Source organism: Nelumbo nucifera, chromosome 5, assembly GCF_055504915.1.
Source record: "Nelumbo nucifera cultivar China Antique chromosome 5, China Antique-T2T, whole genome shotgun sequence".
Lineage (NCBI taxonomy): Eukaryota > Viridiplantae > Streptophyta > Magnoliopsida > Proteales > Nelumbonaceae > Nelumbo > Nelumbo nucifera.
In genome coordinates this window covers 35,590,478-35,717,060 of record NC_142653.1, presented here as the reverse complement: position 1 = coordinate 35,717,060, position 126,583 = coordinate 35,590,478, and the positions used below count along the sequence as shown (strand labels likewise).

Here is a 126,583-nt window from a genome sequence, read left to right as displayed (position 1 = left end):
AATAGCTTTGATCGGTCCATGACCCAACCTCGCCTAAGGCTTGGCCCATGGAACAGCCCAACCCGTGGCATGACATAGACCTACACGGCTTGGGCCGTGGTCCGTGCTAGGCCGACCCCCCAAGTTATCCTAGATGAGGGCGGCATGGCCTACACTTTGCGCAGGTTGTGTTGTACCGGCTCAACATGGCCCATCGATTAATGATAAAAAAAATCTTAAAATTTTAAGGTTTGGAGAAACCCAAAATCCCATAGAGACAAATCAAATTACCATCTTTACATTATATATAGGGAAAATTCCTGATCAATACCTTGTACTTTGGCTCAAATGGCAATTTGGCCCTCGAACTTTAAAATGTGGCAATCCAGTACCTACCGTTAACTAGTCCATTAATCAGCTGTTAAGTGACATTTGAAAAATCAAACATGCCCTTCAAATGCCATCTAATTCTCTTTATCAACCATCCAAATGTTGACAAAAAATTGAACAACCAAATCCTAACCTCTTCTATTCAAAAAAGTTGGTGAATGTTTAAAAGAATATAGAATAGGCATCTAAAAAATTAAGATTAGCACAAACACCATAGGAAAATTTTGACTCAAGGCTATGTCTAGTTTGAAGGAAAAAGTAGGGAAACCTTTGTAAAAATAGGAAAACCTTTCCCTACCTAAATGATCTTGCCAGGAAAAATTGTGGTTGTTTGGGAAAAAAAATAGCCTGCACTGTTTGGAAATTTTCTCAGCATGACATGTTACCCTGTTCAGTTCTTTGCTTGTCTTTTGGCTAAAAGAATATTGGTCACAATTATTCTTTGCCCCACACCTACGATAATGTGTCATACGCAAGGAGCTACTAAACAGCTCTAACTGCTTTCTCCAAACAGCCAAAGGTTTCGTTTTAATTTTTTTTCCCCTTTTTTTGACTTTCCATGTGCAAAGGTGGACACTATTTTGCTGACCAAACAGTTCCTAAAGAGCAAGAGTTCAAAGAGGATGCAAGAAGTAGCTTCTTGGACACTCTTTTGTTGTCTTGAAATTTTTAATTAAGATTCTGTTTGTTTTCAAACAAATCAGAGAAAAATTTTCATGCCAAATGTGTTAACTATATTTTCCCACTTTTATTATAAAAAAACTTTGTTTTTTTCTTGTGTTTTACATCAAGACAAATTAAAAGGGGCAGAAAAACAAAGTTTCCACCATAAAATAGCTGGAATATTTTAGTCTTAAAATTATTCCATCCATTTTACTTAAAACAAAAAATAGCCGGCCTAAGGAAAGAAGCTAAAAAGGAATTAATTAAATTATTACTTAATAAAAGAGGATGATTATAATAATTGCAATAATTTGTTATGTGAAGCAGTTATGAAGCATTTTGAGTTAAAAGCATCCGATTATCCAAATTTGGTGTTTCAATTGGGTCCAAATTCTAACAAATAACTCAGCGCAACTCAACTAAAACTTTATCTATTTATCTGTTCCAAAGCAATCTATGCCAAAGGATGAACCAAAGAGCCAAAAGTTCCAGTATAACAGTGTTCCAGTTCGATAGCATTGGATGAGTATTGCTTGACCCTAGAGGTGTCAATGGACCGGTTTTTGGTTGAACTCCGTTTAAATTAAAATCAATTTGGATAGATTGAATGGACCAAAAAGACATTGAATTGGATCAGTTCAGATTTAATAGTGTAAAATATTTATTGGATTGGATTGGACCTGGTTCATCTACAATGGATTTATATTGGAATGGGTTAGATTGAACCAATATCTGGTCTAAGGCTTAAAGTATTGATACGTATCAGCCCGTATCAGTTGATATGTATTTGTGCCGGTGGCTTCCTGATATGCTCTTATAGAGATTATATCGAGTCAGCTACTAGTTCAGAGGGTAGTCAGGCCTTAAATCAATCACTCTGAAAAAAAAAGTAAAACATAAAAAAAAAAAAAGCACCGGCACAGGCCAATACGCTGCAGCATAGCGGTCTATGTTGATATTTAGAACCTTGATATGGTCCATTTGATAGAATATAAAAATACAGGTGTCGATGGATTTAGATTAGAGTGAAGTCTATTTATCCCTAATTAAAACTAATTTTAACAAATTGGACCAGACATTGATGTTTTATACGTGGCACTTTTTTATTGGATGTACAGAAAGGTCTTCAGTAACCATTGTGCAAGAAATCCGAAATCCGGACTCCCCTACTTGATCCAACTGCTCCGAATATAGCCAGAGTGTTGTCTTGCCTCCTGGTACCAAAACCGAGTCTTAATACGCACTGAGAATGAATCTACGTGGATACTACACTGATGGTGGGTCGCAATCCTCAGAACATGAGAAAGGCAAGGGCGCCCTTGGCGGCCCATCCACCGATCCTGTGTCGGGATAAGAAGCGACGGCACGTACAGTGGTTGAGACTTGAGATGATGGTCAAAATGTATTTCGCTTCCTTTTCCATCTGTCCCTCGGTTCTGTTTATCAGCAACTTAATTTGATGAAGGAAGATGAACACAATGCAGAAACCTTCCAACCTTTATTCCATCAGATTATTCAAACGAACTTTGTAACAATGAAAATTTTCACAATTTGAAATTATTGAGTACGTACAAATCAATAAATGGTTGAAGATATAGACATTTAATAACCCTTGGACACCATGCACACTAATAATCTGTAGTCAAGCTTTGTGTTATGAGCGGTGATGACTGGAACCAGAAGAGGATGAGGAGACGTCTGAAGCATGAGAAGGGCTCCCCACAGACTTCAGATGCAAACCATGACCGACCTTTTCTTTCTTGATTGCTTCTTGTACATGCACATCCTCCTCAACTTTTAGTACCATTGCTTGTGTGCCATGCGGACCAGGGACAATTGCCTCCTGAACCCTCGTATGTTCGTCAACATTTATGACTTCAGTTTCTTTGCACTTCTTCTTCTTCTTGGCAAAGCAACAGAGACAAGCAGCGAGGAATGCAAGAAAGAGGAGGCCACCAAGTGAAGCACACACAGCAATTACAACTGTGGAATGGTGTCCTGAGGGTGGTGAAGGGACAAGATGATGGGGTGGTGGAGCATATGGATGAGGGGGTGGTGGTGGTGGTGGTTGATAAGAGTGTTGAGGTGGCAGTGAAAAGGGTGGTGGTTGATAAGAGTGGTGTGGAGGTGGTGGTGGTGGACTGTAGGGCTGATGAGGTGGTGCCACCACTGGGGGAGGTGGAGACTTGTAGTAGGCAGGAGGAGGTGGAGACTTGTAGTAGAAAGGAGGTGGTGGAGAAAAGTATGGGAACCCGTAAGACATTTTGTTTTTCTGGTTCTGGACAAATGTAGATGATAATAGATAGATTTGTGTTGAGATGAAGATGGCATGTCTCTCTGTTCTATTTATATGAATTCCCATTATTATTTTATGCATGCACGCATCCTTATAAGGATTAGAAGACTTGATTTCCATGCTAAGGTTTCAAAGAGTTGTCATTGATTGCATTACACTTCTTGATTTCTCCTAATTGTCTCTTTTCCTACGCCTTAAGATACGGAAATTTATTGTTGTATGCTGTAGCCTGTAGGCATGTCAGCGGTCAGCCATGTGTTTAATATGCCTAGCAAAAGAAAAACAAAAACAGAACCTAGCCAGCTAGCGACCTTGATTAGTTTTTAGGGAAAGACGGTGAAAACAATTATTGACAATTTTAATACTAACTTATTAATAGTTTACTGGGATAATGGTCAGAACTTGACAAAAGATTGATAAAGCTATTAGTTCTTCCGAGTTCCGACTGACCATTTTCCACAATTATTTTAGGAGGCATTCTTTTTTTGGATTTTGAGAATGGGGAAATTTACCAAGAATCCCATGTTCATTTTTCAGATTAAATGTGGGGATCAGTGAAAGTTTATTTTCCAGGGTATCACTTACCCATCTCCTGGGTGGGTAGATAATTTTCCCACCTAGGAGAAAAGTTGCTAACATTTGAATGAGACAAAAATGCCCATTTTAATAATGGATTTTTATGACTAAAATGGTCATTACGTTATTTACCTAAGAAATAAAAGAACATGGGTAAATGCACTTACCCGGGTAAGTTTTTCCTTCCCAGGTAATTGCATTTACCCAGGTAAATAACTTACTGAAAAATGAACAGGGCCTTAGAGAACAGAATGGAAATAACATCTACTTAGACTGTGTTTTGTTTGGTAGGAAATAAGAGAAACAGAGTGTTGAAGTTCTCAAGGAATTTTAAAATCTTTGTTTAGTAACATTTCCTCCCTCAACTTTCTGTTTCTCTTATTTCCCACCAAACCAAACAATAACATAGCCTTCATTATTATATGACCACCTTCTTAATGAAAGCTCGGTACTTTCTTAATCATCCTGTTCAGGTCATTGACCCCCTGCAAAGTTTCTTTGTAGATTCTTTAACCTCTTCTGTACAGCTGTTACAATGTGCTGTCCAGTCATTAGATGCAATTGTTTTGACTTAGAGAAAGCAATGAAGATTTTTTTTAAGCTTTCGTATTTGTAGACTCTGGAGGTTCATATTCAGAAACTGGCTAGGGATTTCACTTATTTTTTATTGGGGCTAGAGATTGAACATAGTAAAGGGCAAATAGATGGTATGGTTTTTAGAAGAAATCTGGTTTCAATATTAATATCCAACCCAGAGGCAGACAATTAGCTCTGGATGTTTCATATTCAGAAATTGTTTAGAGATTGAACAATATCATGGTTGTTGGAAGAACTGTGATTTCAATCCAATATTCAGCCCAGAGACAAAATTAAACAAGACAAACAAAATCAACTAACCATCTGCCACAAGGAAAAATTCCATTATACCATTTCAAGGGAAATCTATACACCAAAAAATGGTATGGTACACAATAGCAAGTACAATGCTACAAAAGTTGTACTTTATCTCACTACTTCTGATTGATACAGCCACAAATCCATTATCCAAATCTGGATCAATCATCAGAAAAGTGGGGAAAACAATTTTCTGTACGCTGTAAAATGAATTTAGTGCTTCTTCACACAAGAATTTAGTTATTGAACAATTTCTGTTACAATCAGCTTAAACTCTGGGGTCTTCAACGTACTATATCTCCTCCCAGCTGCCACAGTAAGAAGACAAAAAAATAACAACAAATAAAAAAGGAGAAACATAATATTGTAAATATTTTCATAATAGATAGAATATAAAAAATAAATAAATGGACTATAATATATATTTCCCTAACCCCTAATCTCTACAAAAAAAAAATAATAAAGCAAAATGAGCAACAATTTCACCCAACCAAACACAAAAAGTAATGAAAGAAAAAGAATGCTTATTTAAATATCTAATAGTGGAATTCTCACAGGTAGAGAGAGAAAACTTACATCGGGCTCTTGTTCATTGCAAAGAAAGTCCACCCCCTGCAAGAAGATATGAGAAGATAATCTCATTCCACATATCAGGAACTCCAGGAAGACACCAATGGCTACAGTCAGGCACTGATGGAGTGTCACTCCAAGTGCCTATATGTGCATCACTTCGGTAGGCCCCCATGGGTGTTACATGCAGAACTGTTACAGGAACTTTCATCTTCCGGACCACCTCTGAGATGATAGCTGAAAATGGACTTCTGTCCTTTCCTCTGGTTCTCAACATTGGGCGACGGGTCACCTTGCAAAATCTATGGCTCTGGCCGCTGATAGAAACAAGAACAAGTGCTATGTCAAGAAAAAATATGCTGATATGCACACCTTCCAATGCCTTAATTCAAACCCAATGAAACAGGAAAAATGGATAAAATCATATAAATGAGAAAAATCAAAGATAAATAGCTCCTACAGAGGATGTTTGAAGCAGTATTCCTATTGCACTATTGTTCTGGCCTCATTCATTGAACGGCAAAGATGGTTAGAGGCAAGGTTAAGTCCATAAGGGATTAGGAGTGAAGGAAATTCCAGAAAGCTACTCTGTTGATAAAGAAGTCTTCAGGTGGTCCTTGGCATCTCCATTGCTCAGGGAAGTCCGTGCCTGAGCTTCACATTAAACAACTCGGGGTGCCTATCAGCTGATAGCTTGTCCAATGAGCTAGTCAAATTAAGTTCTGACAGGCAGGAGTTGTGGATCACTCGGGGATAATGGAGTTATATCTCTGATAATTGTTTGGTTGCATTTTTTTTATTCTTTTGCTGTATGCTCCTTTGGTTTTGAGTTTTGTTTGGTTTTGGCTTAATTTGTTTCTTATTTCTTAATAAAGTAGTCCTTATTAAAGAAACTTGCTAGTAAAATATGGCAGTCAATACAGAGAAAACCAATGAAAAGAGTACCTCCAATGAGAGGCTTCAAAGGTCCGAAAGAAGACTTGTGTCCTGTTCATGTTAACCATTGTCTCAACCCATGATGCCCAAGTGTTCAATGCAACTCTGAAGGCATTATTTATTGACATCCCAAGCTTCAATGATTTACCAACCTGGAAATAACAGCCCCTGTCTGGAAACACATGTTAGAAGCATTTTTTTCCTTTACATAAATAACAACAGCACAGAACATACTAACAATATAACCAGTACTAAGAATTTGATTATATATTGCAATTTGCACACAAGGCATTTCCTTCAGAGCCTGATACCATTGCATCAAGCAATGGCCCTATGAGGTAAAATTGCCAAACTCTAATAAAAATTTACATGCATTATCATTTTTGGTATCGCTGTTTGGTTGATGTTGGATTAATTCTAAGGTATTCTCTGTTGTCTTAAGGGCATTCAGGGTGTTCTCTTTCATTTAGGTGGTTACCATGCTCTGGGAGTAATTGTGCTTGATGATTCTGATTGGTGGTTGAGCGGGATGGTTATCTTGAGGCTGGGGAGTGTCCTTTGGTTTCCATTGCATAATGCAGGTTGATGGTTGTCTTGAAGCTGGGGACTTTTGTTTTGTGTTTTTCTGGAACCTCAGGCTCCTTTTCAATACCAATAAAAATAACTATTGGCATTACATAACTATAGTCAAGTGCACAAAGTGGATGAAAGATTAAGCATTCTTGTGATAGGAGTATGGACAACCATGTATTTACTTGTGTCAAGATTTTATATTTACAACAACCTTGAAAGTTTTTATTTTATTTTTTTTATTTCACTTTGATTGCAAGAAATTTTGAAATTTTTACGTGGTTATCAATTTATAGCATGTTATTTTCAATGTTTCTAGTTGTTTGGAAAAAAATAAGAAAAAACTTCTAAATTTTGGAAATTCTGTCATGGGAATACCATTAACAAATTAGTCATTTTTTATAGTAAAAAGAAAATTTTATTAATAGAGAAAAGAAAAAAAAAAACTCTAGAAAAGGGTAACGAGGTAACACCCAAATTACAAATCAACCAAAAACATTCAAAGGTACAATGCTTAAATTTTCAAGCATCTTCCAGAAGTTTTTGAAATGCATAACCCACCTATTCAACCCTCTATAAGATATCTATATTCAGACATAGCATAAAATTTCAGACAAACTTCTAGATATTTTCCTCTTCCTAGTTCCTAAAAGATCTCAAAACCTAAGCTTTAAGGAAGAAGCAACAACATCACAAATTCACAATTTAGGACAAGGAGTAGAGGGGTTTAGAGGCTAAGCTTCAAATCCATGCAGGTCAAGTGTGGTCTTCATGGGAACAGGCGTAGAAATCATGGAATCTAGAATGAAGGACAAACCACTTTTTTCTTCTCTTTCTTTTTCTTTCCTTTCTCTTTCTTTTCCTTTCTTTTCCTTTCCTTTCCTTTTCTTTTTTTTCTTTTTTCTTTTTTTCTTTTGTCTTTTTATATCAGATGTGCATGAGGCGTACGCCTCTAGCACGCCTCATGAAAAAAGCACAAGAGGCATACGCCTCTTGCACCTGAGGTATACACCTCAGAGGTGTCAGCACCTCTGGCATACACCTCAGGGCATTTTCCCATGCCTTTTAAAACACTGGTTGGGACAGGCTAAAATGTAAACTGATTTCTTCTCATGTTGGGAATTTTTCAGTGTTAGTTATTCTGGAACTAGAGGGGGATTCCAAGGACAATTCACTCATGTGTATGGTTCAACTGAGTACTCAGAGAGAGAGAGAGAGAGAGAGACTCTAGAAGGATCTTGCAGATGCCAGAGGTGCGTATTCCATCCCATGGGTGATGGGTGGGGGGATTTCAATGTGGTGAGATTTATGGAAGAAAGAAAGGGAGGAACAAGGAGAACTAGAGAAATGAGAAGGTTTGTGGAGTTTGTGAATCATTTTAAGTTGATGGATCTCGGTCTCAGTTCACCTGGGCAAACAATCAGGCATCCCCGATTTTAGTTAAATTAGTCAGGTTCTTGATTGTCCAGGTTGGGATGATAGTTTTCAAGCACATAAAACAGATGGCTCTCCCACACCATGTCTCAGATCACACCCCTTTACAGTTAGTATGTGGAACTCAGGAGACCAGAAAATGTCCATTCAAGATGGAAAACACTTGGTTTGAAGAGGAAGGGCTGGTCCCCTTACTTTCCACAAAATGGTCAGAATTTCAGTTTGAAGGTACCAACTCATTTATTTTTGCAGAAAAAGATCAATCAAATTAAGGAGTTCCTGAAATTTTGGAGGCTGGAGTTTCAAGGGAGTTCAGATTCAGAAAAAAAAAAAGAAAAGAAAAGAAATGTTTAGAGGTTATCAAGGAAGTGGAGGCAAAGAGCCAGAGTTAAGTGGCTTAAAGCAGGGGTTAAAATTTCCAGCTTTTTCCACAAGATACCAAATGCTAGGAAAAGGAAAAACCATCTGGAGAGGCTGGAATCTGAAGATCAGGTAGGAGAGAATTGGGTGGAAATGCCACTAAGTATTTTTCAGAACTATTCAAGGAAAGTTGGAACAGAAGACCTCTCCCGGTTGACCTCAACTTTAGGAGACTCTCAGAGCTTCAGCAAAGGGAATTGGAAGCCCCCTTTTCAGAGGAAGAAATCTGGCACGTGGTAAAAAAACTTGGAAGTGGACAAGTCACCAGGGCTGGATGGTCTTAACAATCCGTTCTACAAACAGTGTTGGGAGGTGGTAAAAGTGGCCCTGTTAAAGGTTTTTCAGGATTTCCACCAAAATGCAGCCTCGGAAAGAAGCCTAAATGCTACTTTTATCTCCTTAATTCCAAAGGTGGAAGGCACAACTAATATTAAGGACTTTGGACCGATTAGTTTTGTTAAACAATTTTTATAAAATCTTGGCTAAGGTCCTAGCAGAGAGATTAAAGAAGGTTCTAAATACAGTGATAACAAAAAATCAATTTGCTTTTGTGCTGGGTAGACAAATGTTAGACAGTGTTCTAGTGGCAAATGAGCTGATTGATTCAAGGAAAAGGGAGGGGAGGACAGGACTGTTATGTAAACTGGACCTGGAAAAGGCATATGATCATGTTAATTGGAAATGTCTGGATTTTGTATTGGAAAGGATGAATTTTGACCAGAAATGGAGTAATTGGATCAAGGTTTGTATCACCTCTCCAAAGTTTTCAGTTTTAGTGAATGGCCAATTGGCTGGTTTCTTTTAGAGTTCCAGAGGTTTAAGGCACCGGGACCCCATATCCCCCCTCCTTTTCATCTGTGTAATGAAATTCCTGCTATCTTTACTAACCGAGTGGGGGAAGAAGGAGGGGGGGGGGGGTTCAATTACTTCAATTTTCAGATGACACACTCTGCTTCATTGATGCTGATGTGGAACAATTGGAAGTTCTGTTAGTGGTGCTGAGCTGGTTTGAAGTTGTGTCAGGGTTGAAAGTGAACTGGTCAAAGAGTGGACTAATCGCAGTTGGAAGGGTAGAGAATTTAGAAATTTTTGCTGAGGTACTGGCTTGCCAAGTTGGTTTCCTACCTATAATGTATCTTGGCCTCCCAAGATACTGGCTTCTTGGAAAGCCAAGTACTTGTCCTTGGGAGGAAAAATCACTCTCTTAAAGAGCTCACTTTCTAATTTACCCTCTTACTTTCTTTCTCTTTTCCCAATTCCTTCAAAAGTGGCTCAAAAAATAGAAAAACTACAGAGGGACTTCTTATGGAGAGGTTGGGAGGAGGAAAAGAAAATCCACTTGGTAAACTAGGATCAAGTGTGTGCTCCAAAAGAAAAGGGAGGTCTTGGGATTAGAAATCTAAAGACTTTCAATCAGGCCCTATTGAGGAAATGGTTGTGGAGATTTGGGAAAGAAAGGGAAAGCTGGTGGAGAAAATTATTAGCAGTAAAGTTGAATTTTGACGGTAGCAGTGAAGGCAACACAGGACCATCTGGTATTGGAGGTGTGTTCAGAACTGAGGAAGGAAAAATTATTGCCCTATTCTTCGGTCTAATAGAGGTAGGTGATGCTCTAAGAGCTGAAATACTTGCTGTCATGGAAGGAATATGGAAAGGAAGGGATTTGAATATTCACAACTTTCAATTGAGGGTGACTCAAAGTTGGTGATTAGATGGTTGCAAAAGGAAGAGGATGAGGGATGGTGGAAATATATTCATGAGATGAGGAGGATTATAAGGCTTCTCCAAGGGATGGAGGTCACTTTACATTGGGTGAAAAGAGATGCTAATTCTTTTGCTGATTCTTTGACAAAACAAGGGGTGGGAAGAAATCAATTATTTTGGGCTTGTTTGTAACTTGTTCATCTTTTGGAAGAGATAAGAGAGTTTATCTCTCCATTCTCTGCTATGTACAATTCCATCTTTCTTAATGGTTTCAATCAATACAATTTCTGCTATTGATAAAAAAAAAAAGAAATTATTAGCAGTAAAGTATGGTACAGATAGAGGTGACAGGGTAACCATTTTAAATTTCTCCTCTTTGGGATGTTCTCTATAGAAGAAAATTATGGAAGTTGTTCCACTTCTAAATAGAGGATTATCCCTAAAGCTGGGATCTGGTCACAGACTGAAATTCTGGAAGGATAGTTGGTGTAATAGCAGAACTTCAGCCAAGTCCTTTCCCCAGTTATACCAGCTTGCAGAGAATCAGGATGCAATGGTGGCTGAATGCTATGAAATGAGAGACAACAACATTTCCTGGAATCCTTATTTCAGAACACAATTTCAAGATTAGGAAATAGACCAAGTGGTAGAGCTGTTTGAGTTGCTATCCAATCATCCACTGAACCAGATGGAAGAAGATACTTGGACTTGGAACTGGACTGCAGACGGGTTGTTCTCAGTTAACTCTTTTGCCAGAAGTTTAATAATTGGAGACAGAGCTGAGCTTCCTAATGACAAAATCTGGAATCCAATACCCCCCTCTAAAGTAAATATCTTGGTTTGGGCTGTAGTGTTGGATAAAAGCCTTTCTAAAAAGAACTTGATTGGAAGAGGGATTCAGATCCAAGACCTGCAGTGTGTGATGTGTAGACCTGTTAATGGGCCGGGTAGCCCGATGGGCTGGCCCAGCCCCCAGACGGGCTTGAACATGCATTTTTGCCCGCGGGTTTGACCTCGGGCCTAAAAGCCCGAGCCCGACTATTTTACGGGCCGGGCTCGGGATTTGTCAAAAAGCCCGGCCCGACTTTTGTATAATTTAAACCCTAAATTCCTAAACCGCCTAACCTTAACCCTAAATTCTTCTCACTTTTCTTTTCATTCTCATTTCTCACTCTCAGACTCTTAGAATCGACTCTCATTTCTCACTCTCAGACTCTCAGAATCAGCGAACCCAGGTGCACCATTTTCACTCTGCGAACTCAGGCACCAGCGGCCGGCGCCACCAAAACTAGGTCGTCTCTCTCTATCTCTCTCTCTTTTTCATCTTCTATCTTCTCAGTTCTCACTTTTCTTCTCATTCTCAGTTTCTCACTCTCAGACTCTCAGAACCGGCGAACCCAGGCGAACCGTTTTCACTCTGCGAACTCAGGCACCATTTTCATCTTCCATCTTCTCAGTTCTCACTTTTCTTCTCATTCTCAGTTTCTCACTCTCAGACTCTCAGAACCGGCGAACCCAGGTGCACCGTTTTTACTTTGCGAACTTAGGCACCGGCAGTTGGTGCCACCAAAAGTAGGTCGTCTCTCTCTCCGGCGGTGAGCTCTCTCTCTTTCTCTCTCTCCCTGACCGACATTGTTTTCATCTTCTATTTCTCACTTTCTTAGTTTCCATTCTCACTCTCAGACTCCTAGGAATCGGCGAATTCAGCTCAGGCACCATTCTTTCAATCTTAGAGGCGAACTCAGAGCCGGGCTCGGGCCTGAAAATTTTCTGTTAATGAAGAGTGTAGGTGTTCAAGACTGCTATCAGTCTTGATCACTAAGAAACTTCAGGTTCGAAGAGAAGAGAAAGTGAAGAAGAAAGAGGAGAAAGAGTAGTGAGAGAGCAGTAGAACACAGGCTTTGAGGAGAAGAACAGAATCTCAATATTCTGCCGCCGCCACTTCAATTTAATATTTATATGTTATGCTAGTTACATGAAAGGACACATCTGCCCTTGGTGTTTAAATCATAACACATAATAATATAAAACTGAAAAGTAAATAACAACTAGAATAACAGAATAACAGATTGACCATCAGCTATGACTAGATACATTCTACCCTATGAACAGAGTGGGACCACAGCTGTGGGGCCCACATCACTGTTCTCTACACTCCCCCTCAAGTTGGGAGTAAATGTTCATCATTCCCAACTTGGATAGATCCGCTTCTAGCTTCTTTCTTGATACGGCTTTAGTGAGGATGTTTGCTAGTTGCATACTGGATGTGATGTAAGGGAGGCATACTTCTTGAGATGAGACCCTCTCTCGTACAAAATAGCGGTCAACTTCAATGTGTTTGGTTCTGTCATGTTGCACTGGATTATGTGCTATATTAATGGCTGCTTGATTATCACAATACAGCATCAGGGGCTTCTCATACTCAATACCCAACTCCTCAAGTAGAGATCTTAGCCATAGGATTTCAGCCACTCCGTTGGCCATGGACCTGTATTCTGCTTCAGCACTAGACCGGGAGACAACACTTTGTTTCTTACTTTTCCAGGAGACAAGGTTTCCTCCCACAAGAGCACAATATCCTGAGGTAGACCTTCTGTCATCAACACTCCCAGCCCAATCAGCATCTGTATATACCCCTACCCGGGCATCTCTTCAAGTATGCTAAGATTCTTTCTGCCGCAAGAAGATGCGTGGTTCTAGGAGAATGCATGTATTGGCTGACAACACTAATAGCATAAATAATATCTGGCCAAGTGAGGCAGAGATATAGGAGCTTTCCTACCAATCGCTGGAACATAACTGTCTTCAAGAAGCTCCCCACTCTCTGCACTAATCCTGTGATTCTATTCAATTGGTGTATCTGCAGGCTTGACACCTAACTTTCCAGTTTCTGCCAACAGGTCTAGGACATATTTCCTCTGAGAGATAAAGATCCCCTGTTTGGATCTAGCAACCTCAATACCCAAAAAATACCGGAGTACACCAAGGTCTTTCACCTCAAATTCTTGATGAAGGAGTTGTTTAAGGGACTCAATCTCATGGTTATCATTCCCTGTGACCACAATATCATCAACATATACTGCCAGTAGTGTCAAGGAAGACTTCACCCTCTTGATGAATAGAGTATGATCTGACTGGGCCTGTACATAACCAAACTTCACAAGGGCTAGTCTGAATCTATCGAACCAAGCCCTAGGTGACTGTTTCAAACCATATAAAGCCTTGTTGAGCCGGCAGACCTTCTTACCTGTTTCTGCATCATAGAATCCAAGAGGCAAACACATGTAAACCTCTTCCTGCAGATCTCCATTCAGAAAAGCATTTTTCACGTCCATTTGGTATAAAGGCCAAGTGTGACTTGCTGCAAGGGATAATAGGACTCGAATAGTGGTCATCTTGGCTACCGGGGCAAAGGTCTCCAAGTAATCTATGCCATAAGTCTGTGTAAACCCTTTTGCAACTAACCGAGGTTTATACCTCTCAATGGATCCATCTGCATTATGCTTCACCGTAAATACCCATCTGCATCCAACTGGTTTCTTTCCTTTGGGCAGATCAACTACCTCCCAGGTGTTATTTTTCAACAGGGCATCCATTTCAACTTGCATTGCATCTTTCCATTCCGGGACGGATAGGGCTTCTTGCACTGTTCTTGGAATAGGGACATTGGAAATGGAACTAAGGTAGGACCTGTAGGTAGGAGATAGGCAATCATAGGATAAAAAATGGGAAATACAGTGGGCTGTAGATGTGGTACAATGTCGTTTCCCTTTACGGATAGCAATCGGAAGGTCAAGGTCATCTGTAGGAGGTGAAATGGTAACAATAGAGGAAGTCTTTGTGGGCCCTGGGACTATAATACCTGGACCTGGAGCTGCAGATGAGATTGGAGCTGGCTTGGACTGCTGATGATCGGGGTCAACCTGCCTACACCGCCTGTGATAGACCCTCAACTCCTGATCCCTCGGACCACCCTCACCATTGCAGCTCCCCCTCAACTCCTGATCCCTTTGACCGCCCTCACCATTGTAGCTCTCATCACCCAATGGAATAGGTAAAGGAACTACCCCACTCCCACTGTTCTCCCCCTGAAGACAATGACTCAAACCCCTACTCTTACTACTCTCCCCCTGAGGAGAAACCCGAGGATAATAGGGTGTCTCCTCAAAGAAGATGACATCCATGGAGACAAACTTCCTCCCCGAGACAGGATCATAGCAGCAATAACCCTTTTGAGTTTGTGCATAACCAAGGAAGATGCATTTGGAGGCTTTGGGTTCGAACTTGGAGTGATGGGGTCCAAGAAGCTGAACAAAGCAGGTACAACCGAATGTTTTAAGGGGAATAGAAAACAAGTCCTCACGTGGGTGTAGAAGGGAAAAAGGAGATCTCATATCAAGGACCCTGGAAGGAACCCGATTAATAAGATATACCGCCGTGAGGATAGCATCACCCCATAAGCAAATAGGAACATTGGAAGTAAACATGAGACTTCTAGCCACTTCCAGGATGTGCCTATTCTTCCTTTCGGCAACTCCATTCTGTTGAGGTGCATGAAGGCAAGAGCTCTGGTGGATAACCCCATGATGAAGAAGATAAGATGTCAATGATTTAGCAAAGTATTCATTTGCGTTATCAGATCTGAGAACTTTGATATTGGCATCAAATTGGGCTAGGATCATTTGGTGAAAGTTTTGGGTCAGGGCAGGTACCTCATCTCGTGAACACATGAGATAAACCCAAGAAAAACGGGTATGGTCATCAACAAATAACAAGAAATATCTGTACCCACCCATGGAAGGGTTGTGATAAGGCCCCCAAACGTTAGTATGCACAATATCAAAAAAATTATCACTCCTTTTATTACTCAATAAATAAGGCTTTCTACAATGCTTAGCAAACTCACAACTTTCACACTGCAACTGAGACAACTCAATAGACTCAAATAAAGCTGGAAACAGATTCTTTAGAGACCGAAATGACAAATGACCTAATCGGTTATGCCAAAGCATAACCGGACTCACACTCTGAGAAACAAAAGACACCTTCTCTACTAACTCTTCTTGACGAATCCTCTCCCCGAGCAGATAGATCCCATTCGTCTCACGGCCAGTCCCAATCACCTTCTTCGTCTCCAAGTCCTGAAAAACACATCGGTTAGGGAAGAAGGTTACTGAGCAGTTCATATGCTTGGTAATACTACTGATTGAAAGAAGGTTAGTATCAAGCTTAGGAACATGCAAGACAGATGACAGGGAGATAGTATCTGATAACTTGATGTCACCCTTCCCAGAAATAGGAACCAGGGAGCCATCAGCAATAGATACTTTATCCCTACTGGAAGACAAATGGTAAGTGGTAAACAGTGAAGGCAAGATAGTCATGTGATCGGATGCACCTGAATCTATTACCCAACAAGGTTAAGTAGTACCTGGAGCTGAGGCATGGTAGGCTGAAGCTCGAGTACCTGAATGTGCGAAGGCAGATGTGGCAGGGGCTGATGGTGATTGCGGTGGCTGAGCTGAATTTCCAACCTCCTTTTCTAACTGTATTAGGGCAGCCCGAACTGCAGCTAAAGTCTCTAAAGATGTTCCTTTTGTGCCAGATGAGGATGCTGAATCAGTGTTCATGGCTACATGAGCAGTGCCCTTCTTGCTTCTCAACTTCGCAGGAACCAAGTGAGGATGCAGTTTCCAACATGTTTCTTTTGTATGTTTGGGCTTCTTACAATGTTCACATACCACATCCTTCTTGTCTTCCTTCCTCCTGTCCTTCTCTGGATCACCCCCTGATTTGGATGTGACCGCTACAAAGGCTGGTGTGGGGGGCTGAGGTTGCATCATAACTTTCCTTCTAGTCTCTTCACTGTGTACGAATGAGTATGCCTGAGAGAGAGTCACACTGTCTCTAGTCAAAATTTGTTGCCACACAATATCATACTTTGAATTTAGGCCTATCAGAAACTCAAATACCCGATTTGTCTCAACCTGCTTTATATATATCTGTGCATCTTTGGGACTCTCCCACTCAAGAGTCTCTAAGTGATCAATCTCACGCCACAGGGACTGCAAGGTAGAGAAATATACTGAAACCGGTCTCTCTCCTTGTTTAAGATTTTTCACTTCACATTTCAATTCATATGCTCTGGCAACATTAAGGGGTTGGGAATAAGTTTCTTTCATAACATCCCATATCTCCTTAGTTGTCTTTGCCCACAAGTAATTCCGGCTATAATAAGGCTGCATAGAATTACACAGCCATGTCATAACCAAGTAGTTTTCTTGGATCCACTTGGTATATGTCGGGTCTCCCTTGGGAGGTTCTTTTATATCTCCTAAGAGGTACCCTAATTTACCTCTTCCACCAATAGCCATCATGGCTGATTGGGCCCATTCCAAATAGTTTGATCCATCAAACTTTACGGTTGTATCTCATAACTGATGTTCCCAAGGCTGCCTTCTGCTTGATTTTTAAACTCCATTTCTGTCAAGTCTCAAAACAACACTTGGACTACCAGTCACAATAAAAAAACAGTATAGGCCTGATCTGTATTCAGTGTATGTACACAAAACTGGGATAATTCTGATCTGAAACCAACTAGCCAACACAACAGTAGCTGTCCGTAGAGCTCTAACCCCTTAAGAGAGTTCGAAAACCCAAAAAAAAACTCTAAAAAACAGCTTAGAAGTAGGTCTGATATGCTTGGAAGAGTTAAGGTTTTAATCAGTCCTTAAAGTGAACAATTCAGTTGCACAATCCAATCAGTACCGTATAGATAGACTTGCAGTAGGGTTAATAAGAAACCCTAGAATCTGATCAATGCTAACAATAAACTTGAGGGCAGCTCTAGGTAGATCACAAGGTTCAGTCTAACACTAGGGCTTGCCGCAAGATCACTTTCAAACCCTAGAGCAGAGAGAAACAAAGTTGAGACAGTTCGGCCCAACAGTAGGGTTTGCTGTAAAACCCTAGTGAATCAAAGAGAGAAAACCCTAGAATGGTTCGGCCTCCCTCTCCAAATAGGTCCAACCTATCTTCTCTGATAGAACTTCTCTTAGAAAAAAAATAACTTACAAGGAAAAAATGTCCGCTGCCTTCTAAGGTTACCCGAACCCTAGTCTTCTTCGATTCTTCCTGACCACCAACACTCTGCAACCCTAACAAGCTTCCAATAGCTGCTAGCACTTCTGGCGATCTCCAAGAATCAGTCTGCGAACTCCTTTTCAGCTTCTAGTCCTAGGAGATTCTCATGTGGTCGGCTAGTATTAGACTCGCATGATACCATGTAGGTGTTCAAGACTGCTATCAGTCTTGATCACTAAGAAACTTCAGGTTCGAAGAGAAGAGAAAGTGAAGAAGAAAGAGGAGAAAGAGTAGTGAGAGAGCAGTAGAACACAGGCTTTGAGGAGAAGAACAGAATCTCAATATTCTGCCGCCGCCACTTCAATTTAATATTTATATGTTATGCTAGTTACATGAAAGGACACATCTGCCCTTGGTGTTTACATCATAACACATAACAATATAAAACTGAAAAGTAAATAACAACTAGAATAACAGAATAACAGATTGACCATCAACTATGACTAGATACATTCTACCCTACGAACAGAGTGGGACCACAGCTGTGGGAACCACATCAGTGTTCTCTACAAAGAGCAAAAGCCCAGCCCGGCCTGGCCCATGAACAGGTCTAGTGATGTGTGGCCAAGAAGAAGAGGACAACAGCCAGTTGTTCATTCATTGCCCTGTTTCTGCAGAAATTTGGGGGCACTACCTCTCCTCTGTGGGTTTATCATGGGTTATACCAAAGACTGTGATGGATCTGCTAAGGTGTTGGGAGCTCCAGGCCCTGTCAAGACTGGCAAAAAGTGTTTGGATGTCAGTTCCTGAAGCAGTAATAAGTACCATCTGGGTGGAGAGGAATAGAAAATTTTCCAAAACTGCTCCAAGGATGTAAACTGTCTAATTTCTAGTCCTGTAGGCAAGCTAATCTCTTGAAAAGAAGCTGCTAAAGGTCTTCAAAGCAGGGTGCTTGGAGCTCATCCGGGGTCTAGAAGTTTGTTTGAGTTGTAATTCAATGTAGGGTCTTTGGACCCGGTTGTTGCTCCATGAGTGGGGCCCCTCTGTAATCTCTTGTTCCTTCTAATAAAATCACCTTACCCTTTTACAAAAAAAAAAAAAAAGAAGATTTATAACCAATCGTATATATTTATAATTTGAGATTTGGCTTTTAATGTAATTTAAACTTAGTTTATGTGTTTGAATGATAGATTATGTATTAATTATGTTTTATTATTTTAATAATTGATTGTGGATTGTATTCTATTTGCACTGAAATTGCATTTAACTAAATTGTGGAATACATGTGAAGTTGGACTTTGGATTAGTAATGACTATGTGATATTATTTAGGTTGTTTATGATTATGTTTTATTTTCTTTGAAATTGAATGAAATGTGGAATGTTTATGATAAGTTGTTATCCAAGGTCAAAGCTTTGAAAGGGAAAAACAACATATTATTTTTTTTAAGGAACAGGTTCTGTGGGTAAACCTGGAAACTGACCTTGGAACTGCCAAGGCCAGAACCAAGCTTGAAACCAATTTTGACAGGGTAGGTCCTGATTCCAGAAACCTGGAACCGACCCCTACAGCATAGGTTCCAGGTTCTGCCTTGAAACCGAACCAACCCAAGCTCACCCCTATCACAGAGACATTACAAGAGGAAAGAAAGAGGATTAACGCCACAAACACATTACACAAGGAAATGATCACAGAGACATTACAAATGTAAGACAGTAAGAGTAATAGAGAAACAATGAAAAGCAAGGATCCAGACTAAAGAAGAACAACAGCAGAGTCAACAGACATTTTCTTCCAAAGATTTAAGCCTTCTATAATATTCCAACATCTATCAAGTTAGGCATGAAGCTCCTTGATTTAACATAAAGAGTGAGGTAATACCAAAGTTAAGAATCCAAAAGCAAAAAATGAAGAAAATACTATATAAAACGGAAGAAAAAAAAAAGAAAGAAACAAATTTGCACAACTACTTTTTCTATCATCCATCATAAGGAACATAAATCTCAAAGTGATTATGCATACAAAACACAAACAACAGAACAGGACAATTTTAATAAAGGGTAACTGTATTGATTGTATTGGATATACGTGGAGAAAAAGTAAGAACATGAGAGTATGTAGGCAAATACACAAATATGGACAGGTAGCTCTTCTCCATTACAAAAGAAAAACTATTCTGATATGGATTTCTCACTTAAATAACAAAAAAAAAAAAAGAAAATCCCTCCCTATTCCAAATCTAACAAGGCCATCAGATCAAGATCTTTTTTCCATTGGTATCAATTTGATTTGACAAATTATAGACGATGAGATCTCCCTGATCTTATTGAGGTAGTGTGCCAACCAGCAAGGGCCATTCCCAGCTTGTTGACACCATCTGATAGTATCTGATACCATCAACGGGGCATGATATTGTACTATGATATGCAATACATAAAATAAATGAATATGGAAGAAAAAGAAGCGGATGGGTCAATCACTTTCTTGCTCAACTGCATATCATGTGGATCTCAAAGTAATTATGTATGAAGCCCTAAATAAAACACAAAAGGAAACAGGTGGAAGTTGATTTACTAGTAAAGCTGAACTCACATTGAAAAAATCTTCCCGGGGTTCCACCATTGCCCTGTATTAAAAATTAAAACATCCGAATTGATCCACTGTTTATTGATATCATCCAACTTGTCCAGCCTCAATGTCGACTTAACCCTCTTTGGTGCATTTTTAGGCACCCAGCCACTCTGCACCAGGAAAACTGAACGGTAAAACTCAATAGTGAAATTAAAGGAACTGAACCTTACACCCAAAAACCGAATCTGCTTCGTGATTTTCTGCCCATTAACTTCATAAACGCTCTTCTTATCCTCCACCCCAGTCATCAGTAAACATATCAAAGATTCCCACTGTGTTCTACTCATGGAATCGCCAACCAAAACAACCCGTTTTCCCCGGAGCTTCTCCAGAACCACATGTACATTAAACCTTGGGATATCACAATTCTTGGGCTTCCACCTCCACTTGAGATAATCTCTATCTTTCCTCCCATTAGCCAAGCAATTGAACCCTCGTTCTACAAAAGGACATTGTGAGCTATTATACAGTGGATAACTATAATCCTGGACCCAGCTTCCATGGAAAACATTGCAAGTCTCAGTCGAACTGTTGGATTTGGAAATCCCGGATCCATGAATCGCCTGACTGAAACTGGGGAAAACATACAGATATCCGCAACCCATTGCTAAAAGGAATGAAACCAACGAACCAATCACAAGAAGACCATGGAACGATCGCGAGACCCAGCTCTTACAGTGGCTAGCAGCTCCTGAGCTGTTAAAACTCAAAGACCTCAGGGTCAAATGGTCGGACATACTCCGATTGAAACTAGTGACCATCTCAAACATCCTGGTACTGTGAGACAGTAACATCAGTCTAGTGTCCTATACAAATTATCGAAGTGCGTTTCCACAAAAACGCATCCAGTGATACAATCTCTCAAATCCATAAATTGCGAACCCATGAGTATCTACTAAACATCATTGCCAAATCAACTCGGTTGGAACCAAAATGGGCACAGAACGCTGTAAAACTATAAACTTCCGAAGCATTAAAACCCCATTTTTGCTCAAAGATCAATATCTACAGAAACCACATCCTCAAAACAAAACTCTCCGTTCTACCCGAAACACCTGCACGCCAACCGCCGATGACAAACGGTTTTCTTGACAACCATAGAGTCTTCTTGAGTATCTCAGAATTGAATCCAAACAAAGAGCAAAAATGGTAAAAGAATATACCAAGAAAATCAAATCTAGTGAAATTTGATCAAGAAGACAGAACTAACCCAGGTACCTGCATTCAACAATGACGACGACAGTAACTAAACTGCAATGACTGGTGAAGTTTTGCAAAGACAAACCCCCAGAGCAGGAAATGATGTTTTGCAGCTACACACGGCTTTGAAATGGCAAAGATCGGAGTTTGGTTGGTGGAGCTGGAGACCACCGGAGAGTGGCAATTACCAATTAGCAAAAGCCGACGAGAGAGAAAGAGAAGGGTGTTCCAGTCAATTTCCACAAAGGGCACAACAACGAATATAAAATTGCGGGAAAACAAACAAATTTTTGTTGGCTTGGACGATCGGATCGGAACATGGAGTGTGCGAACACAGATGCTTGTCGGTTGGAAGCTTGTTTGGAACTTTGCCTCCAAAATAGAGCGCTTAACTAACTAATTTAATGTTAGGTTCATCGTAGCCGTACAATTTTAATCAGATTTAATGGATGGATGTGGTTGCACATGACTGGTGAGGTGGGCCACCACTGAAAAGGTAGGGGCCCACCTAATGATCTCGAGAAGAGTCTGTGGGCCATGGAATCCAGGCCATGATGCAGGCAATGATCGACAATTTGTAGATCGATTAATGCATTATTGTGAACCTGGACCGGATGTCAAACCGTGTGACTGGTGGTTTGATAATTTTTTCTTTAAAACGTTAAAACTCCGAAAATAAAGATAATTAAAAAGGAAATTTATTAAGGTTAGATTATGATACTGGAATCTTTTTCTAGACGCCCACGGCAAATTTATTCATTAACAAATTCAATTTACATCTCTTACAGTATTATCGAGGAGAAAATCATGCACTTACAGACTAAGTTTTAATTCTTGTACAAGTAGTAGTAAATTTATGTCATGTTTGGGAGTGCTTAAAATTAAGTGTTTATTTGGGCTATTAAACACTATTGGGATTTGGGAAATAACCTGAAATGAAATAAGTGTTTATTTTAGAAATAAGGGTTTATTTTTTAATTTTAAAACTTTTATATGAAAATACTTTTGTGAAAGCACTTTTGTAAAAGTACTTTTATGAAAGCATTTTTATGAAAGTACTTTTACAAAAATACTTTTATAAAAGCACTTTTATGAAATCTTTACAAAAGCACTTTACAAAAACACTTATAAAAATATTTTCGTGAAAGTACTTTTATAAAAGCACTTTTACAAAAGTGTTTTTATAAAAACACTTTTACAAAATCACTGCTATAAAAATATTTTTACAAAAGTACTTATATCAAAGTACTTTTGTGAAAACAATTTTATAAAAATACTTTTATATAAAAGCACTTCTATCAAAGTATTTTTATTCATTCACTTTGGATTGGGTTATTAGATGCTATGAGTTCTGAAAGTTGTGAGATAAATGCTGATAGGGAAATGGTTTAGAGAGTGAAGGGAAAGAATTGGGTGAATGAGGAATGAGAATTAAAATAAACAGATTACCATATGCAGGCATGCATGGCTCTGAGTTCAAATCAGCCCCCCACAGTCCACAGCACATTTCCGCCATGTATTAGGAACATCTCCTAATGATAATACCAGGAATGATGATGTCATCATTGGGAGATGTTCCCAATACATGGCGGGGATGTGTTGTGGGAGGCTGATTCAATCTCCATGGCTCTCTGATATTTCCAGGATATTCTTGAGCATTGTTCATTAAGGCTATAGATCCCAACCCTTCGGCTAAAAACACATGTAGAGAGAGAATAACATATATTGTTCTACACATGCCTCAAAGTGGGTAAGGATGCATGTAAGGCTCCATTCTTTTGGGGTAAATTTGGGGGAGGGGAGTTGATCAATGGAAAAGTTGATCAATTTTTTCATGTTATTTTTAGTAGTGAAGTATCGGTTCCATAGAAAGAAAACTTTCCCCTGGGTAAATGTTTGTAACTTGAGAAAGATTTATCCACTTGAGAAGTGGGTAAGTTATTTGCCTATTGGGGGGGGGGGGGGGGGGTGTAATTGGCCAAACTGTGTAGAATTAAAATGTCCCTACCAAAACAACAAGGTTTTTAAAATCGAATCAGACAACAAACCAGTTAGGGGTCTGGTTTTTGGATCGGACGGTTCAAACGCCCAAATCAGCAGTTTGTTAACCAAATCAATGGTTTTTGGCAAAATAACGGTTCTGGGGTAAAACGAAATTGGTCACCTGACTTAACCAGTTCCTTGTTTTTCCGGTTCGGTCTGATTTTGAAAACCATGCAAAACAAAAAAAAAAATAGGGATCCTTAAAGAAAATTTCCCACTTACCCATATGGCAAAAGAACATGGGTAAATGTACTTACCTGAATAACATTTTTCCACGTAACACCTACCCTAGTAAATATGTTTACCCATGTAAGTAATTTACCGCCAAATGAATGGGGCCTAAAGAGAACCCATATTTCCTACTCACTTTTCCTACCCACTCTCCACCCGCCATGAATTGCAGCTACACATCTCTCAATCACGGTGGGTAGAGAGTGGATAGGAAAAGTGAGTAGAAAATCTCGTTTGACCTAGAGAGGGGATTTAGCAATAACTCACGTGGCTTTTCTAGCCTCTTTTACGATCCTATCATGTGGCACAATCTGATCCTACATACCAGTCATGCATAAACTCTAAAGTGCCATAGGAGAGATTCACCACAAGCTTCAATGAACCTTTCATGGGGACTTGCTACTCATTTAGGCAATTCTTCCTTCAAGATTTGTTGTCTCATTGCTTTACGTGATACTATGAGTATCAGAGCTCAAACATTTGTGATTTTTTATACACCCAAATATTTGAGATTTGCAATAGCTAGCTAGCATATATTAGAGCGGCGTAGACGCGTAGTGACATACTTATTTATCCTATTGCATGGGTCCCTTGCATTTTAGTATGGTCTTTAGGTTCAGTTTGGAAGGAGTACAAATATAAATATATATAGTATAAATACATATAAAATAATATAAAATATATGGTTTTACACTTTACCACCTTTACTTAAAACTATAAAATCATAGCCCCTAATGTATTGAGATCAAATCAGGCCCTCACAAGATTGCCCCTTATAATGTCCCATAGCACATCCCCACCATGTATTGAGAATATCTTCTGATGATGACATCATCATTTCTGGTATTATTATCGGAAGATGTTCACAATACACAGCAGGAATGTACTGTAGAACATTGTGGGGGCCATCTTGTGGGGGACTGATTTGAACTCCAACATATTATTATGGCCAGTCAATAACCCCACCTTAAATTAGAAGATCGGCTTCAGTGGGTGCAACTCCCATTTGAACAGCCTTTTCAGCCTTACACTGGAAATATCTCTATACCTATGCACCTTATTTCATAGGAGATATTCACAATGCAAGCCCCTAAAGACTGTTCGAACGGACCTTGCACTGACCGAAGCAGAGTTCTTAAATTAGATAAAATCGTATCATGTTGGGGCGATAACAATACTTTAAAGTAGGGGGCGAATCGAGAATTGTGTCAAGAATTGAGCTACTCGAGCTTGACTTTACTAAATGGTTCAGAGCAAAAAACTCAATTCAAGCTCAATTGAGTTTCGAGTTTCCTACTCAAAATGAACTTGAGTCAATTATAAATAAACTAATATTAAAATATTAGAAATACACATATAATAGAAAACTCATTTATAAATTTGTTTATTTATATTATAAACAAATTAATATAAAAAATACTATTTATTTATACTATAAAGAAAAATATACTGAAAAATTAATATTCTGTTATATACTTGATCAAGCTCATGAATTGCTTAAATTGATTATTACAAAGCTCAAACTTGATTCAACTAACTACTTAACTTGCTCAAATTAACTCAACTCAAACTCGGTTATCTGCAAATTGAGTTCATGTATTTAATGAACCAAGTTGAAATAGCTCACAAGTAGATTTCGCTTACTTACACCTCTACTTTGAAGGCCATCATTTAAAACCATGTGATAGCAAAAGTGAATTCCTTATAATAGACCATTCCACCTAAACAAGAGAAAAAAGGGAACAAAAGGGAATGGTTGTCATTTAACAAATCCAATCAAAAGGATTTTTCCCGTTATCGGATTGGCTGCCCACTGGGTGTGCCCCACAGCTCATCCCCTCCGTGCACTGGGAATATCTCCCGTGCTTGTCATCGGGAGATATTCCCAATGCATGGATGGGGTGGTCTGTGGGATACACACTGTGGAGAGTTTACATCTCCACCCCACAGTACATCCTTGCCGTGTATTGAGAATATCTCCCGATGATGATACCAGTTTCGATGATATCATCATCGGGAGATGTTCCCAATACATGACGAAAAGATGCTGTGGGGCGAAGATGTGATCTCTTGTGTGGACAGCTGATCGGCCTGTCCCAATTTTCTCCCATGGGTCAGTTGGGAAGAATATAAATATGTATAAATATACAATGCATGCAAAATACACAGATTTGCACTCTATATACTCCTTCCAAAATGAGCTTATGGTGGACCAGATTTGTATATTTTATACAGCATTGACCAAACATGAAGTTGGTAAGGTAGGCAATGACAAACTTGCTTTAGTTCTTCTTCCTTTTTTTTCTTCTTAAATATGATTATCATTATCCTAATAATGTATAGACCCTAGGAGTTGGTTGGTGGGACATGAACATATATGATGCAGAAAGTTTACAGTAACTAGAAAACCTATGCTTTTAAAATGATAACGATGGTTTACTTGTTATGTGTTTATAATTTATTGATTAATGGTTGTAATCCATGATTTCATATAAATGTGATTAACAGTTTCTGGTTAAGACTTTTGACTAATGAAATGTTGATTGTTTTTTATTTTTTTAACTGAAATGCTGATTGTTGTGACTTGTGAACATAGACGGGGTGTATCGAACCATCAAACTGGTAGTTCATTCCTTAGGCTCAGTTTGGAAGGAGTACAAATATAAATATATACAATGTAAATATAAATAAAATAATTTAAAATGTAAGAGTACAAATGCATATTGGGAATTGGGAACTCAGATAAAAACCCGAATTTGAGAACCGAACAAACTAGGTACGTTATGGTCCAAACTCCAAACCATGGAATGATGGAAATAAATTAACAAATAGGAATTGATTTAAAATAAATGCTTTTTTTTTCTGATCAAAATTATTAAGGAGTGTTCCTTCTTTTTAAGAAATAAAAAGAAAGAAAAACGCCTTAAACAGATAAAAGTCTTTTTTCTACATAAATAAATAATAAAAAGAAAGAAAAACACTCTTTTTTCTACATAAATAATAAAAAAAGTCCTTGTAAGAAAGGCCTTGCCCCCAGCAAAACAGACTTAAAAGGTTCCATGGTTGTCCACATTACCCTCTATGTGATAAGTTTAACCTAATAGTTTACTCTTTCACAAGGTCCTTCACTCGGCAGAAAGAGTGGTAACCCAGTAAGTACGCTAGTATTGGGTAGGGGTGCTCGTAGGTCAGGCTGGGCTTTGCACTTATGATAAGGGCTATAATTTAGGCCCGGGCTCGGTCTAGCCTGGGGTTCTAGGCCTGAAACATAAGTCCTAGCCCAGGTCTATACGGGTCTGATTCTGGGCCAATGTCTTTTACATATATAAAACATTATATTATGATAAGGGCTATAATTTAGGCCCGGGCTCGGTCTACCCTGGGGTTCTAGGCCTGAAACATAAGTCCTAGCTCAGGTCTACACGGGTCTGATTCTGGGCCAATGTCTTTTACATATATAAAACATAATAATCTATAATATTTTATGTTAATGACATAACATGCATATAAACTTATTTTATACATTATATAATATAAAATATTACATATAATGTAAATTATGCATGTCATGTTATAATATTTGTATATAAAATATATAATATAATGTAAAATAACTTGTATACATTATACACAAAATGTGTAAGTTTAAATATATGCAGGCCGAACCAGGCTTGACGTATTAAGCCCAAGCCCAGCCCTAAAATTTGTGGGCCTGATGTGTGCCCGGGCCCAGGCTGGGCTTGAACACAAAACCCAAGCCCAAGCCTGGAATTTCCGGGCCGGGGCAGGCTGACATGATCACCCCTAGTCATGGGTAAACCTTGAACACCCTTTGCTGTTTTTCGCTTTGTTGATTAAAAAATAGAAGAAAATCACAATATTTCATGTCTTAAGTATTGTTCTTTAGGACAAACAGATATTTGACTTAAATAACTTTCGGTAAGTTTAATATCAATGATTCCCTTGTTCTAGAAATAGTAGTTCTCTTTCACAAAGTGAAAGATCATGTGTCTAAACATATGACATGTAGGATCTAAGGGTTTCTAAACTTGGTCGTGGGACCTCAAGTGTATGATCCTATCTTACTTCAATTCCTTGTCCTATAATCAAGTTAGACATTGTTTCTTGTTCTTTACGACTTCACCTTTTTTTCATTAATTTTTGAGTGTAAGTTTCATCTATAAATAGAAAATTGAGAATTGGGAGAAGCCATATTTTGTCAATTGGAAGCAATTCTTCCCTCTTATGGAAAACTTTAATTTTTCCAAGAAACCTAAATTTTATATCGCTACTTTTGACAATATTACCTGATAACAGTTTCATTTTAGCCAATGATTTAATTCCTCAAGGAAATAAATATAAGTGGGTTTACTGCTTGGTTGCAACAGGGCTTGGTTCAAGTTAATTATGTTGTAATTACAAATTCTGTTATTGAAGTATGTCTCTAAATTTCCAAAATGCATAATTTGGCTTTGAGAGGAGGAAATAAAATGCTACAGAACTACATAAACATATTATGCCTCAAATTGTTTAATTTTGACTGGTTCTTCAATTTTAATCTTACAAGACTAAAGTGTCTCCAAGTTGGAGAAGAGATAAGAGGTTTTATCTCTCATTGACTGACTCTTCTTTCTCTTGTAATTCTTATATATTGTACAGTTTTTGATCCATTAATAAATTGAAAGTATACGAAATTATATTTTCTGCACTGATAACCCCTCCCCTCCCCAAGAAATGTATAGCTCAATTGGGTGTTCTTAATTATTTCTTCAAATTTCCTTTCCCTAGGTAGGTAGGCTCAGGGTAATCAATCATATCAGTGGATTATTTTATCATTTTCAAAGACTTGACATTTCATAAATGTGTAAAAAAAGATATTTCATAAATGGAACTCAGAATGTAAGATCAGTTCCAAACTTTGAGTAGTTCAATTGATAACTGATAGTAGTAGAAAAATCCTTATCTTGATCAATTTATTGGGTCTTTCTCCATTTCAGAATTCAAATCATGAATAAAGTTTCATGCTACAGCTTTATCAGCCAGTGTAGAACTGAACTGATGCTATAACAGTAAGATCCCATGATCAACACCCTCTTCACCCCATGCACCCACCAAAAGAAACAAAGAAAAAAGAAATAGAAAATTAAAAGAAAACAAGGTACATGCCATATTACTGGCATGGGGATTGTTGAGTGGTAAGTTTTCAGTCAAGGATGGATGGATGAGTTGTATTTGGCAATCTCCTTCCACGGATAAATGAACTGAATAGATGCAAGGCTCTTGATGGCTGTGCATAAGGTACCATATGAGCAGCACCTCTAACAGTGGCAAAAGTCAATAAATTCCCATATTCAGTCGCCCAACCTCCAACCTATTCATGAATGTAGAACAGGTGAGCTAAAAGAGACTTACCAACATGTAGAATATATTGGATACAAGAAAATATTTAAAATATGATGTAATTACATTAATACCTGTCCTTTGTGAAACCAGGCTCCATAGGGGACTGTGACCTTAAAGTTCAGGTCTCTTGCAAGTTCACGGACAAGCGTACGGGAACCCAGAAGTGGAACAACAGAATCTTGATCCCCACTATATTTTGAAGATATATCAGTTCAGATGCCATTCATAATATATATATATATATATATATATATATATATATATATATGTATATATATACATATTTTCCAGTTCAAAAGAATGACTTACCTGAAAACCCAGACAGGTATATGGTGCTTGATTATCCTTTTAAGTATTGGGAGGATGTTGATGTTACCATCAGTTCCGCTGTAATTTAGTAAACTGTGCCAGTTGATAAAATACATAAATCAGTCAGTTTTCATTAATGTTTGTTTATATACATGTATGTGTATGATTAAATGAACAATAAGCCTAAGCTTTGCAGCAAGGATAACTACATTTATCATTATTTGCCACCAAAGGGTTGTAAAATTTATGTATAGAGACCAAGGAGGGTTTAACTCTACAGCAGGCAGAACTGACTCAGAATAACTAGAACATATGAGTTGTATTTGCATAACTGCATGGAAGGATTAAATTCGGAGACCATGAGAGGTTACAGAAGTATATCAAGGTAATGAATAAATAAATTTTCCACTGTAAAAGAATAAAAAGGAAAGACAATGAGGGTATATTAAACAGAGAAACATTGTCAAACCACTTCTCACTTCAATTAGAGGATGAATCCCAAGGAATATATAAAGGTTGTAAGAACACTTTGAACAGAATGCTAAGCCCATGCACATTCAGGAAGGCTGGACCTACCACTTGAGGGCTCCCATTTGAGGAGATCCAATAAGAATATTGACTACACTGAATGACCCTGATCATCTGAACCATGGGAAATTTCCCGAATTATTTGCCATATGATTTCTGACTAAGGTGACGGACTGGATTATTAAGGTTATACAGTTTAACTGAAATTTTAGCTTGGATATATCCTATATAGAACCATTGGAATTTAGGAGGCACTGTCTTACATATGTGAAGTCTACCACTGACTTCAGTTGATTATTTAATGTTGTTAAAACATTAAGAGAAGCATGACAATAAATCCAGTATCTCCTCACTCAAAACAAAGATTCTTTGACATACTGGACTTGTAATTATCAATTTAGGTCCTTTAACACAACGAATGGACTTGTAATTATCAAGTACTGCCTTTATTAACAAACTTTAAGTCCAGACTCCGAACTCCTTTAATCCATGCATTAAAAGAAAAAACAAACCTAGATGACCAGATAAGGAATCCATAATTGTTTATCAAAAATAGTAATATATCTTGCTTTAAATAGTAATTTCAGAACTGCATAAAATTTTTTGGCAGAATAAGTAATTTCAGAATCTGAAGGCAAAATTAATTCTAAATAATGTGTCTTTGAAAAACATAAAATGAAGGGCATTAAATAATTCTCCCTTCCCTAATATGTTACTCAGTTTCCAAACTTAGGATTTCAATGGGCTTTTGTTAAATTCAAATTTCCATAGGTAATTAGTTAAGATTAGTTTATTTGATGAGTTTTTTTTTTCTCTGACAAAGAATATATGACAGTAAAGGTACCTGGGGGTGGGGGAGAAAACTGAGAAAGCATCCAAAAACAAGATATTCTTTCTTTTTCTTTCAGATGATTAATAAGGAAATAAATAAGTTAACCTGAAGACACAAGGTCATAACAGAAAATGACTAAAGGATGTTTGGTTAGAGTACTGACTCACTGCACATTGTCCAGCTATATGGTAATTTGGTCCTGTTTGCATGAAGTGCCTGTTGAACACTTGGAAGGTTGAAGTAGAAACGCCTCTCATAGGACATGCAAACATCAACTCCAATGCTAATCTTCGTAGCCTAAGTGTGAAGATTCCACAATAAGGGTGATTTAACAACAAAAGTAAAACAATGGGAGAAAAAGCTCAAGAGGGAATAGAAGAACAACCAATTTTCGCAGTCGCAGCTCTTGCTCCACTATAGATGGATAGCAAACATCAAGGATCACATCATATGGATTTATATAATCACCAACCACCTGATTTGCCTCAGCAATGGCTTTGTTGCATGAGTGGCTCACATTGTGGGGGCTGCTGAAAACATAATCATCAAAATCACATTCATTTGTGATGGTAAGGCCAATTTCATCAGATATCATCCCATGTGACCAAAAGAACTCGTAGGTTGCAGGGATGTCCCTGTCAAGCTTGAGAAGTGGATTCCCAATCTATTTCAAAGAAAAAAGAGACTGAGATTAAAAATACCCCTGAACATTCATCATGGACACCAAATAGATAGTACATTCACATACAAATATACAAAAACAGTAGTTTTAAAATTTAGAAAGTTGCCTTACAGCTACTCCTTTGATGTTAAACTTGAAACCTCTTGAATGCTTATTGTGGTCCAGTAGAACATTAGCCAACTGTGGTATGTAATGCCCTATAAATGCAGACATCCTTGTTAGCAACATGCTCAACTGGAAGTGGTAAAAAATTATTCTATGGTCCAAGATGTTATCACTGCAAGACAGCCGGCCATATTTTTCACAGTTTTGTCATTTGCCATAATTGACAGGATTTTTCTAAGTACCGATATCTTTTTGATGATTTTATAGGTATTAGTATTCACTACTTGAGGAATAAACCATTTGAAACTCATTATGTTTAATATATATGGTATCCTATTATTTTCCTTCACTTGTAAAATTGGAAAACAAATAATACAGAAGACAAAATGGATATAAGTGCTGAAAGTCTTGAAAAATTTCCAGAACCATTAGTGTTTATGTATATATCTCGCACCTGCGTAGCTTTCTCCAGTTAGAAACAAATCTCTGGACTTGTACTCTGGATATTTCTCAAACCATTTAAGAAAGAAAATGTGCATATCTCTGGCTGACAAGAACAGTAATTGAAATCAAGTTAGAACAAATCAGGAAAATTCTATTAAAAAGGAAAAGAAAGCCACAATATGTATTTGAAAGATATTTGATTTGCAAAAAAAGTTTCAATACAGTTTGTTATTCTCCATATTTACCACATATTCAAGTAAAAGAAACAGAAAATATATTTAGTTATGACTTATGAGTTGCTTTTTATTACCAGTGGATGCATCCCCACAAGTATAATCAGAAGTCGTGTTTGAGTAAGACCATCCCACACCAGCAGGAGATTCAACAAAAAGGAGATTTGATGCTAGAAGAAAGATACGGACATTAACAAGGGCAACATAACTATAAGAAAATGATTAACTTAGATAAGGTTAATGAGTTCAAAGAGATAGAATGAAACCTTTATTCCAAGATTTTGTGTTTCTCTGAAGACCCCGACCATCACCTCTGGGAAAAAATGGACCCAACTCTGTGAAGGAACCCCCACCAACTGAGGAACAACCCGGACCTGAATAAAGACATTTTTCAGTAACATTCTGTATGCATTGGACCTATTAAGTTACTCTAGAACTATACCTCCTACGTACTACTTAAATTACACAGAATTGTACAAACAAGCTCTGATGCACTTCTTTTCGCCAGGGCTGGATGTTTTAAACATGTTACAGAGGAAACACCTTTGAATAGGGTATTCCTCATCTGAAAATTCTTAATGCAAGAAGGCCTCTGGGGACTATTTGTCCTTGACTTCTTAATCAACATCTTGAGGCAAGAATTCAGTTAGTTCTAAGCATCCCGAGGTAATCATTCATAGTATTTGGGTTATTTGTTATTCAGAGTTCTAATTGTTGCAGAAGTTGATCATCTAAAACTCTGATCAACATCAGCTGTGAGAGGCAGTATGGGAAGAAAATGGCCTATATTAGTCGTTTTAATTATTAAAAAAATACTTACTTTCTATGAGACCAAAACAGAGCGTTATTTATATGTAGCATTTTTAAGCATTCCAAATCATAATCAAATGGTCTCATTAATACTGTTAGGTTACAGAACCATCCAGAAATGGCAAGTTTAATTGTTCAATTGGGAACCAAAAAGCAAGTTTGTTGGAACAATAATAGCAAAAGAAATAAATAAGGAAGCCAGAACAAATCAAGCAAAAGGAATGAAAGTACAGTACCACTTGAGGAAGAAAACAATATGGAACCAAGAAAATATTTAGACAGAAGACACATTAACAAGAAAAAAAAAAAAAAACTATTTCATTCTAAAAGCCCATCGTGAGAACAAAAAGAATCGAGAGACTGGACTGCTGTTCAAAATTCAAGATCCTAACTTGATATTCATGCTGAATGCCGCCAATCATATACAATTGAAAAGGCAAACCTTGAAGCACAGAAATGAAAATCACACAGGAACCACAATAAATAATAACAGAGAAGATAAATTTCAACTTTAAAAACAAACAGAAGATGACCCATCAAATAACAAGCCAAAATAAGCAGAAAAACCAACCTCCATTCAACCAAAGAGTAAGGGGCTTCTTCTCTGGTTCCCCCTCTGCTTCAACAAAATAGTAAAACAAGCTCCTTCCAGCCTTCTCGTCCACATCAACATACCCAGCAAACTGCCTGAAATCAACCTTCGGTTGACCTGGCAATTTCAATACCAAATCCTCAACTGGGTACCCATCAACACTGCAAATGAAAATCGCCAATTCCAAGAGAAGTAACCCAGAAAGCCACAATTTACTCATCTCACAAATTGAAAAATAAAAAATAAAAAAGAAAATGAAAAACAGAATCCCAATCCGTTCTTTGGTTCCGGTCGAGAATCATACGAATCATGATGTACATATTATATAAAGGAAGAGTGTTGAAAGTGATGGGAATAAAATTTATATAGTATATATCTTCACAAGACAATTCTCTATTTTGGTGGTCACGTGAATCCCGGCTATCTTTCTAACTAAAGACTAAAGAGAGTGTCCAGTTCAGACATCAGAGTAGATTATTTTCCCATTTAAAGAGTGTCTTCAGGGTTTGAATCTTTGAGAGACAGAACGAGATGAGTAGGTAACTTCGAATGGAAAGCGAGCCGTTAGGACTTGTGCCAGAGTCATAATGTTTTAATGCCATTTGACATCTATTAGCTGAACGCGCTGTTTAATCAATAATGAGATTCCACGACAGTAATAAATTTATGGGCCCACTGTATGTTCAGCTAAACCTTGATAAGTTGATACAGAACTTAGAAGAGAGCACTCATCATAGTTCTTAAGTACAGATTACAGACTACGGACTGCACAGCCAAATTTGTTATTCATTGTAAAATTACTACTAGACTTGCTTTAATCGCTTTAATTTTTTTTTTTGTCGTTGGACTAATAAAAACAAGAATTTTGTATTCTTTTATCATCTGGGTTTGGATTATTGGATGCAAGTGCTATAGTTTTGGCTTTAGTGTGATCCATCAAAAAAAAAGTTTTGGCTTTAGTAGTATAGGTCTCTATCATAGCCCACTATAAGCAATAGAAGATAGGCTTTCTATCAAAAAAAGAATTCAAAAGGGCAATTACCAAAACAAAGATGTCCTTTTAATTTATACATCTTTAGATAGTAGTAATTATACTAATTGACAAATAACAGCGAAAAGATATCAATTGGGGTGGAATCCATATGTGGGTCCCAATCAAAAAAAAAAAAAAGATATCAATTGGGTTGTACCCTTGATTTCAAGGTTCTGATGGGATTGCTGATAAGTCAGATATCACTTAACCGTTTCAAATTAAAAAAAAAAAAAAAGAGGGCCCTGGCTTGTACTTACTCTAGAATTTACCCATTTCTTCATAAGAGGATCCTTTCATTATAGTTCTTATTATTTTTCTTCTTTTTACCAAATCTGAATAGTTTATGATGTTCTAAATTTCCCTTCTCTCTTTTAAGCCAAAAATAAAAAGCAAAGTTCATCCGAAGTGTTCAGATCACAAATACAGGAGATAAAATCAGAAATAAAAGTTAAAAATACAACACCAATATTGATTTCAAAAAAGGAGAATAGCTCATAAAAAAAGGAAAATTTTGAAAATTGAATGGAATTGAGGAAACCGAACTGACAGATATAATTAATCGAACTGATGGGTTTGGTGTTTTTTAAAAACGGGTGGTACCAGTTCAGTTTTATTTAATATTTATATATTATATTTATAATTATCTTATTATATTCTATTTATAGTATTTTTATTATAATATTTATATAATATATATTATAAATATAAAAAGAAAAAAACTGAATAACCGAATTGGTTAAAAACCAAATCGATCAACCCATTAATTGATTGGTTTTGGTTCAATTTCGATTTGGGGTTTTTTAAAAAATTGGTGACATTTGACACCAAAAAAGGAGGACCATAAATCCAACAAAGATCAATTTCAGCAAGTGTGGCTCTCAACAGAATAACTCAAATCTCTATTGTAAATCCTCCAATGCATGGGGTTCTGGAGAAAATAAAATCACCATGGCAGCACTCACTTGCACTGGCGTTAATGCATGAGAGTGCAAGTGGGCTGAGTGCCAAAAAAAAAAAAAAGCAAAACGATGTGGTTCCCATATTTTATGTCAGAGAAGTAAGGTAGAAGGGATGTGGTGCAAATTTTGCATCAGTTTTGGGATGCAGAATTTGCATTTCCAATGAATACAAATGAAACAAAAAAAAAAAGCAAACATTGTATTAGGTAAAAGTGCAAATGGATTCAAATCTAAACCAAGTGTAACTTTGCATCCAGTTTTGATTTGAACTGCAAACAAACAGAGCCTCAGGAAGTCAAGGATTATTTACACTTGGTCTCTGGACCCTAAGATACTTACAATTGGATCCAGAGATTTGTTTATAGAAATGCGGGCATTGTCGTATGTATCGTTCTCGATGTGCCAAACAGAACTCTGGAGATGATCTCCAGGAGTCCAGGCTAAAAGCATCTTTGGAATGACCAAATACTTATCCTGTTCACCATTCAGGATCTATCATCCAAATGAAGCCTTTTGTTTTGTTGAAAAATAATATACGCTTTTAGTCATCGAGCCCCAAGTCCAAGACTGAGACAAGAAGACTTCAACCCCAGTCCAAGCCTGGCCTAGAGCCATCCTCCCTCAGTAATGGAGTAATGGGTCAATCAATGTAAACTCTACCCTAAAATAGCCAAACCAAAAGCTCATCTGATTAGCTCCATTAGCTTTATTAAATGATTCCAAGGTTTTATTTTGGGTAGCTAAAACCATCAGTCATCATCTCGTAATCATCGTTTATATTATCTTAGTCAAGTAGACTTATAAACAAATGAGTTGCCATTTTCTGCACCACCTTTCTTTCTTGCAATATTTGATTGATCTTGATTATCCTTTGACTAATTTTTTTCTTTGATATTTGTGCTCTCATAAAGTAATGTTTTCTTAATTAAGCTAATTTAATTGGGACCCTAAACAAAGGAAAAAAATGAACTAAAATGGGCCAATTACTTCTTTTGAGCTGCCGTTGATATAGTCAATTAGGCTAGAGCAGTGTGTCACAACCTAACAGTTTCAACTTTCAAGGACAAATATCAAAATGGAAGTCGGCAGACAAGAGCTAACAAATATGTTTTAAGAATCATTGATCATTTGAATCATGTCAAGTGAAAATTGACAAACACAATAATTCTAAATTTCTAATTATCAGAAAACTATGCTAATAGCATGTTTTGAATAGGAAATGGCAATCCGGTTTTTGCTTTTGCTTTTCCAGTGTTGGGTTTGATTAAAATCTTATCCTGCATTAATTACTTTTGGGTGGAGTCAGATTGGGTTTCTTCCAACCTGGATTGATTCGTCCAGCCACAGCTTAAACCAACAATAACATATATTTCTGGGTTGCGGTTTCTGGTTTTAGATATTGCCAACTCTTTGCAAAATTTCATGTTATTGTTCTGGATAAGATAAAGAAAACAAGACAGCCAAACTTTTAGCCACATTTCATTTGATGAATTTTACAGTTTTAATCAGCTTGCATGCAAAAAATTTGATCTTATTTCTCCATCAGGTTTCTTATTCCCTTCTTGAAAAATGTAATATTTCTTCTGGTTTATAGTGAAATCACAGGTTTAATTGGTAAAAAATGAAAAAAAAAGAGATACAAATTTAATGAGAAAATGCTTCCCTTTTCCTGTTTTTTCCTATCTAACTGTCAAGTTGGGTCACCTATATGATATCATAAGTTTGGTAGCCTCCTGTTAAGCTTTAGAATTTTGAAAATCAGAAAGCATGTCTTCTCAACCTATCCTCAAGACCAAAGGAGAGCAAAGAAGGAGAAGAACCTTTTACATATTTTGGGTAAGGCATTGATTTCTGCAATTCTGCCTCAACCTGGACCAGAACCTTAGCTACCCTACTTTGTAGGAATTATGCCTTCTGAGTTCTGATCACATGACAATATACCAATTGAGAAAGCTATTAGGATTAAACAAAAGCACCCTTCTCGGTTTAGAGATAGTAGTCAGCACAAAGCCACAAAGCCTCAAGTTTAGGGGACTCCAGCATAGTGCGGTGCATGTTAAAGCGAATAGGTCAATAAGGGAGGGCTTAAAATCCTCCAAGGCATTGAACACTACTGTAGTGGCCATTGTTGTGCTCCACAAAACAAATATGAACACTGATAACACCCACACGGTCCCCCACCATTTATCTCATATCTCTTGGTATGCCCTAATTGGAGGAATCTCCTCCCTCGAGTATCTTCTTTCTTATCTTGTCTTCTCTTTTCTTTATTTCTTTATTTATTTCTTCTTATTTTTTGGCTTTTTCTTTAGTTGAAAATGAAAACATGTCAAAAAGAGGGGTCAAAAAGATATGCACAAGCAAAAGTACGATGTGACAATAAGTTTTGATTTTTTAAGAGTCGCCTAGACTCACTTTACTCCTGGATAAGGTTAAAAAACAGGTGAAACTCTTCAGAAAAGGTTTTATTCAGTTTAAATTTATTTGGACCGGGGAACAAATGACACGGTCCTTTTGGTAGATTTCCTACCCTGCTTCCAATAAAATATTAAAAGGTTGAGGAGCCACATTTTTAAAATAAGGACAAGGTACCCATCTTTGTTAGGCTGCACTTATTGTTCTACTTTTTGTTTTATGATTATACACCTAAACTGCATGGGACTAAATTTCAAATTATGCTTGTCGAATTAATGTTGCATAAAAATGCTCAGGCTGCCAGTCTTTCCTAAATCTCTTTACCTGTTAAAATGTGCAGAAAAGAGAATAAAAAAGTATTCGTTATTGGTACATTGTTTGATATGGAGAATCAACCATCCGAGCCTTTCCTCTGTTAAGGAGTGTAGGAAAAAAACAATCAGGGCTAGGAGTGAAACCCATGGATAATAACCTAGATGTGTAAAAATATAGATCGCTTGGATGTGGGATAAAATTCTGCTTGATCTTCAATTGTAACACTTACAGAAGCAGGCCAACCTCCAATGTCCACAAATTCAACAGGTTCCAGATAAGATGTATTTCTATGGGTCATAGTTATCCAGAAAAGTATTAATAAAATAATATGGCAAATCCAGAAGTACTTAGATTAAATTATTATGATCACGCAATTGCATTAATTTTGATCACGGAGATCTCCCACTTATCTCCAATGGTGGGTCTTCACCGTCCCTTTCTGTAAAGCATTACATGGGTATGGGCCTTATGGCTGATAATCGCCAAAGACAGGAATATCCTCTGGTGGATATTGCTTACTTGAATCAATTTATGAACCTAAAAGAGTGTTACAATCTGATTGCTTTTCTGAAGATAATGAAGTAGAAATTTACAATCATCCATTGAATCTGCAGGCCAGAAGATTATTGAATTTTCATATTTGTAAAAACCCTAGTAGTTTAAGATGGCTCCAAACTCATCCCTGTCAATTCCACTAATACATTCTGAAAGCAAATATAGAAAATCAGATTACTGACTAATATTTATTGTTTAATACTGTATAATGGGCAGATCTATCAGCATCAGACCCATTATATAAAACAAGAAAATATATTTTTTTAATTCAAATATTAACTAAGCAGAAATCTATTTTTCTGTACAGTGAAGAACCAATTTCTTTCAAGGGGATCTTTTGAATATTAGCTACATTTTAACTCGTCACTCAGAAGAAGGGAATACTGGGAAGACCAGTTTTGATCTATTACCCTCTACATATTTATCTCTATTCTTACACGAATACAGAAATATATATCTGACAAAGTAAAAGCGCCAACTCAAAAATCAGAATACAGTCGAACTAAACGTAAGGAATCAAAGGGTGTCTCTAATCGCCACTCTCTCTGCTTTTTGCTTAGTGGCCTTCCTTTCCCTGCTTTTTCTCTATTTATCCTCACATCTGCTAGGCCCCATGTGCAACAACTTATCTCCAAATCAAAAGAAACAAGTCTGAAAATGCCATCTCTCTCAGTGAATGACCCCTTTGGATCTGCCTCACCAACATATTTTACATACATTGGCCTATCCTTGAACCTGGCCAGATCTTGTGGAATGCGCATGATCCTTTCAACACCAGGAGAAGACACCTAAAATAATTGCAACTCAGACTATGTATGATAAAGTAATGAATGCAAACAATTTGAAAAACTAACATTTTGAAGATGAGAACCAGATATTCCAATTCGTTAATATTATGTGGACAAGCTTGAGCTTCACTCTGCAATTATTCCTCCATCTCTTTTTTGCTAAATGGTAAAGATTGTCCTACAAAGAACCAGAAGAGAAAAAGACGGCAGGCTTTACCAAAAAAAGGTACATGGTTGATGAGTTAGAACCATGATCCTTGGGGGGACAAGCATGAAAACACGAGTTCAATCTGAGAGCAGCCACTGGGTGCAAGAAAATGCTTATAGGAGTAAAATGGCCCAGGCCGCCCATGAGCCAGCACAGCCCACATTAATAATACATAAATATATCTTATGTATATAATAATATATATAATTAATAATATGTACATAACTACATGTATTATTAATACACACATTAATTTTGATCCTTTAAAAAAATTTCATTCCGTCCTGGGCCCCCTCCCTGATCTGCCGCACCATGCTGGCACAGCCCACTATAGTAGCTGTGCTGTGTCAGCATGACCCACTCCAGTGCAGGTGGCACAACAAAACTGTGTTGTCCCAGCCTGATGACCCACATTACACCTATAAAAATGCTGAAAGTTTGGTGAGCTTCAATAGCTGGGATGGCATTGAGTAAGGCCTAACCATGATCCTCATAATTAAGTATTGATCCTGTCAAAAGAAGAATCAAACAGAATATTGTCCCACTGGATCCTGAAATTACCATGGGAGAAGCCTTCTTATCTTTAATGGGATAAATTTAGTATGTCTTCCCTTCAAAAATGCAGGCATTCCTCCCCTTCCACATACTCCAGCAAAGTGCAAATAGCAACCATAGTCAGCGTCTTTTTCTCTTCTGCTATTCTCATCCAATCACCCCTTCATCTCATCCTTTTATTTCTCTGTTTCATTTTTTCCCTTATTTTCTGTTTGCACTGTCCCAGAGGGTTCAGAAGTCAGAACAACCAAGCTGGTTTAACAGTTTAAACATCTGATCAGCTCAACTGGTTTTCAGACATTGTTTGGGTTTTATTTTATTTTGGGTCCATATGGGAGAGCTGAAGCTTTAGTTGAGCTGCTTTTGAAAAAGCCACTAAAAGAACCTTCAACAGGTTGTTTTTTTCCCAGTTGAAGGATGGAAAATTCAGGCTTTCTGGGCTTTTCTGAATCCATCACAGGAAAGCCCTGGATGGGACCCTCCCAAACGGGACCAGGCATTGACCCCTGAATCCATATGGTGTAGCCCCAACCCCATATTGACATACTGCATTCCTAATTATTTGCTAAGGGTTGATGTACAAGGGATTTGAGTCCCCTCAAATTTGCATAGAAATTAGATGCAGCACATAAAAAGAATGGAATAAAAATAAAAGAAAGCTACCTCTAGAGATAAATTCTCGGGTACAGATCCAGCAATCTCAGCTTTGTCCAACCTTGCTCGGTAAACAGATGAGAACTCTTCAATATCTGTCATACTGGGAGAACCATACCTATAAAATATCTTGTTGGTTAGATGTAATCATGGACACTATTTTACACCACAAGCATACAAAATCAAGAATCTAATTTGAAAAGTAAGACAACATAATGAACCAAAAATATAATAATCAAAGAAAATAAAACAATTATCCATCAAGTTCATCAAAATCTTAACTGCTAATTTCCAAGGCAGGAGCACTGGTCAAGTAAGGAAACTTTTTTTTTGAAGAATAAAGAAAAAGACTTTCATTAAAATAAAAAAGAAGATATTACAGACCGGTTGGTTGTCAAAAGGACACACCAATGCATCAATTGCAACTGATCAAACTGAAAATGGATCTACATTACACAGGTGCAATTCAAGAATACTCGAAAAGTTTTCTAACAAATTAGACTGTTAACTCGGTTGAATTCTGGCAGGGCTAACACCCAATCTATATTACCCATCCTCCATCTTCTTCTTCCCAAATTTGTATGTCATTTTCGAATCAAAGTTCTCCATTTTTTTTTGAAGGAAGTTAACAGATTTCATTAAAGGAAAAAGGGGGTACACAAGAAGGTGTACAAGTACAAAACAGGGGTCAGGCCCCTAAATATTACACAGGAGGAAATTTGTCATAATACAATGTCTCCAGAATAGCACCTAGTTTTGCTAATCCATCTGCAATGGCGTTTAAATCCCTTGGAATCCAGTACAGAGATGCATTCTTAGAAGCCAATAGGTCCCTTGCCTCTGCTAGGAAGTGACTAAGTCTCCATGGTCCAGCCTCCTGTTTTCCTAACCATTTTATGGTGTTTGCTGAGTCGCCTTCAATGGACAAGTTCTGAATGCCCAGTCTGCTGACTAGGCAAATCCCTGTGAGAGCTGCTAACACTTCTGCCTTTGTAGAGTCAGCTATACCAATCGGTCCACTGTACACCCAGCAGATGAACCCATTTTCATCTCTTAAAGTCCCCCCTATGCCTGCAACTCCAGGGCTACCTGATGCACTACTGTCAAAGCTTAGAGTCCAAGTTCCTTCCCTTCTTATTGATGGAACCTTGGGGGTATGTGGGATAGAAGGGGAGGAGAACAGAAAGTTGACAACATTCCTGTTAAGGTCATTAACATTGATTCCTGTGAACACTTCTGAGCTAGAAGCCCACAAATTGCAGTGATAATTGATATGACGGATCAGCTAACTCTTAGATTTTACCTTGTTTTCAAACAAACAATTGTTCCTTTCTTCTCAAATTCCCCATAACACAGCATGTAACACTATTTGCCAGTATACCTTACCTCTCTTGCTCAGACCTTTTCCTTGCCACTGGGAACAAACTTACACCAGATCTTCTTGAAAGGGAAGACACAGTCCCAGTCTCCTGCAACCAGAGCCTCGAGGAAAGACTTGGAAAAGAACTCACCAACAGGGTGGGGTTTCCAGACACAGGAGTCTTGGGAGTTTGAGGAAATGTAGGCTTCTCTGAGAGAGAGGAAGAGATCAGTTAGCTCACTAATCTCCGAGTCCCTTGAGGGTCTTCTAAGGCTCAAATTTATGTTGTTTTCATCGGGAAAAGTGGGGAGACACTGAGAGATGGTTGCTTCTTTGTTTAGGGTGAGGTTGAAAATTCTAGGATAAGATTCCACTAGAGTGGAATTGCCCCACCACAGATCTGTCCAAAACTTTATTCTGGTACCATTACCCACTCTAAATCTTATGAAAGAAAAAAAGATGTTGTGAATAGAAGTGATACCTTTCCAAGGATTTGAGGAAGCTAATCAGTTTGAGCAGAGGTTGCAGTCCCAACATTTTGCATTTAACCCATACTTGCTGGTGATGACAGCTACCCAAAGGGAATTCGTTTCAATGGGAATGTCCACAACCATTTCCCGAGTAGAGCATCGTTCTTCTCTTTTAGGTGTCCAATCCCCAACCCTCCAGCCTCTTTAGGCTTGCAGACTTGACTCCACTTACTAGATGTCTTATTTTTTTCACCTCCACCTTCCCAAAGAAAATCTCTTTGAAGTTTCTCAATCTATGACCTGATTTTGGCAGGGATCTGAAACACTGAGAGTGTTATGGACGCCTTCCTCGGGAAGATGTACCATCGCCGCCGGCAGCAACAGGCTCCGGGCCCACCGCCAGCAGCAGCAAGGATTCAGTGATGCTCATCCTACCCAGTTCGGCAACAGCAGCCTTATCTAGATTAGATTAGCTCATTTTGCTTGTTCTTATCTCTTATCTTATCTTGTTAATAGCTTATCAGATTAGGATTAGCTTAGCTTATCTTATCTTGTTAGTAGCTTATCAGATTAGGATTAGCTTATCTTATCCTTAGCAAGATAAAACTGGAAGTCTCCCTATTCAGCAAGGAGACTCCCTTTGATTAGGACTCTTGTAATCTCCTATTTAAGGAGACCCCATTATTGAATGAGATATCAAATTATTCAGTCAAGAGTGAGTTAGGAGAGTTGGTGATCTCTTGGACAAATCACCGAAGGTGCCAAGATAGGTTCATCACGAGCAGGAAGGAACAAGGGAAAACAGGAGGTTTTCCCCGTGGACCGACCCGTGACGAGATCCTATTCCCGGGCCCTCAACAACTTGGTATCAGAGCAAAGCGTCATGGGAGATCTGGAGCAGCTACCTTCCAGGGTCCACGACCTCGAGCACCAACTCGTGGAGACCAGCTCCGAAGTTCGTGAGATCAAAGGTGAAGTGCGAGAACTGCGACGACTAATGGAGATGTTTCTTTCCAGCAGGGAAAGGAACTCTGACGGAGGGACAGCAGCTAACGACCGCCGGCCAGATCTGCCGGAGTCTTCCGGCGAACAGCAGTCCATCGGCCATGGAGCAGCCATCATCCCCAAGTACAGCAGGCTGGAGTTCCCATCATACAACGGCAACGGAAACCCCCTAGGCTGGCTGTATTGCTGCGAGCAGTTCTTCCAGAATCAACGGACAAATGACCAGGACAAGGTAAGCCTAGCCGCCTTTCATTTAACAGAAGAAGCACAGCTTTGGTTTTATCGGTTAGAGCAAGAAGAACCCGGGCTCAGTTGGCCCCAGTTTAAATCCTATTGCCTTCTTCGGTTCGGACCCCCATTGACCAGCAACCCACTGGGCGAGCTAATTAACCTTAAACAGATAGGAACAGTTGCTGAATACCAGCGACAGTTCCAAACCCTCCTCGCGAGGGCATCCTCCGTGCGACCAGACCAGCAAGTGGATATGTTCACAGCAGGGTTAGCAGAACCCCTGCGAGTGGATGTCGAGATGCAGAATCCCCAAAATTTGGTCACAGCCATGAACTTAGCCCGCGCATTTGAGCGCAAGCTGCAGCTCAGCCGCAGAATTTTTAATGTGGGTCGTCCACCGAACTCGTGGGTGCCCCCAAGACCAGCAGCAACGACCCCCTCTTCTGCTACCAGCCGGGAAATGAAGCCTCCCACGACCACCACCTCTAGAGCAGTGACAAGTACAGGCAGTAACATGGTCACTCCTCCCATCAAGCGCTTGACCAGGGCAGAAATGGCAGAGCGCCGAGCGAGAGGTCAATGTTTCAACTGTGATGACCTCTACCCGGCAGGACATAGATGCAAGAGGCTTTTTTGCCTTCTCATAGATGAGCAAGAGGAGGAGGAAGGGGAACCCATCACATTCGAACCAGAGATCTCTCTCCATGCGATCACCGGTATTAAAACCTCTCAGACCATGCAGTTACAGGCACAGATCGCAGGTCAGCCGGTGCGCATTCTCGTCGATTCAGGGAGCACACACAACTTCATAAGTGAACATGCAGCCCTGCAGTTAAAACTACCAATGGAACTCCGGCCGCGACTACAGGTAGCTGTCGCAAATGGTGAAAAAGTTCACAGTCCAGGGATTTGTAAGGACGTCCCAGTACAGGTCAATTCTGAACTAATTCTTGTTGATTTATTTGTACTCTCATTGGATGGGTTCGATATTGTTCTTGGGGTCAAATGGTTAATTACCCTAGGCCCGATTTTGTGGGACTTCAGCGCACTCACCATGACCTTCCACCTGAATGGCAAGCAAGTTTCATGGCACGGTTGCAGGGTTGAAGAAAAGACACCGCAGGTTCATGCACTCCAGACAGAACCGGCAACCATGGAAAAACTTCTCGCCGAGTTTTCAGATCTGTTCCAGGAACCGAAGGGCCTTCCCCCTTCCCGAGCTTGCGACCATCGTATTCCTTTGGTGGCGGGTTCAGCACCAGTCGTTGTCAGGCCTTATCGCTACCCTCACTTACAGAAGGATGAGATAGAAAAACAATGTACAGCGATGCTGAACCAAGGGATCATACGCAAAAGTCACTCCCCCTTCTCTTCGCCGGTTCTGTTGGTGGCGAAGCAGGATGGAACGTGGAGGTTCTGTGTTGACTATAGAGAACTCAATGACCGGACGATCAAAGATAAGTTCCCTATTCCCGTTGTGGACGAACTGCTGGACGAGTTGCATGGTGCCCAGTATTTCTCTAAGTTGGACCTCAGGTCCGGATATTTCCAAGTTCGCATGGCTCCTGGTGACGTGAAGAAGACTGCTTTTCGCACCCACCATGGCCACTTCGAATTTTTAGTCATGCCATTTGGACTCTCCAATGCACCATCTACATTTCAGTCACTAATGAATGAGGTATTCCAGCCCCATCTGCGCAAATTTGTTTTAGTTTTCTTTGATGATATCCTCGTTTACAGCAAATCATGGGTAGAGCATGTCCACCATCTGAGGACCATTTTCGTACTCCTACGCCAACACAGCTTATTCCTGAAACGGTCCAAGTGCTCCTTCGGGGAGCGACAAGTTCTTTACCTCGGCCACATCATCCATGGGCAGGGTGTAACAGTTGATAGTTCCAAGATTCAGGCTATAACAGAATGGCCCAAACCTCAATCCGCCAAGGCCTTACGCGGGTTCCTCGGTTTAACGGGTTACTACCGCAAATTTGTACAGAACTATGGAGTGTTGGCAGCCCCGTTAACCAACCTGTTGAAGAGAAACTCCTTCCGGTGGGACGACGCAGCTGATGAAGCTTTTCTGTCACTACGAAATGCACTGTCTTCAACCCCTGTCCTGCAATTACCTAATTTCGCCCTCGAATTTACAGTCGAGTGTGATGCTTCTGGAGTGGGTATCGGGGCCGTACTACAGCAGCAAGGGCACCCGATCGCTTTCTTCAGCCGTAGATTGGCTGACCGGCATCTGAAGCTTCCAGCCTATGAGCGCGAACTAATCGGCCTTTCCCGAGCCATCCAGCACTGGAGGCCGTATTTGTGGGGGCGGTCGTTCATCGTCAAAACTGATCATTACAGCCTCAAATACCTGTTTGAGCAGCGTCTCACCACTTCCCCTCAGCAGCATTGGGTTAGCAAACTGCTCGGGTTTGACTTCCGGGTGGAATATAAGGCGGGATCCTCTAATCGCGCAGCTGATGCCTTGTCTAGGCGAGAAGAAGACGTGATGGTTTTACGTAGCATTCCCAACCTCGGATCTCTCTGTTTGACGACATTAAGAAGGCAGCACCACAGTCCCCGGAATGGTCGCTCTTACTACAGAAGATCCAGGCCGGCACGGCCGACCCCGATTGGTCACTTCACGACGGGTTGTACTGTATAAGGGACGAGTCCATCTTCCAGCAGACTGCCCGTTGATTCCCACCATCATCACCAGCATCCATAACTCCACCCATGAGGGCATTCAAAAAACACTACACCACGTCCGGACTGATTTCCATTGGCGAGGTATGAAGACTTCTATTCGAAATTTTGTCCAGAATTGCTCCACATGCCAACAACACAAATGGGAAAACCTACACCCGGCAGGCCTCCTTTAGCCCCTTTCCATCCCATTGCAGATCTGGGCCGACATCTCCATGGACTTCATTGAGGGACTTCCCAAGGTAGGGGGCAAATCAGTTCTCTTTGTGGTAGTCGACTGCTTCTCTAAATACGCGCACTTCATTCCTCTATCACACCCGTACAGTGCCACTTCGGTTGCCCTCGCCTTCTTTACACATATCTTTCGCTTACATGGGTTGCCGGAATCCATCGTCAGCGATAGAGACCCGGTCTTCACTAGTGCCTTCTGGAAAGAGTTATTTCGACTACACGGCACCACCCTGGCCTACTCATCAGCTTACCGGCCACAAACCGACGGTCAGATGGAAGTGGTTAACCGCACTATCGAGATGTATCTCTGCTGTTTCGTAGGCGATCAACCTCGACGGTGGTTGGAATGGCTTCCTTGGGCCGAGTACTGCTACAACACAGCCTACCATTCCTCCCTCGGCATGACTCCCTTTCGCGTCGTTTACGGCAGGGATCCTCCCCGCTTGCTGTCCTACGAGCCCGGATCTACTCGCTTGGACGCAATCGATCACTCCTTACAGGACCGCGACGCCCTCCTCGCCGACGTCCGCATTCGCTTACAGCAGGCCCAGCTCCGCATGAAGCTCCACTATGATAAGCACCACCAGGAACTGTCGTTCGATCCAGGACAATTTGTTTGGTTGAAGCTCCAGCCCTACCGGCAGCACTCCTTGCGCCATAAGGCTGCCCCGAAGCTGGCCCCTAAGTACTATGGGCCCTACAAGGTTCTGCGACGGATTGGCAGTGTGGCCTACCAGCTAGAATTGCCAGAGACTAGCCGAATTCATGATGTCTTCCACATCTCCTTGCTGAAACCATTTACGGGTGTTCCCCCGGACCAAGTTCCCTCCCTGCCACCCTTGAAAGATGGCAAACTGGTCCCCCAGCCTAAAACTGTCACCTGCTCTCGTTTCAATCGTGGAATCCTTGAAGTCTTGGTGGAATGGTGTGACCTACCACCAACAGAAGCCACATGGATCCCATTGGCAGAGTTCCAAGCCACATATCCAGCTTTCGAGCTTGAGGACAAGCTCGTAGTCCAGGAGGGGAGTAATGTTATGGACGCCTTCCTCGGGAAGATGTACCATCGCCGCCGGCAGCAACAGGCTCCGGGCCCACCGCTAGCAGCAGCAAGGATTCAGTGATGCTCATCCTACCCAGTTCGGCAACAGCAGCCTTATCTAGATTAGATTAGCTCATTTTGCTTGTTCTTATCTCTTATCTTATCTTGTTAATAGCTTATCAGATTAGGATTAGCTTAGCTTATCTTATCTTGTTAGTAGCTTATCAGATTAGGATTAGCTTATCTTATCCTTAGCAAGATAAAACTGGAAGTCTCCCTATTCAGCAAGGAGACTCCCTTTGATTAGGACTCTTGTAATCTCCTATTTAAGGAGACCCCATTATTGAATGAGATATCAAATTATTCAGTCAAGAGTGAGTTAGGAGAGTTGGTGATCTCTTGGAAAAATCACCGAAGGTGCCAAGATAGGTTCATCACGAGCTGGAAGGAACAAGGGAAAACAGGAGGTTTTCCCCGTGGACCGACCCGTGACGAGATCCTATTCCTGGGCCCTCAGCAGAGAGGAAGTAAATGGGCAGATTTGCAAGGGAAGCCTTGATGAGGGTAAGTCTGCCCCCTTTGATAGGTAACAACGTTTCCAAGTGGCTAACTTCTTTTCACATTTTTCCATCACTGACTCCTAGAAGCTTGGACTTTTTCGATTCCCACTAAGAGGCAGGCCCAAATAAGACAGGGGGAAGTTTTCCACTCGGCAATTCAGAGTTTCCTTGAAGCCTTCCAAGAGGGTTTCTTCAATTTGGTTTGTAGTCGCTAGGCTACTTTTTGAGTATTTACCCTCAAGCTAGTGACCAATTCAAAACAATGCAGAACTCTTTTCACATTATTAATATTCTCCAAGTTAGCTTCCAAAAATAGGATGACATCATCTGCGAATTGGAGATGGGAGACATTATGAGTATCTCTTCCTACCTGAAAACCTTTAATTAAATTTAGGCTTTTGGCTTTTTCAACTAGCTGGCTAAAAACATCCATTACTAGAGTGAAAAGGAAAGGGGATAGAGGACAACCCTGTCGGAGACCTCCACTTGCTTTGAAGTAACCTTTGGTCTCTTCATTTACCATGATCGAGAACCATGTTGAACTTATACAGCCCTTCGTCCACTGCAGCCATTTCATGCCAAAGCCCCTCAATTTCAGAATTTGGAGAAGGCAGTCCCAGTCTACTTTGTCATAAGCTTTCTCAAGATCTAGTTTCACAAGGAGACCCGACCTTCCACTCTTCCTTCTATCTTCGACAATTTCATTTGCTATTAAGATGTTGTCCACGATTTGTCTTCCTTTCACGAAGGCAAACTGATTTGGAGAAACAAGCTCTCTTAGGACTTCTTTAAGTTTTTTTGTTAAAACTTTTGCCAGAATTTTGTACACATTCCCTACTAAACTTATTGGTCTAAAGTCTTTTCTTGGCAATAAATCTGATTGAAAAATAAGAGAGAAGAGAAGAGAAGAGAAGAAGAAGAAAAGAAGAGAAGAAAGATTGGAGGCAATGGAACAGTGCTGGCGGTGCCAGCTTCTAAAATAAAAAGGGAAAAGACCCTTGTGCCCCTGCTATAAGTGAAGTACAATAATAGAAAAATAAAAAAGGCTTTAACCAACCAAACAGACCCTAACAAGACATAATTAATAGACAAGAAATAAAATAAACTATCTCAACACCCCCTCAAGTTGGAGTATAGATGTCAATCATGCCCAACTTGTCACACAAACCACTATGCCACACATGATGAAGACCCTTGGTGAAGATGACATGGAGTTGTTCTTCTAAGCTGACATATGGAGTGCACACTTCTCCGTTCACTAGTTTTTCTCTAATAAAATGCTTGTCCACTTCAATGTGTTTCATCCTATCATGGAGGACTGGATTAGTTGCAATGTTGACAACAACTTTATTGTCGCAATAGAGTGACATAGGGTTGCTAACTACAAAACCTAGTTCACCTAACAAGTTTCTTATCCACATGATTTCAGCAACCCCATGAGACAGCTCTGTATTCTGCTTCAGCACTAGATCTAGGCACCACATTTTGCTCCTTACTTCTCCATGTGACCAAGTTTCCTTCTACAAAGGCACAATACCCATTGGTAGACTTTCGGTCATCAATCGTCCTTGTCCAATCAGCATCAGTATATACTTCCACCTTTAAATGTCCATGTTTCTGGAATAGCAAACCAGCTTCGGGAAACTTCATGAGGTATCTAAGGATCCTCTCTACAACTTCAAAGTGAGTTGTCCTAGGATTGTGCATGAACTGACTAAGGACACCCACTGCATAAGCAATATCAGGCCTAGTCATAGACAAATACAAGAGTCTCCCTACAAGTCTTTGAAACTTCTTCACATCTTTCAAGAACTCTCCTTGACTGTCTTCCAGCTGATGGTTAGGTTCAATTGGTGAGTCAATTGGTTTCACCCCTAGCTTGCATGTATCTTCTAGTAGATCTAGTACATATTTTCGTTAGGAAATAAAGATGCCCTTGTGAGTGCGGGCAACTTCAATTCCAAGGAAATAACATAAGGGGCCTAGATCTTTTACCTCAAATTGAGTGGCTAAGAATTTTTTTAGTTTCTGTATTTCAGTTTCCCAATCTCCTGTGATCACTATGTCATCAACATACACAACTAAAGCTGCAATTTTCCCTTCACCTTTCTTCACAAATAGAGTGTGGTCTGACTGGCATTGTTTGAACCCCATCTGTTGAATTTCTAAGTGGAATTTACTAAACCGGGCCCGAGGTGATTGTTTCAACCCATATAAAGATTTTTTTAACCTGCACACTTTCTGTTCACTGCCTTTGGCACAAAAACCTGGAGGTTGGGTCATGTACACTTCCTCTTCTAAGTCACCATTCAAGAAAGCATTTTTAATGTCCAACCGATGAAGTTCTTAGTCAAGATTTGCTGCCAATGAAAGAAGAATCCTAATAGAGTTCATCTTGGCTACTGGAGCAAATGTCTCTGCATAGTCCACTCCATATACTTGTGTAAAACCTTTTGCCACCAGTCTGGCCTTGTACCTTTCAACAGTTCCATCAGCCTTGTGTTTCACTATGAACACCCATTGGTTCCTTCCCTTCAGAAAGATCCACCAACTCCCAAGTGCCATTTTTGTGTAATGCATCAATTTCTTCCTTCATTGCATATGTCCATTCAAGTTTGGATAAAGCTTCTACCACATTCTTAGGAATAGGGATACTATCAACAGAAGAGAGGAATGCACGATATGAAGGTGAAATATGGTCATAGGACACAAAGTGAAAGATAGGATGATTAGTGGTACAAGATCTAACACCCTTTTTCTTAGCAATAGGAACATCAAAATCATTAATGACAGGGGAATCAACATTGAGAGGTACAGGCATATCAATAGAAGCAAGTGTACCTGGTAGATGAGAAGGATCTACCTCCGGCAAGTCCGATGGTGTTGATTGCATAGTGTCAGGTTCCACGGCTCTTGAACTCTGTTGGCTTTTTGGCGGCGAAGAAACACACGGAATGGAGGAGGATCTGGTAGAGGAGGTAGTTGAGTCTGAGCCTATTTCTCCTCAACCCTACTCTCCCCCTGAGGAGAAATCGAGAAGAAAGGTTGATTCTTAAAGAAGGATACATCTATGGGGACATAGTACTTGTGAGATGTGGGATCATAGCAACGATACCCCTTTTGAGATAAAGGGTAACCAAGGAAAACACAAGGAATAGCATGAGGATCAAGTTTACCCCGAGTAGGGGACAAGTTATGAACAAAGCAACGACACTCAAAAACACACATTGGAATGGGGGACAATGGAGCTATAGGAAACAAAAGCTGATGTGGAGCCTTATACTCCAATAACCAAGATGGCATACGGTTGATGATGTACGTAGCACATAGAACAACATCCATCCAAAAGCGTTTCGGAACATTCATATGGATTAACAAGCCACGAGCTACTTCGAGAAGGTGACTGTTTTTTCTTTTAGCAACACCGTTTTGTTGGGATGTCCTAGCACAAGAGCTTCTTTGAAGAGATCCTCTCAAAGCAAAGAATTTCGTGAGATCACTATGGAAGTATTCCTTTGCATTGTTCGACTAGAAAATATGAATTTCAGTTTGGAACTGAGTGAACACCATGCATTGAAAATCTTTCACAATTTTAGGCACTTCATCTCTAGATCGCATAGGGTAAACCCAAGTGTATCTAGAGTAATCATCGATCAAGGTAATGAAGTACTTATATCCAGCTTTAGTAGGTAGAGTAACAGGGCCCCAAATATCAGAATAAACAATATAAAACGGAAATTCAGATCTTTTATTTCTCAAAGGAAAAGAACTTCTACAATGTTTACTCAATTAACATGTCTGACACTGCAACTAACTCATTGACAAAGACTCACACAACTTTGGAAACATAACTTTTAATGACTCAAAAGAAAGATGACCAAGACCACTATGCCATAAATAGGCTTGACTCTCACTGGACGAACTCAAGGACTCTGTAGCCATAAGACCAGCTTTATTCTCCAACACATAGAGACCATCCACCATGCTTCCTCTACCAATCGTCTTTCCCGAGGCCAAATCCCGAAATACACATGTAGACGGAAAGAAAGTAACTGAACAGTTCAAGGAGTGAGTAATACTACTAATGGAAAGCAAATTTATAGGTCATTTAGGAACATGCAGTACATTAGAAAGGGTAAGGCCGAGTGGGAGAGATATGATTCCTTGGCTGGCTATGGTGGAGAAAGAACCATCAGCTAGTCTCACCTTATCTCTCCCAGAGAGAAGGTTGTATTCCTAAAATAAATTTGACTTACTGGTCATGTGGTTTGAGGCTCGAAAGTCAATTACCCAAGGAAAATCAGAGGTATGAGATGACACATGGAAGGCAGTGGCAGTGTTACCTGATGTAGACACGAAAGAGGTAGAAGGAATAGGACCAAAATCCATCTGGCGAAGAGTCCTACCGTATAACTCCAAATGGTCACGAAAGGAATTGATAATCTCTTCCTTAAGGTCAAAATTGGGATGCCTTTCCTGAGTTACCATGGGACTAGTCTATTGAGATGCCATATTAGCTAAGTTATACTTATTCTGATTCTACTGAATTGGTTTCTTACCCTGATCAGTTGTTGACTTCTTATCTAAATCCTGTGCCCATTTAGGTTTTCCATGGAGATCCCAACATGTATCTCTGGTGTGTCTTGTCTTCTGGCAGTGAGTGCACCAAAGTTTACTCTTGTCATATGTTCTCTTCTGAGAATCACTCTTCTTAAAAGAACCTCCAACATTAGCATCTGTACTTCCCCGGACAGCTAGGGCAACTGGCTCCCCCTCTGTACAATTCATCACACTTCTTATACTCTCTTCTGACTAAACTAAGGCATAAACCTCCTGAACTGATGGCAAATCATTACTTCCCAATATCTGCACCCTGATGGACTCATATGAAGGCATAAACCCCCTTTGCATCTTCATCACACTTCCAATTCACATTCTGATAGTGATCAAGTTCTTTCCTAATTGATGTCAGATCTGAATAGTACACCGAGAGACTCCTCTCACCCTACTTGCAAGTAGAGGATTCAGCTTGCAGTTGGTATATCTTGGCATAGTGTCTCTGCTCTAAATAGGTGAACTTTTGCTTGTTCCCATATTTCATAAGCAGTTTCAGCCCACATAAATGTCTTTCTTACCTATGGCAGCATGGAAACCAAGAGCCATGCCATCACCATACTATTTTCTTGGTTCCACCTATCATATTCAGCACTTCCATTCTTCGGTTCCTTCACTTTCCCATTGATGTATCCTATTTTCCCCCTAGCAGTGATGTAGAGTTTTATTCCCCTAGACCATTCAAGGTAGTTCAGACCGTCAAAGGGAATAGCAGCCATGGGGAAACTCATATCCATTCCCCCACTCACTTGATTTTGACTTCCTAAAACCCCTGAAGTAGCAGAATTCTTAAACGACATAGTCAACACAGAATTTTAGTCTAAAACCTCAACTTAGGATCCCTCCTTATATCAGAAAAAAAATGCTCCACACACAACAAGTGACCAGTCCACACACACTTAGGTTTTGGACTTAATCTGAGCACAAGACCAGCACCAGTTTCCAGAAAAAGAGGTATGTTCAAACTGATTTTCAGACCTGTACTGGTTAACAGTCCCAGCCTACTAATTTTCCAGAAGGTCTACAAGATTTGATCATTAAGAGAGATCCTTACAGACGTGAAATCAAGCCAAAAAGTGGAGAAAACAGGTCATCCGTGACCTACAATCACCTTTTCACAGGTACAGGATCTCACGATCCAAAACAAAAGAGGTATAAACCTCACAAGGGTCTGACGACATTCAGTAGTTAAGATTCATTTTTTTCTCTTGGTACACGACCAAGGAAAGAAATAAAAGAAAAAAATAGGGCTGTACCAGTCGCAGATCTGATTCGATCAACCCAGATTCAACCCTCTGTTCCGCCCAGATTCAGAAACTTGAAGAAGAAACTTGATCGCCCAGATTCAATTGCCTTGCTCTGATACCATCTTGGCAATAAATCCGATTGAAAAATAAGAGAGAAGAGAAGAGAAGAGAAAAGAAGAAGAGAAGAAGAAAGATTGGAGGCAATGGAACAGTGCCGGCGGCGCCAGCTTCTATTAGTATATATAGGGTGACTAAAATAAAAAAGGGAAAAGACCCTTGTGCCCCTGCTGTAAGTGAAGTACAATAGCAGAAAAATAAAAAAGGTTTTAACCAACCAAACAGACCCTAACAGGACAAAATTAATAGACAAGAAATAAAATAACCTATTTCAACATCTTTTCACTTCCAAGACACCACCTTTCTTTGGGATGAGGCAGATAAAGGTAGAGTTATTTCCTTTGTTTACAACAGCCGAGGAGTGGAAATCCTTGAAAACCTCCAAAAGATCATCTCTCACAACGTCCCAACAAATCTGAAAGAAGAAAATGGGGCAACCATCAGGCCCAGGGGCTCTATTCCTCAAAATCCCTTTCAAGCCAAGACCTCTTACCTTCTGCTAGAGTTGGCAGTTCCAACTTCTTAAAGTAAACTTTCTGAAACTCTCCCTAGAGTACAACTTTTTGAAGTGGTTAAGAAAGGCCTCTGTGGTTTCATCTGCATCTTCCACCTCCCTTTGATCCACCTTGATTTTTGAGATGAAGCTTTTCCTATGCCTGCTCGACGCGTAACTGTGGAAAAATTTTGAGTTATTGTCTCCTTCCTTTAACCATCTGATCCTTGACCTCTGCCTCCAAAAGATTTCTTCTTTTCCAATCACTTTTTCCCAAGAATTCCTTAGACCTTCTCTCCTACTTCTTCCTTCTCTGTCCAGAGTTCCTAATTGTTCCTTTTTGTCTAGTTCTTCCAGCTCCAAAAGGATAGCACTTTTTTCCTCTGCAAAAGATTTGAATTCTCCTCCCCCAGGATTTCAGTTTTCTTTTTAGGAAATTCAAATTATGCATTAATCTGTAACCAGCCCAGCCTTCGACTCTACATTCCTCCCGCCAAGAAGCCACATTTTTGTGAAAATCCTTATGCAAAGTCCACACTTTTTCCAGTCTAAATGGGGATTTACCTTTCAGAACCAGGTCTGTTCTCAGGACTAATGGCCAGTGATTTGAGGTGCAGCGAGGTCTGGTTTCTTGGAGAAGATTAGGAAAGTGTTCTGCCCAGAAACCTATCTAGTCTGCAGCTTATTAAGTTCTCTTGTAGATTTGACCAAGTGAATTGGCCGTTGTGGAGAGGGAGGTCGCAAAGGTTATGCCTCAAGATAAAACTGGAGAAATCCCTCATGCTTCTAGTTACTGATCTTCTGTTTGAATTTTCTTGGGAGAACCTTGTGATGTTAAAGTCACCTCCTAGGACCCAAGGGAGCTCATCAAACTCGTGCAGAGAGTCCAACTCTTCCCAAAGTTTTTGTCTATCTGCAGGAGAATTTGGTCCATATACTCCAGTCAGAATCCAGTTGAAACCATCATTTTTATTAGTAAAGAGCACGGAGATTGAGAACTCTCCTTTATCTATCTCAATGCCCGACACCTCCTCTTCGTTCCAAGCTAAGATGATTCCTCCTGAGGTTCCTAGAGCAGGAAGAACAGTCCATTTCTTTCCATGAATTCCCCAAATATCTCTCAAAAGTTTTCAGTCCACTTCTTTTTTTGTTTCCTGAAGGATGACTATATCTGGTCTTTCTCTTCTCAGAGTGTCTTTTACCAGACTTCTTTTTAGCTGGCCTCCCAACCCTCTGATGTTCCAGCTTAAAAACTTCATTGAGCTCCGATCGCTGATTTTCCCTTATCTGCCCTAGGCCCTGTTGTCTTTTGATCTATCAATCCCCATTGAAGTCTCTTTAATGCCCTTTCAGAGTTCCTCTTTCCGTTGTTCACAAACTTAACATTCTGATTTCCACGGCTCCCATTTTTTGGAGTCTGATTGTGAGAAATTCCCTTTTCTTCGCTTACCCCCAAATTCCTAGCCATATCGGTTATGCCTTCTGTTGGGACCCAAACACTCCCCCCGAACCCAACTATGGGAGTGAAGCAGACCACCACCCATCAGCAGTTCACAAGGAGACAGAAAGGACACGCGACAGAGCCCCAGAGTTAGTTACACTCAGAGTTGGTTACTCTGCTGCCAGAGGATATTCCCTCCATGATATCTTCCAGAGTTAGTTACCCTGCAATCAGAGGATATTCCCTCTATGATTACACCTGTAGACCAGCTATATAAGGCCATAATCATATAATAAAAGGTGTGAATGAATATCCCTTCGTTTTCTCTCTCTGAGTCCATCCTCTTCCTACCTTCCCTTCTCTTCTTCCCCTTCATCTTCTGTTTCAGGAGGTTAAGCCACCCTCGAAGGGGCTTCCGAGGTGAGCAGTAACTCATCAAGTTGGTATCAGAGCCAGGCTATCCAGATCACAGGCCAGCTATGCCACAGACATGTTCCTCTACCATGGATGATGGAGTCGACCAGCTTGAGATTGGGTTCCACCAGGTGCTGAACGAACTCAGGGAACTCAAAGTGGTCGTCTCCAGCATCGCCTCTCAGCAACAATCCGGCGAGACTAGTCACCCAGCAGGGGTGGAAGCCTCTGCTTCCAGCAGCCAAAGAACTGGGTGTTACCCCACCGGAAAAGTCACTAAGATCAACTTTCCCAACTATTCCGGTGGAGATCCCATTACTTGGATCTTCAGAGCAGAAAGATTTTTCAAGTACCACGAAACCCCTGCACACCAGCGCGTCTCCATCGCTTCCATTCACCTGGAAGGAGACGCGATTCTATGGCTCCAGTGGTATCATCAAAACCATCCACAGGTAACTTGGGCGGAGTTCACTGGAGCTCTATGCATCCGTTTTGGGCCGACGGCGTTCGTGGATTACAACAAACTCCTCACTCGGTTAAAGCAGACTGGGACGGTAGCAGACTACCAGCTCGAGTTCGAGAGAATGGCAACCAGGGTACATGGATGGCCGGAGAAGGCCTTAGTGGGGTGTTTTGTGGGAGGCCTCAGAGAGGATATCCGCCTGGAGGTGAGGGCTCTCCGTCCGGCGACAGTCATGGCTGCAGTGGGTTTGGCTCGCCTGCAAGAAGAGAAAATCGACAACCTGCGCAGAGCCAGCAAGCTGTCCTACCCAAATGTGAGGGTTACCCAACAGGCCGATCAGCAACCCATGAAACAAGTTGGGGATTCCCAAAAGCCCATTTTGCCCAGGCCCACTATGCCCTTCAAACGCCTCTCATGGGCTGAGATGCAGGCCCGACGCGAGAAGGGCCTCTGTTACAACTGTGATGACAAGTTTGGGCCGGGCCATAAGTGCCGAGTCCAGCGAGTGTTTCTCCTTCAGACAGAGGAAGAGCCGGAAGGGACAGAACCAGAGCACATAGAAGACTGTGAACTGATATCAGACGAACCAGAACCTGTTGGAGCCAAGATCTCCTTACACGCTCTCATGGGCCTCAACCCTCTTCAGTCCATGCGAGTAGAAGGAAGATTGGTTGGCCGGTCTGTGATGATCTTGATTGACAGTGGCTCAACCCTGAATTTCATCACTTGCCGTTTGGCAAAGCAACTAGGTATGACTATACAACCCACTCCTCTCTTTTCGATCCATGTGGCTAATGGGAGTCGGATGTTATGTGATGGTGTATGTAAGAAGGAAAAGATCCTCATACAGGGCCATAATTTCGTGGTAGATCTCCACCCATTGGATTTCTCGGGGGCTGATATTATTTTGGGAATTCATTGGTTACGTGGCCTAGGTCCTGCACTTTGTGATTGGGCCAAAATGACAATGGATTTTTACCAGGATGGTCAGACTTGTCATTTACAAGGGGTGCGGCCCCCTAGTTCCCCAAGGTGATACTTTAGCTTCCATGATACGGGCCTCCAATGATGCTGGACAGCCCTTATTTATGCACCTAGGCATTCGGCCCACAGTCCCAATTTTAAACAATCAGGGCTATGACCAACCCACGGAAGCCCAACACAAGGCCTTGCGATCGATACTCGATCAGTTTGGTGACATATTCAAGGAACCGAACCAATTACCTCCACCCTGGGCCCATGACCATCAGATACCCCTCTTACCAGATTCCAAACCGGCCAATGTGAGGCCATATAGATACCCTTATTTCCAGAAGCTGGAAATTGAGAAGGCAGTAAGAGAGCTATTGGACAAAGGGCATACTCAAACCAGCACCAGCCCTTTTTCATCCCCAGTACTCCTAGTGAAGAAGAAGGATGGTAGTTGGCGTTTTTGCGTAGCCCTGAATCAGATTACAGTGAAGGACAAGTTTCCGATACCCCTCATTGATGAACTGTTGGACGAGTTAGGGAAGCACAAGTGTTCTCCAAACTAGACCTGCGGTCTGGGTATCATCAGATCCGGGTTCACCAGGCTGGCATCCACAAGACAGCCTTTAGAACCCACGATGGCCATTATGAGTTTCTGGTTATGCTGTTTGGACTCACCAACGCCCCCTCCACCTTTCAGGCCCTCATGATCATGAATGACACCTTCAGGCCATTCCTAAGGCGATTTATTCAGGTGTTTTTCGATGGCATTCTGGTTTACAGCAGGGATTGGGACACCCATATGGAACATCTGAAACTTACCCTGACAACTCTAAGGGAGCACCAGTTACATGCCAAAATGACAAAGTGTTCCTTTGGACAAAGACAGGTTCAGTACTTAGGCCATGTGGTTGCAGCAAGGCGGGTCATGGCAGACCCAGAAAAGATAGATGCCATCCAAAAGTGGCCCAAGCCCACTACTGTAAAGGCTCTCAGGGGTTTTCTTGGGCTTATCGGTTATTATAGCCGCTTCATTAAGGGGTATGGGCTTATGGCCGCCCCTCTAATGCGTCTGTTAAAGATTGATTCTTTCGGTTGGGCTGATGATGCCCAACGGACCTTTGATGACTTGAAGATAGCAGTTTCTAGTCCTCCAGTCCTCACTCTTCCAGACTTCTCTCAGCCCTTTGAAATAGAGTGTGATGCATCGGGTGTAGGGGTAGGGACCGTCCTAATGCAGAAAGGGCAGCCCATTGCTTATTTCAGCAAGGCTCTCTCAGCAGCTCACCAAAATCAGTCCACTTATGTCAAGGAAATGATGGTTGTGGTAATGGCAGTACAGAAATGGTGTACATACCTATTGGGACGCCAATTTATTATAAGGACAGACCAACGAAGTTTGAAGTACATAGCAGAACAAAGGGTGCACACCTCGGAGCAGCAAAAATGGCTTAATTAACTGATGGGATTTGACTACAACATAGAGTATAAGCTTGGGCCCGCAAACAGAGTAGTTGATGCCTTATCACAGGTAGAAGAGCTAGCCCAACTGACCTGCTCTCAGCCCAGTTTTCCCTTGTTTGAAGCTATACGGCAAGAAGCCAGGTCTGATCCGCAGCTACAAGACATTAGGGATAAGTGGAGACGTGACCCTTCCCAGGTTGCGGGTTACCAAATTGTAGAACCTGATCTTTTCTTTAGGGGCAGGTTTGTGGTTGCTCCAAATTCCGTCCACAAAACTGAACTGCTAAGGTTGTTTCATGATTCTGCGTTGGGGGGACATTCAGGGGTGCTACGGACCCTAAAGAGGCTTAGCAGCCACTACCATTGGGTAGGAATGCGCAAGGATGTGTTGCACTATGTATCCAAATGCCAAACCTGCCAATAGCAGAAATACTCCTCGCAGTGTCCCGCGGGCCTTCTACAGCCCCTCAAGATTCCAGAGCAAGTGTGGGAAGACCTCTCCATGGACTTCATCACAGGACTTCCTCATTCTGCAGGGAAGGAGGTTATCATGGTAGTGGTTGACCGTCTCACCAAGTACAGCCATTTCTCTGCATTGCCTCACCCTTACACCGCAGCAATGGTGGCTGACATCTTCATACGGGACATCGCAAAACTGCATGGAACACCAAGATCCATTGTCTCGGACCGTGACCCTGCCTTCCTGAGTTCATTCTGGAAGGAATACTTCCGATTGCAAGGAACCCAACTGTGCCCATCCACAAGTTATCACCCACAGACTGAAGTCCTTAATCGATGCTTAGAAGCCTACCTTAGATGCTTCATAGGGGAGAAGCCTAGATAGTGGGCCCACTGGCTCCCGTGGGCAGAATACTGGTACAACTCGACTTATCAGTCGGCTGTAGGAATGACACCCTTCAAGGCTCTATATGGCAGAGAACCCCCTCCCATATTACCTTATGTATATGGGTCGTCCAAGGTGGCAGAAGTAGAGACCCGCCTACTGGCAAGAGACGAGATCCTTAGACTGCTTAAGACCAACTTGACAAAAGCCCAACAACGAATGAAGGTCCGCTATGACTCTCACCACTGCCCATTAGAGTTTCAGGTGGGTGATTTTGTCTACCTTAAGCTCCAAGGTATTACGGGCCCTATAAGGTGCTGGAGAGAGTGGGCCTTGTTGCTTACAGATTGGACCTCCCTGCTACCTCAAAGCTTCATCCGGTGTTTCACATCTCACTTCTCAAGAAAGCTATGAGAAATCATACTCCTATCTCATCCAACTTACCCCAATTCACTGAGGAAGGGGACATTTACACGGAGCCTATCAGAATTGTGGATTTCCATTGGATTCGACGAGGTGGGCAGGTTGTGCCAGAAGCCAAGGTAGAATGGGTCGGGCTGCCTCCAGAAGACGCCACTTGGGAACCTTATCTAAGGCTGAACGAGAGGTTTCCAAACCTAGACCTTGAGGGCAAGGTCAATGCTAAGGAGGGAGGAATTGTTGGGACCCAAACACTCCCCCCGAACCCAACTATGGGAGTGGAGCAGACCACCACCCATCAGTAGTTCACAAGGAGACAGAAAGGACACGCGACAGAGCCCCAGAGTTAGTTACACTCAGAGTTGGTTACTCTGCTGCTAGAGGATATTCCCTCCATGATATCTTCCAGAGTTAGTTACCCTGCAATCAGAGGATATTCCCTCTATGATTACACCTGTAGGCCAGCTATATAAGGCCATAATCATATAATAAAAGGTGTGAATGAATATCCCTTCGTTTTCTCTCTCTGAGTCCATCCTCTTCCTACCTTCCCTTCTCTTCTTCCCCTTCATCTTCTGTTTCAGGAGGTTAAGCCACCCTCGAAGGGGCTTCCGAGGTGAGCGGTAACTCATCACCTTCTTCCAAGATAACATTCCTTACATGTTTGTTCGAACTATGATGCCCATTTTCCAACTTTTCTTGTAGTTTGGGTTAACGCTTGGTTGGGAAAGCTCTCTGTTCGAACCTGGAGTACAAGGGGAAAAAAGTGAGATCCAAGGTTAGAAGAAGAAACAAGAAGATTTAAAGGAAACGAAGAGGAAGGAGAAGGGGAAACTCTAGAAAAGGAATGTGAGTCTCATCCTTGATCTCTCTCTAGGCGTGCTAGCTCACAATTGATCTCGTACTCAGGGTTGACCAGATGAGTCTGTTCGAACAGTTCTACATTTCCCCAAACTACTAGTGAACAGGTCTTTGGCCCTTGAGAATGCCACCTCCCTAGGATCTGGTTCAGCCTCCATTGCATAAGAGCTTGAATCCTCAACTCCATCGGTGCCATCTGATTCAATGATTGAAGAGTTTATACTATCTGGTGATGAAGGAGGTTTGTAAATCTTTCTATTGTGTCTTCCCGAACTAGGAATTTTTTCGGGGATAGGCTTAGTTAAGAAAGTTGGGGTCTCAGGTAGACTTGAGCCACGTGGGCCTTCTCTCATTCCTAGCGATTGGACTATAGAAAGATTCTGGCCCAAAACTTGAAGCGGGTTTGGAGCCCCTAACTGGTGGGTCTTGTTAGCATTAGAACAACCAAATTCTGGAGACAATTTGAATTTTGAATGGGGCTATCGAGAGAGGCTTGGCCCGCCTTGCTTTTTCAGCTTCTCATTTTAAGAGGCCTAGAGGTATCTTTTGGGAAAGAACTTAGGCTTCTCAAAATGGTCACTCTCTAGCAATCTGCTTCCTTCTATTTTACGAAAGTTTCCAGAAAGGGATTTTGAACATGTAGGAGCTTCAGGCCCTTTGGGGGGTGAGGGATCTGAGTTGACTCGGCAGGTCGTGAAGGTGACTCAGTCGTCTTCTCCACTTCTACAGAGAGGTAAAACCAGACATTCCTCTCTAATAGAGGTATCGAGCGGGGGATTGTGTGAACTCCATGACTCCTTCCCCTATCTCTTCCGTTTCTCCCGCACCTCCTCCCTTCTCCCCTACTTTTTCCTATGATGAACCCGGTAGCCTCCTCCTATTGTACACTCTTTCATGCAGGTCTCCCCCTCCTCATCCCACCACTTTCTCTTTCCCCTTCTTCCCTTCACCTCTTCTATTTCGTTCCTTAGTTTCTTATCCTTTCCTCTCTTACTCAACTCACCTGGTGAAGTGAAGCTCAAGGAACTTGCCTCATCGTTTTTAGACTGAGTTTCTATCTTTTGTATTTTCTTCTTCTACTATCTCTTCACCTATCGTTTATCATAGTTTTCAAGCCGCCAAGGCATCGCCTAGGTGATGGATTTTTTATGTTAAAAACATGGATCCTAGGGCAATTCCCTAGGTACCATGACCATATTTCCTTAATAACTATTCATAATTTTCATAAGCAAAGTATAAAGTTCATATTAAAGTATGGAAAATCAACATATTCATGAGAAGAAAAAGAAGGAAAATAAAATTAAAAAAGCATAGGGGCTGAACCCTTATTTTTGTTATAGGAAAAGAAGAAATGAAAAAGTATTGGTGGTTGTAGTAGTAATAGAAGAAGAAGAAGAAGAAGAAGAAGAAGAAGAAGTAGAAGAAGAATATATGGAAGAAGAAAATGTGCTAATTAGATAAAATTTTAAGTTCTTTCTTACTTATTGGTTCAGGTTTTGAAGTCTTTGAGGGTTCAATACAGCATTTAGCAATCTTTGTGTTGATTAAACCCTAATTAAGAAAATAATAAAAAAGAAATTAGTATATAAACACACAAAATGATTATTTTAGTTTAATAATGTCTATTTTATAATTATAATCTCAAAAAAGAATGAACAAAAAAAGTATTTTATAGTAGGAAGTAAAAATTGCTTGGTGATTAGGCGAGGCGAGCCTCAAAGGGCGCCTTGTCACCTAGGCGTCACCTTGACAACTATGTCGTTTATATTTTCTTCTGGCCTCCAAAGGTCTTGAAGCCCATGCATCATTTTCCTGATTCTGGCTTCCTCTATCATTTATATTTTCTTCTTCTACTATCTCTTTGCCTACCAACACTGTCGTCCTTGTATCCACTGTTCTGGCCTCCAAAGGTCTTGAAGCCCATGCATCATTTTCCTGATTCTGACTTCCTCTATCGTTTATATTTTCTTCTACTATCTCTTTGCCTACCATCGCTGTTGTCCTTGTATCCACTGTTCTGGCCTCCAAAGGTCTTGAAGCCCATTCACCATTTTCCTGATTATGGCATCTTGATCTGCCGATCACTCCCACCACTAGGCCTTCCATATCCTTTGAACTTTCCTCAATATTCAAGCAGGTGATGATTTCTAAAACTCTCAACCCAACTTCAACATTCTTCCTGTTTCCTATCGTCACTGGTAGCTTCTCACTGTTGTTGGTCCCCAGTTGGTTTGCCCCTACCAGCAATCCAAGAAACGATTGAGTACCTAATCTTCTGTCTTATCCAGCCTCCGAAGATTCCCCAAACTTTCCCCCGCCCTTCTTTCACAACTGCTAATCATCTGAAATGGATCCTCCGCTGACTTCTGAGACAAACAGCCACTAGGTTGATCTATAACCTCAAAATTCTTGGATTTCTGCTCCTTTTCCTTCTGGACAGGAAGCAATGGATTTGCCTTCACCTATGCTTCTACTTGGCTGGGCGATCTTCCTACCATTCTCATACTTCGTCACCACCCAAACCCACTCATCATCGCCATCTTTTTCTTCAGACCTTGTTTGACTGGGCATAAAGGAGCTAAAACCAGTTTTCAATGAAGGCAAGTTAATTCCAAAAATACCCTTTAACCTCTCGGACCAGTTACCTCGTTTCCCTTTTTAAAATTGAACCTCTTCTATTTAAAGCAGTGGACCTCACTCCTATTGCCTGCCTACACATTACCTACTACTGCATGTTCCCTCTCCCCCTCTTTCCCACTTCAACCTCCTGCCTGCACATTACCTACTAGTGTGGCACACACCAAGTGTGCCTAGGCACATGTTGCATTTGAGACAAAAGGACTAAATAAGGTTTTCCTTAATTAAGTTCATATGACTATTTCATTCACTAGTTGTAGGCAGTGAGTTTCTCTTCAGAGTCCACTGTTTCTCTATCATTTTTTATAGGTTGTTTCCTTATCAATTGTTCTGTCATTCAATTTATTTTCACTTTTACTTTTTCCTGTTCGAATTCATTAAAAACCTAAAATCCAAGTTGAAGCTATTAACCATAGTATAAGAGGTTTTCCCCAAAAGATAATAAAATAAAATAACAAATATTATGAAAATTGTTTAGGTAACAAATCATTTAATAAGAGGAAACTCTATAACATTGCATTGCACAAAGACATTGATTAATATGCAAAGGAACTTACTTATTGGAAAGCTTCTCAATTCGCACTTGAATGATGGAATTCGCAGATGTCTTAAATGCATAAATTTTCAAGTCACCATCAAACGATTGAGAAACCTCCTCAGCTATAGCTAATGCTTCCTTGTCCCACCATGTTCCAGCAAGAGATATTCCACCTCCTTCACCTCCATCTCCAACCTTTTAATATATATATGTTATCCTCAAAATGTTGTCTCCCAACCATGTCTTCTGTGTGTATCTATGCAAGCATATGGGTATGCACAGAGAGAGAGAGAGAGAGCTTACATAAGGTTCAGAATCTTCCACCTCATACTCCTCAAAATAATCATCACCATCTTGAAAGACCTCTACACAAATCCAAAAGAAAATGTTTAGACATAATACCAATATTTGTGAAGGATAAACAATTTATATGTATTTAAATATACAAAAAGGAATCTCTACTACATGTATTACTTGGAAGACAAACGTTGTTTAATTCATAACAAGTTGAGAAGTACTCCATGTTTTTGTTCCAAAGCTTGTCAGTAGCTACATAAGTGAAATTGGAAGAAATATATCTTAACTAAAATGGTCATACAAAATGATATTTTCATGAAAATTTTATAGTGGTCCATTTACTCCACAAACATTCTACTTTGGTATTATCAATGTATTACCACTCAAAAAAATTATAAAATCTCATAATAAGAAACAGATATTGGTGAAGAAACTTTTTATTCTATTTGTCAGAAAATTGTTTGGATAGATTTCTATCATGGTAGGAAAACCAAGTAAATGACCTGATTTGTCAGGCTTCTGACTTAGAATTGGCTGGATTAACACAGCATATGCCTATATCTATTTGTGTGTATATATACATATGTATGCAAGTATAATAGATGCATTATGATTTCAATAACTCTCTTCCTCTAACTCGTGAACTAATAAGACAGGCTACATATTCCCATTGTTAGAGTTGGCTGTTAAGGGGTAGTTTGGTCATTTATCTTATATTAGTAGCATGATGTAATGTCCTTCATATTTTGATTTAAGTGTCATGTCCCATACTTAGGGGCATAAGAGTCTTTCTAACTTAAGTTAGAAACCTTTAAATTACTTGGCCAACTAGAGAGTTGGACTTTCTCTCTAGTTTGAACCAGATTTTCTTCTCTATCTCTCCTTCTCTTCTTTCTCTCTTCTCTCTTCTTCTCTGTTCTGTTTCTCTACTGTTCTAGGACAGAAACTAGTACAGATTAGATCTGTAACATAGATCAGAGCAGCTGCCATTGAATCAGAAGTTAACCCAGAATTTTAGATCGCCTTCTACCCTAGTTTTCTATAGAGATCTCACCAATCACTTGGAGTTTCACAAAAGGGCTGAAAAGGAGTGATCATTTTCTTATTTTGGAGGTTTTCATGCCTCCAGTTGGTGGTGCACTGAGTGTTTCATGTGGTTGGTATAAACCCTCTAATCGATGGATCGAAGAGGGCTGTTTCAGGTGGTGTAGTAGACAGATTGGTGCAGGGCTGATTTGTGTGGTTTAAATAGGTGGGTTGCATGGGTGTTACAATGTGAAACAAGTATTGGTTAGTTGCAGACTTAGTGGTATGTGTGTGGGGTGTATCCGGGTGGTTTTGTGGTACTGAAAGTGTATGACTGCAGTGACTGTTATTGCTGAAACTTTTACAGTAGATGTTTTCAGCAGTAATCAGCCATTAGTGGTGTAGTGTGGTGGCTAGCAAGTGAAGTGGTGCGATATCCTAGTGAGTGGGAAGTTTGTTTTTACTATGGCAGCTATGGGAGACAGCAGTGAACAGAAGTCTAGTTATGATTCCCCCTGATTACCTAGATGTGCAAATGACTTTTATTAAACTGAATGGTGAGAATTATGTGCCTTGGGCTAAGTGTGTAGAGGTCTTTCTTAAGGTTAAGAAGTAAGTGAAGCATGTGAGAGAGGAAAAACCCTAAGTTGATTCTCAAGAGTATAGTGACTAGGAACAAGAAGATGTACAAATTATGACATGGTTTTAGAATAGCATGGAACCCAAGATTAGTGTGAACTTTATGTTCTTAGATACAGCTAAGGAGATTTGGGACCATGCAAATAAGCTTTGCTTTGAGCAAGATAACACCACCAAGTATATCAGCTTTACCAAGAGTATTTTAATCTGCAGCAAGGAAATCAAAGTCTTGAAGAGTATTACGGTAGCATGAGGAATCTTGGGAATGAGTTGAATGTTTAACATCCCCCTACATCTGATGTCAAAATTCAGAAACAACAGAAAGAACAACTTGATGTAACCAAACTCTTACTAGGATTAAAGTCTAAATATGAACCAGTAAGAGCATAGATACTAGGTGGGCCTGCTCTTCTCTCTCTTGAGGAAGTGTTTGCTCATCTCCAGAGGAGGAGGAGCCCGGGGAGTTCAGCTAGGTCATGGTGGTGATAGTGGTCCCATGTACAATTGTGGTGGTGGGCGCATTCGAGGTCAAGATTTAGGGGGAGATCATGGTAGATGACATACTGATGGTTTAAGTGTACACACTATGGAATGGAGGGAGACATTATCAACTTTTGTTATAACCTACATGGCCCACCCTCAACCTGGGCAAATCATGTGGTGGCTAGTGGTAGTGGTACGGGAGATGAAATTCAAAAAGTTGATCATATACATTCTACATCTACGGGTGCCTCTGAGAAAGAGATGATGAAGTGTCCCACATGATGAGTATGAGCGGTTCCTCCAGGCTACCTCTCAGCAGAATACAACTACCCTTGCCCACTCAGGTATATGTCATTATCTATCAAACCTCATGCACTTACACTCAGCAAAATGGGGTGGCTGAAATAAAGAACTGACATCTCTTAAAGACTGCTCGGTCCCTTTTGCATCATATGAATGCACCCAAGCATTTTTTTGAGTGATGTTGTGCTTATATCTTGCTTCCTTATTAATTAGATGCCCATGTCCATCCTTAAACGTCATTCTCCCTTCTTTGTTTTGTTCCCCACCTTGTCTCCTTTTCCTCTCACTCCCAAGGTTTTTGGGTGTGTGAGCTTTGTTCATATCTTGGGCCTAGAATGGACAAGATACACAATCTACTAAGTGTGTCTTTCTTAGCTATTCTAGGACCCACAATGTGTATAAGTGTTATAACCCCAATTCCTGACGTTCTTTCGATTGTCCTGATGTTATATTCGTTGAGTTTGTTCCGTTTTCTCTGGGTCAGATGTCTCTCCTCTTTTTCCACCTCCACTTCTAGTTCCTATTGAGGAATTCATTCTTCTTGTTCTAGTTGTGACCAATTCTTCACCTCCAGTGCAGCTTCCTGTTAAACGACCACCCATCAGACAAGTGCATACGCATCAACATGTACCGGCTCCTCCTCAAGTTTCTTCACCGTCAACAAATTCAACAATTGTTTCCGCACCAACCTCACCACCTCTCTGACCTTGACCTTTCCCATTGCCTTGTGAAAGGTAAATGCAGTTGCACTATGTTTCTATATCTCATCTTTCTACCTCTCATCAACAGTTTGTTTCTCTGCCATTTTCTATTTCTATTCCTAAGAATGTCCAAGAAGCTCTTACCTCTCCAAGGTGGCACTAACCAATGGAAGAAGAACTCTCAACTTTGGCTCATAATCATACTTGGGATCTCACCATTGTCCCTCCCAGAAAGCATATTATAGGTTGTAAGTGGGTATACACTATCAAGTATTTACCGGATGGTAGTATACAGCAGTTGAAAGCTCGATTGGTTGCAAATAGACCTGTTCATGGGCCGGGCCGGGCTTTTACTCTTCATTAATGGAAATATGTTAGGCTCGAGCCCAAGCCCGGCCCTGATAAAAAGCCCGAAGCCCGAGCTCGAGCCTGAAGCCCGACCTAATAAAAAAAATTAGAATTTTTCCCTATTCAATAATCAATATAAATCAGAATTTATTTACATTAAAAAAAGAATAAAAATTCTAAATTCAATAACAAAATATAAATCAGAATTTATTTACATTAAAAAGGAATATAAATTCAATATAAATTCTGAATTCAATAATCAATATAAATCAGAATTTATTTACATTAAAAAAAGAATATAAATAAGGGAAAGAGGATGTGGAGAAGAAGGGTTTGGCTGGAAAAAGAAGGGAAAGAGGCAAAGAGGTGAAAAAAAGAGGGGTATTCGACTAGGGTTTTTAGGTTTAATTATAGGTCGGGCCGGGCTATTTTGGCAAATCCCGAGCCCGGCTCAAATTTATTGTGGGCCGGGCTTTTTGGCCCGAGGTTAAGCGCGCGGGCCCATATACCTGTTCAAGCCCGTCCAGGGGCCGGGTCGGCCCGTCGGGCCACCCGACCCATGAACAGGTCTAGTTGCAAAAGGTTACTCACAGTTACATGGCATTGACTACATAGAGACCTTCTCTCCTATTGCTAAGATTGGCTCAGTCCATGTTTCGATATCCCTAGCTACTATGTATGGTTGGCCTTTGTTTCAACTCAACATCAAGAATACCTTTTTACATGGTAACCTTCTTGAGGAGGTCTATATGGAGCAACCACCAAGGTTTGTTGCTCAGGGGAGGACGATAAGGTGTACATGCTCAAGAAGGCCATTTATGGACTTAAACAGTCTCCACGTGCATGGTTTGGTAGATCCAATGAAGTGGTGAAAGAATTCGACATGAGACAGTGTTAAGTTGAACATTCAGTATTCAACTATTATTTAGGTGTTGGGAAGATTTTGTTGGTGGTAAGTAGTATATGTAGATGACATTGTTATTACTGGCAGTGATAGGTTGGGGATTGACAGATTGAAGACCTTTCTACATGATGTCATGATCACTTCCAAACAAAGGATCTTAGAAAATTAAAATATTTCTTGGGGATAGAGGTTGCAAGGTCTAAGCATGGTATTAATATGTGCCAAAGGATGTATGTTCTTGACTTGTTAGAGGAGACAGGATTGTTGGGAGCCAAACTAGCTAAAACACCCCTGGAGCCAAATGTCAAGTTGAGTAGTGATGCAGGTGAGGAGTTTAAAGATCCTAGAAGATACCAAAGGTTGGTGGGCAAGTTAAATTATTTGACCAATACTCAGCTAGACATACCATTTGCAGTTAGTGTGGTAAGTCAGTTTATGCAGAATCCTTGGGTTCCACATTGGGATGTAGTTCTAAGGATTGTACGGTACTTGAAAGGATCTCCAAGTCATGGTTTGTTATAGATGAGTAGAGGAAGTTTGAGATAGAGGGCTACACAGATGTTGATTGGACCGGTTCAATATTTGACAAGAGGCCCACTACAAGGTATTATACCTTTCTTGGGGGCAATTTGGAGACATGGAAGAGCAAAAAGCAGACTATGGTGGCAAGAAGCAATGTTGAAGCTGAATATAGAGCCATGGCACACGCTACATGTGAACTAGTGTGGTTGAAGAATCTCTTACAGAAGATGGGGTACTAAATTGATGGCCCTATGAAGTATTATGATAACCAGGCTACAGTCCACAATTCTTGCTTGAGGGGAAGTGTTAGAGTCGGCTGTTAAGGGGTAGTTTGGCCATTTTATCTTAGATTAGTAGCATGGTGTAATCTCCTTTATGATTTGATTTAAGTGTTATGTCCCATACTTAGTTAGGAGCATAAGAGTCTTTGTGACTTAAATTACAAACCTTTAAATAATACCTGGCCGACTAGAGAGTTCGGTTTTCACTCTAGTTCGAGCCAGATTTTCTTCTATATCTCTCCTTCTCTTCTTTCTCTCTTCTCTCTTCTCAGTTCTATTTCTCTACTGTGATAGGACTGAAACCAGTACAGATTAGATCTGTAACACCCATCAAAAGCCTTTTTTTCTATCAGTCATTGAAAACTAGGTAGTCTATCATAGAACAAAGAAAAACTTGTTCCACTTCGGATTCCCTTTACAAACATTGGGCTACTATCATAGGACATAAGATGGTCTCTATCTAGAAGTCTAAAGAGGATCATCAAGACTCAAGCATTCCCCAAATAGCTTCTAATGTTTTGTCCTGTTATCTTTATACTTTGTGACTTTCTTTCTATTAATAATTTAATATAATTTGCCATCTGCAAGAGAGAAACATGCACAATAGAGTAGGATGCAAAATTTTTCTAATTACAGTACATGTATTTCAAAACTAGGTAGTCTCCCAGAAAACCAAACAACTGCCTAGGCATCCTATTCCCTACACAACATGGCAAGAGACTTCTGTGCCATGTTTAAATAATAGACAAGACAAATACTCAAATAGATACTGAGAAGTTGAACATAATGTTGCAAAGTCTAGTTACGTTTTATAACCCTATGCTTTATAAAACCAAGGGATGCCCATCTGAAAAACAAGGCTAACTGACAACCTAATTGCAAAGGCAGCCAGCCATTCAGAAAACCAATAGACCTGCCTAGTTTCAGAGTATGTAGGCAGGCAAATCCCTAGAACCAGCAGAATGCCTAGGTGCCCCAGTAACCGTCTCTAAGAATAGACAATACTGCAAAAGCTTTTATCTAAGCTGTTTCCAGATATAATGGATTTATTGACAAAGAATGAGCAAACCAAATTGCAATTTGCAGTAGTTTCAAGAAATATCACTTGTAAAGATCATATCTTGCAGGCTTTAGTGAGAATAAGTTCACAATAATCCGTGTAAGTTCTTTTTAAGTTTCCATTTTATTCTGATAGGGAAACCACACAATTGGAGAAGTGAAACCACACTTCACAAACTTTGCCCACAAAAATAGCAAGCAATCGAGCAAGAGTAATGCAACTGAGCTGCTTGAAATTACAGGTTGCACCTCTTATTTATGCTTTTTGATTGGTATGAATAAGTACAACAGGAACCAAGATTAGAAGAGCATAAGTTGTACCAAGGTTTTCCACAATTTTGCATGAACCAAGTAGTGATATTGTGAATGAAATAGCCAAAGTTGGTCAGACTAAATAAGAATCAAGACTATTTTAGATGTTAGGGATACGCTATTATATTTTATAGGATAGCTCCCTTAGGCTGTGTTTGGTTGCAATGCAAATAAATTTGCTCTGCTGCAAAACTATGGCAGTGCAAATTATTTGAGTGTAAATTCTGATCTATTTTTGTTTCAAATTTTAGTTTATTTTGTTTGATTACAGTACAAATGAAGTAAATTAAGGCATGGAGTAGAATAAAGTAAAACCCAAAACAAAATTAAAAGAGAATTTGCATTTTTTTCATTTCCACTCCCATGCATTTGTACTAGTGCAAATAAATTTGCACTGCAACCAAACACAGACAAGATTATGAGTTCACAAGACACCAATTAAACCAAGCTTTTATCACACGAAGAAGAATCTACCCGCCTATCAAAAGAAAATTTTCTGCATTTTGTAAGATATTAAGCTCAGCATTCATAGCCTGCTCAAAAAAAATTAAAAAAAAGAAAAAATAATAAATATAAATAAACAAATAGATGAAAAGAACGAGAAAATAAAGAATACCTGCATCTAAATCGGCATAGAGAACCGCATTATAAATTCACAATGGGAAACTGAATTAAATTATGTTCCACCAGAAAGAAAAAAAAAAGATTAACCCAATTCACAGAGCTCAATAATCTATTAGAACACCAACTAAAACCACAGGAAAACAAAGGAGCTGGATACTTGCCATCTTCAAATTGATCAAGAATTTCATCTTCCTCCTCCTCCATTGTTACTTCCTCAATGATTGAGGGTTCTAGGATTGGTGGTTCAACTTGTGACTTCTTCTTCTTGGCGCGAACAACGGAGATGTTCTTCCAAGAAAGAGGAAGTGGAAAGGAGCGACATGGGAAGGAGGCTCTATGTGAAGAAGGCCCAGGAGATTTGCAGAAGCATAAATGAGTAGTATTCAAAGGCGAAACAGCTGCAAATTCAGCCATTTTCTCCAAGTAATCTCAGTCTCTACACCACAGGGTAGGTTGTGAACTGAAACGAACTGGAGTGTAAAGTTTGCTCTGCTGCATACGATGAAGCAAATGTTCAAAGAGGGACAGCTGGAGGTCTGGAGGGGTTCCAACTTCAAGCGTTGAAATAAATATGGTGTAAGTACTACACAAATAGCTTGTTTGTATTATCGATATCGTTAAACTGATCACCTTTTCCATTCCATGTATGCGGGAAATGAAACTTACAAACCAGAAAAGCGGTTGCTTCACTTGATGACTTGAGGGTGCTTTTAGCCACTAGATTGGTATCAGATAAGATTAATGCCCACACAAGGGTGGGTTTGTGTAATTGATTTAGCACGGTAACGAATAAGCCATCAACCCGGACTGTCCGGAGTAAGAGATGGTTCCCGAGTTTCCGGTTTAATTGGTGGATTGATCCGCATCAATGTGGCCATGTGGGTAAGCCTACTCTCACTTCTTCCTTAATTTTCAGTCCCTTAGAATTTTGTGGTGTTTTTAATTTTAAAGTTAAAAAAATAAAATAAAACATGGACTGGTCACAATCTACGGGTGAGCATGTGCCAGTTTGGTTTGGTTCCATGACATAACCTAGAACTTACCTTATAGGGATCAAACTGGAACCTAGCCTGTGAAGGTTGGTTCTGGTCATGGTAGTTTTGGGGTCAGTTTCAGGGTCTATCCATGAAACTTGTGCTTTCTTTACTCTCCTCTTTCACAAAAAAAAAAAACAAAAAAAAAAACAAGTTCTTTAAAAACTTGATTTTTAATAAATATAATATGTAGTTTAAAACTTATATTATCTTTATTGATTAAATTAAATAACTTAATATGTAAATTATTATTATATGGTTAAAAACTTATAAATTAATTTAAATTTTGTAAATATTACCTTTTGCACTATTTATTGTACATATTCAAATATCAAAATGAAAACGAATTATCAAATCACTTCGTTAACTCAATGGTCAAGTGAGACCATGGACTTTGTAACCATGAAAGCTTGGGTTCAAATCTTCACATCCCCAAAAGTATTATGGGGTTTATTTCAAGGCAATTTTGGTTCCAAGGCAAGTTCCAACAAGGTCAGTTCCACCAAAGCCAACCAAGGTCGGTTCGGGTAGGGTAAACCCCTAGACCCTGGAATTGCCCTGGGTAGGGGTCAGTTCCAAGAATGTGGAACCAGACCCTACCCTGTACAGATTGGGTAGGGTCAATTCAAGGCTGGTTCGATATTGGCTTCATTCGATTCTGGGTAGAATCTACCCATTTGCTCACCCCTATCATACCGGTTCAAGGGTCTAGGGGTTTATCCTACCAGAAACAATTTAGACAACCAGCCTTGATTGGCCTTAGTGGAATTGGCCTTGGAACCATGCTTGTCATGAAATAAAACCTCCCTCCCCCCCAAAAAAAATTAAAATAAAATAAAAACTTTGAGGAAACCCAAGCACTTATGGTTACAAAGACTATGGTCTTACACTCTCACTTGGCCATTGAGTTATCTAAGCGGTTCGATCATTTTTCTTGAATTTAATATTTGAAGGTGTATGATCAATGGTGAAAAAAGTAATATTTACAACAAAGACCCCCTTGTACTTAAATTTGCGACAAAGACCCCCTTTGTTAGCATTTCTGTCAGTTAACTTCAAAAAAGATTCTCATCCAACTATTTAAAATTTTTTAAATACCCAAACTACCCTTTTCTAATTTATTTCACCCTTTTCTTTAATTTATGAAACCATCTTATTTTTTATTATTTATTGTCTTCTCCATAAAAGTTAATTGAAATGAGTGCCCCTTTTTTAATTAACTTATCGAAGATTTCTTCCTTTTACGGTAATGATCACTGGTGAGATGACAGAAGTATTTTCTGGTGAGAAGCAATGGAGGTATTTTTGGGTCAATTAGGTTTTAAGAGAAAATGGGCAAGAAAAAAATAGAGAAAGTTTAGTGGGGTATTTTGGTAATTTAATGCCTTCAATCATGTGACTTAATGGTTGAGGGGGTATTTATTGCAAATTAAAGTAAACGGGGTCTTTGTCACTGACCCCATAGTACAAGGGGGTCTTCGTAATTTACATTGATGAGTTTTGGATTACATTATTATTATTATTATTATTATTATTATTATTATTATTATTATTATTTACACTGATCAGTACCTTGTACTTTGGCTCGAGTGACAATTTGGTCCCCAAACTTTAAAATCCGACAATTCAGTACCCAAACTTTCAAAATGTGACAATCCAATACCTGTCGTTAATCAGCCGTTAAGTGACATTTGAAAAGTCAAAAATGCCCTAAGAATTTGCCATCTAATTCTCTTTATCAGCCATCCAAACATTCAATAAAATGAACAATCTCAAATTCTAGATTCTTCTAAACAGTCGCCCACTTTTTTGAATAGAAGAGGCTAGGATTTGGGACAGTTTAGTTTTTTTGTCAACAATGTTTGGATGGTTGATAAAGAGAATTATGTGGCATTCGAAGGGCATTTTTGACTTTTCAAATGTCACTTAACGACTGTTTATGGACTGGTACTAGATTGTCACATTTTGAAAGTTTGGGTGCTGAATTGTCGTATTTTAAAGTTCGGTGACCAAATTGCCACTTGAGCTAAAGTATAGGGTACTGATCGGGAACTTTCCTTTATTATTATTATTATTATTATTATTATTATTGAAATTAAATATAATTGTTAAAGAACACATTCCTTTTGAGGGATAAAAAAAGAAAGATTTATGAGTAAACCCTGGAAAAAAAATTAAAAACCTGTAAGAATTGGTTTTAGATTCTATCTTAAATGAAACCAAACCAACCCATGCACTGCCCATTAGATCAGTAGATTGTTTTTTTAGTAGAACCAAGATAACTAGACAAGGGATGTCTACGTTCATTAGTAGCCAGACCGGATGATTGGACTACACCGTAGAATCTGAACGCAGTAGTAGCCAGACCCAGCTGGCCCAAGCTAGAATTTACTAATCTGGTCAGAGCCAAGCTAGAGTTTCACGAATGAAACTCGGTTAAATTGTTTGAAGAGCTGTAAAACGGTGCCACATTGGATTCACATAGGTGTTTTAACAAATGCCCATGTATCTGATTGTTTGGTTCAGCCGATGATTAAAAAATTGGGCAAACCCCAAAAATCGGAATCTCACCAATGCATGAAACGACAAATTACATCGGTGAACCGTTTCTTCCAACGGTTGACTGATATGTATCCTATGTGGCGCTTACCTATCAGCACATACATGAAAAATGGTGATGAAAATCACTTTACCAAACAGCATAGTGTTGTTCACTGCCTATGTAGTAGAAGCATTTTTTTTGTGAAAAAACGGGTCTTGGGAGCATGGACATTTCTTAAAAATCGGTTCCAAAAAGCGCCCACACTTCCAAACACCATGTTAATTAGTAAATTTAACTTATTTATTTTTAACTAAACAAAAGAAAATTATTTTGTTAATTACATATCAAACAGAAGGGGGTTTGATTATTTTGATTTTCTTTAATTTGTGAATTATCCAGTATTAATTCCATCCAAAATGAATCAATTTGTATAGAGAGTCACGCAACAATGTAACGGATCAAATGATTCAAGAAGGGGGATTTATAATACAATATATTGTTTTCAACCCGTTATTGACTTGACCAGTTGAATCACTCACATCATCACCCAGCCTTGGGTCCAACTCTCCTAAAACCTGGCATTTGGTTAAAAATGTTGACATGGTCAAAAATAACCTAACTCAAGATCTTTGAATCATTTACCTGTTCAACCCAGTCATTATACCATTGGTTGTACATTCAATGTATGTGCAAACTTTTAGAGGCCATAACTTTGTGCTCAATGTTGTTTGGTCGAAGTGATTTTTTTTTTATTTTGGAATTTGGGTAATACAAGATCTATGAGTTGCAAAGTGCCTTGCTATTTTCCCCCGAAAAATTATTTTTTGGCCTAAAATGAGAAATTCAAACAATTTTTATCAATAGTAAGTAAATTAAAAACATAAATTAAACATAAAATAATATTTATATATACATATATTACATCTAAAAAATAATTATATATATAAATACTGACGTGTTATGGTCTGACCCATTTGATTGGACGGTCAAACTGAACCGGAGGAAAAACAGTTCTAGCGACCAAGTTGGTTTTAGATACAATATAATATTTAGTTGCAAAATAAATGAAATTAACAAGGAAAATGCATATATGGTTGTCTCTATTCGACTGTCCTAGAAATACTGAGGCGGAAAATAAAGACGACAAAATGTGAGCACGTAATAGCTATGTGACACATGTCCCAATTAATGCGCCTTTTACCCAAACATTTTTGTTCTGTTAGACAAAAATTATTCATTATTTTATTAACTTTATCAAAATAATTAAAAATAAAAACAATGAAAATGGAAAAACTAAACATGTTGGGAGTTGGGACTCATTTACGTATTTCATTTTTATTATTTTGACAAAGATAATAAAATAATGGATAATTTTTGTCTAACGGAGCAAAAACGTTTGAATGAAAAGTACATTAACTCATTAATTGGGACATGTGTCACAAAGCTATTATGTGCTCACTCATTGTGCTTACCTAACGTGCCTACTACATTCCGGGGCAGTTGGATCAACCCATTGCACAGAGAAATGATTTCTTAAAACCACCCAAGTGTAATTAATATTTAGCAATGGGAAAGAGTCCCTTGCACCCTCTAATACATCTGCACTTCCATGGCCCTACTAGAATTATATTTCCATTTAATTTCCTTTTAATGATCTGATCAATCCAAGCCAAATTGATGTACAAGGTTTATCATACAACACCGGCAAATGGGCAAGGGTTTGATTAAAGGAAAAGAATAGAATTCTACAAGAAGCAGTATGAAGGTTTGGCTGCAACATTGTTGATAGAAATTGAACCCACCTCTGTACAACTTGATCTTGGTGACAGGCTTGTAGAAAAGCAATATGACATCCGTTTGGAAGGCAGATTGATGCATACAACAAGTCAATAACTCAGAATTTGAAACAAAAGGATGTATAAGCAAATAACATCAGCTCAAAACTACTATTATTTGTAGTCTATATGGCTTTAGTACAAAGTATATAAGACAATTTGCTGTGACATGCGGGTAGACAGACATGAAAGTCTGCATCATAGCTGCAAGAGACTTGTCTTAATTAAATGATCAGATTCAGTCGGGTCCTCATTGCACTGCACAGAAATGGGGTTTAGTTCTCGGGGAACTGGTTTGGAAGCTGTTCCCATTAATATTTGTTCCGAGTTCTACAGATTATAATTCGCAGATCATAACGTATAAATCTACTTTGCAAAACAGAAATCAGTTAAACAAATCTTTGATGAAGCAAATTGAAGTTTTAGGAATAATGAAGCACATAAAACATATATATTAATCCAGACATTGATGATAAGGCGACAGGAGTATAGCTACCTCTTTAATCAACCGTGTTCTAATTTTTAAGTCATGAATACGAAAATACGAACCAAAACTTAAACTGATGATGAACCATGCAGCCACCCAGACATACGATAACTTAACTATTCCCAACCCATATTTGATTCATGCATGAATCTAATCAATTGGCTTCTGGGGTACTCCAATTTGTTTCTCAGTACATGTCACAAGAGTACGGTACCAGTTTGGTTTGTTCTGCACAAAGTAGGAACCAGATTCATTGGGTAGACCCATCACGACCGAACCATTTTCTGCACCAACGTGTGCACGTCTTCAGAGAGAAAGAAGGGGATTTGGGGAAGGGAGAGAGAGAGATGATGATGATGAATCAAAGCATTACATAACGCCTGTTGCTCAATCCCCAATATGCACGACTTTGTTTTCTTTACAAATTAAAAACAATATTTGACAAGAGTCACAAGACCAGCTTTGATTTCTTCCATTGATTTAAGAATTGATTGCTCCTATTTTGTCAATACCAGCTTTGATTTCTTCCATTAATTTAAGAATTGAGTGCTCCTATTTCCAAGGTTCCAAGGTCAATGTCGCTTTCGACATCTTATGGGTGATGATATCATCACAGCAGCGTACGAGAGAGAGAGAGAGAGATTAATGATCAGATCATTTTTCAATGGTATTCTTCCAAGGAAAAGAGAATGGACCCAACAAACTTCCTGGGAAGCTTATCAGACTTCAAAAGATTTATATATAATATATATGTAACTCAAGGTAACGGTTATCATCATTCAAAGTTCTATTTAGTCAAACAAATCCTAACAACCTTGCTTCACATGATCGTCTAGAAGAGAATGAAACCAAGAGCTAGCAGAATTGGCTTAACGTCACAAGTATATACAGTTTGCTTCCCATAATCGATCGATAATCCATCTTCAGTAATTAATCCAACAAGAGTTCATGATAATCGTCAACTATTTAAGTCACTAATCACTGATTACCTCATGGTTAAAGACCATGGTGTCACATGGGATGCTGCCGCCGCCTCCTCCTCCTCCAATGGTGAATCCGGCTCCAACAGGAGGCTCCGCAGACGACGAAGAGGCAGAACCAAGAGCATTGCTGGAAATCACCGGCCAATTGCCGGCGGCCGGAAAGTTTCCTGCAATTACTCCGACATGGGGTGAGTGCTGGTTTGATTGAAGCTGGTGCACTTGTCTCTTCAAGAACTTAACGTAGCGGATGGCTTCATCCAACATCGAGGCTGTATCCATCTTGGTTCCCCCAGGAACAAGTCTCTGGAGAATCCGTATCCTTTCGCTTATCCTTTCTCTTCTGTGGCGTGCAGCCACACTCTGTGGGTCGTTGCTGATACGAACGTTACGCCTCTTTGGCTTACGAATTGTTGCTGGGTCGATGTCGACAGGCTGCATCGCTGCAATCTTGTACATCATCTCTTTCATGGCCCCAAGCTCTTCTTCTGGCTCTTCTTGTTCCTCTCTCATCAGCTGTCTTCCCACTTGATCATTGAGGAAACACGAACTGTTTACATGGCTAGAATTATTCTGTATTTGATGATGCGCCTGAAAAGGGTAATTAGGACAAACAAAGTCACAAGGAAGCTGATCACTGAGGATTGGATTCATATCCATGGCCATGTCAAGACTCCAAGCTGGCTTACTGCAGTTGTTGCTACTGTGGCTGGAATCCATGATAGATACAACAAGGTTGTGGGTTGTGGGTCGATCTCTTTGTTTTAACTTTTAACAGTAGTAGTAAGGAAGAAGAAAGAGGGAGACTGTAGAACAGATTGGGTGTTGAAGGATTTTGTGCAAATCAGAACAAGTAACAGATATCACTTTTCTATATATATAGGAGGAAGATGATGAGATGAAGGCTTGGTTGGTGGAGGGAGAATGGAGAGAAATCTTGTTGGCCTTTTGTACCATTAACAGACTGGATGACATAAAATAATATATGTTTAGGGGGTGATTTGGGTTGTAAGTTTATTTCTTTACCAATTTGGGTATGAAACAACCAACAAAAATGAAAGAAGGAAGTGTTCTTAGGAGGATGCATGGGATGGCCGGACGGCTCACAAGAATTAAATGGATGGACGGTTAAGATTTTCTTTTTTCCTTTTAAGGGAAGTACTCAAAGGTCAATGATCGAACTTGGTGAAGAGTTGGCAGGTGGCAGGCTTTTTTCCACATCCCCAGAGTTCTCTTATTCCCTGGCTTTTCCTTTCCTTTTCTTTTTCTGAATTGTATTTTCTTTCTTTCATGCAGGCAATGTAGGGGTTCCTTGTTCTGTTGGGAGGATCTGAAGGTTGGTTTGTTTTTGGAAAGCACTTAATGGAACCTCATTGTCCACGGTACAAAGCCAATAAGTTTGAGATGTGTGCTCATCTCTCTCTCTCTCTCTCTCTCTCTCTCTCTCTCTCTCTCAAGACTAACAATGAAACAGAACTGCTAAACTGTAAAGCCAGCTTTTATGATAAGAATATACTAATTTGGCAAATGGGCTTGGATTTATGAAATGACCTCAGTTATAGTTAATGTAATTAACATACAGTGCTACCATTCCCAACAGAAGGTGCACTCTATTAGCTTTTATCTTTAGGGGGCTTTTGTATCTATGTTCCCATGAAAATGTTTTAGCTATCCTTTATATAATTTCTCCCTATGTTTTCTAATTTTGCATTGATAATCTCCCTCTGTTGTTGCAGATTGACAGTTTTTTTCATTTCCATGTGGGAGGAATATTTTGGATTTTAAATTAGAAAAAGAATAAAGGAAAAATCTAATGTAGCATTGACTGTCATGGAATTACAATATAATTAATGAAATACAGGGAGCATTTTTACCTTTAATATATACATATGCATTTTATAGGTAGCCTAGGTTCTTGCTAAAAATGAAAACACTATTTAACTGTGAACCTAGCCAAACCCAAATATAAATTTACAGATTTTCTAATTAAAATAAAAACTAAAATAAGTAGATTATTTGTTTATTTATGAATTTCAGGTGAACTGAAGACAATTTTGTTGCTTTATGAAGCTAAAGCTCCAAGGTGTTAATTTTTAACAATAGGGGCATGGATGCAGTCAATATGTATATCATAGGAGGATTAATGAAATATTAAAAAAAAAATGCAAAGGGAAATATTGAAAGGTAAAACAGATATATATATTAAGTGAGAAGACTTTGAGACTAAATAAAGGTGGCATCATATTGTTAGCTTGATATGGATTTGGATTAATTGCATTTTAGGAAAACTTGGATAAGATATATACACCAAGGATGGATTGGATTGGAAGCTGCAATCAAAGGTTAATTACTTAATTCTGCAATCACAAATCATCTAGCTTTTACAAAAGTAAAGATTACCCTATTTAGTTAAAGACATGATCACACGCACGATACTTGATATGTCACCATCTATGAATAACGACCCTTGTTCCACCTAAGGAAATTGATCTTATACCTTGTAAAGAGGAGGTACCACAACTTGCAAAAAAGAATCTTTGAAAAGATGAACAAGCTGATCTAAGAATATCAAAAACACTAGATTCATCACAAGATCAAAGTGCATTAAAGGTGAGAAAGAGGTTGAGGACTCGAATGACAGTTTTGATACGTCTGCTTGGAAAACTTAATTTGGAAGGGAATTAATTGTATTTAGCTTATCTATAATAATGATGGCTTTCAAAGTAAGAATTATCCAAACATCATCATAGATAATGTTCCAAAGAGATCACCAAATCTCTAATATAATGCACATGGTTTTCAAAATCGGACTGGATCAGATGGTCGGACCAGAAAAACTGGGAACGGTCACCTGATCGGTTCCATTTCACCCCAAAAACCGGGGGCCAGTTGAACCATCAAACCATCAACCTAAATAATGATTTTTGGCCGTTTTTTTATTAATTATTTTTTTTGTTAGAATGGATCGTCCATTTGAAACAGACGATCAAACTATTTGACCCGAGAACCAGTCCCCAGAATAGTTCCCTAACCGATCCAATTTTAAAAACCTTGATAATGCATCTTTATTGCAGCTAATTGACTTGGTTTTTGAGCATATATCCTTCGCATAATCCATGCATGGGATGATGGGGAACACAAAATAACAGCAAAGATATCTTGAAAGGAATGAACAAAATAATTACCACTTCATCGGTACTCAATTCAGGATACCTAATTTACTGCTGTAAACAAAGTCAAATATATAAAAGAGAATATTTGACATCTTATATAGTTTCTCTGAAAAGTACATATAATTTGAAAAAGGGTCATCGTAATAATAATATATATTGGAAAAAAACCTTCCTCTGTATATATTATGCTAGTATGAGTGCAATGAATCTCCAAATTTAATGCGGTTAAAATTTTCTCATTCTGGCTTTTTGTGTAGGTTATTTTTCTTTCAAAGAAAAAGTAATACAAGGCTGATGAACAACTGGAGCTGCATTACTACTACATGGATGCTAGTGTGTGATTGTGTATGCGCCTAGTTTGTGTGTGTGTAATCATACTGTTTTTCTATCTAGGCAAAGGTGGGGCCGGGTGAGGAGGGTAAATGCAGGATTTGATTATCCCAGGTCATCACTATATATACCAGCTGAACCTGATGAACCAGGTTACACCTTTCAAATCCTACTGATTTTTAGAAGTTTATTATTTTTTTTTAGAAGTTTATTAAATGAACCTTATGACACTAATAAGAATAAAGGTTCTGCACAAGGGCATGCTTATTAAGATCATTTAGTTTCAGGCAATGTTTGGTTTGAAGGAAAAATTAGGGAAAGGAAGGAAAATGTAGGAAAACCTTTAGAAATCTTGTATAGGTTTCCTTACCTTTTCCTTCCTTTCCCTAATTTTTCCTTCAAACCAAATATAGCCTTAAGGTATCATTTAGATCACTTAACAACACAAAATGATGCCTATAATTTTATCAGTAATTCATTGATATAAAGAACAAAAGAATGATAACCTAGCCAGAAATAATTCATAATGGTTGGAAGATTTGTGGTATATGTTAGTTATGATGGCAAAATTGCGTACTAGACTAATATTTCCCCAAGCCCTGCCTGCTGGGGTTGATGGAACGCATAAGCCAATTAAGTCACTTAACATTTGGGACTGTAGCATATTCCATGTTAATTTCTTTAGCATGATATTCCCACTTTTTCTTTTTCCCTAACACCACTGCTTGTGGAGATCCTAGGGTTTCATGAGGTTGCCCATGAATAAAGTGGAACCATTCTAGGCTGAACTGAAAAGCTTATTGCTTTCTCTTCTAGCGAATATACGCTTCTAAGAAGGTTGTAAGCTCCTTAATGGCTGAAAAGGAATTTGGGTATGTTACTTTACCTTTGAACATTTTATTTTATTTTTTCTTTATTATTTTATATACTAATTAAAGCTAGGACACAAGTCCTTCAGTTCAGCAACTTCAGTCGTTATAAAACGCTCATCCCTTAATCTCACAAAGACTAAATGCAGTAACTTGTTTAATGAAGGTAGAACCAAAAGAGTGTAGAAAAGTCCCGTTCCACTCATTGATTTTGACAGAACTGACTAGGGTTGGTAGAATATTACCTCACATGATAAATTAATTTCCATAAAACAATCAAACGTTATATTTCTTAATTGCATGGGTGTAATTTGATTTTAAACATTTTTCTCATATGCATTTTGTATTTTATGGGGGTTTACTCCCATACAGAAAATGCACCTTGGATTTCACAAATCACAAGACAGGATCATGATAATCAGGAAAGGAATGGAAAGGTAAAAGATGAGATGGATTGAATCAGATGGGAGTAGATGCTACCAAAATAGGAGATGAAAATCATAGCTAGCCTTTGGTCCTAAACAAGGGGTTTGTTAAAGATTTCAATTCCATGCAAGTACAATCAAATTCTAACTCAAACTGATGAAGTCATACTTAATTAGCTTATGGGATATACACTGAAGAGAAAGCTAATTCTCCTTGAAACAACAGATATAGCAATTTGAATTGCTCAATAAAATCCAAATGGCTCCACTTAACTTGTAAGACCATTCAGTCGGGATTCCTTATTGACAAAATGCCTTAAATTGAATTCAACATCTAGTTGGTTTATAAAGATGGATACCAATTTTATAGTCATCATCAATAACTATCACCAGAGTTGTTTTGTGGCTAAATCCAATTCCCTCTTCTTTCTTCAGAACAAATAAATATGTAAATACATAATGTGTATGAGCCTAGCTATAAAATAGTGGAGATACGTATTGAAGAGGTAGATTTACATCCCTATCGCAAGAAGCTTACTTTACCAATACTTTTCTGATTGAAGAATAACATGTTACCAGATGGATTGAATCAGATGTCTGATTCACTCAAACCCAGAACGAAAAACAAATGGGTTAATTGATTAAAAGAAAAGAAGGGTTCCTCGGTGTCCCAATGAAAAGGACTCCTATATTGAAAGCCTTTCAAGCTTCCAATTTAGAAAAAGAGAGAAAAAGTAAAATCCCTCTTGATGGGTCCTGAAATGGTTCTTGGATAGCTCCTTGCATGAAATTTCAGTCATTGGGAACTCACAAAGACTATATTTTTGTTTATTAAAGAGCTTGAGGTTAAAATTTAAGGCACATTGATGCAAGGGCATGTCCTTTGACAGTACTTAACATTAATGGTGTGTACAAATGCAATTTATTCTTTATTGTTGAAATCACAACCAACTAGCCATGGCCAGCATGAGACGATAGAGCAGATTAATTTGATCCAGGTAAAATCCCCCTATCCAAATCACAAACACTCACTCATCACCATGTGGGTTCCTGGTACAATTAAACCCATTTAAATATTTCAAGCAATTCTAAGTTTTGATTTAAGCTATTAAGGTTAGATAAAGACTATAATTGATTCTCTACTAAGTAGAGAATGCACATTAACTTAAGTAATGGGGCATTTAGAGAAAGAAAATGAGGAATAAAGTGACCACATTGTAGTTCTGTATTATATATATATATATATAGTGCACAAGTTCACAATCTGAAATATTGGAGCCATCTATGATTGCAAAGAGAAAAGTGGAATGAAGCCAAATGAAGTCACTTTCATTTGCTTTTGATGGGAATATGCCACTATAGATGAAGGCCTTGTGGGTTCAAAGATTGCCATGTAAAACCATAATATGAAATGATTTCCTTCATCTCATGCGGCAGTCAAACACACCCCTTAACTTTGAATATCATTTAATGAGTCCAATGAACAAAGTGTGTGGGCTAAATTTTGGTTATAGAAGGTAAAGAGCGTCTGAAAACATAGATTATTTGTGTTTATACAAGTGAGACACCGAAGTAATTAAGCAAGGAAATTGTGCAGGAACTTTTGTTATGTTTTCAGTCTTACGCTGCATTTGGTATTCCTTATTTTAAGAACTTCTATCTTTTTTGGGTTAAAACTCAGCGTCTGTTCGTTGCCATTGCTCCAGAAAACCGCACCATATCAGCATCATGTCAGAAAAAAATGATGCTCTAGGAAATAGGCATTTGTTTGGAATCATTTTTTCTATAAAAAACAGTGCTTCAAGCCACGCCTCAGAAATCAGGAAGGCATGGCTTGGAGCAATGCCAAATTTGACATTTCCTGGAGCTGTAGCTCGTTACTGTCAACAGGGATGTGAGGTGGCAGTGATGTGGCACTGGATAATGGGTACCAGTGCTGAAAATGTTTCCTGGAGTGTTGGTACCAAACAGAAAAAGTTGTTCCAGGAAACGTCTTACCTGGCAACAATGATTCCAAACAAAAAAAAGACACCATTTTCTCAAAAAACGATGCTTCCAACACACATTTTCTGAGAAAACGGTGCTGCATCTGCAGCATTGATGCCAAACATACTCGGTGTACATAAAGACATTTTAATCACAAAAAAGAAAAAAAAATTCTTAAAATAAAAAATGCCAAATGCAGTCTTAAAAATCTACCAAAAATTTTATTCTTTTTATGGCTAAGTAAACATGGCAGCCAAACACCCCTTATTTAAGCCAGCCGGCACCTTCCATTTGTTTACTTTACATAATCAAGACATAGTCATCCGACATACACAATTACGTAATCCCAAACTAAATGCGTATTTAGCAACCAAAAGCTTCCCTCAAGGTTTGTGAAAGCTACAGAAATCTCCCCACTGGTTTCCTAGGCAACACCAACACCCACCTGATATGGTATAACCCAGGCTCCTGTATTACATTTCGTTACGTTTTAAGTGCTGAAGCCAATAAAGTGATAAACATCATTTGTTAAACAACTTTTTAGAACTGTTTAATGCTTGTTGATTTTGTTAGTTACCGGCTAAAATAGAACTGTACCTTGCTTCTAATTTTGTCAGTCAAACAATGACAAAGGTTATTTTAATCACTTGAAAATTAAATGTGTTGAAATTACATTTTCCAAATAAAACATAAACCCCCCAAATCAGCTGCTTTTGTTTTTGGAAACAAAACCATTCTCATTGGGGAACACCCAAGTGACGAAAGTAATTAATCGTTTCAAGAAATAACTATTAAATGAAATTTAATGTTTTTTCACGCTCTTTTACCAAAATAAAATCTCACTTGGAGTGATATTGTCCAATTCAGAAAACAATAAGAAAAAACAGTGATGATTGTTATGGAGGTAAGAAATACAGACATCAAAAGATAAAGGAAGTGAGATCAAAAAAATCTAAGGACGGCCTTTTGGAAATTTGACTTGTCCCAGATAAGGTTTAGAAATTAGAACTTAATTATATAAAGCATGAGAGAGAGAGAGCACTCGGGATTTCCTATTCATTTTTCCTATCCACTCTCTACCCGCCGTGAATTGGAGCCACACTATTATGAATTGAGAGATGTATGACTCTAATTCACTGCAGGTAGAGAGTGGGTAGGAAAAGTGAATAGAAAATCTGGGGAGAGAAAAAGAGAGAAAAGGTAAATGATTCTGAGACATGTAGATGAAATTGTTTAAATATATATAAAAATATATGTATTAGTATTTTTTTCCAAAGATCCCCTTCTTTTGGTAAACCAATACAAGCATTGCTCTAATAGTTATTTGATGCACATATTAGTATTCCTTTCTATTTACATCTTAGAAGATAAGGAAGAAGAAACTTTGGAAAGAACAGAGCCTTGACACAATGAGAGTCAAGGTATCAATTTGAATGAAGTTTTATTAGCACCTCTTTATCTTCTTCCTAGCGGTTGTAAACAGATTCTTTTCTTTAGATTAAAAGCTTTTTCTTTTTCCTTCCTTTTGTGAACCTCTCTAATGCTATTTGATTCAAGCTGGAACCAATGCGAATACATAGTAGATGATCCTGCCAACTTGGACGAGCTGAGGTGGAAGGGTGTAAGTGATGCACTGAGCAGATCTACAAAGAAATTTATGTCAAAAGCCCAAGGGTGAGGTCCCCAAGGGAGGCACTCTGACACTCAAGTCAATATAAGGCGATGAGATCGATCGGGCCAAGCTATTAAGGGCGAACTAGCTAGTCCAAACCGAGGAAGAGGTATATATGAGAGAAAGAGGGTAAGAGAGTAAGTAGTGAGAAAGAGTTTGAAGAGCAAACCTTGGGGGGAGATGCCTTTAAATAGCCGAATGTCATGGTGCACTCGGACACGCTCCTTGTGGGGTTCAAGGGAAGAGACCATCCACCGAGGTCTTCAGGAGGCTCTGCTTTCCCCGATGAGGGTTCCTATCCATAATAGTTTATGCTTCATCCGAGGTTCTTGGTTGCAGGGTCATCTACCAGCCTTAGTGAGTGGCATACTGATTCCCTGACGTAGTCCAAAGAAGTTGATTGGGCCCAGAACATGACAAGATTCACGTGATAACTTCGACCAGTTGAGACACGACCCTAACACTTTCAAGACTTAGAGTTCTTGATACTTCTTCTAGCCTTCTTTAGAGTTTCATTAAAAATGACAGTTTACTCAAAAGTTTCCCGACTCTTTATGGCCATAAAATATCTCAAGGAAATATTCCCTTTGTCCCCCACGATTAGGGGTGGCCACGAGTCGAGCTTCTCACGAGCTATTCGTGCTCGACTCGTGGAAAGCTCTGCTCAGTTTAAATTGAGCTTCGAGCCAAGCTCGAGCCTGATACATAGGCTCGTTTGCTAATCGAGCCAAGCTTGAGCCTAGTGAAGCTCGTCTCGCAAGGCTAGTATAACAAATAAATATTCTTTTATTATATACATGCATATACATATAAATATAAATATATATAATAAATAACTTTTATTATATATAATATTTTTATTTTTTATGTATAATAGTAAATAATTTTTATAATTCTTATTTTTTTGTATGTAAAATAAAAATATTTTTATATGTATATTTTTTATTTTTTATATATGTAATAATAAATAATTTTTATAATTCTTAATTTTTTGTATGTAAAATAAAAAATATTTTTATATGTATAATTTTTATTTTTTAGAAAAAAACTTGGCTTGCAGTCGAGCTTGAGCTAAGCTGAGCTCAAACTTGCAAGCTTTGAATCGAGCTAAGCTTGAGCTCAAGTCTCTATCTCAAATTGAGCTAACTCGAATCAAGCTCGAATAGCCAAGTATTCGGCTCGGCTCAGCTTGAATCCACCCCTACCCATTTCAATTTTTCCAAGGTGATGACTCTTGTGATCCCAGCAAAGCTTTAAAAACTGGACCAGATACGAAACCGTTTTAGGGACTAGTTCCTGAGTCAAAAGGCTTGCCTGTCAGTTCAAATAGACGACTTGTTCAGATTTAAATAAAAAATAAAAACTTAGAAAAATAATAATTAAAATAAGAAGCGATCAAAAACCATTGTTCCAATCAATGAATCAATGATTCGACCACCCAGATCAACAGATCACTAACCAAATCAACGGCTTTTTGCTCAGGAACGGTTTTAGAATGAGAAGAAACTGATTGCCTGACGAGCCCCTACGTCAACAAATCCAACCGTCCGGTCCAATTGGGTTTTCATAACCATGGATCCCAGTTCTAATCTTGTACTAGATGATCTATGGCGCAAGTGCCCAATCGGTTTCGTGCCTCCGAGGGGGGACCACTCTTTCTTCATCATACATGTTCATCACCCATCAGCTTTTTAACAAACTTACACTCCAGCCATCTGTCTGGACACCTAGATCTTTTCCCAAGTGATGTTACCCATCCAAAACTTCAACTTCTCAGTCAAAAAAACTCCCATAAGACGAGATAGAGGGGGAGACCTGGAGCGAGTTTTTTACCCACCAGCTTCAATTGTAGTTTAAGGGCCTGTTTGGTTCACAGATAGAATCGGAATTGGAATCAGAATAATCCATTCCCATAGTCTGTTTGGTTCAGACAGCAATGAAGATAAGAATTGGAATTAGCAGGAATGAGATTTCATTCCCAAGTGAGAGGCAGAGAACGGCCATTCCCTCAAATAGGAGAATGTCATTCCAACAGGAATGAGAATGGGATTCCAATTCCACCCTACCAAGTAGTTAAAATCGGAATAGCCCATTTCGATTCCGATTCCAGACCCCTATTGCTGCAAGCCAAAAAGGGCCTAAATTTCCCATTACAAATTGAAGCCTGAGTGATTAGAAGAGCTGGGGGCAGACTAATAAAGACGTGAGTTGTAGTAATAAATTATTCAGGGGCTTATAATTTAACAATGAATATGACAGAATGATGAAACAGAATAAATTAGCCAAAATCCTACATAGTAGAAATTTAGATTTACCCCTCACAAAACGCTTTTTGCAACAGTGCATTGAAAACATCTCAATGAAACAGAATTACTTCTCACACAGCACACCTCACACCAATTTTACAGGCACATCCTCCATGCATCAGAAACATTTTCGGTACTATGTGTTATTATTCATGAGAGATGTTCCCAGACATGGTGGGATGTGTCTGTGAGGTAGGTGTAAGGTGCACTCTGTGAGAAGCAGAACCCAATTCATTTATGGGGATCGATATTCCTAATGCACAGCTGCAAGGGCTGTGAAGACTGTGAACACAGTTTTTTGAGGACTGAATCCGAATTGTAAGGATACAGGATACAGCTCTAGACATGATGAATTGATAATCCCCAATGGACGTGTACCAGATAGAATAGAAAAGTCGTTTAGTTCAATGAAGGGGAAATTTACTCGAGGAAGAGAAGACAAGGAACGAAATACAGACTTTAAGGCTATGTTTAGTTTGAAGAAAAAGGTAGGAAAAGGAAGGAAAAGGTAAAGAAACCTTTAAGAATCTTGTATAAGTTTCTTTACGTTTCCCTTCCTTTTATTACCTTTTCCGTCAAACCAAACATATGGCAAGGGACAAGCAAAGAATGATGCCCTAAAACACACACAAATACAGAAGCTGTGGACAGGAAAGGGCTGACATTTCATTCATTAACGACCGTTCCAACAATAATGACTACCCAGTACTCACCGGAGTGACTAGTCCAAAAGACCATTGAAGCGATTTATTATTAGAGTAGATAGCAACTATCTTTTTCATCAGACGTATTTTTGTCTAATGGATCTATATTTTCTATTTGAGATTGTATAAAACAAAGAAAACAAATTATTTTTTTAAATGATATTTAATAAAAAAAAGTGGGAAACAAACCATTTTCCTTATTTTTCCTGATGTTTGACCAGGAAAATGAGAACCATTCGCCTAGGAAAATAACTTCCAAAAATACAAGAATAGAAGCAATGAAATTTTGCTAAACTCCTCTTTCTCGAAAACATGATAAAGTGGCAATTTTCGGGAAACAATACATTTTCCTTCCTACTGCAGCAGCCAAACGGAGCCCAATGAAGTTTTTTTGGATTTTATGCAATGGGCTCTAGTTGCTTGCGGTTGTTTAGGCGATTGATACCATCCATACATAGCTATGTGATCTAAAATTTCTATTATGAGCAGATTGAAGCCCAAAATTAATTCCACATCTGCCAAAGGCAGAAACAGCAGAACCCTTGTGAGAATGCCTCGAGAAATGGGAGAACCAATGCACAGATGCACTTTACAAGTTACAGATTACACCAATGGGAGAATCAACTTCCACAAGCTTGACCAACACAAGTACACAACAACTATAATTTTCACAAGACTTCGTCTCTGTAGCTACATCACTCGAGCAAATTTTATAGATTTACAGCAGGCATTGCTAATGCTAATAACTCATGAGAAGTCCACTGGGAATTGGGAAACCTCAAAATGTACAGACAGGAAAAACATGAGAAGGAAAAACAACTAAGAGATCAATTTGCTTTTCTAAAAATAAACAAATAAAAAAAAAGAACTTTTCTAGAAGGGACAAAAGGATGCATAATGCAAAATACCAACAATGAAAAAATGAACTGAAGTCCCCAAGAGGCCAAGACAACTGGAATTGTCAAGTAGGTGTCAGAGGAGTTACCCGGGAGAGTATCAGAAGCCTTTGCAGCAGGCACTAGATTCAAATGCAGAAAAAAAATGCCCTTGGAAAATCCCAAATAGAAGGGATAAAAAAAAATTAAAAAAATAAAAAAAAAAAAAAACTTAGTTTGATAAACAAGAAAATACCATATTGCTGTGGATGGCACAAAGAAGCAATATAAACAGTGTTCAGCAGTACATTTTTGGCAACCTCCATTCAGCAAAACAGATATCCAGATTGGTGTAATATCAAATCAACTTTCTTGAGTGAATAAGGTGTTACTATAAGCAGTACCATAAAAATCATGGCTAGCAAATCCTCCAGCTTCCAAGAGTAACTAAGGAAAGCATAAAAAAGAACCCCATAGGCATGCATAAATTTTTTTTTTTTTAAAAAAAAAAGAAACTAAAGGACAACAAGACATGTAATGAAAACCCATGACATGTTCACAAATTTATTGAACTAATGAATGCACATGATTTGAAAACATTCCCATCAAATTAGTCAAAATCTCCACCGACTAAATTATATCTACATGGGGAAACGCATGGCTAACCTGGACCACCATTCAAGAGAAAATCTGGAAAGATACCAAAAACCATAGCTGTATGTAGTACATACAGAGGCTAAAACCTAAATGTACAAGGGTTCCCATATTGGATTAAAGGATTTGACAGCTTCTAATATTTGGTATTAAAAAGAAACAGAAAAGAAAAAAAGGGAGATAGAAGAACATGAACATTTCAACCTTGGTCTAAGTCTTCAGATATTTTTCCACATATGCCTGCAGAGAGACAATAGACACAAGTTAGATCATAACCTGACATCATCAGTTCTAAGCATAGTCTACATCTAATTAGGGTTGTTACAAGATGATAAAAATTAAGACACACCTGTACAAGTTTAGTAAGCTTAGCTTTAGAATATGACAAATAATGATCAATTTTCTCTTGTGTCTGAGGAACTTGAGCTCCTTGAAGGGTACTGGTCACTTTATCCACCACTTTTTTTACTATGGTCTTGTGAGCTTCCTTGCTCATTTGACCTTCCTTCCAAGTGGGCTTTAGAATCTCCTTAACAAACTCAACCAGTGCGAATTTGAACATGCGCATCCCCTTCGCTTCCTTATTTCGCTTACCCTCTTCATCAGCCTGACCATCTGCATTCACATCCTCTTGATGATCATTTTCTTGCTCTTTCTTGCTCTTCTCAACTGTGAGATTATTGGTTTCCCTGGTCTCAGAATCAGCAACTGGCTGCTGTTTCAATTCATGACTTCCATGATGAAGTATTTCCTCCAAAATTCCATTCTTACAAGTATCACCACTGTTGGGACCATCAGTAATAGATGAAGTATTGTTTTTCAATGGTGCTGGTGATTCTCCAATTGCAGAGTTTTTCTGCTCAATAGGGTTAGATGAAAACATCAAGGCTCGGTCACCGTTGTCATGCTTTTTGGACTCAACACTATCGCCTATAGGATCATATGGCTTTTGAGACCAGTTGGTTTGATCATGCTGATTGGGAAAGATGGTAACTGGCGCAACTGATCCTGTAGAGTGGGAAGGCACATTTGAAGGGTTTAGAGAAGCATAAATCTGTGGAAGCTGCTGTCCACTTCCAAATATCTGTGCCAATGATGCTGAAAGATTTGTTATTTGAGCAACCTGCTCACTAGTTACTACATTATTTGTCAGCGATATTCCAGAGGTTACTTGGGACATTTGGGCATCTGCTATACCCTGTTTATGGATAGATTCACCCAGATGAAATGGTGGTTGGCAATGTGGGTTTGAAGGAGGTCCAGAGGCTTCTTGTTGTAACTGATCACCCAGGTTAAAGTTATGACTATTTGGAGGCTGTGGTAGGAGTATCTGTTGATTCTGTCCATTCATATTGAAGTTTGAATGAAGTTGAGTGCCTATACTCTGACCACTTTGATTGAAGCTTTGTCCAGGCACAGAAACCATTGGTAAAATATTTGCAGAGAAGATAACCTCATTTTGTGACATAACAGTGTTTCCAACTCTATTGCTATCTTTACAGGGAAGTGCAGTAGCAGCATCCCCTCTTGAGGTGGGATGTTGTTGAATGTAAGAATTTTCAGATACCACTTTCTGCATGGTTACTGCCACATGCTGCAGTTGCTGCTGTCCCAGTGAAACATCTTGAGTCACATTTTGTTCATGATATGGTAAATTGATCTCATTTGCAATTTGAGATTGTGACGTTTGAGAAAGATAACGCTCCCTATCAACTGCATTTGTACCATCAAGCGATTTTCTGTTACCACATGATTCAGAAATGCTCATAATTCTACTGTTGTTTTCATTCCACTGAGGGGATTTATGTACATCCCTGTCAGCTTCATTACCATTCCATGTTGGAGCACATGTCCTGCTCTTCTTATCCAAACTAAGACCCCACCTATCATCTGTGGACCTTTTAGTAGCCCTAGATTCTGGATTACCCATTCTTGCAACATCATCCTCATTCCACATAGAGGATTTTTGTACACCCTTGTCAGTTTCTTTATCACTCACCTTAGGACCTCCCCACATTTTGTTTTCATTATCCAAATTATGGCCCCATCCATCATATGTAGACCTGTTAGAAGTCATTGGTTCAGGAATAACTGTTTTTTCATCACTGTTCTCAGCTCTCCACTGGTTGGATTTTGCAATGTCAGAAGAGACAGCTACTGCATCACTCCACTGTGAACCTCCCCATGGTTTAATCTCATTATCCACATCATTGCTCCACTTATCTTCCTGAGGCCTGCCTTTAGGACTGCATTGCCCTGCACCATCATGAGAGAACCTGCAATACTCCCCATTACGGCAATTGCCTGCTGCAAAATACTTGCAAGGAATATCACTATTTCTGCGGGCCTCACGCCTATGTTCATGATCAAAGGATGAATATGCATCCTTCCTGTCATGGGTTCTTTCTCTTGCCATTCCTTTTGTGGACCATCCACCATGTTCATCAGATGAAGTACCATCATGGACATACTTGCATGATGATCCCCTGTAACACCTACCTCTCAGAAAATCATTGCAGATATTGGTAGATCTATTGTTCCTCTGGGATTCATGCTTCTCCCGGTCTCCATCCAAGTGACTCCGATATCCATGGGGAAACTTATCCCATGAATCATCCCTTGCTTCCTCAGTGTTTACAGACCTAAAAGATCCTTCTTTCTCATGCCTACTTTCCAAGCTATCAACAGGACCACTCTCTGAATGTCTATTACCGTCACGTCTACCTCTCCAGTTTTCTAAGGAAGCACTTTCCATATGCCTTTTATGCTCATAATCCTGCTTATCCTGATGAAGAAACCTGCAGTGACTACCTCTCCGGCACCTCCCTGCAGCAAAATCATTACATGGCCGGGCTGATACTCCAGATCCACGTCTACTTCTGTCAACCCAACCCTCTGCTTCACGCTTGAACCCATAAGGTGGGCTCCTACTTCTACTCCTGCAATATAATATTGAAAAGCAAAAGTCAAACAAAAAGTTTAAGAAACTATACCATCAAAAGAATAATCACAAAAAGAAAACAGATAACGAAAAGTAATTTTGAGATCTAAAAACTGGATAATATGTAGGAGTGGAGTTCAAATTAAGTCTACATTCCAAGATCTTAGATACACAGACCTGTGTGCCCTGCTCCGACCACTTTTGGGGGAGTGGCTGCGATTTTGTTGTCTCCAAGCATCAAGACCAGGTGACATATTTGAGCTGTAAGTTGGATCCCCACCCCACCCCGTCATGGTTTGTGGAATCTCACTAGTATCTTCTCCATTGAGTCTATTCATATCATCCTTCTCTGAACCTCTGTTCCCAGATAAGGGTTCCCAAGTTGACCATGCAGAAATGTCTTTAGGTTTCGAGGAATTTCTGTCTTCAACATTAGACCATTTTGGATCATGATTGTCAGCATCCTTTGTAGAACCCCACCCTGGTTTTAATTCTTTATCAATAATTGAATCACCTCCTTTACTAGACCAAACATTATCTTGTCTGATTTCAGTTGATTGATCGGTTTCTGCTTTCAGATCCCACTTGGAATTGCGTTTCCTGACACTTTCTGTCATGGCATTCCTTTCTCAAATACTGTCCAAAATAATATCCTTCTCTCAACAGATCTGCAAGAAAAATAAAATGGATGTGAGTTTAATCCCGTACCCATAGAACCTTTTTTTTTTCCTTCTTTAATTCAAAAAAAAATTAAAAAATCACTCTTCTGTTTATTCATTCTGTTGCATCTCTGTGCTTGTCGGTGTGGAAATTCCTGAAGAAACACAAAGCCAAATGTACAAGGCTGGGTCTCCACAATTAGGACATGGCATGTACCAATGTGTGAAGTAAATACCATCTAAAATGGATATGATACCCCATAACTGTAGTGGAAGATATTGACAATTCACAAAATTTTTCTTTAATTTGAATTAAGAAACTAAAATAAAGACCAACATCCAAATCGGTGTCATCGAAGGTGTGTGAGGGGCTTGATGATAAACTTTAGAGGCTCATGCCTAACATATGAAAGCCTCTTATACTAATGGTCCTCAAACAGTAACTGAGAAGCAGGCTTTCATCTAAAGATTGAGAGCTAAATATCGAAATTTCACTTTTTCTAATTTTCTTTAATTTGTTAAATGGCATCTAAAGATTTGAAGTCACTTTATCACTATACTTCAACCTGGTTTTACTCCACTTCTTCATAACATTCTATTGAAATCCAAGCAACAGATTTTTTATCTTTTAATATTGGCCAATGGCATGTATAAAAAGAATATGCAAATAAGTAATGACATAAATCTTGAGTAAAGCATTTTTCACATCTTTGAGTTGTCTTTTATGTGACAATCATATAAATTATATACATTTTCTAATATAAACACTATTTCTATGCTATTTTTCATGATGGACCATGTCCACACTTTTTGTTTCATTTTATTTTCCCCCAAATAGAGTGAACAATCATCGGGATTATGCCCCATGCAACCAGTGGCCCTGATGTGTCACCATAGACCTTACGTCTATATTATCAAGAAAAAATAAATAGTGGCAATTTACCCAACCAAATAATATAATTCCTTGTATCTGTAAGAGCACCTCATAAGTAGAGTGAAGCTCTTTTAGATTATTCAAAAGTTATAAACCACATTAAAATGAAAACCAAGATTGACTGGCTGAAGACCTTGGGAAGAAACTAACATAAGGAACTGGATAATTTATAATGAATTTCTCCAGATACTAAACTATAATGAATCATTATGACAAAAAGAACTACAAAATTACAATAGCAAAAGGAAGGGAAGTGAGGCAATTTGAGGAGAGATAGGAACCACAGAGGCTACAAGCATTTTCATTCTAGTTCACCTTGTTTGATTGGTAGAAGATAAACTTTATTAATCATAATAAAATAGAATGTATATACAGAACAAATTGCTTGTTGTTAGGCTAGTTTTCACTACCCAACCCCATCCCATGACAACTATTTTTCTAATTCACCTAAAATTGATGATCATTAGGAATAACTACATATGACAAGAAATAGTAATGGTCAAACACAATAAAAAAATATTTCCCTATACTTCTGTTCAATTAGTGCACATAAGCCAATCATACCAATATTGAACAAGTGCATGTCTGGTCACTGAAAGCCTTGGTGAAATGCTTTTAAACTAACCTTAAAATTTGGCACATATGAATAGTTCAGTACAATTCATTAGATTTTTGGAACCTTAAATAGGTAATACACTACGAGACAAGGATCTATCAGGGTCAGCTTGAAAAAAGTAAGATTGAAAGGCTCTAACAAGTATACTTTAAATTTAACTTTTGGGGTAAAAGACTTGAACATACCCTGAGTTTTTCACATAGACTTATGTGTAACTTGTGGGATGACCCCATTGGACTTAAACATGCCCTCCATCATTGAACTGTCACATATGAATTGATTTAAAATTCATAAAATCCTAGTTTGCCCTATCTATTCCATTTAACATATGAAACCTAACTGGGAAAATTTTAGCTCATAACGATTGCTCCTCCCTCTGTTTTATATTGGTCCAATCAATTAGAGATACCACATTGGATTAGTTAGGATGTGTAAGGGAATCAAAAGCTAACCCACCATTATACATCCTCTTTCCCAAAATGAATGCAGAATAACCATGATTCAGGAAGCCTTGGTTTCCTATTTGGTAAAGACCTTTCCACCATTTCTTTCAACCTCTAGTGATGTTGGAGTTAATGGCCTGTTTTCATGTAACTGAATCATGATCCAAGTAATAAAGTACATAACTGGTTTGAACATGTTTGTGTCCTTCGCATTTAGGGCATAGTTGAAGTTTAAATCTTTCAAAGATCCATCTTGTAAAAACTAATCTGCTAGCCACCATAGTATGGTGGAGGGTGGAACTCGCTTTCCCTCTTGGTGCATCTCTCTCTCTCTCCCTCCAGAAGCATGTTATTGATAGGGTCAAGACTCAAGGGAACTAGTTCAGAGCTGCAATACACCGATGACTTGATCTCACCCAAAAATGCAAGGCAAAAATGGTAAAACAAAGCTTTGCAATTCACACAAGAGTTAAACCATAATTACATAAACAGTTTGTTAAGATTGAAAAATTAGTTTAGTAGAGCTTTAAAGCATTAAGATTGAGATCTGGAGTTTACAATTTTGCAGTAAACTCCAACCACCACCCACATGAGAGGAGAGAGAGGGGGTGGGAGCCTGTTATCCCTACCACCTACATGAATTTGAAAAACATAGGGTATGTTTCAAAAATTTAAAAGAAAATTAAGGGTAAAAGAGTCACAAGGTATATTTAAGTCTATTTGGAAAACTAAGGATGCGTTTAAGTCAATTTATGAAAACTTAGGGTATGCTTAAGTCTTTTACCCTAATTTTTATATAGTTGTGAAACTCAGTAAAGTGAAAGAAGATGAAGAGAGGAGAAGAAGAATGAGAGGAAGAAGAAGAGAAGGATGAGAAAGACATTGGAATGAATGGGTGAGTTATTGTTCACTCCCACAAAGTTGCATTTATATTTAATACAAAATTTACATATATGCCCTTGGATAGGCACCCAAATACAAAAATGTAAATAGACAAATAAGCCCTTACAAAGAAAACATATTCTCAACACTTCCCCTTAAACTGAACATAGATATCTATCATGCCCAGATTGCATAGATTACTATTGAGCTTCAGTTTGGGAACTCCCTAGTCAATATGTTTTGTGTGATCATGTTGGACAGGATTATGTGTTACGTTCATAGCAGCTTGATTCTCACAATAGGGTAAAATAGTTAAACTACCCCCCAAGTTCTAGGAAATATACTAGAATGTACCCCATTGTTTGATATGTCTATCTTACCCTTTATTATTTTTCAATTTTTCAAATACATACCAGGCCTTTCAGCTATGATCAATCTTATCAGCATTGGACATTGATCAAACTGACTGCCACATTTCCCTTGTATCCTAATGTTTTTCCTTTACTGGTCTTTGAAATTTATTTCAAATTGCCTGGTTTTCATTGATCTTTCTTGTTAGGAACTGGTTCCATCAATTAGGTGGAAGAATCTCAAGCAGTGCCCAATCAACATCCAATGCTAAAGAAAATGTCCAGTAAATACACGAAAACAAAAATGAAGAATAGACATGACATGTAACAAATAGAGCATCGATTGGTTTTGAGAGGGATCAGATTGATGTCCAACATCAAAGTCAAGATTTCTTATCTAATTTCAACATCTATCAAAATGTGTGGAATTCTGAAATAGGGCTAAAATTTCAAGAAGGAAAAAGCATTTATAAACAAAAGATAAGAACTCCCAAAACCTAGGGAGGCCAGCATTTCAAACGGTTCAAAGCAAAGCAGTTTATTCTCTTTGTAACAAAGAACAAGTAGCGATTAGCATAATACCAGAATGCAGTCTGGTCGTTTATCAAGAAAAGTAGCAAACTATTCAGTTCTTTTTATCCTTTGTATTTTTTTATTAAAAGAACAGTGAAAAACTTAATTATGTTCAAATAACCAAATGAAATATTGAACCCTATACAGACAAGATAAAAAGAAAGTGGAATTACCAAAGCACATTTCACGCCTTAGCCATTTATTTTCAGATAAAATCACAAATCTTTAAAGATCACACTTGAATCGGCAGGCTAATTATTCAACAGTTCCCTCCTTGCACTTACTAATGGAACAGCAATAACATCCAAAGGATTACCAAATACAGAAAAATAAAGATAAATGATTACAAGAAATAAAAAAAAAATAAAAAATAAAAACATTAGAAAGAGAGAAGAAATACAACAGAGGTGATAAGAAATCACCCCACAGAAAAGGAAAAAATACACCCTCAATAACAACCTTCAAACAACAAAACCCACAAACACCCCCTATTACACCTCAACCCTCAATCTAAAAAGAAAACAAAAAAAGAAGCCATCAAAAACCGCTGCCTCCCCCTCCTATAACCAAACCTTTCTTCCTCAAAAATTGTCCTCCATTTTCTTCAACTTCTCTAAAAACCTCACCCCCTAGGAAACATAACCCCAAGGTTTTACTCACCTCCACCTCCTTATTCACCACCTCTTCCAAGTCTAACCTACCCTGAACAACACGAGTTTTGTCAATTTTCACCTCCCTCCTTTGAAGCGAGCAATTTGAATCCAAGTCGTCCCTTTCTTCAGTGTCGTCAAAAGAATTTGAACCATCCTTCCTAACCCCAAGGACCTGAACACTGTTCTCAGTCGCTCCATAGCTTCAAAGCCTTCTTCCCCTACCTCATGTTCAAAAGACAGACCAAGACTGTCGATTTGATATTCAAGACCATCTTCCGACTCCTTCCAACAAAAGTCAAGAAATCGGTTAGAACGAGGATGATCAAGCACCTCCACTTTACCTTTAATGTTACCTCTCTCTTATAAACTCTTTTAAATTAATTACAAAGGTCAGCACCACAGATACCCTCCTTCAATCATGAAAAACCTTCATCACATGAACCAACTGCCCATTTTTTGAACTCATCTTTTTTGGCTTCACCAAAATCTTACTGTTACTTTTATCTCCTTTTGAATGCAAACCCTTTCCATCCTCTTTCCTATTCCCACCCAGATCTTTGCCCAATCACCCCACAACTTCTACAAAAGCTACCTGAAGCACCTTCCTCCAATTCGCAAGCAATGAAATCTGATTGAAGCTTCAAAACCGCCTCAGTCCCTTCACCCACCCACGCATCAACCACTGAAAAATCAGTTGAAGCACCCCAATTTGCCTACTTCTTAAAGCAAGTCAAGGACATACTTTCTCTATGATATAAAAATCCTTCTTTGATCTTGTAACTTCAACCCCAAAAAAAAATATCTAAGGTTTCCTAGATCCTTAATCTCAAATTCAGAAGCAGGGACTTCAACTAAGTAATTCCAAAAGCATCTTCTCCAATTACTACAATATCATCAATATATACTATTAACAGTCACATGGTCATCAACTCTCCTTATAAATAAAGTATGATCAGCCTAAGATTGTGTGAACCCAATCTTCAATATGAATTTTTTGAATCAATCAAACCAAATTCTAGGAGATTGCTGGAGGCCATAGAGAAATTTTTTCAAACAACATACTTTTCCTTTATTGTTAGAGAAGTTCACACGAGGAGATGGGTTCATGTAAACCTCTTCTTGAAGGTCACCATTGAGAAAAGGCATTATTCACATCCATTTGATACAAGAACCATGAGAAATGTACAGCAAGTGACATATTCACTCGAATCAAGTTCATCTTAGTAACAGCTAGAAAGATCTGATAATCAATACCATAGGTTTAGGTATAACTTTTTGCCACTAACAGAGCCTTCTAGCTCTCAATTGAACCATCAACCCTGTATTTAATAGTGTACACCCACTTACAACCCATAGGAACTTTATCCTTAGGGGAACAATTTTCCCACATCTACCTTTTTATGAGGGCCTCCATCTCTTGGTCAATAGCATCCTTCCACTGATATGACTGACTTGCCTCTATTACAGTATGAGGGATGAACATAGAAGAAAAGGCAAAGATGTAGGCATAGTAAGATGGTGAAAATGCATTATATGAAACATAATTAGTAATGGTATAGTTGGCACAATTTCTTTTACCATTATAGATAGCAAATAAGAACATCAATGTTAGAATTCAAGACATCAGGTTCAATATCAGGAGGCTCAAAATCAAAAAAGGTGAGTTCAAGTTATCAAATTGTGGTGGACATTCAATCTCAAGAGAAACCCTCTCCTCTTGTCTAATGAAGCATTGCTGCCAAGACTAAGGCTCGTACATAGAACAAAGTGGAGGAGGAGGTGAAGGAACATTGCCACTACAAGCAGGAGAAGAAGATGGACAAAAAGTATAGTAGGTGCTAAAACAAGTAAACAAAAAGGAGTTCGACCATTACTAACCCACTCCCCCTAAAGAGAAGGACAAGATGACTAAAAAAAATGTTGGCTCGAGAAAGGTGACATTCTTAGAAACATACCTCCTACCAAAATGAGGGTCAAAAAACATTTGCAGCCCTTCTAAACAAAAGAAAAACCGAGAAAAACACATAGGACAGACTTAGCATCAAACTTAAGCCATGAAAGACTCGTACCATGAACAAAGCAAGCTTAGACAAAGAGTTTTCATTAGGGATAGAAATTTTCCCCATTTCTCCAATCCACACGAGGACCCACCCCGAATGGGGAGGGGATGGAGATGATTCCCCCATGGGAACGGGGATGGGAAAATATTCATCTTCATTGGTAGGGACAGGGAGAGCACTCCCCACACTGAGGGGATGTATGTACTTTTCTTTTTGCTTCATGAGGTTACACATCGGAGGTGGCCCATCCCCCTCCCAACCCTGGTGGTAATGGGATTTGATCCCAAGTCTCTACTCCAATGAGCCAGAGATCCTACCAACTGAGCCACCATCAATTGGTGGGATGTATGTACGTATATTAATATTTTAAAAATATAGTTGAATATGTTTGAATATATTTAAGCAAAGTGTTGGGCAGCCAAGAAACAACATGTCCAAAAAATGAATGTGGTAGAAATGCAAATTCTATGATGGATGAGTGAAAAACTAGAAAGGATGGGATTAGGAATGAAGTTATCCATAGGAGCATAGGAGTAGCTCCAAAGGGCTAATAAAATAAGAGAAAGTATACTAAGATGGTTTGAGCATGTGCATAGAAGACCACCAGCTACGCCAGTTAAAAGAAGTGATTTGTTACACACTGAAGGGGCGAGAAGAGCTCAGGGCAAACCAAAAAGTACATGGGTAGAAGTAGTAAGAAATGATTTAAGCACCAATGTTTTAGCAGTAGATATGGCGTTAAATAGAACAGATAAGCGAAACAGGATTCATGTATCCGACCCCATAGAGTTGGGATAAGGCATGGATGACGATGATAATATTTGGATCTCTTTTAATAGGATTGTAAATTTTAACTATTTTTATTTTTAATTTTTAAATGAAATTAGAAACAAAAATAAAATGATTGACATCATAAAAAAATCACGTAGAGTGGGGATCCCCGCAAGGATGGGGATAACCTTGTCCCCACTAGCGAGGACAGGGATGGGGAGTGGTTACCTGTCCCTGCCCTGCCCCGTTGCCATTCCTATCAAAGACCTTGAGAAGAAGACAGAAGATTGAATCATCTGGAAAAGGAGCTGATGAGGAGATTGAAAATGAGGAGTCCTCAAAAGAAATCTGCTAATAAGGTACACGGTCATTTCAACTACATCTCCCTAGAAACAAGTTGGAACATGCATCTAGAACAATAAGCCTCTAGTAACTTCAGCCACATGTCAATTTTTTCTCTCAATAATTATGTTCCATTGGGGAGTATAAATACATAAACTCTGATGAATTACTCCCTTAAAATAAGGCTATAGATTCAAAGTATTTCTTAACATTGTTAGATCATATTATTTTGATTCACTTTTCAATTTGTATTTCTACCATACAAAAAAAGCTTTGAACAATTTAAGGAACTTCATCCTTGCTCTTCATTAGGTATAACCAAGTATACCGAGAATAGTCATCAATGAAAAGAACAAAGTACTTGTATCCACCCATGCAAGGAATGGAATATGGAGGCCATACATCAAAATGTATCAAATGGAAAGTAGAATTACTTCTTTTATTACTGACAAAAATATGTGGTTCTACATTGTTTTGATAGATAACAAATTTCATATTGAGGACTCAAATTTGACACAAACCAAGAAACAAAAATTTTATAGAACCAAAGGAAACATGTACAAGATGGCAATGCCACAATTTCAAAAAACTCAATTTTTCACTTTGACAAGAATCAATCTGGCATAGTAATCCTTGCTTGGAAGCCTGATCAAAAAGATAGGCTCCATCCTTCATGTCCACTTCCAATCGTCCTCCCCGTGTTCAAGTCCTACAAAACACTATGAAAGGGGGAAATGGTTACAATAAAATTATAGGGTTTTGCAAGGGAGCCGATAAAAGATTTGTGTACAATTGAGGGCCATGAAGAACAAAGCTCAAGGAAAGATTATGGGTAAGCTTAACTTCACCCAAACCCAAAATTCGAGCCTAAGATCCATCAGCTACAATAATCTTACCTTTTCTTGGAGTTAGCTTATATGAAATAAAATAGAAACACATACCAGTAATATGTGCATTCAACAAACTGGGAGCTAGTAGAAGGATGACAAGCAAGTGCAATACCTCCTATTTTAGCAAAAGCACCAAAAGGATTGCTAGAACAAATAGAGGCTACATACTAAGAGGCTAACTATCACCACCAATAGTGGCCAAATGAGCATTACCCTTCTTCCCTGTTTTAAACCTTTCAAGTCTCAAATGCAGGCTCAACTTCCAGCATTTGTCCTTGGTGTGTTTGGGCTTTTTGCAATATTCACACATCACCTCATCAATCTTCTTATTTGCAACATGCTTGCATGTACTTTGCCTAAGTTTAGAAGATAAAAGGCAGTTTGTTCAACATTAGTGGTCTGCATCATAACAACCTCTTGCTCTCCTCATCGTGCACCAAGGAATACGTAACAGCAAGGGAAACAATATCAGCGCTAAGGATGTGTTGCTTGGTGAAGTTAAACTTTGTATTTAACCCAATCAGGAAATCAAACACTCCATTCTTCTCAACATATTTCCTATATTGCTCACCATCTTAATGATCCTTCCATTCCATGGCTTCCAAATGGACAATTTCTTCCCAAAGTGATTGTAAAGAGGAGAAATACGTAGCCATTGTCCTCTCCCTCTGACACATATTAAAAGCCTCTCTTCAGAGTAGATAAACTCTAGCAATGTTTCTGGACTGGGAATGGGTGGTTGTCATCACCCTATCCCAAATATCTTTGGCAGTCAAAAGAAACATGTAGCTCCTAGCTATATGTGGCTGCATTAAGCATACTAGCCATGACATTACCAATGAATTGTCTTGCTCCCACTTGGCAAATTTTGGATCTTCAGGCTTCAGTTTGATCTCCTTGCCACTGAGAAATCCCAACTAACCTCTTCCTCTAATAGTAAGCTTCGCTGATTAGAACCACTCTAGGAAGTTAGTTCCATCAAGTTTCATAGTGGTTATCATCCCACTAGAGACATCAAGAAGAACATTGGAAGGAATTTGAGTATCTTTGGAGATCTCCATAGTTTACAACTTCTGATAAAGATAAACCCAACTTCAAGAACACTTTCTACCACTCCTGGAGCACCCCAAAAGAAACTACACCAGCATATATTCAAAGTATATTTTAATATAAATATTGAAATAACCGGTGGAGAAAAGAAATTGAAATAAAAGCCTATTTTAATGCAATAACATTAAACAATTAGTAACTAAACATGTTGAATTATCAAGTACTAAGTATTTTATTAATATACTAGTCCAATATTTAAAGTGTATAGTCAAGTATCAGTCACAACAAAGAGAAGACTAGTCATGAATAAGGTGAGAGAAGAGAGATAAGAGAAAAGGAAGATAGAAAAGGAAAAAACACTAGGTCTAATAATATCACAAACCTATATCTCTCTATAATGAGAGACTTTTTTATATTCTTTTGGCAATAAAAAGAAAAGACTTTATTAAAATAAAAAGGAGAAGACTACAAAGAAAGGTGACCAGTGGTCATCTGGAAAAAGAAAAACAAAACACCTCCATAAAACCAACCCTGCCCCTAAAAATCCAAACAACCAACCACAAGACAGAAAAAACCCCATCAAGAGAGATTCTTAATATTGAAATTAGTATTATCCAAACTTAAAAGAGTAATGAGGCTGATATTACATTAAAGTCCCTAGATACAAATTTTATTTCTAAAATAACCCCATGACTCATACACTTTACCATTTGAATACTCCAATACTCCCACTCAAGCTAGATGGTTCTAGCTTGCCTTGAAAAAAGCAATATAACATTGGTAGCAGCAGACCAACTGATATGATAATATGATCAGTCTACAAAAGACTTTAACATATCAAATAACCTAATGACACACAATAATCAAAAATAAGTTGTAGTCATTTAAGTATTTCATCAAGAATGTACAGGGCAGAATGAATCTTGATGCTGGAAACACATCTACAATATAGCAAAACGCCTATAATGCAATATGCATTGCTAAGGATTTTAAACCAAATAAAAAAAAGTGTACTAACAACTAAAGAACCACTCTCTCTATCTTTTATGGTTAATCTAAAAGTTCCACCTTACCACATGAAGCCAATAGAAACTTGCCGCAACCAGATACTCAAACTCTTCCTAGTATCTCACTCAAAACAAGGTAGGAATCAGAATTTTACTTAGAACCTCTAATAGATGCCTCCATCAATCTCAATAATCTTTAGGAAAAAAAAAACAGTGTTCCTACCATCACACAACAAATAATAGGGACAAGCTTGACCAGATACAACAATATTTTCCAAATAACACTAGAGTACAAAGAGAGGCATAAGAGGTGATCACTCAATCCGGATCTAGAATTTGTAGGAAGCCTAAAAAGTCTTGAGTGCCACATGAGAATCAACATAAAAGACCAGTCAAAGCAACTCATCATCTCTGATTTTTCTCGATTTTTGGGAAGAAATCTCTACAACTCTTTTCTAGATGTCAAAATTTGCTTCAAGAATCTCCAAGAACCATTGAAAACCATCTCTGATTTTTGGGGAAGAAATCTCTACATTCCTCAATAAAAAATCTCTTCCTATATTAACCACATTCCTCAATAAAAAATCTCTTCCTATATTAACCACATTCCTCAAACACTTCACAATCTAAAGAGAGACTCTTTATATAAATAATAGATTTATCCAAAATTATGAAGAAAAACAATTGGACTGATATTACATCAAAGTCCCTCAATAAAAATTTTCTTCCTAAAATAACCACATTCCTCATACACTTCACAATCTACATACTCCAATAAGAAGAATCCTATCAGCTGCAATATCAAGATCTGTTTTGACATGCATGTACTCCTGACATGTTCAAGGTTTCAACAGTTACATACTAGACAATGTTTCAAACATGGAATTTACAATAAAAAATAAAGTATCCAACACGAAAAAACAAACTTGTAAAGGTCCTTTCAATTATCAGTTGTAAGATGAAAGAGATTTTATTATTAAGAAAAGAAAATTGTGGTACAACTGTCTAGACTACCAAGGAAGACATAAATACTCTTATAAGAACTAGCAAGAACAACCATAACCACAACAATGAAATAAAAATAAAATTAAAATTAAAAAAAAAAATAGCCAGGATTTCAAAGACACCAGGTTGGAGATGTCCCGAACATCCACATTCCTTCTCAGCTGAGGGACACAAATGATATTATTAGCTAGGATTTCAAAGCAGTCATTAATCTTAGCGTCTTTGTCTTGAACCAAAGCATACAACCTAGGGTACTCAAAAGAGAGGGGTCTTTATGGTAAAATAAATTTTTTTTGACAAATTGTGGTAAAATAAAATTTCATTAATAGAAAAAAAAAAAAAAAAAGACAAAGAGCCTAGCAGGAGATAAGGTATCACCACATACAAGAAAACAACAAAAAACTAGTCTTATCATATAAGATTTTCCAATCACATTTGAAACCCCAACACTTTCCCAAGCTTAAGTCCTCTCGATTTCAGGTGGTCCACAGTCAAAACGCTATCCATTGCCACTAACCATTACCATGCAAAGGCTTCAACCCTGGGAGGAACTGGGTTTTCCCATACACCTCCAACTTGATCTGAACTTGAATGGTTCCTACAAATAGTAAGGCAGGAGGATTTCACAGAAATTTTCCCATTTGAACATTCTTTCCACCATAATTCATCCCTTGACTGATCTGAAATTTTCACCTTTCTAGTTTATCCAGCAAAGCAATGCATTCATCAACCTCTCTATCCAGAAAAGGTCTTCTGAACTTCGGATATTAAACCATCTGTTCCCCCCTTCCTTCACAACAGTGACTAATAGTATCTCCAGTCTCACCCAGCCTGTACAGCCTTTGGACATAGCCCACTCAGCTTGCCTACCCCAGACCAATCATCCTCCCAAAACCTAATTCTTGCTCCCTCCCCTACAGAGGAAAGTGTTAAACTTCTGAATTCCTGATTGAACTTCAGAACCCCTTTTGAAACACTCATCCCATAGGATGATCTCACCTCCTCTGACTCCAACCCAAACCTAACCACCCCATATTTTCTGGCTACCACTCTCCTCCATAATGAATTTCTTCCCTCCCTAAACCAAATCTCCATAGCCACTTTCCAGTCAAGACCCTATTGTACACCCTCACCCTTCTAAAACCCAACCCACCCCTCTCCTTTGGTCTGCACACTTTTTCCCATTTTACAAAGTGAAGAGAGGGCTCTATGAGCACACCATGCATCCTTCCCGAAAACGATGTTGCCACCATTTCCCAGTTTAAAAGAATTGTAGCTGAAGAAAAGATCTCTGTTTTTTGCTATTCCTTCCCATATGCTTGACCCATAAGCTTTATGGGGTCGGTCAGCTTCCCACCCAAGGCATGTTGTTCCATACTTGCATCTAATTAACTCCCTCCTCATTCTTCTCACTTCCAAAGCACTATGGCCATTTGTCTAAAAGAGCTTTATTCACTAGATCGAGGGGACAGATGCCCAAACCACCATTAACTTTCTGCTTCCAAACCTCCTCCCAAGAAACAAGATGAAATTTCTTTTCCTCATCTTTACTTTCCCAAAGAGGGTCTCTTCTCAGTTTCTCTAATGAGTTGAGTCCACCTTACCTCCTTTCAAAGTTCAATAGGTAGCCTCTATTCTAGCCAGCTGGTTTCTTTCTCATTCTCTCAATTATGGGATCCCATATTGACATGGTGGATCTGTAGTTGGCACCCAATGGTAGACCAAGGTAAAGTATAATTGTATTAATGTAAAAGGTCCTTTGTACAATGAGAAGCTGTACAAAACAAGCCAGAAGGACCTCAAAAAAGGTTCATCCTCAAAAAAGTAGAATCAGAAGTGTCCTCTTTAAAGTCGGTATGTATGGACAACCAATTTCTAATAAAACCTAAGCCACATTGATGATCTCAGCTTCAGTGGAGGATCTGAGATCAAAAACCCTGCTATTCCTTTCTGTCCATACCGCCCACATAATTGCCAAACAAATGGAGGACCAACAAATCTTTCCTTTCTTAGTCATCCCTTGAATACGCCAAGCCTCCAGGCAAGCTTTAACTGAGGCAAGCATACACCAACTTAACTTCGAACTGCTTAAGAAGTAGTTCCAGATCTCTGAGACAAATTTGCAATGTAAAAACAGATGGTTGACTGGTTCTGTATTCACACCACAAAAGTTGCAACTCAGGTCACTACAGTTGTAACCTTTCTTCACTGGCATCTCTTTGGAAAGGCACTTCTCTAAAGCTGCCACCCATACTGAAAAAATTGACTTTTGAGGGTGCCAATGTCCCCCAAATGGCCCAGCTAGGGAAGAGGGCTTCAAATCCTCCTACTATGGAGCTGTAAAAGGATTTTAATGAAAACTCACCATTTCTGTTCCATTTTCACACTAAAGAATCCTCAGATCGCAAATTCAACACTTGAGATTGAAGCAATGCTAGGAGATTTCCTACCGGTTGAATCTCCCAGCCATTAAAATCCCTTCTAAAGGATGGAACCCAGCAGATAGCATTGTCCCTCATCACAAAAGTATCAGCGACCATTGCCTCTTTATCTTCTTCCAAATTAAACAGGGTGGGAAACAACTCCTTAAGAGAATTCTCCCCAGTCCAGGTATCCAACCAGAACCTGATCCTTCTCCCATCCCCTACTGTAAAACTGATTCCCCTTCTGAACAGGTTTGAAGCTCTGTAGATTCCTTTCCATAAACTACACCCATAGGTCAGCAGGGGTGGACCACTTCTCCCCATCCAGTGTCATCCATCCCATATTTTTCTGCTATTACTTTCCTCCAAAGGTTGTCAGGTTCAGCATCAAACCTCCACAGCCAACTTCCTAGCAAATCAATTTATAGATATTGCCTACCAAATTGATCGGCCTGTAATACTTGATATCAATGCATCTTAAACTTTCAGAATAAAGGAAATGAATGTCTGATTTTGCTTTAGGGGCTAAGGTGGCTCTTACATGAAAATCTCACATAACTACCATGAAATCGAGTACGGATCTTCTCACCACGAGACACTGCTGGCAACATTTACCCATCTGTACATCAGGAATATCGGCGATATAAAGTACGAAAGATTTCCCAATGTGCGCCTGGAAGAATGTGGCCAGCCATGTGCTGCAGTCAGCAAATCTGGACTTCATGAAATCATCACTTAGAATGTCCCAACACTCTCTGTAAAATGCCAAAGGGAAACCATTGGGCCCAAGGGTTTTGTCCCCATTCAGTTCATCAAGGGCTTGAACCACTTTTAATTCTTCATAAGGGGCTTCCAAGCTGTCTATCTCCAACAAAGGAATATGCTCAAAGGAAACACCTACTGGGTTTAGTATGAAGCAGTCATGGAACATTTTTATAATTATTAGCAATTGCTTTGGCTACCTCCATATTATCCTCAAAGGTCTGGCCATTGATGCTTATCTAAGAAATTGTATTGCGCCAGGAACTAGCATTTGCAGTCTTATGAAGAAAGGGTGTATTCTTGTCTTCGACATTGCACCAAAGAGCCTTGTATCCCTATCACCATGCAATCTCCTCCATTCTTGCCAATCAACTAAACTCTTTTCTCAATAAGGTTCTCTTCACTTTCTTGGCATCTATTAGGGTTGTTAACTCTTCCTTGTGATCCAAGGTTTTGATTTTCTCCACCATTTCTATTCCTCCTCACCTGAATTGGGGCCCAACTCCTCGACACTCCAAGACTTAATTTTTTTCTCAAGGAATCTCATCTTACTCCAAAAGACAAAGCAAGGAGATCTTGTAAAAGAAACTTCAATACACTATGCCTCACTTTCTCTAGGAAATAAGGGATTTCAAAAGAACATGAGTTCAAAACAGAATGGGTTGGGCTGCCTGTAGAATGAACCAACTTGTAAAACGATTGGCTTGTGATCCAAGGCAAGGCGAGGAAGAGCTTGTTGAATAGCTTCCCAAAAGGAATCTTCCCAACTTCAATCAATGAGAAATCTATCAGTTCTAGAGAGCAAAGGATCCAATCTTAAACTGCTCCATGTGAAACACACACCCTGGAAAGGAAGATCCAATAATTTCCATCAATCCACAAATTCACCAAATTGAATCATCTAAACCAACAATCCAGTGCACCCCTTTCATTCATCGATGAATCTAGCAGCATTAAAGTCACCATCTAGACACCGTGGAGCATTCCATCGAGGAGGAAAACCATCCAATTCAAGCCAAAATTCATCTCTAACACTATCATCGATTGGGCCATATATGCTTGTCAAAACCCACGGCACATCATCCCACCAATTCTCTAGCAACATAGAAATAGACAATCTGCCAAAGGTGACACATGAAAAACAAGTCACTGTCCTAAGAATAAAATATCTCTTGATGCCCCTACTTAAGGCAATTGGATCAATATACACCCTCGAAGCGACCAAACTTCATCCATAGATCATTCCACTCCTCTTTTTTTGTCTCCTGTAATAGAATGATGCTAGGCTTCCATATAATTAATGATCCCTTTGATGTAGCTCTCTTTTCTAGGGCTCCCAAGCCCAACACATTCCATGATACAATCTTAAAATTCATGGTTCACAATCAAAGATAACTTTGTCACCCCTTGGCCCTCCTTTGCTCATAGGAGTGTTGCCTTCATTAAGTGTCCATTTGAGGTGATTTGTTTCCCTTGCCTTATGTGGACCTTTCTTCTTAACAGCATTCAAAGCTCTATCTCACAAGTTGCTACTACATTGCTCTATAGCATCAAAAAGGGCCATGACCTCCAGTTCGTGCTCATCAAAGGAAAGCCCCAAACAACTGCTTGTCTTTGATGCTCTCTAAAACCCAAATAGAGATGTTTGGTTGGGATCCTTTCATCTGCCCAAGGAGAGGAGCTTGATTTTGCAGCTGCACCTCCTCCTCCAACAAGATACCTATAAGACCATATCCACTTTAGGGCTTCCCTCCACAACTACCAATGGCAAACATCCATGGATTACTCCACTGTTGTCTGGTGCCGTGAAGTGGCATCCCACCAGTGCCACAATGACTTGCTTTGGGGGGGATAAACTCTATTGGGCTAGGGATGAGGATGCGAGCTGCTATTGCAATGGTGAACTCATAACCAAGGCCAACCCCAATCGCTCATTCTTGAATCAATCTACTTGGAAGTGAAAGTTAACACTGCCATCTTGAACTAGCTTTACCATTGACAAGCTTGTTGTTGGTGTTAGGAGTTCACCACCTTGGGGTGGGGGGCATTCAACGATTCCAGGAGAAGCTACCTCTGTGACCCCAACATGGGGAGGGGGTGCACCTAAACGCATCTTGGCCAATCAATGGGCTTGACCATTAAAAGCCCCATGTGGGGGATACAACACCCAAATTTCTTTGATCAACATCTTTGGTTGGTAGAACATTATTTTACACCAAACATCAAATCAAATCAAAGAGACCTCTTTACATCCCTATTTCATGCTTTCGCCCTTAATCCATGAAATATGACCAATCACTTTGGAGGGACTTGTTAAACCCTTCAAGCATGTATTCATGGAAAATACTGCAATAAAATATACTTGGCATCAGGAATTTGAGTAATTATACTCATGCATGGATTAAAGCACAAAAAGGTCTCTAATCAAAATGTCCAAACTAGACTCAGCTCTAGGCACATGCATAAAAGCACAATAACTGTCTTAAAAAATGGCATTAAAATGATAAATTATAATAAAATACGAGCATAGCATTAGAAAATAACTTGCACACAGCACACCATTCATTTGTTAATTGTTATATGTCTGAGTATAACATATGCCACAACCATACATGCCAAAAAAATTCCATAAGAAAATAGCTGATCTTTAATAATTATAAATAACAAATTGAATATTATAATCCACTTTCACATAATTAAAAGTACAGAAATTACAATGATACTTCAGAACTACATAAAATACTAAATTATAATGATTATCCTGCAATTTCTCTATCTTTTCCTACTTTTCTTATGAAAATAAATTGTACTAATGGAAAATAGCAAAAGGTGCAAAAGGGAGAGTATAAAATGACGTTGGGAAACAATATGCAGCTCCATTCCTATTATTAATAATTAACTAAGTAGGCATAGAGCTTTCTATACTAAAGGCCCAATCTAGCCAACTCATCCCTGATAAGATTAAGTTCCCTTAAACTCTGAATTGGAATGGACGAAAGAGTTTTCCTTCAGTTTTTTTTTCCTTTTTTGATCAGTAACAGTAACATTTCACTAATTGTAATTTACAAAAAAAAAAAAACAAATCTGAAGATAACCCAATGGAGCATAGTGTCAGCTATCCCCCAATAAACATTTTGCAATACAGCCCAGAAAACCTGGTTTCTATTTACCCCTTGCTTACCATTTGCCATCCTACCAACCCATTTGGATCATAGTTTGTATGTTCCTAGCCAAGCACTTAAAACTTTTTTAGCAGGTTCTTGTATGCCCATATGAGCTTTTTCCTCATTCATCAATCAGCTTATTACCACTTTTGAATCACCCTCTACAATTAGATTGGAAACACCCATTTCCAGTCTTCTGCATCCAAACAAAACCACCATAATTTCAGCCTTTATCAAGTCCCCATTACCAATTGGACCCAAATACACTGCAACCATATTACCCTCTACATTTCTGTACACGCCCCCATGCCAGAAGGCCCAAGATTTCCAACACTGCTGCCATCAAAGTTCAATTTTAAAATACCCTGCTCGGTCTTAACCATACACAAGCCTCCCTCCTCTTTCTTGAAGATGATCCTGCTGTCACAGCCCAATTCCTTGAAAAGTCATCCATGGAGAATGGTAAGAAGTTTTCCTTCGGTTAGACATTGAGCAAGTTTCTGAGGACCCTTAAATTCCGTTTACTCCCCCATCTAATAGCATTCTGAAATCTACCTCAGTTCCATCCACTCAAGCAGTATGGTCAAGGAAAAAATAAATACTATTTCAATAGCCATGCTAACTCATAGCTTGCATTCAGTTTTTGCCAGAGCTTGTTAGGATACTTAAGGCAAAGGCTTTAAAACCACCACAGTTGCTCCATGTTTAATATCATCAACCAACCAGTATCCAAATTTCTAAATATGGTCAAATAAATTTTCAAAAATATTAAAAGATAAAGAGTAATATGACCAACTTGAAAACTAATAAATTGATCAACACTCAACTCTTTTATTGGTAAAAAATTAAATATAAACCATAAAAATATCAGAAGAAAATTGACAATGTACTGTCAGATGAAGAAAAGGAGAAAGAATCTAAAACCTCAAGACTTTCCTTAGCAGGCCCCTACCTACAAAAGAGCAAGCCTATATACACAAAGCACCAATACCTACACCAGTCTTCGCAAAGAGGTCTGCCAGGTCATAAGCTGAATGCATATTCAACAGAACAAGATGTTCTAACTGACTTCTACTGATCTAGACTCCTAAATACAATGTCAGTAACACCTAGTACCCTCCCTACCATCTCCAAAACCAGCCTTCCTCAACCTGTGTCTCCCTAAATCTCCACTTTGGAATATCATAAAGAATACATCAAATGGAGACCCTAGAGACAGACACACACACACACACTAACTCTCCAAAACTCCCCCAACTCCAGACAGTCCCAGATTAGAAGATATAACTCTGGTTCCATTTAATTGTTCAGGGATGATAAGGGAACATTCCAATTTTGATGAACAGGACATGCCCTTTGTGAAAAGACAAAAGAAATCCCTATTAATGTATATAGGCACGTAAGGGTGCCTATTTTTTCAAAATATCATTTTTTGTTCATCGCTAGTGTGTATACAGTCTACCCCTAGTGAATGGACTAAAGGTTAGGACTGTAAACTATCTACTCCTCCCAAAACACGAGTAGAAGATATAACTCTGGTTCCATTTAATTGTTGAGGGATGATTAGGGAACATTCCAATTTTGATGAACAGAGCATGCCCTTTGTGAAAAGACAAAATAAATCCCTATGTACATAGGCGCATAGGGGTGCCTGTTTTTTCAAAATATCATTTTTTGTCCATTCGCTAGGGTGTACACAGTCTACCCCTAGTGAATGGACTAAAGGTTAGGACTGTAAACTATCTACACCTCCCAAGATACAGCAGATAGCCGGGACAGACATTGGGTAAAGGCCATTTTCACAAGGGTTGTACCCCCTTTTATCAAAATAAGATCTGCTCTAACCACAACCCTAGTTTTGCAATTGGAATTCATCTTATAAGTAATCAAAAATTAGTAATTATAAGGATGTATAAAAATATAAAAAAGTCAATATTCTACAGTTTACCTCCTCTTAACAACGTTCAAAGACAACAGTCAATGAAGAAAACTGCCAGCATCTGCACAGATGAGCAAAAGATAGAACCCCAAATACAACCAACCTCAAACAACTCCATCATCCTTCTAACAAGCAGCAAAGAGAAAGATCTTGTGGTAAACTTTTTTTAATCAGTAATGGTAAACTTTTTTAATCAGTAATGGTAAACTTTTTATATGGATAACTTAAGATCCCACACTAAATTTTCCACTGGCTCCTGTTCCCAACCTGCCTGATCCATTTGGCCCAGCAAGATCAGGGAAATTTCAGGTTTCTGGAGGAAACACATTCACTAACCACCCTATTTATGAGATACCTATGGAATAAAGGCTCTATACCATCAAAGAACCATGCAAAAAGTAGAATTTATTAATAAATATGACTAAAAGACTAGAATTGACAACCTATATAGTCCTGGAGAGTGATAACTGAAGTATTTCTTTGAATAAGGAAACAATACATAAACATTGATATAGAGACAGAATGATTTATCTGAGAATGCCCACAGAATAAAAATATGAATTGATGCAACCCTGTCTTCAAACAAAAATTAGGCACGAAGGAAAAGAAACTACAGTTATTCAAAAATACCCTTCCCACACCCCTCATAGTGAAACCATCTAGCATGCTATTTTGTTCTCTTGGGCCCACCTTAAGAGAGTCAAATAAGAGATCGTATTGTCTCTGACCATATTAAGGAAACATCCCAATCTATACAAACCTGAACATGCTTTTCTTTACCCATCTTATTGCATTAGATGAATGGTCAACCACATAAAGTGAGGAAGGATTACCTCTTTGCAATTTGTAATCCTTGCTCCAATAACATAGGTCATCACCTTGGCTTTTACTGCATCAGTATCTGTAGTGGAGCCACTAAAGAACTAGAAATAAGATCCATTTTGGTGTGCAATTACCTCCCTTGTTCCTTCCTAACCAGGATTTCCAAGGGAACTTCCATCAAAGTGGAGTAATCCAGCACTCTGTCCAAGGGAGAGTAGGAATTATAGAACTGACAATTGGAGAATCTCCACCAAGGTTACTCTGTAAATGACCCAAAGAAATGCATTTGAATTCTTTGGTGGCCATGATCTAAAAGTGGAGAAAATAGAGCTCAATGGGGGCATGTTTGCCTTCAAAATATCTAAATATCCATCTCTTTACATACTCCCAACATAGTTCTGCATACACTATAGTCTTCCAGTACAGCTTTCACTGAGAACCTAGACGCACGGATTTCCACTAATTAAGCAGCTCCATTCTGCTGCCAGGAGCAACCCACTTCAACCCTATCAGGTCTAGAAATAAATGCAATAACTTTCTTGTCTCAATGCAATGCAGCAAGAGTTAGGGAGTTTCTACATCCTTCAAGGACATTATGCATGCCTGAGGAGATAAAAGGAACTCAAGTGCCAATTCTTCTTCCTATTCTTCTGAAGACAGTCATAAGTGTTAATCTGTATCCTTGTGGCTTCTCAAACAAAGAAACTTTGGGGGTACAAAGGAAAAACCTGCTCAGATAGTAATTGTTGAGCACCATGGTCGGTATATAACAAATTTTTTGAAAAAAAAAGGAACTATTTAATTATGAATAAATCAGCTGGATGTGAACATATTCCATTGTCAAGCATAGATAGGATATGTACACTTCCTTAAGGGGATCAATGAGAGAAGTAGCCTACACTTTTTCAGTTCATATAGGACCTCTAAAGAACAGGTTCCAGAAATGGACACTGGACCTCAGGAATAAACAATCCAAAAGCAATGGCTTTGTAGGTAAGCTGGAAAATATGAGGAAAAGCTGAGGTTAAGGGTCAGTTTCTCCACCAAACATTAATTCAAAACATAATCATTAAACCATTTCCACCCAAACATGGATAAATGAAATAAATGAGGGCACATTTTCAAAATACCTTTCCAAGGATTAACTGGTGAGAATTGGTGCAAGTTAAGGTTATTGCCCCACCCATTTGAGTTAACACCATATTTCCTATAGACAACAGCTGCTCAAAAGATCCAATTGCTTGCAAGGAATTCTCCAAAGCCACTTACCCATGAGCCATATATTTCTTTGGAAACACATATCAAGGGTGCCTTCATTCTTTGGCTTGCATATGTATTTCCATCTCAACAAGTCTGTTCTCTCTCCCCCCCCCCCAACTCCCTTCCATAAAAAGTTTTTTTTTTTTTTATTTTGCTCAATACAATCTCTCAACTCTGCCGGAATTCAAAATATTGACAGATATTTTAACATACTGGCTGGGATAGTTTTAATTATTTTGAACATGCTTTCTTTCAGAATATAATTTCTCGTCCATTTTGCTAATATTTTCTCATATTTTTCTATCACCAGGTCCAACATGTTATGAATTTTGGGTTCCAGCAGGAGGCATCCCTAAGAATTTGAAGCCTCCACAAAACAACCCACAATGTCCACATAGGTCTCCAACTACTTCACTTTCAGATGAATGCCTATAATACCACTCCTCAATAAGCTGAAACTTAGCCCTCCAATAACCTTAAAGCATTTGAAATGTTTCAAGTTTCAAATATCACTTAACTTGCCAACAACACTCCAAATGTATTCTCAAAATCTGATTTTGGGCCCACACCCAATTTGAATTCCATTAGTGGGGTATGGTCTTCAAAACCTTTTTATGTGAATAGTTGGTTTTATTAATGAAAGAAAAGTGATAACCCTATTCCCTAGTACGGAGATGAGGACCAGAATAGCAATATACATTCAGCCAACAGTTTTCCTCACATTCTTACATTACAAATAAAATCAGGCAGTAGTTCAATCCATAACCCTGGGTCTGGATAGCCACACTCTAAGCCTTCTATTACTGTCCCAGCTCTAGCCAAAGTATCTGTGCAAGGCTATCAGTAGTTCTAGGGATCTGCCTAAACAAGCAATCCATATTGGCATTAATTGCTTAGCCTCTCTGATCAGATGCCCTAATGCCCAATGGCCTAAAGCATTTGAAGAGAACCATGATATTACCACCAGACAGTTGCTTTACACGTCCAGATTACATAAGTTGATTGATGATGCCAGTGTGGGACAGAAAGGCTGTGATCTCGGCTCTTAGAGAATTATCCGCACCAATTGGGCCTGAGAAGTGAGAAGCTGAGGATAAAACTCCCATGATCATCTCTAATACCTCAACCTGTCCCCAATTGTCCAGGATTTCCAAGACCACAACCATCAAAATTTAACTTAAATCTTCTTTCAACAGTGGTGACCATGATTAAAATATTTGTACCCTGCTACCTGCAAAACCAACAACAATAGTCCATCCTCTCTTTGGTGAATTCATAGGGGTTCCTTTCAAGACTTCTTTGGTTAAAGCCCACTGTGCTACCTGAATCTTTGTTGACTCAACAACATCATCCACATGTTGATTTTTCTATTCTTTAAAGCCTTTCATAATTCCTTTCTAAAACATCATGCCTATGAATAATTAACTACCCTTAAAGACCATTACATATTTAGCTATGATAACCCTTTTCCTATAAAGCCACCTCCCTTTCTAGAAAAATTTTCCACAACCACTTGCCAAGAAGAACTTTATTCATGAGGCTCATCTTCCTAGGATCAAAACCACTAAAATGCAGGCTTGCAAATCCATTTCCATTTAACAAGTTAGAATATCTTCTTATCCCCTCTACTACACAAAGAAAAAACCTGCCTTTTTCCATACTTCTCACTATAAATGTTGGCATCTTACGGAGAGAGGAAAAATAAATTGGAATGCATTCTGGAAAATTTTAATGAGCATGGCCAAACCACCAAAAGAAAGGAAAAGGCCTTTTTTAGATAAGTAACAACAGATTTCATTAAAAAAAAATCCACAATGCCCAAAATGGACAGAGGGCCAAGGAGTACATAGCAAGCTCCGCAGACAAGGAGCTCTAAAATACAAAAAATAAAAACTAGTCCAAGGTACAACCCAGCCCTGGGCGTCCCCAATCCAACAGATCTTTAGTCACCCCTGCTCTAGCTAGAGTCTGAAAACGTTAGCACTTATAGCTCTAGGAAACCTTTTGAATGAACTGTTCAAGTTGGTTCCAAGCATTTGAGCTGTCTCACCAATGGTCTGAATCTCCTCATTGATTGTAATCCACAATGTAATGGTTTGGCAGTCACCCTCCACTTCCACATCCTTCATCCTTTTCATGCTCATCGATTTGAGTCCCTGAACTAAGGCTTGCAAATCAGCTGTTAGTGAAATGCCATAATCAATTAGACCCGAGAAGCTAAGATCTCTTACTACACTTCCAATCCTTGACATTCCCAGATGACCAAGGCAGCACCCTTCAAAGTTGTATTTTAGTTTACCAGATACTAGAGAAGCCCAACTCTGCCAGTGTGAGTTTGTCTTACAGCACCAGTCCCAAGCCCAAACAAAGGAGGAGGGTGCATCAGGTTGCAGCCAGGACTAGAACTTTTGCTAAACTCTCATAATCATGGATCCTGATATGTTTCCCAACATTCCAACCATTGTTGCCTTCTAGGTTGACAACTAACCACGATCTGCCACCCCCTAGAGATGCCAATTAGGGGTATGCCTTTGAACTCTTTGTAAATAATAGCCCAATGATTTTTTAGAAACTCGGTACTGCCCAATGGAAAGCACAAATAGGAACATAGAAAAGACCCAACCGAACGACCCAATATTGCAGAACAAGAACTGACATGAGTGGCACTGAATTCCTCACCCCATAATGAATACTCTTATGAAGATTTAATTAGTTTGAAACAGCCCAAAAACAGCTTTATTTTTCCTAACTTGGGCAAATGAGTTATGAGATCATCCAAAAAAACCCAATGTGCCATCAACATGCTGGAGATGAGAAATGAAAGGCCCCACTTCCATGTATGTACAGTCCCTAGTCTTGAAAAAGTCAAGAAACAATTATACTCCATTAGTTTTCCCTGAACCATCGAACTAATTCATAATAGAAAGAACAATTCCTCCATATCTAACAGCAATTTGGTTAGAAATGTCTTCAGAGGTAGAGTTAAATTGTATACAAAGAAACAAACACATCAAAAGTGAAGAATAAAGAATCATGAATCAATATATATATATATATATATATATATATATATATATATATGTGCTTATTTTTCTAAAGATCAGAACTTTTCTCCTCACAAATAATGAGGACAAAAAGACACTCAGGACAACTTGATAATGTATAGAAAACATTTTCTAGACTGGAAGCTGGAAAGAAGAAGAAGGATAGACAAGAGAGAGAGAGAGAGAGAGCAAGAAATGATGAGCATCAATCCTAATTTCACATATTAGCAATAGTTATATTGAGACAGAGCTAACATATTAAAAACAAAATTTTAACCCACCGAAGTAATTACTAATTTCACAACATGCATAATTTTTCTTCCTTTATAACCTATAATTCCATCTATAAGCTTAACTCATATCAATTCAACAGAACTATCCTTTTCCAACTATTATGGATTATCTTCACATATCTTGACCCTCCATCCTGCTATGTTTAGGGACAAATAAGAGCTTAGGTGCACATCAACAATGAGCCCGCATTGTTATTTAAAGCGTTTATCACATACCTGTGTAGACAGTTTCAAAGCAAAAACTAAGTACACACAAAACTAAGGAAGCTATTGCACATGAAAAAACAAAGTCATGGAAACATGTCAAAGCATTCCCCCCAAAAGGAAAAAAAAAAAAGTCAAAATTTTCTAGTAAACACGAGCATCAATTTCTTTCATTCTACTTCCAACACACCAATCCGCTATGGTTTCTGCATTATAACAAGGAAACAGCGTCTAGTGAAATTAGACGTTCTCTCAGGCGGTATATCAGTAACACCCACAAAATAAGGTGTATTTAGTAAACAATCGAATCAAATAGAACAACAAACACGCCACACCCGTAGAAAACCCTAATTGCCAAAATTACGAAGATCAACATCATTACAATTAAGCTCGTAGTATACAAAAGCCAGAGGAGCCCAGTACAACAAAACACCGTAAAACAAATTAGAGATCTGCCAAGCCATACTGCTTAAAAAAGAAAATAACGCAAAAGAAATAAAAGCAAGGCAAAGAAGAATGCAGAGCAGAGTAAGATAGGCGAAACTCACCTACGACCAAAGAAAATCCATCCAAGAAATCAGGTGAAAAAGCCTAAAGGTGAACTGAAATGGAGATTGAAGAGATTTAGACAACTTGCAAGGTCGCTCATTGAAGCAGGAGGAGAGAACTGGAAGAAAGGAAGTCTTCGGCTTTGTGTAAAGAAGACAGAGAGAATTTCAAACCCTGGCGAGGCAGCGTCGCGATTTCGAAGACATAGATATTTAAGAGGAGAAAGTATCTGGTGCCTTATCCCCTACAATATTTATGCTCTCACAGCACGTCCATTATGAATCCCACAATCAACGGTCTTTATCCTTCCTCTAGGTTTTCCGTTTTCATTCTCAACGAACAACAATCATCACTGGAATTATGATTCTTTTCGCTCCCGTCCCTCCTCTCCAACTCCAATCAATGGGTCCGGATTTATGCGCAGATAGGTCTGTAATCGCGGGTCGGACAAGGATCGAATTCAATTACATCCGTATCCGATTGAATTAAACTACATCGGATTTATAGAAACAAATAGCAAATTCGAACCAAAAGAGGTCGGATTTAGGGGTATCGGGTCGGATTTGAATTTAATCCAAGCCCTCTTCATTATTTTTAAATGAATAAAAATAAAATGTTAAATCATTTTTAATTTATACATACAGAATAAAATTACATAAATATAAAATATTGAATTTATTAATTATAAAGTTTATGTAATTAATGTATATTATCCATTTGTATGATGTATGTGTGTGTAGATAAATATTCGGATCATAGGATCAAATATGCATTCAATTATGATTTATTAAGCCAATGTTTGGTTTGAAGGAAAAGGTAGGGAAAGGAAGAAGATGATGCGCGATCTGGAAGCTCCTAGTTGGAAGATGACTTGAACTTTATTTGTGTAGCGAGCTGGACCAAGCTGCAAGACAGAGGATTAGAGAACCCGGGGTGGCTAACCTGGCAAAGTCGCTCCAATGCTTAAGTCAGCATTAGGTTGTGCGAGCTAAAAGTTTGTATGCTAGTAAGATAGTGAGCAAATAATCGCGCGTACCCTGTGTCATTGGGATTGGTGCCTTTATATAGGCATTGTTTGGCATAGGCTTCACGCACCGCATCTAAGATTTCCGAGAGGTCATGCCTTACCGGTTCGAAATCCTCGGAAGTAACCGCTATGCACGTTGACCATCCTCTGGAACATTCAGTACGCGGGCCAACTTCAAAGAAACCCGGGAGTGTCGGGGTATGCATGCCGAATTTGTCGATGAGCACATCTCGCAGGTCACCGACTAGTCCTCAGTTAGGTCGGCAAGCCCTCGAGAGAGATCACGCCTTGTGTCAAGGTCACTTCGGCCGATGACGAGGTGCTACAAGTTGGCCCTGGACAAGGTGTTGCAAGCCAACCTAAGTTGTGGTCGAGGTAGCCAGGTCAATGATAAAGGCAGGTCGCCAGGTCGGGGCGAAGACGAACTACGATCTGGGACTCCAAATCATCGCTTAGGTGGCCTCTGGGTGTCGTCCAACTGTTTTGGGGTGCCATGTGTCATGAGGTTATTGGAGGGCCAAATCTGCCCTCATCATAAGAGAAAGACAAGGAAGGGTCCTCAGTTAGTCTATCTCAAGTTCTCAACTGTCCATCATCAAGCTTCCAACCGTTGAAAGAAGAAGCATAGGAAGAGAACATAAAATCTCGTTAAGACTCTTAACCAGGGAATAGGGAGTTGTAGATGTAGATACTAGTGATAGCTTTCAAAGTGGAAATAAAGAAGAGGGAACTCTCTAATAATGGCAATAGATTTGGTGTTTCTCACTAGATCTGAGATTGGTGAAAATCCATTTTACATTTAAAAAATTGCATTAATATTTACACGGATTATTGATGTAAATAGTTTCATAGAGTTTTACATCAATTTACAAAGTATAACAACAACAGTTCCGAACGCATGCAAAACCAGACAGGAGTTCAAGTTTACACCACAAACAAACAGAGCCTAAATGAATGCAAGCTCAAAAACCTAAATCCTATCTGATTACATTAAATTAATGTTACATTTGTGAAGAGTACAAACACTTGCAAAATTTGGACCCAAGAACCAGCATTTGCAGTTGTCTCAAACACAACCTAAAAAATCATTTGAATCCAGAATAATCATTGGATGTTAGATGAAGTGTTGAATTTTGTTTACAACATTAACGGTGGAGGTGCACATTAGAAAATGGAAAAGAGAGAGAAAATAAAATAGCTGTCTAATAATTAGGAGGGAAAACCTAAAAGGTAAAAAATGCTAGTTTAATTTAGGGATAGATCGATTGCAAAAGTAAAATATAATTTAGATGGAAATATTAATGATATATGGCTTGAAATTGAAAATTGCAAAAATAAAGTAACAAATAATTTCTGAAGAGAGTCTAAAGGGAAATGGAAAAGTGTTTAAGAAATTTAATGGTGAAATTAAGAGGTTCAAAATATAATTAAATGAAAGCAAACATTTTACAAAGAATGGCAAAAGACTAAAAATGCATAAAACTATGAAAAAAATATAAACAATAAAAATGAAGTTAAAAAGAAAGTAAGTTAAATTAAACTCTCAAGGCATACAATTAGTTTTGTCATAAATTAAGAACTAAACAGGGAGAAAATAGAATTTATAAAATAGCAAAGATGAAAGAAATGACACGATAAAATTTAAATCATATTAGGTACCTTAAAGAATAATATCAAGAAGTATCGATAAAAGACGAGGAAATCAAGAAAAATGAAGAATAAAACTATTTTGAAAGGTTATTAAATGAATAATTGAAGTCAAAAAGGGAAACATATAAAGATGTGATGAGATTCCAATATAATTATGAAAAGTCATGGGAGAGGTAGGCTTATTGTGGCTAACTAGTTTTTTCGATAAGATGGTGGAAAAAAATAATATGCTTGATAATTATAGAAAGATTAATATAATGCCTGTTAGGGGCAGAGCTAGGGGGACTTAGCGGAGCCTTGGTTCCCCATATGCCTTGATGTACAAATTAGCCAATCACCACATTTGCCTCAAAGTATAGTTTGAACCCCCCCACCCCAATGTTTGTGTTTAAGAATAAAGGTAATATACAAAGGTATAATAACTATTAGGGGATTAAGGATGTGAACGGTAATATAAAACCTTGGGAGAAAGCAATTGAGCAAAGAGTAGGGCATGAAATATGTATATTAGAAAATCAATTTGGGTTTATTCCATAGAGATCAACCGTGGAAAAGCTACATTTCTTTTGAGAAGATTGATAGAAAAACTTAAAGAAAAAAAGAGAAATCTACATATAGTATTCATTGACTTAGAGAAAGCAATATGACAAAGTTCCTAAAGAGATAATACGGTGAGTCTTAAAAAAAAAGGGTTTGAAAATATGTATATAGACCTAATTAAAAATATGTTTGATGCTACAACAACCAATGTTAGAACACATGTACGAGAGAAATCAAATTTTATGGTTATAATGGGCCTTCACCAAGGCTTGGTGCTTAATCATTATTTATTTGCATTGGTCATGGATGAATTGACTAAAAATACTCAAGAGGTCTCATAGTGCGTGTTGTTTGTTAATGACATCATGAAACTGATGGATTAAATGCTAAATTAAGTTTATGAAAAAATGCTTTAGAAATAAGAGATTTAAGGTAAGTATGACTAAAACAAAATATATGGCATGCAAATTCAATAACAATGGGAGTGCAAATTAGGATACATTTGGGATCAAAGACCAAGAAGATAACTCAATGTGACCTTTTTTTGTTATATTAATTTGATAATTCATAACAAGGGAGAGATTCAGGAGGATGCCACACATAAAATTAGAGCAAGATGGACAAAATGGGTGGTGGATTTGGAGTTTTATGTGATAAGTGAATACCACTTAGAATGAAAGAAAAATCTATAAAATAGTTGTAAGGTTAGCTATGTTGTATGGACCAAAGTGTTTGGCAATCAAGAAAAAAAATATCAAGAAAAATGAGTGTGGTAGATGGGGGTGAGCATGGACCAATTTGGTTCGATTCCAAGGGCAAAATTTGGAACCAACCATGTAAGGGTCCACTCTAGGTCTTTGGAATAGGATCCTATCCTTTAAATATTAGTTTCAAGGTCAGTTATGGCCTTAGCAATTATAGAGTATACTTATGAAACCTATTTTTTCTTTACCCCCCCCCCCCAAAGAAAACATAACTTGTTGTTTAAAAACTTGATTTTCAACAATAACATAGTCCAAAACTTATCATTATAATTTAAATTTTATAAATATTACTTTTTACATTACTTAGTATGCACATTCAAATATTAAATTGAAGAGAAATGGTCCATTTGTTCAAGTGATTCAATGATCAAATGAAACTATTATCTTTGTAACCATGACTACTTGAGTTCAAATATTCACATTCTTAAAGTATT

The 126,583-nt window shown here is 38.8% G+C and overlaps 5 protein-coding genes across 8 annotated transcripts; all 5 read right to left on the bottom strand.

The window, feature by feature from the left end:
* Positions 1-4,803: 4,803 nt before the first annotated feature.
* On the bottom strand, positions 4,804-21,675 carry LOC104589266 (protein trichome berefringence-like 7). The gene is made up of 4 exons (XM_010247524.3): positions 20,108-21,675; positions 6,314-6,472; positions 5,375-5,685; positions 4,804-5,106 (listed from the first exon to the last, which is right to left on the bottom strand). The coding sequence occupies exons 1-3, from the start codon at positions 20,938-20,940 to the stop codon at positions 5,388-5,390; spliced, it is 1,290 nt and encodes a 429-aa protein (XP_010245826.1). The 5' UTR covers positions 20,941-21,675; the 3' UTR covers positions 4,804-5,106; positions 5,375-5,387.
* A 6,808-nt stretch (positions 21,676-28,483) lies between these two features.
* On the bottom strand, positions 28,484-34,123 carry LOC104589265 (serine carboxypeptidase-like 42). Its single transcript, XM_010247523.3, has 10 exons — positions 33,538-34,123; positions 32,423-32,530; positions 32,234-32,326; positions 31,934-32,026; positions 31,486-31,571; positions 31,078-31,356; positions 30,856-30,989; positions 29,333-29,425; positions 29,095-29,212; positions 28,484-28,991 (listed from the first exon to the last, which is right to left on the bottom strand). Exons 1-10 carry the CDS (start codon positions 33,776-33,778, stop codon positions 28,824-28,826), a joined length of 1,413 nt encoding a protein of 470 aa, XP_010245825.1. The 5' UTR covers positions 33,779-34,123; the 3' UTR covers positions 28,484-28,823.
* Positions 34,124-39,153: 5,030 nt separating this feature from the next.
* Positions 39,154-73,241, bottom strand: LOC104589263 (uncharacterized). Of its 3 annotated transcripts, XM_088888975.1 has the most exons (7): positions 72,822-73,241; positions 65,636-65,710; positions 65,465-65,526; positions 65,181-65,356; positions 41,050-41,158; positions 39,690-39,801; positions 39,460-39,623 (listed from the first exon to the last, which is right to left on the bottom strand). In XM_088888975.1, exons 1-7 carry the CDS (start codon positions 73,072-73,074, stop codon positions 39,604-39,606), a joined length of 807 nt encoding a protein of 268 aa, XP_088745101.1. In that variant the 5' UTR covers positions 73,075-73,241; the 3' UTR covers positions 39,460-39,603. The 3 variants fall into 3 exon arrangements, with proteins under 3 accessions (XP_088745099.1, XP_010245823.1, XP_088745101.1); XM_088888973.1 differs by lacking the exon at positions 39,690-39,801 and having other exon boundaries at positions 39,154-39,623; positions 72,822-73,224; XM_010247521.3 differs by lacking the exons at positions 39,690-39,801; positions 65,636-65,710 and having other exon boundaries at positions 39,154-39,623; positions 72,822-73,218.
* A 4,552-nt stretch (positions 73,242-77,793) lies between these two features.
* On the bottom strand, positions 77,794-80,599 carry LOC104589283 (uncharacterized). 2 transcript variants are annotated; one of them, XM_088887316.1, is made up of 2 exons: positions 79,548-80,599; positions 77,794-78,066 (listed from the first exon to the last, which is right to left on the bottom strand). In XM_088887316.1, exons 1-2 carry the CDS (start codon positions 80,256-80,258, stop codon positions 77,896-77,898), a joined length of 882 nt encoding a protein of 293 aa, XP_088743442.1. In that variant the 5' UTR covers positions 80,259-80,599; the 3' UTR covers positions 77,794-77,895. The 2 variants fall into 2 exon arrangements, with proteins under 2 accessions (XP_088743442.1, XP_010245847.2); XM_010247545.2 differs by having other exon boundaries at positions 77,924-78,329; positions 79,548-80,588.
* An 11,814-nt stretch (positions 80,600-92,413) lies between these two features.
* On the bottom strand, positions 92,414-122,555 carry LOC104589262 (zinc finger CCCH domain-containing protein 55). Its single transcript, XM_010247520.3, has 4 exons — positions 122,168-122,555; positions 95,651-96,141; positions 92,882-95,471; positions 92,414-92,772 (listed from the first exon to the last, which is right to left on the bottom strand). Exons 2-4 carry the CDS (start codon positions 96,088-96,090, stop codon positions 92,743-92,745), a joined length of 3,060 nt encoding a protein of 1,019 aa, XP_010245822.1. The 5' UTR covers positions 96,091-96,141; positions 122,168-122,555; the 3' UTR covers positions 92,414-92,742.
* Between the last annotated feature and the right edge of the window lie 4,028 nt (positions 122,556-126,583).

Coding starts and splice junctions, on each gene's coding strand:
- LOC104589263 (XM_088888973.1), bottom strand. CDS start 73,074: ATGGCTGAATTTGCAGCTGTTTCGCCTTTGAATACTACTCATTTATGC. Junction 65,527..65,635: donor AAACAACGTTTGTCTTCCAA/GTAATACATGTA, acceptor GGATTTGTGTAG/AGGTCTTTCAAGATGGTGAT. Junction 41,159..65,180: donor ATTGAGAAGCTTTCCAATAA/GTAAGTTCCTTT, acceptor GATATTTTATAG/GTATGGTTCTCCCAGTATGA.
- LOC104589262 (XM_010247520.3), bottom strand. CDS start 96,090: ATGACAGAAAGTGTCAGGAAACGCAATTCCAAGTGGGATCTGAAAGCA. Junction 95,472..95,650: donor GGTCGGAGCAGGGCACACAG/GTCTGTGTATCT, acceptor ATTATATTGCAG/GAGTAGAAGTAGGAGCCCAC. Junction 92,773..92,881: donor AGCTTACTAAACTTGTACAG/GTGTGTCTTAAT, acceptor GTCTCTCTGCAG/GCATATGTGGAAAAATATCT.
- LOC104589283 (XM_088887316.1), bottom strand. CDS start 80,258: ATGGATTCCAGCCACAGTAGCAACAACTGCAGTAAGCCAGCTTGGAGT. Junction 78,067..79,547: donor CCATGGTCTTTAACCATGAG/GTAATCAGTGAT, acceptor CTTTTCTACAAG/CCTGTCACCAAGATCAAGTT.
- LOC104589265 (XM_010247523.3), bottom strand. CDS start 33,778: ATGAGTAAATTGTGGCTTTCTGGGTTACTTCTCTTGGAATTGGCGATT. Junction 32,027..32,233: donor TTGTGGGGATGCATCCACTG/GTAATAAAAAGC, acceptor TGTTCTTGTCAG/CCAGAGATATGCACATTTTC. Junction 29,213..29,332: donor ATACCTGTCTGGGTTTTCAG/GTAAGTCATTCT, acceptor TTCAAAATATAG/TGGGGATCAAGATTCTGTTG.
- LOC104589266 (XM_010247524.3), bottom strand. CDS start 20,940: ATGTTACTGTCTCACAGTACCAGGATGTTTGAGATGGTCACTAGTTTC. Junction 6,473..20,107: donor CCCGGGAAGATTTTTTCAAT/GTGAGTTCAGCT, acceptor GTTTCCAGACAG/GGGCTGTTATTTCCAGGTTG. Junction 5,686..6,313: donor TTTGAAGCCTCTCATTGGAG/GTACTCTTTTCA, acceptor TGTTTCTATCAG/CGGCCAGAGCCATAGATTTT.